General features: G+C 35.0%; 12 protein-coding genes and 3 pseudogenes across 30 annotated transcripts; 8 read left to right on the top strand and 7 right to left on the bottom strand.

The window, feature by feature from the left end:
* Positions 1–98: 98 nt before the first annotated feature.
* On the bottom strand, positions 99–1,296 carry LOC140810471 (RNA-dependent RNA polymerase 2-like; annotated as a pseudogene).
* Positions 1,297–1,733: 437 nt separating this feature from the next.
* Positions 1,734–4,984, top strand: LOC140809639 (probable CoA ligase CCL7). Its single transcript, XM_073167327.1, has 7 exons — positions 1,734–2,235; positions 2,527–3,174; positions 3,395–3,587; positions 3,676–3,821; positions 3,972–4,039; positions 4,378–4,480; positions 4,722–4,984. Exons 1-7 carry the CDS (start codon positions 1,837–1,839, stop codon positions 4,833–4,835), a joined length of 1,671 nt encoding a protein of 556 aa, XP_073023428.1. The 5' UTR covers positions 1,734–1,836; the 3' UTR covers positions 4,836–4,984.
* Positions 4,985–6,815: 1,831 nt separating this feature from the next.
* On the bottom strand, positions 6,816–8,120 carry LOC140810075 (RING-H2 finger protein ATL46-like). Its single transcript, XM_073167887.1, has one exon. It carries the CDS (start codon positions 7,790–7,792, stop codon positions 6,878–6,880), a length of 915 nt encoding a protein of 304 aa, XP_073023988.1. The 5' UTR covers positions 7,793–8,120; the 3' UTR covers positions 6,816–6,877.
* A 3,772-nt stretch (positions 8,121–11,892) lies between these two features.
* On the top strand, positions 11,893–17,435 carry LOC140809046 (nucleobase-ascorbate transporter 6-like). 6 transcript variants are annotated; one of them, XM_073166507.1, is made up of 16 exons: positions 11,893–12,261; positions 12,398–12,597; positions 12,820–12,892; positions 13,393–13,490; positions 13,592–13,765; positions 14,110–14,210; positions 14,409–14,484; positions 14,635–14,694; positions 14,894–15,078; positions 15,585–15,681; positions 15,904–15,990; positions 16,351–16,409; positions 16,502–16,593; positions 16,672–16,749; positions 16,845–17,005; positions 17,112–17,435. In XM_073166507.1, the coding sequence occupies exons 2-16, from the start codon at positions 12,523–12,525 to the stop codon at positions 17,328–17,330; spliced, it is 1,635 nt and encodes a 544-aa protein (XP_073022608.1). In that variant the 5' UTR covers positions 11,893–12,261; positions 12,398–12,522; the 3' UTR covers positions 17,331–17,435. The 6 variants fall into 6 exon arrangements, with proteins under 6 accessions (XP_073022608.1, XP_073022609.1, XP_073022614.1 ...); XM_073166508.1 differs by having other exon boundaries at positions 11,893–12,221; XM_073166513.1 differs by lacking the exon at positions 12,820–12,892 and having other exon boundaries at positions 11,895–12,265.
* A 1,752-nt stretch (positions 17,436–19,187) lies between these two features.
* On the top strand, positions 19,188–23,503 carry LOC140809772 (xylose isomerase-like). Its single transcript, XM_073167489.1, has 21 exons — positions 19,188–19,420; positions 19,770–19,863; positions 19,962–20,072; positions 20,248–20,322; positions 20,413–20,542; positions 20,638–20,729; positions 20,852–20,902; positions 21,051–21,127; positions 21,204–21,258; positions 21,333–21,434; positions 21,684–21,735; positions 21,862–21,907; positions 21,994–22,049; positions 22,225–22,276; positions 22,365–22,444; positions 22,528–22,598; positions 22,681–22,721; positions 22,796–22,895; positions 22,969–23,040; positions 23,138–23,215; positions 23,294–23,503. The coding sequence occupies exons 2-21, from the start codon at positions 19,786–19,788 to the stop codon at positions 23,327–23,329; spliced, it is 1,455 nt and encodes a 484-aa protein (XP_073023590.1). The 5' UTR covers positions 19,188–19,420; positions 19,770–19,785; the 3' UTR covers positions 23,330–23,503.
* A 1,346-nt stretch (positions 23,504–24,849) lies between these two features.
* On the top strand, positions 24,850–29,393 carry LOC140809770 (uncharacterized). Of its 2 annotated transcripts, XM_073167487.1 has the most exons (16): positions 24,850–24,992; positions 25,350–25,502; positions 25,744–25,841; positions 26,003–26,103; positions 26,213–26,291; positions 26,423–26,483; positions 26,615–26,661; positions 26,744–26,836; positions 26,921–27,011; positions 27,185–27,233; positions 27,582–27,698; positions 27,785–27,932; positions 28,015–28,107; positions 28,197–28,265; positions 28,839–28,881; positions 28,982–29,393. In XM_073167487.1, the coding sequence occupies exons 2-16, from the start codon at positions 25,445–25,447 to the stop codon at positions 29,080–29,082; spliced, it is 1,248 nt and encodes a 415-aa protein (XP_073023588.1). In that variant the 5' UTR covers positions 24,850–24,992; positions 25,350–25,444; the 3' UTR covers positions 29,083–29,393. The 2 variants fall into 2 exon arrangements, with proteins under 2 accessions (XP_073023588.1, XP_073023587.1); XM_073167486.1 differs by lacking the exon at positions 24,850–24,992 and having other exon boundaries at positions 25,007–25,502.
* Positions 29,394–30,094: 701 nt separating this feature from the next.
* LOC140810128 (pyridoxine/pyridoxamine 5'-phosphate oxidase 1, chloroplastic-like) lies at positions 30,095–33,779 on the top strand. The gene is made up of 13 exons (XM_073167949.1): positions 30,095–30,215; positions 30,329–30,367; positions 30,728–30,895; positions 30,972–31,074; positions 31,153–31,319; positions 31,413–31,625; positions 31,710–31,798; positions 31,879–31,929; positions 32,068–32,158; positions 32,662–32,766; positions 32,850–32,920; positions 33,135–33,230; positions 33,446–33,779. Exons 1-13 carry the CDS (start codon positions 30,114–30,116, stop codon positions 33,525–33,527), a joined length of 1,377 nt encoding a protein of 458 aa, XP_073024050.1. The 5' UTR covers positions 30,095–30,113; the 3' UTR covers positions 33,528–33,779.
* A 5,479-nt stretch (positions 33,780–39,258) lies between these two features.
* LOC140810860 (formin-like protein 8) lies at positions 39,259–42,762 on the top strand (annotated as a pseudogene).
* On the bottom strand, positions 42,361–44,414 carry LOC140810858 (uncharacterized). Its single transcript, XM_073168758.1, has 3 exons — positions 44,190–44,414; positions 43,797–43,863; positions 42,361–43,556 (listed from the first exon to the last, which is right to left on the bottom strand). The coding sequence occupies exons 1-3, from the start codon at positions 44,265–44,267 to the stop codon at positions 42,604–42,606; spliced, it is 1,098 nt and encodes a 365-aa protein (XP_073024859.1). The 5' UTR covers positions 44,268–44,414; the 3' UTR covers positions 42,361–42,603.
* A 1,491-nt stretch (positions 44,415–45,905) lies between these two features.
* LOC140809911 (uncharacterized) lies at positions 45,906–51,449 on the bottom strand. Of its 2 annotated transcripts, XM_073167692.1 has the most exons (5): positions 51,306–51,449; positions 50,656–50,832; positions 47,851–49,065; positions 46,146–46,226; positions 45,906–46,102 (listed from the first exon to the last, which is right to left on the bottom strand). In XM_073167692.1, exons 1-4 carry the CDS (start codon positions 51,318–51,320, stop codon positions 46,185–46,187), a joined length of 1,449 nt encoding a protein of 482 aa, XP_073023793.1. In that variant the 5' UTR covers positions 51,321–51,449; the 3' UTR covers positions 45,906–46,102; positions 46,146–46,184. The 2 variants fall into 2 exon arrangements, with proteins under 2 accessions (XP_073023793.1, XP_073023792.1); XM_073167691.1 differs by having other exon boundaries at positions 45,906–46,226.
* Positions 51,450–54,245: 2,796 nt separating this feature from the next.
* Positions 54,246–56,582, top strand: LOC140809675 (transcription factor MYB1R1-like). 3 transcript variants are annotated; one of them, XM_073167373.1, is made up of 3 exons: positions 54,246–54,580; positions 54,749–54,939; positions 56,028–56,582. In XM_073167373.1, the coding sequence occupies exons 1-3, from the start codon at positions 54,319–54,321 to the stop codon at positions 56,388–56,390; spliced, it is 816 nt and encodes a 271-aa protein (XP_073023474.1). In that variant the 5' UTR covers positions 54,246–54,318; the 3' UTR covers positions 56,391–56,582. The 3 variants fall into 3 exon arrangements, with proteins under 3 accessions (XP_073023474.1, XP_073023475.1, XP_073023473.1); XM_073167374.1 differs by having other exon boundaries at positions 54,246–54,505; positions 54,734–54,939; XM_073167372.1 differs by having other exon boundaries at positions 54,252–54,580; positions 54,734–54,939.
* A 2,960-nt stretch (positions 56,583–59,542) lies between these two features.
* LOC140810677 (uncharacterized) lies at positions 59,543–60,827 on the bottom strand. The gene is made up of 2 exons (XM_073168547.1): positions 60,009–60,827; positions 59,543–59,887 (listed from the first exon to the last, which is right to left on the bottom strand). Exons 1-2 carry the CDS (start codon positions 60,810–60,812, stop codon positions 59,732–59,734), a joined length of 960 nt encoding a protein of 319 aa, XP_073024648.1. The 5' UTR covers positions 60,813–60,827; the 3' UTR covers positions 59,543–59,731.
* Positions 60,828–64,549: 3,722 nt separating this feature from the next.
* Positions 64,550–105,319, bottom strand: LOC140808998 (DExH-box ATP-dependent RNA helicase DExH14). Its single transcript, XM_073166428.1, has 49 exons — positions 105,073–105,319; positions 104,905–104,966; positions 104,431–104,605; positions 103,063–103,507; positions 102,896–102,961; positions 101,578–101,682; positions 101,171–101,470; positions 100,401–100,517; positions 100,251–100,310; positions 98,913–98,984; positions 98,728–98,844; positions 98,436–98,597; positions 95,717–95,782; positions 95,440–95,592; positions 95,274–95,357; positions 94,523–94,597; positions 94,305–94,436; positions 94,160–94,225; positions 92,465–92,530; positions 92,263–92,385; positions 91,040–91,189; positions 87,306–87,518; positions 86,486–86,638; positions 86,170–86,394; positions 85,983–86,084; positions 85,808–85,888; positions 85,626–85,706; positions 83,999–84,202; positions 83,793–83,909; positions 83,554–83,676; positions 79,350–79,439; positions 79,131–79,256; positions 78,813–78,875; positions 78,078–78,166; positions 72,748–72,838; positions 71,725–71,874; positions 71,458–71,649; positions 71,274–71,339; positions 70,954–71,109; positions 70,713–70,856; positions 68,606–68,673; positions 68,244–68,409; positions 68,100–68,162; positions 67,678–67,773; positions 67,349–67,516; positions 66,609–66,779; positions 65,401–65,547; positions 65,206–65,337; positions 64,550–64,938 (listed from the first exon to the last, which is right to left on the bottom strand). The coding sequence occupies exons 1-49, from the start codon at positions 105,177–105,179 to the stop codon at positions 64,864–64,866; spliced, it is 6,255 nt and encodes a 2,084-aa protein (XP_073022529.1). The 5' UTR covers positions 105,180–105,319; the 3' UTR covers positions 64,550–64,863.
* A 564-nt stretch (positions 105,320–105,883) lies between these two features.
* Positions 105,884–108,421, bottom strand: LOC140808761 (uncharacterized; annotated as a pseudogene).
* Positions 108,422–110,189: 1,768 nt separating this feature from the next.
* On the top strand, positions 110,190–121,379 carry LOC140808760 (PHD finger-containing protein 6). 10 transcript variants are annotated; one of them, XM_073166000.1, is made up of 14 exons: positions 110,249–110,316; positions 111,589–111,674; positions 111,876–112,377; positions 112,786–113,733; positions 113,840–114,071; positions 114,159–114,824; positions 116,174–116,224; positions 117,400–117,485; positions 117,676–118,097; positions 118,488–118,658; positions 119,520–119,637; positions 119,766–119,996; positions 120,100–120,221; positions 120,958–121,379. In XM_073166000.1, the coding sequence occupies exons 7-14, from the start codon at positions 116,222–116,224 to the stop codon at positions 121,374–121,376; spliced, it is 1,572 nt and encodes a 523-aa protein (XP_073022101.1). In that variant the 5' UTR covers positions 110,249–110,316; positions 111,589–111,674; positions 111,876–112,377; positions 112,786–113,733; positions 113,840–114,071; positions 114,159–114,824; positions 116,174–116,221; the 3' UTR covers positions 121,377–121,379. The 10 variants fall into 10 exon arrangements, 9 of the variants coding, with proteins under 9 accessions (XP_073022103.1, XP_073022101.1, XP_073022102.1 ...); XM_073166001.1 differs by having other exon boundaries at positions 112,786–112,956; positions 113,956–114,071; XM_073165997.1 differs by having other exon boundaries at positions 113,840–114,824.
* The last annotated feature ends 517 nt before the right edge of the window (positions 121,380–121,896 follow it).

Genomic DNA, 121,896 nt, shown 5'->3' on the forward strand with positions numbered 1-121,896 from the left:
ACACAACCTTCCCTTTAACCACACATGTTGTCTCATCCACTTTATGAAAATATGGCTGATAGGTGCACTGTAGCTCAGACTTGGTCATGATTATTCTATCATAAACCTGGAACATGGGGGAACAAATCCATCATTTCCCCAATTTACATTCACACACATGGAAAGCCATTGACACACACAACCCAATGTATTATATATATATAATCCAACACTTAACAATGTAGTTCGAGTTTTCGAGTTCCGGACCCATACAGAAAATCCTCGATGGAGTTACAAGAACTCTATGACCATTCATCATGTTCTGATTCGTTAATCTCTTCAAAATTGATGAAGTAAGATTATGATCATTTTGACTGATAATGCGAGACTCATTCTTGATAAAAGACAGACAGAGGTTCATAACAAGAGGATGGTAACTTGTGCATCTTCCGCAGAACTAACAAAGCTGTATTTACGTCTAATGTGCTAAGAATATGGAAAAGATCGTTGTCGACTGAAGCAAGACTCAACTTCTGGGTATGCACAAGTGAGTGAAGCTGATAAAGGACCTCGTAATCTAAACTGAAATCTGAACTGTTAATCACAATTAGAACTAAATTTGGAGACAAAGGTACATCTTTCTCGTAGCATGGAAGGCAGGAATATCATGTCTAAGCTCGAAATTTTTCTTCAATCTTCCAACAAAGACAAGATAAATATCCAAGTCATGACTCCACACTTGAAAAATCAGTTGTGCGGACCCAAAGAAAGTCAAAGTCCTCCTTGCAGATATGATTCCGGTCTGTACTAAATCTTGAGGTAATATTTGACCCAGAGACCTTTTTTAAAAAAATTGAGAGTTTGAGCAATACTGAAATTTATTTTATATGTGTGTGTTATTTAGTCTATTTATTCATTTATTGAGATAATTAAAAATTTAAAAACGTTTTTTTTGTTTAAACTCGTACTTCACCCGTTTAAATAAACTAGTAAAACTTGAAACTTGGTCTCAACACTTCATCACGTTTTGGGTTTTTTTAGATTGATAAATATTTATGTATATACATATAAAAGCACACATTTATAAGCTGTATGTTAAATTGTTTTTTTTTTATTTTATTTAAAGACAATAAATGATTTTCTATTTTGTAAAAGGATATTAAAACAAATTCCCAAATGCCACATTTTTCTTTTGTTTTTTGAAAGAATATGTCTAAGTGAATTTTTTTAATCCAAACGCATACGACATATTGTGAATTATAAATTGACAAAATTGGAACTTTTCCACGAGATTATCTGAACTCTTATGATATCCATTTTCTTGTCCGACTAATAGAGAACTGTTAACAAAAATAAGCATATTATAGATTCTTGCGATCCTTTTGATGGTTGATATGTCAATTATATCACCTTTTAAAGTATAAAATAATTAAAATCATTTACCTAATTTATGCGAGACAACTTTCAAATGCTTAACAATAATTTAACGGCATGTGCAGATCTCACGTGAGATGGTTCGATCTGATCTATATTTATGGTGAAAAATAATTATTTTGACATAAAAGCAATATTTTTTCTTGAGTCGGATTGGATTGGTGATCCGTATCATAAATTAACTTTAACTTGTGATCTCATGTGAACGATCATTATAAAATGAGATATCTAACAAACATATATATAATAAAATATTATCCGAGTAATGGAGATAATTAAAAATATTTTCCTCGTAATCTTCATCCTGGAGATAAACAATCCCATGCTCCTCATCATCTCTAAAGTACAATCTCTTAACAAACGTTCCAATTCCCAACTTAGAAAACAAGAAACTTAGGCACACCCAAAAGTAAGCCATTCAACATGTCATCATCTTTGATCTATGGCAAAGATGGAATTTACAGATCCCCGAGGCCTCCCATTTCCATCCCCAAAGATCCCACGATGTCTATGATTCCATTCCTCTTCAGAGATATTTCTGCGATTTCGAAAATCCCTGCACTTGTTGATGCTGAAACTGGAGTTAATTTGACATTTTCTGATCTCAGAACACAAGTTTTCAAGCTCTCACTAGCCCTTCTGAATCTCAACATTTCCAAGAATGATGTAGTTCTAATATTGTCCCCGAATTCGGTCCTATTCCCTGTCTGTTTCTTGGCAATCTTGTCCATTGGTGCCATAGCTGCACCCGCTAATCCACAGTATACCGTCAATGAGCTAACCAAACAAGTCCATGACTCGAACCCGAGACTTGTCATCACAGTCCATGAACTCTATGATCAGGGGCGGATTTAGTGTAGGGCGAACGGGGGCCACGGCCCCCCCAAAAAATTTTAAAAAAATTTTTAGTATATAGATCGGCGACGGTTATTGAAAAACCGTCGCTAATTTGCGACGGTTATTGAAAAACCGTCGCTAAATTGCGACGGTTATTGTCCAAACCGTCGCTAAATTGCGACGGTAATTGTCAAAACCGTCGCTATATTGCGACGGTTATTATCAAAGTAGAATTTTTGTCTTCTCCTTTCTAAATTTTTGTTTGTCTTTTGTAAGCGGCCCCCTCAGTATCGAAATCCTAGATCCGCCTCTATCTATGATAAGATCAAGAATTTCGGTCTTCCTTGTGTTATGTTAAGTCCCAAGACTTCAACTTTTACTGATAGGACAACAAATAATCCAATTTGGTATTTTCAAGAGTTGATGAAATCTAATGATACATCCGAAGTACTAACATGGCCATCGGTTTTACAAACTGATGCTGCAGCAATTTTGTATTCCTCCGGTACGACAGGAACGAGCAAAGGCGTCGTTCTAACACACAGGAACTTCATCGCCTCGGCCTTGATGACCACATCAGATCAAGAAACGTTTAACGATTCAAAGAACGTGTTTTTGTGCTTTCTCCCTATGTTTCACGTATTTGGCCTGTCGACTATTCTATATGCACAGCTGCAGAGAGGTAATACAGTGGTCGTTATGGCACGTTATGAGATCGAGAAAGTGTTGATGGCTGTGGAGACGTATGAGGTGACACATTTGTATGTTGTGCCCCCGGTGATTGTAGCGTTTGTTAAACAGAGTGAGATCGTCAAGCGGTACGACGTTTCATGCTTAAGAGAGATCGGTACTGGTGCTGCACCTTTGGGAAAGGATGTGATGGAAGGGTGTGCTAAAATTTTCCCACAAGCTGCTTTATATCAGGTGGCGTGATATACCCTTTCAAAAATTGCTTTTTTTTTTTTGCATTAAGATTAGGCTGCTTAAGCTTTTGAACCAGACTTTTGGAACTATTTCACATAACTAAGAAGTGAGGGCGGGAGAGGGCTAGCTATATGGACCCTACACAGATATCATTGTAAGATAAATGCCACATTTTCATTGAAGTGTCACAAACTAATTGTTCTATTGTGCCTTGGGGCAGGGCTATGGCATGACAGAAACATGTGGGGTAATTTCAGTAGAGAGTAAAAAAGCCACGACCTCTCGCCACTCCGGTTCCACCGGAGTTCTTGATCCAGGAGTTGAAGCTCAAATAATCGATATACATGCAATGAAACCTCTCCCACCTTCCAAGACAGGGGAAATTCAGATTCGTGGGCTAAACGTAATGCAAGGTAGGTGAATTTTTTCCATTAAAAGGTTCTAATCAAGATCAACGGCTCTTTCCCTGAGCTGGAGTTGATGTATTTGTTGATTTTATAGGTTACTTCAAGAACCAAAAGGCGACCTCTGAAACTATAGATGATCAAGGTTGGTTACGCACCGGAGATCTCGGCTATTTTGATGAGGAGGGACAACTTTTTGTTGTGGACCGCATAAAAGAGCTTATTAAATGTAATGGATTTCAGGTAACTTGATCTTAACCAGCTGCATCATCTTCAAATTAGTCATATTTGATATTTCCTGAATGTGTGTGATATATCTATCACCAATAAAATGAACTTCTTAAGCTTTTAATTTGCTGGAACATGTTGTGAATTATATTTTGGGTGCTGAAGGTTGCATCAGCAGAGCTAGAAGAGTTGCTTCTTAGCCATCCTAAAATAAAAGACGCTGCTGTTATTGGGTAAGCACTTATTTCCTGTTAGATATACAACCCATTATGCTCATAATTGGGTCATTTGTAAAATTCACGTTCCAGATGTTCATTCCTAAGCATGAGAGGAGTGTGTTAGTTGTCCCATATCGATTGGATAAATACCTGGTAGTTGTATATATGGTCTTGGACAATCCTCCTCCATTGAACTAGTTTTTGGGGTTGAGTTAGGTCCAAGTTCAAATCTTTAATATTTCCTTATATAATATCAAATGAGAAATATATTGTGCCAAAAAAGAGCAAAAAATCTGTAACTTTGAAACAATTCAAGTTGAGATAGGCTGAATGAAGATTGCAAATTTTGAAAGGTTAGCAGATGCTGAAACTGGTGAGGTCCCAATTGCCTATGTTGTCCCATCATTTATCAACTCACTCGCGGAAGAAGAAGTTAAGAAATTTGTAGCACAACAGGTAATGCACGAGAATACTATACTTCAGACATGTTTGACGAAAAATTTAAGACATCCATCGTGTGATACTAAATAAGAATATCTTAGTAATAACCAGGAACATAGATGCACTTTGCTTGAAAGTATTAAGATACAAAATAAAATTTTTATTAAATTTCTAATTTCAATATTGTTCAATATATGGCATTAATTCTTGAGTTTTTTTTTTCTAATTTGTTTTCTATTTGGTATTATGGTGACAGGTTGCACCCTTCAAAAGATTGAGGAAAGTGATATTTGTCGACGAAATCCCAAAGTCGGCCTCTGGAAAGATTTTGAGGAGGGAACTTAAGCAAAAATTGATATCTAAACTGTAAATTGAGATGATTTTCATATAATTTAAGCAAAGTCGATAATGGTATAAAGGGAGGACATGTTGTGTTCCATTGAGCGTGGTTGATTTGGTAATATTTGAGGTAATTAAAAAATAATGTTGTAAGAAAAACAAGATTTATTGGTATACGCATGTAAGCTGAATCAAAAGTATGTTTCAAAGTGTGAACCCATGTCATATACATGTATATGGGGAGATCTCCAAAAATCGCCCTTTCCATGTGTCCGATTCTTGTTTTTCATATTTCACAATATCGTTTGAAAATTTCTTCCGACCTGATCCATCCGATACCTTAGTATCCAATCTTTGTTTTTAGAGTGGTATCCAGTCTTCTGTCGTTCATGAGATGACCAAGAAAAATACAATAATATGACATAATATGTTTAGAGTATGTCTTTTGTGAGTTGTGACTCACATATCTTTATTTGTGAGATAGGTCAACCATATTCATATTTGACATAAAAAATAATATTTTTGACATAAAAATAATATTTTTTCATTGGTAACATCACGTCCCGAGCCTGGGCCCGCGCATGCGTGACTGCACAATGGGCCCATATAGCAACTACTCTGTATTCGTCCTCGTTTTACTAAAATAATTAACCCAAGTTGCTATAGAAGTCCATTGTAAGTCATTATAAACTCATTTTAAATATTTTATTTCTAATATGTGGGACAAGGGTATCACAATCACCCCTCCTCCAGAACGCGACGTACTCATCGCAGCCTGACCACTCGATCCACCAGCACCGAGAATCTAGAGGTGGCTCCTACAGGTTCAAGAGATGGCTCCCGTCATGTAGCACTTTGCCCCGCATGTTCAAGAGGTGGCTTTCATGCACGTAGCACTTTGTCCCGCATAGAACTTATTTCCCGGTGTTCCTTGTTGTTGACCAGCTCTGATACCATTTTGTCACGCCCCGAGCCTGGGCCCACGTATGCGTGACTGCACAATGACCCCTATAGCAACTACTTTGTATTCGTCCTCGTTTTACGAAAATGATTAACCCAAGTTGCTATAGAAGTCTATTGTAAGCCATTATAAACTCATTTTAAATCTTTTATTTCTAATATGTGGGAAAAATGTATCACAGATAACACTTAGAAGATCTGTCTCACAAAATTGATCAATGTCACTGTCTTACAAAATTTTTTGCGATATGTTTATAGGTATGCATGGCATGGTAAGCGATATTTTTATGTGGCATCACTCTCCATATTTAGCAAATATAACTTATTAAATACAAGAAACACCTGATGTCAAGTTTTTTTAAAATGTTGGATTTTCCCAAACATATAAGTGATGAATCCAGACTATTGTACGTAACCAACCCATCGTGTATAAAAGAAAAACAATCCCATTAATCGATAAGATGTTACGATTCCAGTTTCATTTCTACGTGCATCCCTAACTCAAAATCTGGATCAATAGGAATCATCAACCTTATTCATTAATCCTAGCATAAATCCAACTTGCAACCATCTTTTGTTACGGAAAGCAAGTTCATCCTGATCGAAACATATGGTCTAAAGAGGGAAATTTTACTTCTTGACCCCGGGCCATGTATTTCAATACTTCGATTATATAAAATAAAATTCTCGATGTAGCATAGTTTGTTAGAACTAGCTTAAATCAATTAGCCTATGCTACATGTCCTTAGCCTTTAAGACAACAAATGTTTGTAGTAATCATTGCAACTAGTAGCTAAGGTGTAATCAACATTGAGACACATTCAAGCTATTTAAACGTGACAAACGAGAGAAGGAATTTTAGATAAAGAATCCAACATATGAAATACATAAAGTCGACCAAAAATTATTAGGCAAATTAATTTGTTTGTTTAAACAAAATACAATGTTTGGGATTATCACATAAGTGTCAAACAATGTGTTTCATAACAAGTGAACTTCGGATAAAAAGACGATGCAAGTAAACGACGATAGAAAAAGTATGCAAGTCGGATTCATCCTTAAACATTCTACGTTTGAACATGTCAGAAATCATATCAAGAAAATACTCTCACGCTAACTAGTTTCTATTATTATATTCTCTGCAAGAACGCCCCTTTCATCGTTTTCACCGGAAGTGTTCAAAGAAAATTTCCCTTTTTTGGACCATAACCAAATCTTGGAAACTGATAGGCTGTCGCCACTTCCCCTACCATTGATGACTCGCGTCCCATCTCCATCTTTATTACACGAACATCGGTCGGCTTCGTATCGAGCTTTCACCTTCATTAGATTATCCCCATTGTCACCAACAATGTACTGAAATGCACCCATTGAATAACATCTTCTTGCATGAAGATTGCCACTGCTGATAATACCCGCATCTTCCTGCTTCTTGTCATCCTGATCTAATCCTTTGCTCGTGCCTCTCAACTTGCCAAGCCTAACAGAAAAGACCGCTTCACGGCCCTTTTCGAGTGTACTTTTTGATGACTTCTGTTCCGAACAGGACTCGTTCTTGCCATCCATGTATGACAAATCCAATTGTTCTAACGAGACGTTTGTAATGGGGGTTCTACATAAAGGGCATGTTGAGTTTGACATAAGCCATGTTTCTATGCAATGGATATGAAACGCATGGCTACAATCAGGGAGCAATTTGAGCTTGTCGCTGTTTGAGAATTCACACAAGCAAACTGCACAATCAAATGGTTCTTTCGACCCTATTATTTCTATATAGTAGAAGACCGGCAGAACATCGACCAGAGACTGATCGAGGCCTGAGTCGTGCAACCGGAAGAGTTGCTGCAATCGCCCTTGGAAAATGCTGGAATTGGAGGCGTCTGGAAACGATCTGTTGGAGTGGGAAACTGAAGAAAATGCGGGCCTTTTCGTGAAGCCTCGGATTACAAACTTGAGCATACCGAATATAAAGAAAACAATGGCAAGAATCACTACAAGTAGAAGGCCTATCGGGCTAATTCTATTCATGGATGTGCAAATTCTGTTAAAGGGTTGCTTTATTTTAAGGAAATGTCGGGATTTCTTTAAAGATTTGAAGTAGTTGACAAGTTTCCCGTAGGGACAAAGCAGCTCAAACAGGTGAAGATATTCAAGAATGAATTCTGTATATTGAACTTTGCGAAAGAGAGTTAAAAGGAATCGAATCTATCTATAAGAATTTAAGATAAATGTTTTGGTATAACAAAATTAACACAAACTAATTGTCAGAGTAATCGAGTCGTGATTGAACCCTTGAAAGAAACATGTTCTTGAAATCTTGGAAAAAAGGAAGACTAAAAGGTGGGATTTAGTTAGACGGAGACGAAAAGAAATGACAAAAGTAGAAAATGAAGGAATAAAATCCGGTGACATGCCTATTTTCTTGCTGTATAATTATCAGACATAAAATTCAAAATAGGCTACAGAAGCAGAGCTCCATTTGGAGGCTTATAGATGGAACCATCTGGCGAGCGTATCAAGATTGTGCCGGGGAAAAAATTGTCCTTCCTTTGCGCTTTTGTTAAAGTTATCCACATGGAGATGTCGTTTCTCGTTTATCAAATGACACGTGTGTTCAATAGATAAATTATGATCATTTATTCTACCATTATATATAGATGAATGACTATGATTCATTACTTAACACATATATCACGTGTTGAGTGGATGAGAGTACTACTCATTGGTTCAGTCTAGCGAGTTTGGGAGGAATATTTTATACAAATAATATACTCCTTTCTGTTTGAAAAAAAAAAAGTAAATATTATACATAGTTATCAAATTAAATATTATTTTCAGTTAATATTATAATACCATAGTTTTCAGAAATTGTGAAAAATTATGGAGTTAAACATAGTGATTATTATATAAATTAAGTGTGTGTTTTTATTTAGAAAAGAAAAAAATATATTGAGAACTAACCCAAAAAGGCCAATATTGTTCACTATCACCCACTACTATAGTAGGACTCGTGCTCCATCGAATTAAACTAGTGTAGTTTGATTCTTTTTATATGTGATTGATTGTCTGATTTGAAAATATCGATCATTTTATACAAAAATAAAAATAAAAAAATTATGAGATTGTTTCTAATGTTAATTTTGTGAGTTAGATATTTTATTTGACCTGAACCACGAGAAAATATTATTTTTGACCCCAAAATTATTATTTTAATTTTAGATATGGACCGAATGAGCTCATCGTACACATATAAATTTGTAAAAGACCATCTTAATTTTGTCTATACTTTAAAATAAATTGAACTTGGAGGAGAAATAAATATTTGATGGATATTTAAGTTTAATGGTTTCAATTTTTGGTTTGTGTTGATTAGTTGAGGCTTTTAAAAAATTCCCGATTGTTTCGGTCAATTTAAATGAATTTGATTAATTATATTTTTTTAGAATAACATGACGGCTCCTCCATCGGCTAGAATTGAGCATGATAAACAAATGAATAGTCTTTTGTGGGATCAGATCGCCTCACAGCTTGAATTTTTTTTTTTTTAATTTTTTTCTTTTTTTCTCTTCTTTTTGTGCCTCTTCTATTCTCATTTGTTTCCTTCTATTATTTCATCAAAAAAATTTTTAACATATAAAAATTGTAATTTTTTCCATACAATGCACACACAAATAACAATATTTATACTAAAAAATAAACCAGTTTAACTATTTTTTATTTACAAACTAATTTTGCCACATATAAATTACTAAATTGACATGTGAAAAATCGTAATCTTTTCGAATTTGAAGTAAAATTTATAATTCAATATTAAAAATTATTTAAGATAGGTCCATTAAGACGTATCACGATCTCAATTTTAGACATCTTTCATCACATAAAATTAACTTTTCACACAAACGACAAAAATTTACAGGATTACCCAAATAAATATCCGTCTCACAAAATTTGATCCGTGAAACCGTCTCACACAAGTTTTTGCCAATCTATAATTATAATATATAGATCGTCACCAGATAAATTTGTTGAACGGTTTTTTTTTTGGCAAAAATTTGTGTGAGACGGTCTCACGGGTCTTATTTGTGAGACGGATCTCTTATTTGGGTCACACATACAAAAGTATCACTTTTTATGCTAAGAGTATTACTTTTTATTTTGAATATGGATAGGGTTGACCCGTCTCACGGATTAAGATCCGTGAGACGGTCTCACATGAAACTCACTCTTTTTTTTTTTAATTAAAAATTGTTTGAGTTGGGGAGCAATCAATCCAAGAAAATTAATAATAATAAAAATAAATAGAGGAGGAAATGATTGGAAAGTGGAAAGTGCGAGAATTGAGTGGACAGCCACAAGTGTAACATTATCGACCTATGGAGGGTCCTTCCTGTCTTTGTGAAGTTTTGATTACTTATTTTTTTTTTTTATGTGCGTCATCATCATATTAATAACATTTACACATTCCTTTGAGTTTCGATCACTCGAATTTATTTTCTTCAATAAATTTGATTTGTCAAGAGTTCCATAAATAATATTTGTTCTTGCCACTCTCATGGATAAAAATCACACAAAAATTCACATCAGACGGTCTCATAGATTAATTTTATAAGACACACATTCTATTTGAGTCATACATAAAAATTATTAATTTTTAGTCAACATTATTTTTTTTATTGTAAACATCGCATAATTAATCTATCTCATAAATAAAGATCCATGAAACCGTCTTACCAAATATCGACCCGAAATATCACAATCATAGGTTTCTTTTCCATGTTGTAATATGATTTTACGATGCAAAATATGCATGAAAAATATTAAATTTTTGGAGTACGCTGACTCGAACTAGTTCATTGATTGTTCTCTCCTCTCTAACCAATTGTAGTTTTGCAACATATTATCTTCATAATCTTTTTCATTTTCTTTTATAATGTACGGGCAAGCTTTGTTCAAATAATGAGATTATTGAACTATTAGTAAAGAAATTATAAAAAATTGATTGCCATAGAAATATAATATATGATGATAGAATAATATTATGTTTTGTATAATTTTTGCGAGTTAGATAAATTAAGAACATTTCCATCTTATGAACAAATTATCCTTCAAACCTCATATTATTACAACCCTAATCAACATTTTGTTGATAAGACAAAGGGAAATTTTGGATAAAATGTAAATATTTGAAAAATATATAGTTTATACTATGGGTGGATAATGATTTATTTTCTCAACCTTAATTTCACTTGGTCACAAAAATGAAAAGATCGATTGAGATTACTGGAAAAAAAGTATTAAACAAAAAAAAGTACCAAACGAATGATAAACCCAAAACATAGCTCATAACCCCATATTATAACGCACACCAAACACAAGTTGTGCTTAGACTAATAAATTTTAAATTTATTTTTGTTATTTAGAAAAGTAAGAATATGAAATTCAAATTTGTCGCTTCATATTTATATAGTTTTTCATATTAATTATGATGAATTTCAAGTTTATTCAATAATGATATCATTTGAAATTAATTTTATTTTATATAACTGATGTATAAATAAGTAACGAATAAGGATGGGCATTTTGTTTAGGTAAACATGACAAATTTTTTTAAAAAACTTTTGCAAGTTCCGTGTGCAGTGTCACTAGTCAGAAATAAGAAAGACAACTTCCAAGTTCACTTCTCGGGTTGATGGACTGTGGGATCCACGTATTACAATTCATATTAAAATGTAATTAATTTGATTACTAACAAATTAAGGGTTTAATAAATAATTATGCACTTTAATTTTGTCTAACGCAAACTTTCATTCATATTATTTGGATAGATGGATTTCAAATCAATAGATTTCAAATGTATTTAGTTATATTTTTATTGTTTAGAGAAATGTGATCATAACTTAAAATTAATCTCTTATATATTTATATAATATTTAATGTTAAAATCGATGAATTTTTCAAATTTATCCAATTATATTATTTGAAATTCTATTTTATTTTATAGCGTCAATATATAAATAGATAAAAGGGGTATTTAAATATAATAAATTGTTTTCATTTTAAACTAAGTCGAAATTCATATATTTCACATAGAAGACAATATATGGCCCAAACTACAACCTCAAATCCTGGTAAGGGATAAGCATGGAAACCCCACTTCACTGCAATAGTGAAGGCAGAAACGTCGCAGAATTGGCAAATGATATTTGGTCACGTACGCATGCCTTGAGCAGCAGCACCCATGTTGATGCACTAAATTGGAAAACGATGTGTTCTCGGTGGAACAATCTATTGTGGACGAGTTATTTGTATAGATAAGTGTCACGGTCCCGCTCTTCAAAAAATAAAATATTAAATTGCTCTCCTGCTTTGAACTTGCTACACGTCTTGGGTTCTGTTACGTTGTCCCTTTCTTTCTTCATGCTTATACCGATGATGTTGTGTTCTTTTGCGTGTTTTGGTAAGTACTAGGAAAACGTAGGAGTTGTGAGCTTCTTGTGGTAGGTGAAATTACATGTGGGTTTGTGGTGATGTTATCCGGGGCTTCATTTGCTCCATGTATGTATGTTTGAGCTTCTTTCTTGAGTAGTTTCTTCTGGGTTCTCATTTTTTTTGCGTTTTCTTTCATTTATGCAGTGTTCTCGAAGGTTTTTGAAATGGGGTGTTGCAGCTAGATTTCTCTTGAAACGTCGTGGACGGTGTTATTCTCTAGAGAAGAGAAAGAGGGCAAGAAATGGCAGGTGGAGCAGCACCAAAGGCAGATGAGCCGGCGCCACACCCACCAAAAGATCAGCTTCCGAATGTTTCTTATTGCATTACCAGCCCTCCTCCGTGGCGTCAGTCTCTGTTTAACTTGTCACTCTTTGTTTACTGTTTTCAGTACGTTCTTTCGTAATTTATTCTGCTGAAGTTTAATATAAAGTGATCGTGGTATCATTCCGATATGTTGGTCTTTTGCCCCCTTCTGGCCATTTGGCTGGACTAATACTCTGTTTCAGCTTTCCATCTCTTTTACCATCTTTATTAGAGTAGTATACCTTTTGCCAAATATTTTGTAGGTTTTGGTAGAAAGTGTTGGTCAATATGCTGGTGGAGCCTGGAATTTGCAATCTATATTATTCTGTTCATATTGTAAGCATATTGCTAGTAATTTATTCGTTCTGATTCTCGTGAAATCTATGTACCTACATTTTTCTTTCCTCTCCGAGATAGATTTTTAAAGTCACGGCTGTTTCCCTTTCCCGCCCTTCCGAATGATTGGAGGCTTTCTTTTAAAATTCACCTTTTCGTTGTTCTAACGGTTCTTCCATTTGCTTTAGAGTTGAGTATTATATGCTTGAACTAGTGATTTAAAAACTGATGCTTGCACTTACCATAATCAGTATGTTTTTATGCTGGATGTTTCTCTTGGTTTAACAGTAGTTTAGTATGCCTTTCGGTCTACTTTCAATTCCTGGCTATAGTATAGTGCCATCAAGAAGCATTGGTCAAGAATATCATGCCCGTTTTATGTGGATTTATTGCCTTTAGGATACTAAATCATTTATTGTATGTCTTCAATTTCGCGCCAAATGCTTCTATAAATGAGTTTGGACAGGAATTTTTGACAGTGTGAGGTTCTTGTTTTGCAGCTGAGGCCATCCTTCTTGGATTTCAACATTATATAGTTATGCTTGGCACAACAGTCATCATACCCTCTGCTCTGGTTCCACAAATGGGGGGAGGAAATGTGTGTCATCAGAGTTGTTATACGACTTTCATCATTTGAAGTTTCTTTCTACTTGATTTTGTATGCGTATTATTTGCTTATGCATACTAGCCTTTCTTCAGGAAGAGAAAGCCAAAGTTATCCAGACTTTGTTGTTTGTTGCTGGGTTGAATACTTTGTTACAAACATGTTTTGGCACCAGATTACCTGCTGTAATGGGAGGTTCATATACCTTTGTTGCACCTACAATATCCATAATCTTGTCTGGTAGATGGAGCGACCCAGATCCTATATCGGTTTGTACAACCATATTTTTTGTTTTGTACCTTCTAAATCTCGTGGGGCAAGTTGACCCTTGTGCTGTAGTGCTTGCCTTCTTTCTTTTATAAACCTTACAAGCATCAGACATTTTTATCAATTATGGCATTTTAACACCGTGCATGGATCCAGGATTTGTTTAGAAATGAAAAGTAAGCGATGATACACTGAATACATTTCCACCAAGTTGTTTCCCTAAAGCAGTTCTAGACTCAAACATGATGAGGCTTGCTATATTTCTTGACAGACAGAGAATTCTAAGAAGAATTATATTGCTTTCACATAAGTTTTTCTAATATTTTTTTTTGGAATTATCGTGCAGAAGTTTAAAAAGATAATGCGGGCTACCCAGGGTGCATTTATTATTGCCTCCATTGTTCAAATAGTTCTCGGTTTCAGTGGTCTTTGGCGTAACGTTGCCAGGTTTAGCTATGTTTCATATTTTATATGCCTATACTGATGCAATTGATCCATTCTTGAGCTAAACTGCCCTTTCCAAGCTTTCTACATGAAGACATTGTGACCTAATTTTGGATGTATGCAATTCACATGCCAAAGGCTATTCATTCACAACGGTGTATCAATTGTTACTAATCTAATCTAATGCATCTAAAATGGCAGGTTTCTGAGTCCACTTTCAGCTGTTCCATTGGTGGCTCTTGCTGGTTTTGGCCTCTATGAGTTTGGTTTCCCCGGGGTATATGCTAGCCTTTATTTGTCCCCCGCACCCCACCCCCCCAACCCCCACCTCACTGCTCTTTTGTGTGTGTTTGTGTATATTATGTGAGTGTTTCATTACATTTTGTCATTAACGGTTGGGATCTGATGTACTTAATTTGTGGTTTAGGTTGCCAACTGTGTCGAGATAGGGTTGCCACAGCTCATAATTTTGGTCATCTTTTCTCAGGTAACAGTTCAAATTGCAACTTTAGTAGATTTTTATTTTCCTAAAATGAATAGTCCAATTCAACTTCTGACCACTTTGATAGAGTTAACTGTTCAGGCTCCGGCAATCTTCTGGCTAAAATTATCAGCACAAATAGTCTTACTTTCCGTGCAGTATATCTGGTGTAATTTGCTATAAAAACTGTTCTTTGTTGTTCCAGTATTTGGTCCATTTCGTACACCCAGGAAAGAATATTGTGGACCGCTTTGCAGTTTTATTTTCAGTGGCTGTTGTGTGGATTTATGCACATATATTAACTGTGGGGGGTGCCTACAATGGAAAGCCCGCGAAGACCCAAACCAGCTGTAGAACCGACCGTGCTGGACTAATTAGCGCTGCTCCATGGTATGTCGAGACCCCTTGATGATGGTTACGGTCTTGTGCATGTGCGCCACTTTAGTTTCTGAAAGTATCTGTTCACAAACTGATTCTATCAAATTAAGCAATGTCACCTGTCTAAAAAATTAAATATTTTATGCTTGTTTTGGATTTTACAACAAAAAATTCCAAAGGTCAATCAAATCATGCCTTGCAGGCTGGAGAGTATTATCTATTAGTTTCTTACATCAATAAGAGATCTACTAGACTTCACAGTAAATAGAAAAGAAAAGTTTATAAAAAATTGTTGACTTTCAGATTGATATGTCTGATGGTCCATGTTCTAGATGTATACCACAAACCCATGAATGACTAGTATTGGCCATGGCCAACAGCTCTAGGATTCTTAATTTGGCATTGGATTCCAGTTGCTATGAAAAATGCATTTTGGGAAAATTACTCTAGTGTTATTGCCACGAATGATGGATTGGCGGCAATGAAATGTGATGACCATGATGGACTTGTGTATGCAGGATAAGAGTTCCATATCCCTTTCAATGGGGAGCACCTTCATTTGATGCTGGTGAAGCATTTGCCATGATTATGACCGCTTTTGTTGCTCTTGTAGAGGTTCATTTTCTTCTCCTTTATCTGCTAATTATTGACGTTCATACCTATTTTTCTCGTTCGGATTGTAAGAGATCGAATGACCTCACTCTGCTTTTCGTACTATGCTCTTACCTTTTTGGATGGGAGACATATATTTCATTACCACTGGTATTTCCTGAAAAGGAGATAACCTTTGTTGCTACTATGAATCTGCTCTTCACTGTTTTCAAATGGTAAATGCAGTCCACTGGTGGATTTATTGCTGTGTCCAGATATGCAAGTGCAACCCCTTTACCCCCATCCATTCTCAGTCGTGGTGTAGGGTGGCAGGTAAAATACAGCACTCTACTATCTCAACCGAAACACCGATCTCGGTCTTCTCTTGTCACAACATTTGAAATGATGTGTAACCTAGACGCTTACAGTAAATATAAGCAAAATAAAAAATATAAGATACACCCCAAATTTTCTGTGATGTCAAGATGTTCATAAAGTAGAATTAAGTAATTGACACCTGATATCCAAACAGTCTGTTGTTTTGATTGTGAACATTTGAGTGAGCTCTATTATACACTTTAACTGATTACTTTCAGGATTATCCCGACAAGTATTAAATCTTTGCTGTCCGCTATGTGGATAAGTATTTACTTTAATGTTGAATAAATTCAGGGTTTGTCATGTTGAATGCAGGGCATTGCGATCTTGTTATCTGGTGTGTTTGGAACTGCAAATGGGTCATCTGTATCCATGTAAGACACTTGCAGTTGATCTCTGCATGATTTTTGAATTGACGAGTTTCAGACTCCACTTGTGATACAACCTGTATTACCTCCCTATGCAGTGAGAATGCTGGTCTGTTAGCAATGACTCGTGTTGGCAGTCGAAGAGTAGTGCAGATATCTGCTGTGTTCATGCTTCTCTTTTCTGTTCTTGGTAAAGTTCCTCGATATTTTCTTTTTTTTTTTTAAATCTATCCCGTCTCTAGATGATCTATAATTGATCCTCTTGCAGGAAAATTTGGAGCGGTCTTTGCTTCTATACCTACACCTATTGTGGCTGCTTTGTACTGCCTCTTTTTTGCCTATGTTGGTATGCACATATTATCCCACACCCACAGAGTGCTATGAGAAGACTCACTTACCCTGATTTGTACAGTAAATGCAAATTCATAATTCTTGTCACAGGTGCTGCGGGTTTAAGTTTTCTTCAGTTCTGTAACCTCAACAGTTTCCGGACCAAATTCATATTAGGCTTCTCTATTTATCTGGGCTTGTCTGTACCCCAGTACTTCAAGGAGTACACTGCCATCAACACATATGGTCCTGTGCACACATCGGGTCGATGGGTATGCGCAAGCACTGAGCTCCTGAATTTCTCACTAACATTTTGACTTAGAAAAATGCCTTTTTTTCACCAACCTTTTATCTTTTCTTGTTCTAATTATGCTCCAGTTCAACGACATCGTGAACACACCCTTTTCATCGAAGCCTTTTGTGGCTGGTATTCTTGCATATTTCTTGGACAACACATTACACAAGAAGGATGGACAGATAAGGAAAGATAGAGGCAAGCAGTGGTGGGACAAATTCCGTACGTTCAAATCCGATACAAGAAGTGAGGAATTCTATTCACTTCCCTTCAAACTTAACAAATATTTCCCATCTGTGTGATGTTATGTGTTCAAACCGTAGATCTTCCTTGGAAATATTACTCGGTTGGTAGTGTTCTGTAAGAAAGTAGAATACGTGCTTGTAGGATGTAACTCTTCTTTTTAACTAGTGAGTTTTGTTGAGGAAATTAAAGTACAAATTGCAACACAAATGATTGCTTGTGTGTTACACGCAGATTTCTTTTTGATAAAATGGGTTGGGAAAATCTACCAACCTAACGGTTGATTTCATCCTAAATGTAAGGCACTACCCTTATAATAGAATCAAAGGCCCAAACCAAATTTAGTCACATATAGGTCCATTAATTTTTTTAAAATCACATATGTGTGTAATCTTGTCCATACAAATCATGTGGGGACAGTATACCACATGTAGCATCGACCTTACCCAACCTAACACCCACACAAGTGAGGCTCTGACCCGAGAACATTTGGATTTTAAGGACTCATATTATCATTAGTAGAGTGATCTCTGACTATGATCAGCTGATGTAGTCTACACTAGCTGACTTTTCGCACGTGTTGTGTACATGTAATTTTTAATTTAAATTCTTTATATTAAGAAATATGAATGATTAACACAATCTAATTTTTTTAAAAAAAAAAATTAAAGAAAATATTGTAGTTTTAAATTATTTGAAAAATTGATATGATATGATAAGAGGATATACAAATTTACTAGAATATAGAGTTTTATAATATATTTTTTTAAATGAAAATAGACTATTTTTGTTATTTTATAGCGAGTCTTTATTTAGATAGATTAATTCTATAGATATTGCCTATAAAAATTAATATTTTTAGCTTATAAAGTAATATTTTTTTCACGAATGATCTAAATAAGATATTCATCTCATAAAATATAACATGTGAGACCGTTTTATACAAATTTCTGTCTTTTAAAAAATGACACCAAAATAACTTTTTTATTTTAGGGGGTGGTTGGTTTATACCCGATCGGGTAGTTATCTACCGGGATTTGACCCGACTAAATATATCTTCGATGAATATTTCTTTTGTGATTAATAGATTATAGTCCATTAAAATAATATAAAAAAAACTATTGATAAGACAGCCACGTCATTCCCACGCACTTTTTCTTTAGGTGATTTTATCTGAAACGAAATATTGAAATGGCAAATCTACCCTTATTTTTGGAACTAAAATTTACCATAATTCAAATCATTCGCAAAATCTGGATTTTTATTTTTCGAAATCCATGTTTGGCATGTAAATAAAAAGGAATTTTGGAATTAAATGAATCGGCTTATAATTAAAGAGTACGTCTTTTGTGAGACGGTCTCACGAATCATTATATGTGAGACGGGTCAACCCTACCGATATTCACAATAAAAAATTACACTTCTAGTATAAAAAGTAATATTTTTTTATGGATGACCCAAATAAGAGATCTGTCTCACAAAATATGACCAGTGAGAGCATCTCACACAAGTTTTTATCATAATTAAAATACCATCTAATGCGTCTTATTAAATATTGGTTTTTGTAAAGAAAATGCAATTACATATATTTTTGACATTTTATGTAAACTATTTTCAATTTGTATAAACGGAAGATAATCATTAGATTATAATAAAAACTACGGTTAATTAAATAAATTTCAATTTAAGTTGAATTTTTTAAAAAGACGGAAAACAACCCAACTCTATAAATTTTTCATCGACTCTTCTAACTAATGTATTGTACGAGTATTAAATGACGTGTTATTTATAAAATCCGATAAAAATTTGTGTACGACGATCTCACATATTATATTTTATAAAACATATCTTTTATTTGAATCATCAATAATAAAAATTTGTGACATCTACTTTTACCATCTATAATATGCATCCACGCTTTTATTCCATCGGCACGTGGAGTGCGAAAAGCCCCGTACAAAACCGAAAATCTCCTCAAATCCCGTGAAATCTCGGTTCCTAAAATTGATTTTTAAAAAATAAGAGTTCTCATTTGACTAAAATACTCGCCACAGTGTCAGCTACTATAAAATATGCACCTCTTCCATTAACGACGATTTCTGTGAGAAGTGTGTTTTCTGCCTAAGTTCTGGAAGATTCATCTTTCTTTGTAAGTTCTTGGGTTTGTTGTCTTGTTTTTTTTTTTTTGGGTTTTAGGTGATATGTAATTTTATTTGACGTTTGTTGGAATTTAATTGCTTTGATAACTGGGTATGTTCCTATTTTTCCCTCAGAAAATTATTTAATTTGTGAATATTGATTTAATTTAGTTAGAGAAAGGTGGCTGTTGATGTTGGTTTTGAAATTTAATTTCAGGTTGTCTCTTTGACAAAGATATAATTTTGATACAAGAACTGATTTGTATGTAGTGAAAATTTGTTACCTTTGTTTGTTAAGATTAAGAGTAAGAACTCTTCGAGATGGGTCATTAATTAACTCTTTGTAAATTCTGTTTGCAGAGACCTTTTTCTGCTCATGATCACGATGATACAAATGAAGAGTGCCCTTTTCTTGTTGTTGGTTGTTTTTATTAACGGGGTCTGTAATATAGTGGTAAAGATTCAATCTGTTGGTTTATGAATTTTATTTACTCTCCTGTTGATGTTTTTATCTTGTGTTGTGATTCTAGACTGAATTGAATTTGAATGCAGGCTGCCGCTTCACCGCCAATGTGTCCGGCAGATGTTGAGAGTGATTGTGCCAATGGTTCTGGTGAATGGGAAGGGGAGTTCTTCCCAGGTATTCCGAAGATTAAATACGAGGTATTGAGTTCAAATGTGCATATCTCATGTTTTCTTCTTGATTTTGCCTCTTATAGATGGTTGATGGAGTATATTATGGTTGAATTCTCCAGAATGATTACTTAAGAATGCTTCATATTTTGTATGCCAACTATTGTTTGATATTGTTACGACTTGAACCCTTTTGCTAATGTAGGGTCCTTCCAGCAAGAATCATCTCGCATATAAATGGTATAACGCAGAGGAGGAAATTCTTGGGAAAAAGATGAAGGTGAGAGTTTTATTCCATCTCAGTATTATATTTAAGCACCTTTGGAGGAATTATATTATCGGGAACTCTTAAAATGTTGATTCTTGGTAGGACTGGATGAGGTTCAGTGTTGCGTTTTGGCATACTTTCCGTGGAACTGGGGGTGATCCGTTTGGCGCACCAACAAAGATGTGGCCATGGGAAGATGGCACCGATTCTTTGGCAATGGCTAAGAGAAGAAGTTAGTGTTTTGCAGCGTAAATTTTGGATTTGTGATAATATGGGAAATTGAGTTGCTTAATCATATATCATATATTACTTAAATGTGTGATTCAGTGCGAGCAAACTTCGAGTTCATAAACAAGCTTGGCGTGGATAGATGGTGCTTCCATGATCGGGACATATCTCCATCTGGTAAAACGATCAAGGTCTGTGGGGGCGGGAAATTTACAATTTATAGATTTTTGTAATACTTGGAGCCTGGAGACCACTTTATTTATTATTTTTAATTAGTTTGTTAATCGTTGTACATTTCCTCTTTCTTTTGTAGGAAACTAATGCTAACTTGGATGCAGTGGTGGCTCTTGCCAAGGAGCTTCAGGTAACTTTTGTGCTAATCAAGAGGAGTTAGTAGTTAGGACATCTACTTATCAAATTATCGTTAATATTTTTTAAAAATTTATTTTCCTGTACTATACTTTGATGAATCTCTTTCTAAACTGCATTTCGGTCCTCTCGTGAATCATCAGGGAACAAAGATTCGTCCGTTGTGGGGTACTGCCCAGTTGTTCCACCATCCTCGGTTCATGCACGGAGCTGCAACTAGGTAATTGTTGGCTGAATTTGATAAGTCATGAATTGATATTGAGCTCAACTAATGTTCAAATCTTGTTACAATCCAGCTCTGAACTTGGAGTATATGCATACTCTGCAGCACAGGTCAAGAAAGCCATGGAGGTCTGTAAGCTTGGATGTGTTACTTGTGCTTTACTGCGTCCTCCAATCTCAATGTAACTAACCTTGCGTCACAGGTCACACATTATCTTGGTGGAGAAAATTATGTCTTTTGGGGTGGCCGTGAAGGTTATCAATCTCTTTTGAACACAGATATGGAAAGAGAGCTCGATCATATGGTCAGATATTATTTTGTTTCATGTTTTTCTTTTCTATTTTTATATCTTTGCTTTAGATGTTATAATTCTGTGAGTGACTTGAAGTCGGTTAAGTTTTAACTGATTTTAGTAACATGCTTTGCTTGTAATTTATTTAGTTGCTTACTTAAAGTTGGTTGAGTTGTATTGGTTTTAGTGATGCCAATTCATTGATGTGTTTCTGATTTTTTCTCCAATGTTTTTATAATTTGTTGTTTTGTCTCGTTGCAGGCAAGATTTTTTGAAGCAGCTGTTGCCTATAAGAAGAAAATTGGATTTAACGGTGCCTATATTTTCTACTTTGATCTACAACTTGTTTACGCTATGTCAAAAATTTATGCATGTGTTTTTTTAAGAAACTCTATATCTCTTTGTGTTCCTGTGAATCTAATACAGATGCTTGGGTCAGGTACACTTCTTATTGAACCAAAACCCCAGGAGCCTACAAAGCACCAGTAAGTTTTTTTAAATATTGTGCACTTAAGAATTGCTACTTTTGTAATAAATGTTCAGCTTATGTGACATACCTTGATCATTCCAGGTACGATTGGGACGCTGCAACAGCCGCTAATTTCCTTCGAAAATATGGATTAATAGGTAAGTTGATTTAGTTGTATTTGCTTATCAACAAGGCAAACTAAATGGCGTGTCGAATTGACATTCATTTTCTCGACTGTTATGTTATCTTCTTCTCGTGTTCTTCTTGGTTGAATTTATTCAATTTGGCACTTTTCCATAAGAAACACCCATTTTTTACCCATCTCGTTTGCAGACGAATTTAAACTTAACATCGAGTGCAACCATGCAACTCTGTCTGGTCACAGGTTTCTCATGTTCTTTTCGGTATTCTAATTTAATTTGAGCATCAACTAGTTCGTTGCTTCCTTGAAATGTTATTCTTTGTTATTCCAGCTGTCATCATGAGCTTGAGACTTCAAGAATCAACGGTTTACTGGGGAATATTGATGCAAACACTGGCGACCCTCAAGTTGGTGTGTTGCTGAAGCGATTAAATATTCAATGCTATCTGACCTGATCGATAAGTAGTCAAAAGCATGACATTTCAATGCTGCAGGTTGGGATACGGACCAGTTTATGATGGATGTAGGAGAAGCAACATTAGTTATGCTCAGCGTTGTTAAAAATGTACGTCGAGTCCTTAACTCTCTGTAAAACAACTCCTTGAGTGAAATAAATATGCGCTTACGTGTTTCTTCGTGCTTCACAGGGAGGACTTGCACCAGGAGGATTCAATTTTGATGCAAAACTGTAATTTTCTTCGACTCCTTGTAGCTTTGAAGTTACCATTCACAGATTGATAATTTTTTTTCTAAATGTAACAGGCGAAGAGAAAGCACAGATGTCGAAGACTTGTTCATTGCTCACATTGCTGGCATGGATACTTTGGCTCGTGGGCTCCGAAATGCTGCCAAGTTGATTGAGGTGATATCGCTATTACCCGTGATCAAATATAGATGCATTCAAAATTAAACTTGGTATTCTTCTTTTGAAACAGGATGGATCCCTGGCCGATCTCGTTCGCAGGAGGTATCAAAGTTTTGACTCTGAACTGGGGGCTCAAATAGAGGTCAATATTCATTGTTTTAACAACCATCGTTTCATTTGTTTGGGTCATGATTTGTGCATTTCCACTTCTTAACGAATGTAAATTATATGGTGCACAGGCTGGAAAAGCAGACTTTGAGTTGCTGGAGAAGAAGGCGATGGAATGGGGAGAACCCGTGGTTACTTCTGCTAAGCAGGTACAGTAGATCATATGCATTCATCGACTTGACTCGAGGCTGTGTTTCCTTATGATTGTTTTCGAATTAATTCTGCAGGAGTTGGCGGAGATGATCTTCCAGGCTGCCCTGTAAGCCGTTTAAGGAAGCCGGACGAGCTTTTTAATTTCCCTTTTTCTTTAAAAATAAGGCAGGTGGGGAAGTCAATACTCATCCAACATACATACATACATACATGAGACGGCTTTACGTTTTGGATGCTTTTGACATTCTGTTTTAGGGATATAGTATTTGGCCACCCTCATATTCTATTCAAAAATGGAATACAACAAATCAATTAGATTTCAAATCCATGGATTTTTTATTAGTTTTACGTTTTACAATGAAACACTTTATTTTTTTTTTTTGCACGTTACTATATAAACATGTCAGATGTGTATTTGAAATTTATGGTCTGATTTCTTTAAACAATTTGGAATTCATGTTTTTGGAATCTTGAGAAATCAGTTACATATAATAATATATATAATAAATATGTTGAAAAAACCGAAATTGGAATAAGAAATCCAAATTTCTTTAGCAAAACAAAATTGTTGGTCAACCCCCAAGCACTTGCATTTTCTAAAGAACCGACGGAGGCAGCCTCTTTTGGTTGTACGGATGGCCATTTCTCAGGATAATTTTGATTACGATAATTTTAGCTCCTTTTTCCCAATCGGTTTGGACTTTGGATTAGTATAAAAATTAACCCTGTAAATTAATATTAATCAGAAATAGGTTACCTAGCGCACATTCTATTTTTACTGTTTATCGATTATTACCTTTCCAAAAAAAAAGAAAAAATAAATTATTTAAAATCAGGATTTTTTTTATAAGTATAATTATTAAATTAGCTCTGTTTTTTCTTAAACGAAAAAAATTACAAAAAAATAAAAATAAAAAATAGGGACGATATAAAAATTGATGCAATATTTTGGGTTTAATAGGTATGCATGTTTTGAGGAAGACATAAAATTGCATTGTGGATGATTATTTTTCTGAGAATATGTTTATTTCTAGATCAAATCATGTAAAGTTGGTTCAGTAAATATTATTAAATTACGTTTGAGGTGGAGATTAGTGAATGTTTTTAAAATTCTAAAATATGGTACATCTGATTAAATATTATATAAATTAAGTGATTTTGAAATTATTTTTTTTCAAAGTAAAACCAACCATGGTGATTTTTTTTAAAAAAATTATTGTTTCAACTTATAGTTTATTCTTTTATTAATTTTTACAATCATGATATGACACACATGTATTTTTTTTACGGCTTTTGTTGTTACTGGAACTATGTAGTATGGTTCAACAACTCTCCTGTCGAATTATTTGGTTCCAATTGTTATCAATGGGATCAACATATCGAAAAGTTAGTGTTGAGCTAGCAGAAAATCAGAGTTTATCAGAAGTCTGGTCTAAAATTTATGAAAATTAGTCTTTTATGATTATATCGGTAATAATACGACAAAAAGAGGGTTATTCAGGACATGTTCAATGCATAACGGAGATGAAATAACGGTTGGATAGTTAGGACACCCTATAAGGACGATACATATTAAATTTGATACGATGTCACGCATTCGTGACCAATAATAATAAAAACTAGCAATTCTGTATGTTTTGTAATTTTATTTTTATATAAAATATATTATTTCATCAAAATATTTCTCATGAGTACTAAAAAAACTGTCAATTAACAATCAAAATGTAGATCGGATCTATTTTGGCTGGACTGCTTGCTACCTGCAACTCCCAGGTTTGCCTAATCTCCCATTTGCATATCACAAAATAAGAAATAATTGCTTTTTGAAATTCTTGCATTCTTACCTTATCTTCCTGAAAGTCATCAACTCCGTCCAATTCCGTCCTTTGTTGTACATGTGGGGGATTCCGTGAAGTTTTGTGGTGGCAGTGTTCCTTTGGCCAACTACTGGACCATTTGATTTGGATCCGAATAGCATATTCTCTTAAGCGAAATCGTTACACGTTTCGCTATTGTGTTTTCACTCTGTTCGTTGCTGTCTATCTTTCGTAGACTGGAGTTATTTCCTGCACGCATCATTGGTTACAGAGTTTTTGGTCTTTTGGTGAGCTTTTCTATTTTTGTTATTAGGCTCTGACGTTGAGAAGTGGGTGTGTTTGCTATGTTTAAAAAGGCTGCAAAGTGAAATTTTGAGATCTTGGGTCGTGGGTTTCTTTTTCTGATCAATGAGGAGTTCGGAAGAGAGAATTGTTGCTGTGATCATGGTGGGAGGACCCACTAAAGGTTGTTGTGATTCTTTGGGTTTAAAAATAAGCATTGAACTTCAGCTCTTGTTATGAAGCGATTATTGATTACTCCGGATGATGTTGTTTGAAACTTTATATAATTTCGTTGTAATTCTTGGAACCACGTAGTTCTTAGTCGAGTAATTGGATCCTTGATTTGGATAAGATGACCGTTGTGATCATAATATTTTGCTGTAAGAATTCATGATTGATGTTCAACTATGGATCTGCGGATGCAGGTACCAGATTCAGACCATTGTCATTAAATATTCCAAAACCTCTGTTTCCTTTGGCTGGACAACCGATGGTTAATCATCCAATATCTGCCTGTAAACGGGTGCGCCATACTATCAAAAGTTACTGAGTGCTTCGACGATTACTTTACTGGGATGCCCATTACGTAGATGTGATAGATGATAAGTATATGTTGTAGTGGTCATCTAAACTTGTGATATGCTAAGTGTGAGAGTAACTGGCTTATTTGAATTTTTTTTGTAGATCCCAAATCTAGCACAGGTCTATCTTATTGGTTTCTATGAGGAGCGTGAATTTGCGATGTTTGTATCTTCAACTTCTAATGAGCTCAGAGTTCCCATTCGGTAATATCTATGTTTTTTTCATAAATTTTCTTATTTTTCAAGCTCATCTAGTTACTTTTGTGCCATATTTATCCTTGATAGTGTTGTCTGTTGATCTTTCTGGCATCAGATACTTGAAAGAGGACAAGCCGCATGGTTCGGCTGGTGGACTTTATAACTTTAGGGATCTAATCATGGAAGACAATCCGGTTGTTACTCTATGCCTTGTCTGATATTATTTATTTTTATAGGGAGCTAACATCCAATTTGTTGAAAAATTAGAGAACAAAGATTTCTGTTTACGTTATTATAATGCTGTTCCCTCTTATTCACTTGGCAGGCTCACATCGTTTTGTTGAACTGTGATGTTTGTTGCAGTTTTCCTTTGCCTGAGATGCTAGGTATTAATCTCTGTGTTTCCATCGTTAATATTTATTAGAGTTATTTGCATACCTGTGGATTAAGTCTCTATTTCCAATTGAAGGATGTTTTGAATGTTGAACTTAAAGTTTGTGGGTGGTTTATTTTGCAGATGCTCACAAAAGATACGGCGGGATTGGAACAATACTGGTTATCAAGGTTGATAAGTTTATTTTTCATTTGTGAGCACAAAACTTCTTTTTTCCATGTTACTGATGTGTCCCACACTTTTATTGTGCAGGTTTCTCCTGAGTCAGCTAGCCAGTTTGGGGAACTTGTGGCTGATTCTGATACCAATGAACTGTTGCACTACACTGAGAAACCTGAAACTTTTGTTCGTAAACTTTTTGAAATTCAACTGATACACTCACGACTACTATGAGATGCATTATAATTTACCTTTCTATTTGGAAAACAGGTGAGTGACCGTATAAATTGCGGTGTATACATATTTACCCCGGATATCTTTGTGGCTATTCAAGGTGTATCCACTCAACGAAAAGACAGAGGTTAATCTTAATATTTTATCCTGTTAATTCCTTACCTTTCTGATTTTCAATTTTAATAAGTGACAGATTGTTTTTGGTGTTTGCCCTAAATGCAGTACACATTTTTATCGATCTTCACCACAATATCAAAAAGACATCTCATCATGATGCATATGTTCGGTTTTTTATTGCAGCTACTTTGAGGCGTGTATCCAGCTTTGAAGCACTACAACCTGCAAACAGGTATAATATCATCGTTCAACTCTCTTATTTATTTATTTATTATTTTTATTATTATTATTATTATTATTATATCATTGTGAGGTTGTTAATTTCAAGAAACTTCTCTTCTGGTTTTATAAATTGTAATAATATTTGTGCAGCCAAATAGATTCCAACGTGTTTTATAAGATAATAATTACAGTCTTACCAGAACTGTAATCCAATGGTTCGGTTATCTAAATCTCCCCAGCCAATTCATCCTCGTAAACTCCTAAATATTTTGCAAGATTGGATCAATGATACGGATTTGTTCAGTTAATGAACTTATCAGTTTGGGCCACTCTATTTCTAATACAAGTTCATCTGCAGGAGTCTTCCCACTGATTTTGTAAGATTGGATCAAGATATTCTTTCACCACTTGCTGGGAAGAAACAATTTTATGTATATGAAACCTTGGACTTTTGGGAACAAATCAAAACACCAGGGTGAACGAAATTTTAGATACTCGTTCTCCCAATATATCTTACATCTTATTTGATTCCATCTTAATAATTTCCTCTCGTTTTTTCAGGATGTCTCTGAAATGTTCAGGCTTATACCTAGCCCAATTTAAGTTTACCTCACCACATCTCTTGGCAAGTGGAGATGGCACCAAGAAAGCTACCATTTCAGGCGACGTATATATTCATCCATCTGCAAAAGTTCATCCAAAAGCGAAGGTCCCATATTCTTTTGGTGGGGTTTATAATTGTGAAATATGATATGATCTGATTTTGTGTTCTTCACCGTAAACATCAACAGATTGGTCCAAACGTTTCAATCTCAGCTAATGCTAGAATAGGAGCTGGTGCGAGACTTGTTAGCTGCATTATTCTTGATGATGTTGAAATCAAGGTACTGATAATTGAAACTACTGGAAAAATATGATCTATATGTGTGTCATTGGTTCTTTGATGCACAATTGTTTCTTCAATGCTTGTCAGGAAAATGCAGTTGTTATTAATGCAATTGTTGGTTGGAAGTCTTCCATTGGAAGGTGGTCCAGAGTACAGGTAATCTTAAATCTCTGTAACTTTGATATTAATCAATTTTGGGGGATTTCCGGTTAAAACATATTCTACAACTAGTAATGTTTAAAGTATGTGCTGTTCCATCCTAAATGAATTTACCAAACTTATCACTGATTTTTATGATAGTTAAAAATTTAAATAATTTGGATATTTACTGTCAATCCTCAAAAAAATGGTTGTAATTTCGTAGAATAACTCTGTCTTTGGGTGGGAGACCCTTGTAACAACTTTTTTATACGCTAATGAATCTTCCTAAAATTCATTTTGTGCAAGGGATAAGAAGGGTTCATTTGAAAATTCACCACCATAGACAGAATCCATATTTCTAAAACTCTCAGTTATACGAATGTGATGAACAAGACACCATTTTATGTGCATGCAGTTCCTGCCTGGCGCTAGTTTCTTTTAAATCGAAGAGTATGTTTAATAGAAGCTATCATTTCAGGAAGTGGAATTATATAAGAACATACTAAGATAGAAAATGGTGGATAACATAAGCCATGGACTAAATAATCATGGGTAACTTTCTCCTTCACCTCGATTTTCAAATTTCAGGGTGCAGGAGAATACAATGAGAAGCTTGGAGTTACGATTCTTGGTATTTTCAACGCAATTTTTCCCTTCTCTGTCAAAGTACTCAATTTCTTGATCGTCTTCCATCTTGATCCCTCAACTTACCAAAAATATGTTCAAACCAGGTGAATCAGTCGCAGTGGAAGATGAAGTTGTAGTAGTCAACTGCATTGTCCTTCCAAACAAGACTCTAAATGTTAGTGTTCATGAAGAAATCATCCTCTAAAACATGAAACTTCAATTACGAAAATTTTGAGAATGTTTCGGTTTGATTCTTTATTCGATCTCTAAGTGGTTGTTGCCGCAATTTTTTAATCACACATTGTGATGAAATAAATGAAATGCACATTATCATCTTAACGTTGGTAGTATCCCCTTATCATCTTAACGTTGGTAGTATCGGGGATAATTTAGGAGTCGCCGATATACATAGAGCAGTCGAAAGGGACTGTCTTTCTTATGTAGCAAAAAGATTTTGATACTTTTCCTAATTTTATAATGGAATCAATCTCCCAGAAACTCTTCTAAGAGTCTCTATTTGTTTTCTCTAGATGATTGATTACCTGTGGCTTTGTGGAGGTTTCGTACACAATTTTTGCTGTAGATTTGTATACAAGAAATGATCAGATTGCATTATGCTTAATGTTGCTGTTCTTTTTCCCCCTCGCTTTCACAATAGAGAAATGTGATTTACTTATGCATGGACATATCTTTACCAATTAAGTAAATCAATTTGTAATTTAAGCCAATTATTCATTTTTAATTTATGAGTATTATCTTATTTCATCTTCTTCTTTTTTTCCTTCAAATGGAATAATTACCTTTTAAACTTTATTTCTAAATATTTCAAAAACAATATCAGAATTCCTTCAACATCTTCCCCAACTTTTGATTAAAGCCTACGACACACATTCTCTTACGCCTTAACTTGTTTTTATATATATAATTTTTTATTACATATACGATGTTTGGGGATAAAACTCTAACAATGCATTAGCAAATTAATAAAACGAAAGAACGCGTCGAAAAAATTTAATTATCATATTTTGATTTGTTTAAAAAAAGGTTTTTTTTTTTAAAAAAAAAAGGCATCGCATGATATTGTAGTAAATCAAAGTATATTTTAATTTTAAGTTCAGTGAAATATGTATCCAACCGAACCAAGATCAATTTTTTGACAACTGTTGCGAGCTCGACTCACTACTTGATCGGCGGCAAAACTATATTACTAAGTGAGTTTTAGAAACTGAGGAAATCATGGAAGGCCCGGAAGCCATATCCTACTTAACACAGAAGCAAGCTGCTGAAATCGAAGAGTTACTGGTGGGCCGTCATGGGTTCAGCCAGGATCAGCTAATGGTTATCCGCCAATTCCTCAAATTTCCGACTTTTATTTCTTTGGTTCTGTACTGCCTCAAAATTGAAGTTATTGATCCTTGGTGTAGAATTTATCTTTGTTCTTTCGAGTGCAGGAACTGGCTGGTTTAAGTGTTGCATCTGCAATAGCAGAGGTGAATCTTCGTGGCTGCATATTATTTGGCTTAGTTCCTTTGTGTATGGATTCTCAGTTGTTTGATGATTGCAAAGAAATTACCCAAAGGTGTCACAATTTCGAGTAAGAAATGCGGAGAGTCCTGGGCATTAGCTTCCCCACTAGGACAATATTCGGTCTTTTTTATGTATGAAAATTTGATTTTACTGATTAAAAAAAGGTGGATAAACCCCTTGTACTCCATAAGGATTTCATCTTTAGATAGAACACTGCTCCAGAACAAAAATGAGGAATTTACTCTTAAAGCACTTCTATATACTGTCATATTGGTGTTTCTGGGTAATTGGTGTCTGGAACTAATTTTTCCAAGTCATAACAGGTCTACAAGTCAAGTGAATATACCCAAGTACTTGTAATTTGCGGTCCTGGAAATAATGGCGGCAACGGACTTGCAGCTGCTCGTCATTTGCATCATTTTGGATATAAATTGCAAGTTTGTTATCCTAATTGTGCTCGTAATCCCCTCTATATAGGTCGGGTGACTCAGGTACTTGAAAGGATCAAATTTACGAGCCATAAACTTATACATATCATCCACTGCTTATTCACAGTTCCTTGTGTAGCTTGAATCATTGTCGGTACCTTTCCTGTCAGTACAAAGCCTTCCTCCTGAGTTACCGAATTTTGATATTATAATTGATGCAATCTTTGGTTTCTCATTCCAGGGTAACTTTTTCTCAGCCACTTCAAACTCTTTCTTCTACGTTCATGCATATAAAAGTTGGTTATGTATTGCACCTGCAGGAAATCCAGGGCCACCGTATGATGGTCTGGTAGAAAACCTGGTGTCTCTAAGCGAACAAGATCGGAGTCGTCTGAAAACTCCTGTCATTGTTTCTGTGGATGTTCCTTCTGGCTGGCATGTTGAGGATGGGGAAATCAGTGGCAAAGGCATGAAACCTCACATGCTTGTAATTTCTATTTACTCTTGAATCTTTACGTTTTAAAGGACAACGATTAATATCAACACCATGTAGAAGAAACTTAAAATGCTTTATATGTAGGTATCTTTAATCGCTCCTAAGCTTTGTGCAAAAAGGTTCAGTGGTGCTCACCACTTTTTGGGTGGAAGATTTATACCTCCGACTGTTATGCACGATTATGAACTACAACTTCCTCCGTATCGTGGAACTTCCATGTGTGTCCAAATTGGGCCTCGTGATATCGTCTCTTCTAGATGTTGCGACAATACTGCGGAGCATGATCCTTTTGTTCAGGTCAGCCCGTGTCAAAAGACCATACTTTCTTGAAGCCGTTCGATATTTCATGAGGATGTATACATACTCTGCTATAAATTGCAGTTTCAGAAATGGTATGCTGATGCAGTGACAACAGGCGTGAATTTACCGGATTCTATGGTTCTATCGACTTCTACTAGAGATGGAAAGCCGTATGTTTCTTTCTATGTCTAATAAGCTATAACGTGGTATAGGCGAGTAACTACGTTTGATACAAATCTTGTTTCTTCAGTTCTTCTCGAATGGTCTCTTTGAAAAAGATCCACCAAGGAGGATTTGTCTGGTTAGTTTCTTGTAGTACCTTTCATTTATCTCTTCTTGTTGCTTTGTAAAGAAAACTATTGAACAGGTTAAACCGTCCCTCTCACATCCCTGGCTCCTGAATGATACCGCAACTGTTTATGTTCTTGCATTTAAATAGGTGCAGTAATTATGGAAGTCGAAAGGCGCATGAGATATCTGAAAATCCTCATGGATCACTTCTTTTCTACTGGATTACCTTAAATCGCCAGGTAAATTTATACTTCTATTCTACACAGGGCATATGCAAGTGTATTATTGCCTTGCACATTAATCCAATAATTTAAAGTAGTTAGCTGCTTATTAAAATTGAGGAAAAATGACATGTTAGACGACTTCTGTCGTTTACTGAATTCAATTGCAGTTCAGGTCTCATAGGGCTCAGTAGTTGTCAAAATGAGTAACAAATTGAATCCTGAACGCATCTAGTTGGCAATTGCAGGACAAACTATCACTCAATCATTTATAAACCTCTACATTTGCCATGCAATCAATAATCAAAATCTTATTGCTTGCCGTTGTACAACTGAAACCGAATAATTTATTCCTTTCTGAATCAGACCAAATATCCATCCATTCATTATAAAAATAAAAACGACAAAAACCTGCTGACTTCTAAAAATCTCAGTGCCAAGGTTTGATTACTTAAGATATGACTTGAGAATATACATACACTTGGTTGCGGATCATAGCAATATGTTTATGTAAAATTTAGGTAAGAGTAGAAGGAGTTGTGCAGAAAGTATCTGATGAAGAGTCTGAACAGTTCTTCATCAGTCGCCCACGAGAAATTCAGATTGTGCCAGCGGTTAGCCAGCAGGTTGGCCCCTTTTATTCTTTCTTGAATACATACCTTGTTTTTGAACAACACTGCATGAAACATTAATGGTTTATTTATTTCAGAGCACGGTAATTCCTGGACGGGAGTATATCCACCAGCAGTGTAAAACTTTAGAGGAGATATACTCCAATGGGTCGGTAACATCATTTTGTGGAATTTATTGTTTAGCTTGTTTACACTCTTATCATTTAACATAATCATATAACTTTCCTGAAATCTGAATAACTGTGACGTTATGTGCAAAACTTCATGTTTTTGAATAATCTGATAAGGAAAAATTCCTCCTTGTACCCTTACACCACCATGGCAAATCCAAGATCATAGATTATCATTTGTTTTATGTCCAGAAATAGGATTCCCAGGCCCAAAAGCTGGGGAGGATACAGGCTCATACCTGAGAGTTTCGAATTTTGGCAAGGAGACGAATCATCAGTCCACATGAGGTATGCAGTTCCTTCCCAATATTCATTGAACAATCTGATTCATAGTTGAAACCCGCAGAAACTAAAGGATCAATGCTTGTGGTTCTAATATTTGCTAGGTGCTAGTTGGGCGTCAGAGACTTGTAACGGTTCTTAAAATAAATTTTAGCCGAAACTTTGTTAAAATAAATCCAATTGACATCTGGTCCTTTCCTCCTGCTTTTTTTGCTGGTCAGGATAACGCGTGATGCAATATCAAAACAAGGAAAAAAATTAGCTTTAGGGATTGGTTCGAATTTCTTGTGCGTGCAAAAGTAAGTGGACAAAGAAGATGAGAGTGGTGTGTTAGAACAAGCACAGAGCCAAAGAATTATAGTTTTAGTTGGGCTTTAAAAAATCAAAGCCAAAAAAAATCCCAAAAAATCCCGGTCGCCCATCCCGAGTTTTAGAACACTATTGTTGATCCATGTAATGGAGATCTTTAATTCTTGTAGTTGAAGGTTTCTGAAAAAGTGGGAACATACGGTTTAATGTAATGTAGAGAATAAACAACTGAGTTGATTTCTGACAGAAATTGCATTTGTATATTATTCGCTGACAGGGTTCGCTATTTTGCTAGCGAAAAGGGATGGAGAATCGTTCAATAGATAGTCAAGACCGCCACAGCCTTGACGCCAACCTCTATCGTGTCACATGTGAACGCGATAATTATGTACGATAATGTAAAAGATGTTTAAATTTTCTAGTAGTATAAAATTCTGCATTTTCCAAAGATATCGATGCCTTTCTCCCAGGGAAAATAGCTGTCATGTTTATTCATGTTGATACAAGGAATTGAGTTGGTTTATTGTGACATGTGCATAAACTAATATATACTACAAGCACATTATATTGCATATCCTTGCATTAAATTTGATATATATACACATAAATTGAATTGTAGATGACATGTTTTTTATTTCTCTCTAAACTACAATTTTGAATAACTGATTTATTTTATCTTAAAATTTCTTAAAAATGTACATGCTATTTGGATCTTTAAAATTGCGAAAAAATAATAAAAATGAATAAATAATCATTACAATAAATTAAAATTTTGAAGTTTGATAACTGTGAAATATTACAAAAATCATCCTGATCATTCCAACCATCAATCAATTCTTCGAAACTGTCATCAGCCGGTTTAGTCGACCCTGGGGTTAAGGGCACTGTCCTTACCCTTTCAATTGCCGACACGTGTCATCATTTATTATCTTTTTTTATTTTTATTTCTAGGCTATTTTCCCAAACCATGGTTTAGCTTTTAGATCTTGCCCTTCGTTCAAAATTTTGGGGCTCCCACCAATTTTCTTAAAACTTTTCACGGTAGCAATCTTCACCCACCACCCACCGGGGAAGGTAACCGTTGCGGCCATCACACCGGCGACACGAACCCTTGAGTCCTCGGAGAAGTCTACTTGTTCAAATGCAACTGCAGAAGCTGCCCAAAACTTTCAGAAGGTATATTATGTAATATATTGCTTGAAAACCTACTGTATGGAGTCTCATTCATAATGCCGATGATGTGTTCATTCAAAGGATGTGTGTTCCTCATCTAATTTTCTTTTCTTTCTTTCCCCATTTGATGGTATACAGGAAAATACTATTTTGAAGCGAGCATTGTCAATCCAACATCTCCGTCACCACAACAGCGAGCATCTCCGTCGTCGCAACCGCTATCCTTCTCCTCCGTCCTCGCGACCACACCGGCGAAGCCCTTTCCTCCTCATCGCACAAATTTTAATAGGTTCGTGTCTACCTCGCTAACACACTACTGTAAAATCGATTCTTGAATATTGGAAAAAAGTGGGTGCTTTCTGTTTGTGTGAAAAATCGATTCTTGATTTGGGAATTTGTCTTATGCTTTAATCAAGTGAATGATTTAATCAAGTGAAGCTTTCATATATATGATTCAAGGACTTGTGTTATGATTTAATCATTCCCGATTATTTTTATATTGAATCTGTGTTGGTTGCTGTAGGTTTTCTACTTGACAATGGAAGATGACAACCCAATTGAAGAGTTGGGGGGAGAATATATTGAAGGAATAGAACTGGATCACATTTCACAACAGCAATGTGGAGTTCCTGAGTTTCCAACGGCAGAAAACGTTGAGGTACCAACTGAAATCTCTGTTGTCGATATTTTGGAGAACAAACTAGCAGTGGGTTCAATTGTGAATAGTGTTGAAGAGGCATATTTGTTGTATTGTCAATACGCGCATGCCAAGGGATTTAGTGTGAGAAAGGGTGATCAACGTTGTTTTCCCAAAACTAATGAACTTCAATCGAAGGAATTTAATTGCTCATGTGAAGGTATGAAAGATGAAAAATGTTCTAGTAAAATGATTTCAGTTTATCAAAAGTTTGACTCAAACCTACATTGATGAAAGCACAACAAAACCATGAAGAAGCACAGTAAGAATTTAGTTAATTCTACACAACAAAATCCAAGAGGTTGGCAGGCTTCTAGATTGGCTTTCTTCGGTAGTCATTGGATAAAGGGATGTAAATGAGCCGAGCCGAGCCGAGCAGTAGCTGGCTCGGGCTCGGCTCGTTTCATTATTTTCTCGTCTCGGGCTCAGCTCGAGCTCGTTACGAGCCTCGGGTTTGAAGCTCGGGCTCGGCTCGTTTGGAATTTATGAAGCTCGGGCTCGGCTCGAGCTCGGCTCGTTAATGGCTCGTTTATCTTGTTTAATGAGCCTGGCTCGGGTTCGCTAATAGCGACGGGTTTTGATTAAAAGCGTCGCTAATAGCGACGGGTATTGACACAAACGTCGCCGATCTGGATCGGCGACGTTTTTCTTAAACCGTCGTCAACAGCGATGGTTATGCATAACCGTCGCCAATCTGATCGGCGACGTTTTTCTACAACTGTCGCAAATAGCACTAGTTACAGACATCGTCGCAAAAAGCGACGGTTATTTTAGACCGTCGCTATTATAGCGACGGTACGGGTTTTATAAAACCCGTCGCTAATGTCGCGACGGTTTGAACAAAAAACCGCCGCTAAATGTTTTTTTTTTAAAATGTTATAATTATTTAAATCTGAAATAAAAATATATTGTGCTGTATAATCGAAAAAAAATTAACAAAATTTGAGAAATGTAATCATATTATTAATATGCAAATAATAATACAAGTGTTTCATACAAAATGAATCAGCCATGTAGCGCTACATCTCCTCCTGTGATGTTGATTTAAAATGAATCAAATTGAATTTTTTTAATGTAACGTTGATGAGGATAACGAAATTTAATAAACTTACGTGGAACAGGCGAATCGCGTGTCAACGAAAGATCCATCTGCATGTCGATGTGTGTGAACGTATAGCTCCCATGACGTTGGATCTCTGCCATGTCGTGCTCGCTAAAATAAATTCAATAATTGTAAAACATTAACATTTATAATTAATGAAATATATATTTTTTCCAAAGTACAATTCAATAAATGTCACGAACATCGTCGCTCGAATATTGTACATCTTCTATTTCACTTTCAGTTCAAATCAATTTCGTTGTCGTACATAACATTAACATCGACTAGATTTTGAGACGATAAAAGAAATTGAGTTGAGATGTCATGAGGTCCACTTTCGTTGTTTTGAAATGCATCGTTCGCATCAATTTGATTATGTTCAGTATTTGGCTCAACATCAGTGACATAAGCTCGCCTACGTAGAGTACTCACATGCATCCAATCTGATTCTGCTCTCTTCGTTGTTGGATAAGTCAAATACACAACTTGCGAGGCTTGCGTAGGAAACACAAATGGTTTGAGTATCCAAGACTTTTTTTTCGATTGACATCCACAATTTTGTACTTTTTATTAGAAAACACAAATGGTTTGTAATTTCGTCTAAATATGGTTTGTTCTGACATTTTTTTCGATTGTAAGGACAACAGATATATCCATTTAATAAACACTCAAGATGACTAAGTGCAAATGTTACAAACGACTCTAAACGCGACAATTTATAGACAGTTTGCTAAAACCCTAAACCCTAAAGCCTAAACCCCAAAACCGTTGCTATTAGCGACGGTTTGAATAAACGGTTTTATCAAACCGTCGCTGATATTAATCGGCGACGGTTTATTCATAACAGTCGCTATTATAGCGACGATTTATGTAAACCGTCGCTATAATAGCGACGGGTTTTAAGAAACCGTTGCTTAATTTATTATGCGACGGTTTTAATTAAAACCGTCACTATATAGCGACGGTTTAGTAAAAACCGTCGCTGATATCCCCTTTTTTTATACCAGCAACTCCCGTGAACCACTTAAACGAGCCGAGCTCGAGCTCGAGCTCGAGCTCACGAGCCAGCATAACGAGCCGAGCTCAATTTTGAGCTCACGAACCTATTATCGAACATGTTCACGAGCTAACGAGCCGAACATCATTAATCTCAAGCTCGGCTCAACAAAATTGTCGAGCCCAAAATAAGGCTCGGGCTCGGCTCGATAAGCTTAACGAACGAGCCCGAACGAGCTTTTTAACGAGCCGAGATCCGAAAAACTCGCGAACAGTTCGGTTCATTTACATCCCTAATTATTTGGATTGTTTTACCAGAAAATACAATATATAAATGGCTAACAAAACTTCGGAAAACCACTCTTCGAATCAAACAACAATGAAAACCAAATCAAACCATGTAATAGAATTCAAAGGTTTTTTTCCAGTGCACTTGAGATCTTGAATCACGACTAGCTTATAAAGATAGAAACAACATTGTATTCCACATGACAAGACAATGCATTCCTTAAGACTATACATCTCTCAATTCGTCATGAATATGTATGAAACTCACATGAAATCCGTGAGCTACGGTCAACTTAAATATTTTAGTACCACAATTCTTCATCTGCTGACAAATCAAGAATCCTCGTTACATAAAAACACAATAATAGTATTGATCATAACTTGTTACCAACAAAGACTCGTGTACAAGGAACTCAAGAATTTAATAGCAATTGCTAACCAATTTCAAAATTAATGAATTTGAGAGATCACAACTTATAGTCTACAGAGGAAATACTTTCTTCTGCCGAAAATACAACAAGAAGGCCGAGTACAGCATCACACAAAATACCGATTCTTACCAGCTTTATGTTGATCAAATCCTCAGTGTCATCAATATACTCTTTAAGCTGCATTGTCAAGAAAAAAGAGTGTGAAACATCCTAGTTCAATAACAGCAGCCATACAATTTTTTTGACCATGTTGCTTTGGTTTGGCCAAAACTCTAATTATACGCAATACAACAATAGTGCCGCACATACCATTATCACGTATATAATGCTATGAATTGTGATGAATGACATAGTCTAGGTATATATAGGACCAATCTTCTATCCACATATCAGATGTGAAATTCATTGTTTTATTGTGTTTTTCATTTAGGCCCAATAGAGGTAAATCTTCCCCTGGCAATGATGACAAAAAAAAAATTAACTGGAATCTATTAACAACATCTCAATCGCTAAACACAAGATCTCAAATATGCAATAATCTAATAGTGACGAAGGCCCTTCTCGCTAATCAATTGCTCAACCCCACCAATATTCAGAAACAACATACACAATAATCTCCAGTGAACTGGAATACGTTGCAGTACAAATCCCCAAATCATGAATCGATTTTTCACACAAAAACAGAAAGAACACACTTTTTTCCCCAAATCAAGAATTAATTTTACGGTAGTGTGTTTGTGCGATTATACGATAGTTTGTTGGCGAGGTAAACAAGAACCTGTTAAACTTTGTGCGACGACGAGGCAAGGGCGTTCGCCAGTGTGGTGGCGAGGACGGAGGAGAAGGACCGTGAATAGTTTTAACAAAATGGTGGGAGCCCCAAAATTTTGAGTGGAAGTCCAGATCTAATAGCCTAAACCGTGTTGGAAATAAACAATAAATAAGGAGGGCAAATAGCCTAAACCATGGTTTGGGAAAATAGCCGAGAAATAAAAATAAAAAAAGATAATAAATGATGACACGTGTCGGCAATTGAAAGGGTAAGGGGTCGACTAAACCCAGCAGCCTGCGTTCCATTACAGATTGCGTACCTCAACTTTGGTTGCATCAATCACAACGACGAAACCACTTCAAATCATACCGTACATACATTTCACTGTTATCATTTCATTGTTCCACACATGTTTCATGCACTTGTTTTTTTTTACATAACGAGTTTGTAAATTTCTACTTCCTGATAATTACTTATCTTCCTCTTAACCCCAACTTCAGAAAACGTGCATGAAAATCCAAAGAAACAAACTTAAATCAAATGGCTGCACAGAGCAAATCAATGATTCAGGTTGTTGCAATCACAGCTACGATTAGTCTTTCTTGTAGCCGGGATCTTAGTCTACCTTGTACATAGATTTGTAATCGCCAAGAGCCTTGGGAAACGCAAATCTGATGCAGGTTTCTGTGCCGGGTATTTTTCAGGCTGCTGTTCCAAGGGAGCGTATAACTCTGCGGCGAAGAAACCAGTGCCACCAACCACATATCCTCTAAATGAAATCTCTGATTTGTCTGCATTGAAGCCAGTTTCTCAACACCAACATCCTCCATTCCCCATATCTAAAACATGGCGATCTACTCCATCACCACCAGCTACTCCTTTGACTCAGATGTCAATTTAATCCGAGCAAATTCTACCACATCGACCATCACTGCCGCCTACACCTTCGCCTCCGCCAGCACCCCCTAGAAGAAAATTCAACCCAGAATCACCTCCGATTCCACCAAAATCAAAACATGCATTACCAGCCAAGACACAGGGTCTAATTTCACCATATAACCCACTCATTCCCTCGAGAGGAATAGAAATCAACAGTATGAGTACGGAAGATCCTGCCATGGATAAAGGGAAAGCAGATGAAGAAATTCAAACCATTGATAAAGGGAAAGCAGATGAAGAATTTAAAACAAAACTGAAGCCATTGCACTGGGACAAGGTTACTGCTAATACAGATCATTCAATGGTATGGAATGAGATCAATGACGGATCTTTTAGGTAAGAGCATCAAGATTCACACCTTTATGTTTTGTTTTCTCATTCTTGTTTGTCACAGATCGAAGTTTGTTGAATTTCCATTCTTTCTGTGCCATTCTATCAGGTTTGATGATGCACTGATGGAATCCCTGTTCAGTTACAAAACAGCCAGTAAAAAATCAACCAACAGAAGTAGCAAATCAACATGTCAGGGCAATTCTAACTTAGGTCAGTCTGCTCAAATGTTCATCCTCGACCCACGAAATTCCCAAAATACAGCAATCGTCCTCAAGTCTCTAGCAGTTTCTCAGAAAGAAATTCTCGAAGCTTTATTGGAGGGCCGATGACTTGATGTTGATACCCTTGAAAAACTTAACAAGATTAGCCCAACTCACGAAGAGATAACCAAAATACTTGAATTCAGTGACAACCGAACTAAGCTAGCTGATGCGGAGTTTTTCCTCTACCAAATCTTGTCAGTTGTTCCATCAGCATTCATTCGCTTTAGCGCAATGCTTTTCAGATTTACCTATGACCAAGAAATATTGCATCTCAAGGAATGTCTGCATACACTTGAGTTGGGAAGTCAGGAACTAAGAACTGGTGGAATTTTCTTTGAACTCCTTGAAGCTATTCTCAAGGTTGGCAATAGAATGAATGCTGGAACAGCAAGAGGAGATGCTCAAGGTTTCAGCCTTAACTCCCTTTGTAGACTCTCCGATTTGAAAAGTACAAATGGTAAAACCACTCTACTTCACTTTGTTGTTGAACAAGTCATCCTATCAGAAGGTAAATGCCATGTGATCAATAGAGACAATAAACCTGGTGGCATTAGCACAACAGAACACAGACAAGATAAAGATAAAAATTCAAATATCAAGAATTCAGAGGAAAATGATACAGAGTGTATAATGCTAGGATTACAAGCATTCGGGTGTTTAGGTTTTGAGTTTAGTAACGTGAAGAAAGCAGCCACCATAGACTATGACAGCTTCATGAACACATTTTCAACTCTGAAATACAAGGTTGATGAGATTAAGCAGATTTTGACATGCGGCGAGGTTGAACAAGATGAATATTTAAGGGAAATGAAAAAGTTTTTAGAGGAAAGTGAAGAGGAACTTAATTTGGTGAGAAAGGAAGAAAGAAGAGTAATTGAGCTTGTGAAGAAAACAACAGTGTATTATCAAGAAGGAGGTTTAAAGAATAAAGCCATGAGTCCACTTCAATTATTTGTTATTGTCAAGGATTTCTTAAATATGGTTGATCAAGTTTGTGCAGAAATTGCAAAGAACTTACCGAAGAAAAAGGTGGCAGGTCCTGGTTCACCACTTCCACTACCTCCAAAGCCAAGGTCTCCAGTTAAATTTCACAACATGCAATCATATTTCTTGGAACAAAAGCTCAGTAAAATTTCAAGTGACTCAAGACGATTCTTTTTTAGCCTGATGTGGAACTTACATCAGAGATTTTCAGCAGATTATATTGTAAGCAGATATTGAAGAATACTATGCCGGTTGATACTGAATACCGACCATGAATAAATCAACTGAATCAATTCATCATAGTAATTCTTGAGGCATTCCAAAAGACTTATTAAAATCAAGAATAATAGTAATAGGAATAAACTAGTAGCGTTCTAACTCAGAAAAATGCAATATATCCAAGCTGGAAGGCAAGATGAGCAATATAGCTGATGAGGACAAGTGTATTTTAAGATGTTTTCAGCCAAAGATACCAGATTGATTCTTAATCAGTGGGATAAAACTACCGTAGCTCCAATATTACACATGAAATCATGTAACTTTCACCAGATATAGTGATTTTTTGCAGTTCCAATTAAAACAATCGGCCACAGTTGAGCACCATACACAAGGATCAAGCATTCATATGTCGACTAATTGCTCCAAGGCATCATATAAGCAAATTACATTAATATCACCAAGTGTTTTATATGAAAATCCCACTCAACTCAATCTTTGCCACTAGTTAAACTAAAAAAATATGATAAATACGCTGTTAAATTTCGGAAGTTGATGAAGTGATTCAAGGAGATAAAGCTTTCAAATGGTTCAGAACAATGTTATCATCAAGAAGAGCGTAAGTTGTTGCAATGATAAACAAATTATCATATTGCAAGAAAATTTATGTAATAAATTTTTATAACACCTTATCTATTCACATGATAACATTTTTTCATCAGCACCAAAACCAATAGAGAACTACAATTGTGCATGTGCTTCAGAAATTTTTCTATACGAATATCAAAGGCTCTAAAAATCAATCTGAACAGTAAAACACATGCAAGACATGCTGGAAAAGGAGACACCCATAAGTTCAAGGAAAAGAGACTCTTCCTAAGATCTTGTTATCATGCTACAAGATCGAGCCAACTGATAAGTCAAACTTCCTCCATCAAATGTTGCCTCTCCTTTAACATGGTTATGGTCATAGTGCTTCCTGCAACCGGGACAACGCCCATCTTCCTCCAGAATCTTCTTGTGACAAAACAGGCAAAGCCGGAAACCACACTGACATGGGAGGAAATTCGAGTCTGTGCAGTCTAAATCCTCGCAGCATATTGGGCATGATGTTGGAACCTGCTGAACATTCTTACAATCCCAAACAGATCTTCCGCAGCCAAACTGTCGCTCCGATTTCAAGGGGAAACTATACTGCTTTGACAAATGCGGGAGACATCGAGGGCGAGAAACATCGTCTGCCCTCCAAGCCCGACAATTCATTTGAGGTGTATGTCCTGTGTCTCTCCTCTCTAGGTTTGCATTTAAAACATCAATCTCTTGGCTTGCTATTTCCGAATTAGAGATGGATTGTGCAGTATTTCCATGCTTATTCAAAGGTGGAGGAACCAATGCTGAGTTAGGGCTATGCTCTTGCATCTTATTAGTGGCGGCCAATGCATCAGCCACAGCTTCCCAATCGTCCAAGCAGCCATCATCACCACTGTCCTCGTCTTCTTCCTCACTCATAATTCCCCAGAAGCATCCGTTGCTACTAATGCTACTGCTTCGACTGCTGCTGATGCTGCTACTTTCAGTAAAATTGATCCCAGGATGATTACTTCCCAACATACCACTGTTGTAACTGGTGGGGCTGTTTGACGATGAGAATTTAGAGTCACTAAACTGATTCATGCTCGATCCATCTCCATAATTCTCATTGATATCCCTCATCTTTATCTCCAGGTTCTCTTTCAACTGGCCCCTTTCCTTCTCCAAATGCACTGGAGGCCCTTGACGTGTACCCAACCCACCGTTCACTTCATTCTTACATGCATCCTTGTTTTTTACTGAAATAATTAAAACCCAACGACCAAATATTACAGGATAAATTTTAAACAACAGGTTATTAAACTTCGGAGCACACAGAAAAAAAGATGAAAATTATTAAGAACCTAAAGTAAATAACGTTAGAGCTCAAAAAGAATATGCATTACAGTGGAAACGTTGAATACAAACGGAAAAAATAATATCAACATAACTTCATAAACACAGATGAATAATTATAAAATACTATATATATCTCAAACCTTGAGAAAGCCACTGCTCCCGACGAGCATCAAGCTTGTACTGCTTCAACTTCGCTGATCGATTTGCCTATATAACAAAGGCAAAAGTCAATAATTTTTTCGGGGAAAAAAAAGCACCCTACACGACAAATAATTTGACCAGATTTTTTTGAAAATCGAAGCAAACTGTGCAGAAAAAATAAAATTTCTCCAGAAAAAATTGAATAAAAAACAAACAATCGAATAATCGCACAGAAAACCATAACCTTGACAAATCACAGAGATGTTTTTTCAAGAAAAAACCGTTTTATTAGAAAGACAAGAAAATATATAAAAAAATAAAAACGCTACCAACCAAACCCATTCAAGGAAATCTCTAATTCGATATTCCAATTCAAGAACTAAGAAGCATACCCTTTTTTTCTTAGCGAAACATCCGGGGTTTGAGGAGGCCAGCGGAATAGAAGCGTTGCGGATCGAATCAGAATTCATGTCTGAGTTAACTCGTCGACCGGAAAACCCTAAATTGATCGGAGATTTGGGTGGAAACAGAAAACGGCAGATATAGAGAGAGAATGTGGATAACAGGCACCTCTTTGGCTTCTATTCGTCTATTGTCGATTTGGGAAACAAAAACAGCACGTGAGCTCCAAATGATGGAGTCCTGTCGTATATATAGAATATTTTGACTATTTTGCCCTTCATTTTCACCTTAATTTCGTTTGGCCCAGCCAACTCTTACCTCTAGGCGAACGACGTATAGTCTAAAAACTCAAAAGCCAAGAGTTGGAGGGTAACCTCTAAAAATAAATGGGTTGGTTTTATTTATCAATAATAATTTCAAATGAAAAGTTGAATAACAAGTGTATACACTATCTATGGCACGGTGTCACGTATCTATATCTTTGAGATGTATCAATCTGATTCTTACATATAATGAAAAATAATATGTTTTGACATAAAAATTAATATTTTTTATGAATCAGATAGAATCGAATATTCATATCATAAAATTGATCATGTGACATGGTCTCATAAAAGTTTTCGTGATCCAGATAAACTAAGTATGAGAATGTTGGCTGAATACTGAGTTATAAAATAAATGAAATTACAATACTACGATTTTTTTTTTTTGTTAAATTGATGAACTAATAAAAAAAAAGGTATCATCATCATAATACCCGTGTTATTATAATCTTCATAATCACTAAATGATAAGATAGTATGTTATAAACATTACAATTATTAATATTTGACTCATAAAGTGGAACCATATATTAATTTTGCAAATTTTTGTAATGCTTTACATTATCGACATTATTGTGTCCTAAAACTAAAGAAAATTATGTGGCGTGCATTAAAAAAATAAAAGCGATTTAATTTTTGGATTCAGAAGCAAAAAGTCATTTTTTATTTGTTTGTAAGAAAAAGCTATAGCAAAGTCAAAAATGTAGAATCTAAATTTATCTATTGTTGTAGAATATGAAATAAAACACAATCCTATGATGCGACAAAATATATATGTTATAAAATTATAGTAAATAAATATCACACACACTCGATGGAATAAGCCTCCGGGAGGAATGATGATATGTAACGTTGATGCGGCAATTTTTTTCTTATCTCTCGCATGCAGGTTATGGATGTATTCTGAAGCGTTGGGAATTCGAGAAGCCTTTAGCTGGCTAATATCATTGCAAGTCGAGCATGTGATATCTGAAATCGATGTCAAAGTGGTGGTTTTAGTTCTCCATGATCATAATTTTGACTCTACTAACTTTGGATCATCAAAGTGGTTGTTTTAGTTCTCCGTGATCATAATTTTGACTCTACTAGCTTTGGATCGATAATTGAAACTGTAAAAGTCTAGCTCAGAGTTTTTCAAACTGTAGTTTTGTTTTGGAAAATAGATCAACGAATCAGACGGTTCATGTTTTAGCTAGAGCGGCTACTTCTATGTGTGGTCACTTAGAAAGGGTCTGTCTACCTTTCCTCTGCTGTAGTTTTCGGATGTAGTGAACATGGATGTGACACAATTGTGTTTCTTGTCTACTTGTTGTTATCTAACATAATTTTATATAGGTGATTTCTCTAGGGTATTATTCTTTTAAGTAAAACCAACACCAAGCATGGGAGAAAACTTTTGAACTATAATATCTGGCCGCATCTACATATAACACAAGGAACTCCCACAACTCAGTTTAACTGAAAGCAAATACACTGCTCTGAATGATTTCGATCACATGTCCTCGTAAATCAGTAAGTTTACCGGTAATAATCTACCACAAGACGATGAACAAAATTACAGTTTTGGCCATGGTCTCCATGGTCTCCATAATGCAGCAGGACAGACAGTTAGAATAGACATGCATTTCACTTCAAGCATTCTTGGTTCGTTTCAAAAAACCATCAACCTCGATCCCACCACTTCGTCTCTGATAAAGCTATAAGCTGCAAATATGGGAAAAAAAAAGATAAATAGATTCCTAAATCAAGAAAATCGAAAATGAAAGAAATCCCGGAAAGTATAGCAGGATGTTGATGCAGAAGATGAATTACACACTCTGATAGAACAGAAGTTGCGGACAGACTGTTTGCTAAAGCATATATCATTACAAGAAGCATTCATTCTGAACAATTCAACAAGAATCTGGCAGGAAATATAGATGCTGAATTTGAGACTTGGTATTATTACTAACCTGAAAGTTTAGATTCTACCGGGATATTTGTATTTTTATTGCATTAAGGATGAGCATATCGTTATTAGTGGGCATCCAAGTCAATGTTTCAGCTAGCATGGTTTTATAATAAATTCAATACATTAGAAGTGGATTCGCAAGTGTTCATTTGTGATCATGAACAAATTATCTTAATACCTGGGCATCCAACATATTTGAGTTGTACAAGTAAAAAATGGTTTGACTAAGGCACCAAATGTGTATATGCACTGAAGTCCAGTTTGTCAGATTCTATGATAAATAAATATCACAAGTTGAGAAGAGATTAACGAAATTTAAGGATTATTTATATAAGATGTGGAAATATCTAGGATTCACGATGAAGAAACAAAGAGCACGATCCACAGCATGCTAAATTTCATATGATGATTTCAAGAAAAAGCTTTACAAGTTAGCTCTACAGCCAAGCATCCAGATAGTAAAGAAAATTACATATCAAGAAAAATCAGACCATGACAAAAACCGTCTTTGGTCAAACAAAATGTGGATTATATCTACATCAACAAAAGTGAGAGTAAAAAGTATCTTTTGCGCATATGTTAAAAACAATTTTTTACGAATTCAATTTGTGAAATCTAAATCTAATTATCATATTTATAGCGTAAAGTTAAAACGAAATCGGAATTGCAAGGGAAAGCGACAGGTCAAATAATGATACACACACAGCGGGAAATGGAATGAAAATGGAAGGAATGATGCAGCCAGGAGACAGGAGCAGCACATTTAATTCCTAAGGTAGACTTGATTGCTGCCTCATTTAAAGAAAACAGCAAAGAAAATGCTGCATCAAAAGTAAATACACGAGATTTTACTTGCGTATTTGCAGCATGATAAGCTATTCTACCACTAAGAAACTTAAGCAAGTTTCTAAGTACCTTTGCAGTGTTATAAATGGTGTCACGACTCTTTCGAAGTTTGGGGCCAAGATGCCACCATACATACGTAGACAAGAAGAAACGGGATCCTTATCAAACCACTTCAAAAAGTTCGCCATATCAAGTGTAGCTTTACTCACAATAAAAGATTGAAAAGATTTTGAATTTTATACTTGAAAAGTGTCCAAATACCATAATTACTTGCTACCAAAGCCATTCCAGAAGTGTTATTTAGCTGCATCTTGATAGAGCATAGAGTTCTAAATACCTATGAAAAAAGGGTATTCACCTAGCATAAAACTGAGAAATCCAGGAAATTGTATGGAACTGATTCAAACATATAAATATGTACATGAATAGTATCCAGATATTGATTTTCAACAATTTTGGCATACGCATGTAGATCCATCAAGGCCAAGCACAAACAAACATAAAAAGCCAAGTATTTTTTCATCAACATACCTGACGAGCAACTTGTGCCATTTGCCTGTTATCCTTTGACTCCAGCACCAAGCTTGACATACTATCTCTTAGCGACTCCAACACCAAACCAGACTCTGGCAGCTCTAGATCCTGATGGCCATTTTGCTCATTGCTGATTCTCTCTTCAGTTTGAACAGATACATTCTTGCCAGATCCATTGAAATCTTTTCTCTTTCGCTTCCTTTCAAACGTAATTTTAATAACTCTTTCCCTCTTAGGTTGGCTAAGAAGCCCTGTTGTAGTGTCAGACACACTGTTTGATGCAAAATAAACCTTTTCGACTTCCATCTTACGATCCAGAGACTGTAAACTCTCTTCAACTCTAGTTTCCTTGCATGGCAACATTCCCTCAATCAGTTCATTATCCTTGTCTGTTTTTGCCTCATCCTTCTCAGAAGATTCTGAACACCCTAGAGAAGTTTGTTGTTCATCTTTATCTGGTGGCAGCCGCGAAACTAGCCTTAAATGTTCCTCATCAGAATGATTAATTTTGACGGGACGAGGATCGTTTCTTGCAGCAAGTTCATGTAAATGTTCAAGTTTGACTAAAATATCAGATTTCTTCCCACTCAAGGGAGTTATAATTTTTCTTTTTCTATAGGTTCTCTTCCTTTTCTGAAGGGAAGGACTGAACCTCATACATTTAACGCCTCCCAATAGTTTGTTTTCGAGTTCATTCTGAGTTTTACCCTTCACTTTATCGATTTCCCCTAAGAGACACATATTCCTATCCAAAGAACTCCTCTCACATGCATGGATTCTTTGTGAGCATCCCTTTCGGTATAGTCCCGACTCGGCACCTCTCAATATCATAGAAGGCAAGTCCGTATTCCCAATATATAAATTACACAAGCAAGTTGTTCCATTATGGCACTTGGAACATGCCTTTGTCTTGCACAGATAAGGTATTGTCGCATCCAAAGCTATAGCAGATTCATCAAGTGATTTTGGAGGAAGGGATATACTGGATTGATATGAATAGATAGAATTCTCAACGGGTATTCGTCGTGAAAAAGAGGCATCGATTTCATTCATGAAACGTTTATTATCGTCTTTTACCTTTTCCAGCTCATCACGCAATACACTCAACTCTTCTCTGAGATCTCTTACAATATCCTCAGCTTCATCAAGTTGAGCTTCAAGTTCCTCAATCTTCTTCTGCTGATTCACTGATGCTGCTTCCGCTTTATTGACCTGTACAGTTGACCAAATAAATCAGTTAAACAAGTGAGACAAGATGCAGGGATTGTAGAGGTAGGTGTATGCTTGGAACACAGAGAGTGGTCACATTTGTTTTTCTCAGGCGACACATTCAAAACTCAGTTTTTGTCCAGTAACTATTCGCTGGTTGTCAATTTTTGTCCTTTTCTCCGGAAATTGCAAATTTTAAAGATAAATGTTTCCCAAAGATCAAATTAGTTTATAATTTACACTTGAAAAGCACACGTGTCTTTAGAATACAACAAAAAAATTACCCCTCAAAGAACTCAACCCACAAATCAAGTTTCAATTAAAATACAACTGATTTTCACCATGAACAATAGGGTAATACCCTCTATATTTAAGATTCAGGAGCTTGATTTTGGCAGCAATTAATTGTTATCATCAACAACCTGGGTACCCATGACAAAATCACTGTCAGCTTAAGCTTCCAGCATTGGCCACAAAAACTTCACCTTTTGAACATCTAGAGGCTAAGATAACTCCTCTTCCAAAAATTATGGAACGTCATCTGAAGCCAATAAGTGAAATTCATAACAGTAGGCTGGCTAGGATCAATCTTGCCATGGTTAATTGAATACAATGAACTGGCACTAACCTGACAATCTTTGTCAAACACACAAACCAATCCCATCCACTTAAATTTTATCATTATTGGATGTAAAAATATTGCTGACAGAGACTTCTGCATGCAGTGGCAGCGCATTTATATTTCCATACCTCCTCTACTTCTAACAATGGTATCTTAAACTTATAGCACTGTGGGAGTATATTGAATGGTTTAATGCATGCTTCCCTTGTTTCATTTTTGTGAATTTATGAATCAAAGCCAAACTGATATCAAGAACCATCATACAGAAATTATAGCAGCACAAGTGAAGTTATTTGGGCCTTATTCAGCAACTATTCAATGGAAGAAATGACTAAACTAAAAAAATTTCATGCGCTACATGACTGATAATTAAAATGACAGACTAACAGGAAAGGGGACCATATCAAATCTGTTTCTATTACATGCGATGGAAGAATTAACTCTGTCAAACTAATGCTTATGGCATTATACAACCATAAAATAGATAAATTCCAACTTTAACACATATGCGTTAAATCTTTGTTGTATCAACCAACATAGGGTTCCAAACCAGGTAGGTTTAGATACCAACAAAGAAAATAAGATATTTTGGACAATGTGATCCTGTTTTCAAAAAACCAAGTGAATCCATCAATCCATTTCCATCTAAGGCACTAAAAGTAGTTGCTGCACAAGAGTCAAGAAAGAAGCATTAACATCCTTACAACTTGCTACTTGCTCCAAGCAAAATCCATTTGTCTTTATTGAACTATTTCAAAGATCGAACAAAAATCTGACAAAGCAAATTGATACAGCGATACCCATTCATTAATTTGTTCCACCAACATTATATTCGAAAAAAAGGAAAAAGACTAAACTTTAAAAAATTTAAACAGAACACAATCATCATTGTTTTATGCAAGTACCTATTCAAGAGACCCATAAAAACATGGTACATACAGAACATTCAAACTTCAAATCCTATCATTCACCTTAGAATCCATCATTTGCTTGAGACGCGTCAACAACCGTAAGCCCTCCTCCTTTGCCACCTTCAACTCATGTTGATACCTCACTGCCTTCCCCTCGGACGCTGTAACCCTCCCCGCCGCCTCCTTAGATATGTTCAAAATTATATCTGCGTAGGCCTTCTTCAACGCCTTCAATTTCTGCAATCAAATAGAGAAAAAGAGTTAAACCCCCCACTGAAATAATCAAGAAAACACCAAGAATCCGAGTAGAATATTTTCAAAGCTTAAAAAAAATTAAATTTGACACTCATTCAAACAATTAGGAAAATATTACTGAATTTACTGGAAAAAGCACACAATCAAACGCACGTAGATCGGAAACCAACAAACGCCTACTCTAAAACACACAACAAAACTAAAAAGACGATTTTTTTAAAAAAACAAAAAAAGTACAAATACTTCGAATGAACAAAGAGTAAGACCGTAGAATCACAAAACAGAAGAAGATCGAAACGAAATAGATAAAACACTCAAATGCAGGAATATCGATAGTGTAAATAAGCAAACAAACGGTCCAGAAAACAAGCAGTCGAATAATAAAGACGGTAGCGCCGCCGTCTCCATGGATGTCCCTTCTGCCGAATACCGTCAAATGGGGTGGCGAAATTTACCTCGTCGGCGTCCATTCATTAAGTTCCTCGAAGAACCGATGACTGTTAATTTGAGGTTTTCGGACGAACGAGTTTTTCGTTTTTGTTTTTTGTTTCCTCGACGAAGCTGTCTGTTGTGAACTGAACTCAAACTTCTGTTGACGTGAAACTACGTAAATGCCCCTGTGACCTGGTAAGTGATTCATGCGACGTCATCATGCAGTTAGTTACGTTGGCCTAAAATATATTTTCTCGGTACTTTTGAATTAAACGTGGGAGAATGTTTCTATCATTCTATGTTAGATTTTGAAATTTAGCAGTTTATTTAGTGAATGAAATAATAATAATTATAAATAAACAATAATTTATTTGAATTATATAACGAAAAAGAAAATGTATTCTTTAAGGTTTTGTATTCAAATTATCCTATAATATATCTAAAATTTAAATTGAACCATGGGACAACATATACTTTTAATTTTGTGTAATGCTAAAGTATATTTTTATTATTATTATTGTTATTATATATATGAATAGAATGATTGAACTTTCACCAGCTATAGTCGAATAATTTTTCTCAAAGCAATTTCTTATGTCGATCAATTCAAGGATTGCCTTCATTTATTCTGCTCGTGGATATCTTAGCTATTGGATTAACTAATCGCTCTTGTCAACACTAGAAGGTAGAGTGCAAGGCAACAAACTTTTAACATGCACAGTACGAGAGGAAAAATTGATGAATAAATTATATGTATTCACTCCATGATCCCTTGGTTTTTCCCACTACAACTCGTAATGATATCGAAGCGAAAATTGTCTAATTTTAGATGCCTGTTGTGAGGTCAGAGAAGCAATGGCATCAAGTCCGCCCTAAACGGCGTCTCAATTCCAAAGAAAGATGGTGATAACTCAACAACATAGTTATTTTACCAGGTCCTCCAATGCCAATTATTGGTAACACGAATAGCTATATTCTAGACAAGATAGATTAGCGCTTTTATTAATCTAGAATGATGTAGCAACTTGAAACACTCTAAAATCATATAGTTATTTACGAAAAAACAATATAGTAGAACATCATAAAATCTTTTTATTTACAATAAATATATAATATTTTAGAAAGTAAGATGAATAATATAAATAGACTCATTGGTCTCATTTGTAAAATAGACTCAAAGTTATAATAACAATACATTTTCCTTTCGAACTTTTCTTCAATTCTTTTGTACTCTTATTTAGTTAAGACTTCTTAATCATTATTTTGGAGAAAATTGCACAAGAGTCCCACCTAAAAAATCAACATGTGACATAATTATAAAAGTTGTTATTATGTGATGTATGGCCATGGGCCCAATCAACGGTGTGGAAGAATGAATTGATAGAGGAGAAATGAAAATTTTAAGAGTTAAAAGAACAAATTTATGATTTTTGGTAAAACAACAAATGATCAATTTTATAATTTATATTAAAGTCAATACCAACTGTACGATTCTCATAGTCACAATGTAGAAAATTATCGAGAGGAATGATTATTTGAATGTAACAAATGTCTATGCTAAATAAACGATCAATACCTTATGTTTGTAGTATTGTACGATTTAAAAGATTTCAGTTATATCATTAATTATTTTTTGTAAACCAACAAACGATGAATCATATATAATTGAGTCCATAGATTTTTTTTTTTGGCACACGATTTTCATGAACTTTTTAGTCAATTAATTATATGTATCTTCGACATGAAGGAAACGCTTAACCTGGTTAAAAAGCATCTTTTGCCAAAAAGTTGAAAATAAAAGAAAAGATGACCAGACTATTGTTTCAAAAATAAAAAAAGAGAGATGGAAATTGTTCTTTAAATGTAATACAATCTCCTACAATTAATTTGAATAGTTTATTGTTTTCTTTCTTATAATTTGTTGAATTTATTCCTTTTTAATAGATTTTTAAGTTCCCAAAATATTAATTATGGATTTCATATATTCAAAAAGTATAGAGCATATTCGATTTAATTTGTGGTTTTATAATTAACTTTTATTGAGAATATATTAAAGAATAAAATATGTTCATGTTCGAATCTTTGAAAAATATAATACCGAACCCACGTATTTTTATACGTGAAATGTGTTGACACGATCCATATTTAGAGTTAAAAATAATATTTTTGTATAAGTAAAAACTGGTGTCAGACGGTCTCGCGGATCGTATTTTATGAGATAAATCTCTTATTTGGGTTATCCATGAAAAAATATTATTTTTTATTGTGAATATCGATAGATTGACTCGTCGCACATAAACAAAATTTGTGAGACCGTCTCACAAGAGATCTACTCAAAGTATAACTCTTTTCATGGATTGTGTCGTATTCCATATTCGTCTCACATAATTAAATTGATAAATGATAATGTTTCACGAGATATTTTATAATGTATGTTATTCAAACTTTTGAAATATATTGTATTGTCTTAGAAAAAAAAAGAACCTTTTTCGAGTAATGACTGATTTTGTAAAATTAATTATTGAGAGACCTGAAAATTAATTTTTGAAAAGAAAATTAAATATTGATTATTTCGTTTATAAAACGAAAAATATATATTAAAAATTTTTGGAGACAAATTACCAAGGTAGAGGTATTTTTGTTTATTATGATTTTAAAAAATAAAATTCTATAAATAAAATAAAATTAAACAAGATTTCCTTTTTTTAAAAAAACTAAATATTTTTTTTCCATAAATTTTAGTTAATTATGCGCATCCTAGACTCGTGTTGTATGGAAATAGGTAGAAATATCCTAATCTTAAGTATTTAATTTTGAGAATGGAAAAGGATATCTGAAATCTTTTTTATTTCCTTCACCTTTTTGCCAAATAAGATTGAAAAGAACTGATAATACTAATATATATATATATATAGGATTATATATAATTTAAAGCGTCAGCTTTCACAGCCGCCATACTCTCCGTGTGTATAAAGCAAACTCGAACACTGCTTGTTGAAATTTGTAGGAAACAAGTTTTCCGAGAATAATCAACCAATGTCTCGCTTCAGCGAGCCACCGTCAGCAGCCACCGAGCTCGCCGAAGGCGGCGGCGAGATCATGTTGTTTGGTGTCAGAGTAAAAGTTGATCCCATGAGAAGGAGCGCCAGCATGAATAATATTTCAGAACTCCTACCCGTTGCTGTGAATAACAATGATGAAGATTTCCCGAAGACTGAGGAAGGTACCGCTTCCGGTTACGCCTCCGCCGATGACGCCACACCCCTGCCTAGTAACAGGGGGCGTGAGCGAAAGCGAGGTCGGATCTCTAACCAATTGTTTGTCTTGAACTTTTCGATTCTCATTGGGATTTTTGGTGAAAGTCCCAATTGAAATCTTCGATTCTGGTCTTTGATTTATGGGTTTGGTGATGATTTTGACCCAAATTTGATTGAGACGAGAATGTTTTTAGGTGTTCCGTGGACAGAAGAAGAGCACAAGCTGTTCCTTTATGGATTGCAGAAGGTCGGGAAAGGAAATTGGAGAGGGATCTCCCGAGATTACGTAAAAACTCGCACGCCTACCCAAGTCGCTAGCCATGCCCAGAAATACTTCTTCCGCCGGAGCAACCTCAATCGCCGACGCCGTTCAAGCGTCTTCGATATTACAACTGACTCGGTAATCTTTTTCTTCATTCTTATAATTAATGGGATGATATGTTAGATATGTTAGTTTTTGGTTGATTCTGCGCTTTGAGAAGATAATTTCTGATAACAAAATCTGTTTTGACATAAATTTTATGTTAAAATAATATGATTTTTTCATCAAATATAATATTCATCTTCCATCCATTTACTTCAAATTTATTATTTTATTTAATATATTTTTAATTATAACTAATATTTACATTATATAATCAATACTATGTACAATAGTTGACCATTTAGAAAAATTCTATCTGTTAAATAATATCTCATATTTAGGGGTGATCACATTGCGATTTTTCAGTTTTTTTGAAAAAAATTCAAACCGAATTGCTTTATGCGGTAGGTTACTATTTGTAAAAAATAATCACGATTTTATATATAGAATTAGTCATACGGTTTTGAACGGTTTCAGTCGGTTGCGGCCGGTTTACGGTTTTTTAAAATGAGAAATATTATAACATATATTATAATTTTTTGAAAAAAATAATAATAGAATGTATTCAAATATAAAATATAGTTCAAATCATACAAAGATAAAATTGGATATAATAATAATAATAATCAAGATTCAAAACTAAGTTAATAATTTAAAAACACAACACAATCACCACAAAAATGACATTTACACAAAATAGTTAAGAATAAGATAAGTTTTCTGTGTAGTAGTAATAATTTCGAAAATATTTGAGATTTAATGACGACTAATTCTTTAATTGAATATGTTGTTTACAAATTATTATCTTAAGCTAAATATTATGGCAAACGATTTAGGCGGTGCGGTTTGGTGCGATTTTTGGTATAAAAAAAAAAACTGAACCGCGTATGCGGTGTAGTTTATTATTACTATTTTTAATTTTGGTTTTTATAAAATATTAAGAAAAACAGTGCAGTGCAATTCGGTTCGGACGGTTAATAAAAAATTTGATCACCCCTACCATCATATCATATTTTTTTTTGTCCAGTTCTATAATGAGCAGTATGATTATTTTCTCTACTCTAATAAATATTTAAAAAAATCAATAATTATTATTCTTAATATATTTTCTCATATTTTGTCAGCTGGATGCAATCTCAATCGAACAAGCAGGGAACCAGCAGGACAACACAAGCCAGCCAGTTCCGAGGCCAACGACCCTGCCTCTACCCATAGCTTCCACCATGACCGGATTCCCAGTTGTCCCTTTCCCCGCAAATGTTGGCCTCCCCGTCTTATATCCAATCCAAGAAACTTCAGCACTTGGTCACACAGACCGAAGGAATAATCCATCTGCAATGCTAGTTCGTCCGGTTTACATTCTTCCTATGCCTAATTCCTCAACAATGGTGGATCTTCAGCAAGTTCACATACAACCGCCACCATTGCCTGACGTGCTTTCATTGGCATCAAGTCAAGATCCGAGTACTCGGCAGATTTCAGCATAGTTTCAAGAATGAAGTAAATAGCACTATGAATTGGAAAAAAGGGTCCCTTTATATCAAACATAATTTAAATTAAGAAAACAGATAAAATTTTGATCAATAGGAAATTTTTCTTTTTGTTTTTTTTACCGACCGAAGTCGAGCTTCGTGTTGCTGTTTTTTAAGATTAATAATTTATTATACTAATTCTCGGTTTCTTGGAGTGTCTGGTTTGTCTCTTCTCATTCGGTTGAGAATAAAATCTAGGAATAATGTCGCATGTTTTCATGCAACAATTTTCGGGAGGTTTGTTCTATGTGAATATGTAGAGGGATACGGTCAATTGTTTGGATTCGATTTTTTTGTTATCCAAGCAAATAATTTACAATAAAAATTTTTGTTGTTCAGAAATGTTGGTCAAAAGATTATCTTGAAAAAAATTATAAGTTAATTAATTTTACATCAGAAAACAATATATAAAATCGAAATTTCTATGTTTAATAAAAGATAGGGTCTTCCGATTCTTTGGTAGTAGTTATAACTATATATATGACACTTGGAAAAAAATGATTTGTTGAGCAATTTATTTTTTTAGTGTTAGAATGGTTATAAAGAAAAATAAGCTTCTTCTTTTTTCTTTTTTTTTTAGATTTTGTGATGGGAAATAAAAGAGAGTGGTATTTTCTAATTATGAAATTTTAAGCATTTTCTAAAGTATATGATCCAATCAAACATGTATTTTTTCTTACTTAAAGGATTGAGTAAGTATTTTGTGAGATGATCTCACGAATCTTTATCTGTGAGACGGATCAACCTTATCGATATTCACAATAAAAAGTAATACTTTTAGCATAAAAAATAATAATTTTTCATGGATGACCCAAATAAGATACATGTTCCACAAAATATAACCTATGAGACTGTCTCACAAGTTTTTGCTTAAAGATTTTTGCTAGGCAATAAGGGATATTGTTTTATAGTAAAATTTATCCATTAAAAATTATCAGATATAAATTTGAATTTTTCAGAAAATCATCTTTAATGTTGACCTGTCCCGATAACACCAAGAAACGTATTTAAAATAAATTAGTCACAGACTCACAATCTATTCGATATTATATTAAAACTAAATATATTTTTTATTTTGCTATGAGGAAATATTATTGCTAATGTGAATTTGTAATAAAATCATAAATTTATTTATTAAAACCATTTTAACAATTCAAAAAATCGCACTTTTGGATATGAAATACTATAAGAACGAAATAATTTTTGGAATTAAAGAAATTAAATTAAAATTAAAGATTATATTAAAAATGTTCGAATAAGCCAGATCATACTTTAAAACAAAAGACTGAACGAGATATTATTATTTAATAATTTTGAGAATAATAAGTTGAGAAATAAATATAAATTCTAAAAATATATATATCTGAAGTAATAACTTTATTTAAATATTTAACTCTCCTAATACAACTGCAATCCCCTCCAAGATATCGTTCTACGCATTATCCTACGTATTTAGATTTAGTAAGAAAATATCTTATCATTAACTATCACTATAATTATCCACTAATAAATCTTTCATTTCTTATCTTTATTATAATTATAATATAAAAATATCTAGTATTTATGGAAAGGCAGAGACTTAAGTAAATATAATATTAAAATTTCTTGCCCAAGTATTGAAATTTTATCAAATTTCAATTTTTATATTATCACAACGTCAAAAAACTCTTATGAAGTCACTTGAGTCAATTTAATTTTATAAGATGAATATTTAGTTTGGATAATTCATTAAAAAATGTAATTTTTATGCTAAATATATTATTTTTTATTGTAAATATGAGCATAGTTAATTCGTCTCACAAATAAAAATCCACGAGACCGTCTTACAAAAGACATTCTCAATAGAATTTATTTAAAGTAACACTATGGGATTTAATAATTTTAATTATATTTCTATACTTCCAGAAATGCTAGATACCATTATATTAAAATACACAAAAACTTTAGTGCATGTCAATTTTGTTAGAAGAATATTTTATTTGAGAACTCATGAAAAAATATTACTTTTTATGTCAAAATTATTATTTTTTAATGTAAATATGAACATAACGAACACTCTCACGAAAAAAATCTCTATGACCGCCTCGATTCGTGGTTAATTTAAGCATAAGATATTCTATTACTAAATTTAAATATGTAAAACAAATGGTAGAAAACTAGCTACGAATAACCTACCATCAGCAATTACGAGTCACAAAGACTCCAACACTAACCTTAAAACCTAAAACAAGCTGCCTCCCTCGTCTCTAAGGCACACACACCTCGGACACCAACGTTGTTAGCCACTCGAGGCACAGCTCAGGGTCAATACGACGTCGCATTCAAGATTCGATTATAACATCACTGGCCATACGAGACTAAACTTAAACTATGGGATCTAAAAGCTCCAGAATTGAGGATCAATATCTCTACCAGGTTTCGGAAGCTCGTGGGAAACCAACAGACACCTTCAGAGAGAGTTCCACAAACTTTTGAGATGGAAAAATAAATTGGAGGGGCAGTCGTGAAAGTTGGTTCAATCAACGAGGAATAAGAAGAAAGCAAGGCGAAGCTTTAGTCCAGAGGAAAAGGAACATCAGGGAATGAAAAGAAGTGGTCAATATACCATATATAATTTTACCAAGCTTGACACACGCCAGACTACATGAGCAATTCGGTATCTAGACAATGAACTTCTGGTTTGATCCAAAATTGACCTGTTACCATTCCGAACTGTTCCTTATACAATTATGCATATCGGCAACAAGTTCAACACCAATACAATCAATAATAAACAATTAGCAGATATTTGAGGCATCCCAGGGGATCGTAGGGTATAGTGAGCCCTTACAAAGAGGTGAGAGGTTCAATCCCTCTCCGCCTCTGTCACCCCATCTTTGAGTATGTCAGACAAGACTTGCACTTTATCTGATTAGCGTGGTTTGCTGACTACTGCGTTGACATTTGGTTTTAGCCGCTAAGAACGAAAGATAACTGTTGCGAGTTCCCATGTTTTTTAAAAAATAATAATAAACAGAGCATGGGATCATCTTACCCCAAGAACAAATAACCATATAAATATAAATTGACTAAAAAGATGCCATACTATCTTGAGGTGCCAAATACAATTTATCTAATAAACGTCTTTTCATCATAATGTTAAATGGCATCAAACAAGAAGAACGTCTCTCAATCATTTCTAAGCCAGATTTACAATTTACAAACTAATACGATAAAGACAACAATATCATTCCAAAGTTGTGTGTATGCTAAAAAGAAAACAATAAATTTCACCTCATTCGATAAAGACTTCAATCTCAATCTGCTTTCTGTACAGTTGTCTTAAATAAGAGGATATACATCTTGTGATCCATAGAAAAATACATAAATCCACCCACTGAATGAGTCACAAATGACCCAAAACCTGTCCCTACAATACAGTGCCAAGCTGGTCCATATGCCGCATCGAACTCCTGGAGATAACTATCTAATCAAGATTTTTTTTAATATAAAAAGCCCAATAATTTATCTCTACAAAATTAGTAATGATCAAATTCCCACAAAATATAACGATGAAAGTGATGATGGAATTACCTTTTTAAGGGTAAAAGCTAGAGTCTTGGAGGTGAACTTTTCTAAGCTATCATGAGACTTTCTTGCACAATTGACGGCATGAATTTGCATAAACGGAGGCATATCAACTGCCACGACTTTCACACCATTGCAAGAGAAGAAATCGGCCAACTCAATCTGAGAGCTGCAGAATGACTTTCTTCTCCCTCCATCACTGATTCTTGGAAATGATGACACAGAGGATCTCCTCCCTTCAAACCCTTCTTGCAATTTCTTAACTTGGTCACTCTCTAGACTTCTAGCCATCAATTGAGATGCCTTTTTCACATCACACTCTTTCAAAGACGACTTCTTGGGGTGTCTCTTCGATGGCTTCATTAATATATCATTCTCTTTCACGACAACTTTTGACATTGCAAAGTCATAACTCTCACGATGGGATTTTGACTTGGTCAAAGTGGTGCAAGATGTATGCGAAACCGGGGAAACGGTAAGGATTTTATCTTGGTAATGCGTGTCAGGTTGAGGAAGTGAGCCTACATTGGAGGGTTTTGTGGGATTGGGTGCAAGCTTCTTGTGGTTTGAATAGAGTCTGGAGAAGCGGAGGGATATGTTCTGGAGGGTAGATTGGGTGGTGGCGGCCGGTTCTGTTGTTGGGCAGGTGGTCATAGGGTGGTGCTTGGACTGGAGCTGGTGTAACGGAGAAGCGGATACGGCGGAAGTGGTGGAGGGTTTGGGTTTGGGGTGGATTTTGTGCGTGGGATCCATGGGTGTTGGGAGCTCTAGAGATGCTAAGATGCGGCTCGTGGAGGCGTATTGTGCCATTTTTCATGGATATAACAAGTCAAGGGGGGATGGGAAGGGTAATTTTATTATTTTTATTTTAAAAAATATTTTTTTATGGGTTATTTTGGTGGTATTAAGATAATGAGTAGGTCTTTTGTGAGACGGTCTCACGAATCTTTATCTGTGAGATGATCAATCTTACCGATATTCACAATAAAAGGTAAAGCATAAAAAGTAATATTTTTTCATGGATGACCTAAATAAGATATCTGTCTCACAAAATACAACATGTGAGACTGTTTCACACAAGTTTTTATTTAAGATAATTTAATCTTTGTTAAATAAACAAACAAACTATTTAGTATAAATTTTCATTTATCATCTAAAATAAATTACATTCTTTTTTTTAAATCCCCAAGTGGTTTCCTTCTCAAATTCCTATATCTACAATTTTATAGTCTCATTAAAAATTTTATAACAAAAAGATCATATAAAATGAGTTTGGTATTCTTTTTCTTTTGTTTATTATTTAATTTGGATATTTATAGAAATAGTTATGAATAGCAATTGAGGGGCATAATTGGTGACAATAATCGAACATCTTACATAACCAAATTCTGGTATTGCATTATGCCTATTTTGGATCAGACCAAACTTTTAACTAGGTGTCGTTCTAAAATGCGCCTGTAGTGGAGGAATGGCCAGTCAATTTATTGACCGTAGCATACGCCTTCCTGCAACCCATGTGGTACTGTCAGCAATAGTGTCAGTACCTTGATTTTCATGTCATAAATAACAATGGTTTTCTGTTGCTAAATTATCAACGAATATCACGTACCGAATAGTATTTAAATTTAATATTCATATTCATCATAGTTCTGAAAAAACGTGAAGCGTCCGAAACGCGAATGTCGTGACTCCAAGATTTTCAAGTTTAAACGAGATTAGCACGAGCTTAAGCGTCAAACAACATTTTTATCTTTAGTTGTAATTGTAATTATCCCTCAAATCCATAGTAAAAGATTAAAATAATACTAAATATGATAAATTTAAGACTCATTGATTTACTTAATTTCCCTCCACCACGCGCATCCACGACCCCGCCTGCCGATCGAAGGACCGCGCCCGCGGCCGCCCCACGACAGGCGACTAAAAGCCGGTGAACTCTGACGAACCCAATTACAACGGCTTTAAAAACCGCGCTAATAGCGCGGTTGTTGGTTTGAGAAAACGTCGCCGATCTAAAAAGATCGAGCGAATGTTTTCAAAAACGTCGCTATAACGTTTTCGTTAATCGTCGGAATATTCCGGAAACTTTCGGCATCTCACCCGCCGACCTTTTCAATACATTCGACGGCCGCGGCGCGCCACCACTGTCGCCGTCGCAGAGGAAGGAAATAAATCAAAATTATCCTATAAAATCTACCAACAATTATTTTACCATAGATAAATCCACCAGATAATTTCTTATCTTACTACTAATATTTTATCTATCCTTCAACAACGCAGCCTTGTAATGTATACACATAAAAGATAAATAATACATAATATGATAAATTCAAGGTATGTATTAATTTTTTGTAAAAACATAAAAAATTCAAAGTACAACTTTATTTTTGTTGCAACTAAAGATAAGTCACTGTTTAGGTTAAATTCGATAAAAATGAACGTTTGAAAAAGGTATTGACAATTAGGTAATAAAACGTTAATTAAATTTTTACGAAGTAATAATTGTTTATTGTATTTTATTTGAAGGTATGTTTTTATTTATGGAGGCAATTTCATTTTTGAGTTCAAATTTATTATTTTTACAAAAAAATAAAAATATTGATCTCTAAATTTATGCTCCCTCTAAAATGCTTTCTATTAAAAAAAATGATTACAATTGATTAAATTAATTGAATAAGAAAAATACTAGTCAATTACATAAAAAAGGAGAAATTATATAGAGACACGTTAAAGAAATATGGTATTACTTATGTTCCCCAATTATATAAGCATATTTTTTTCATACACATTAAAAAAGTGGTCGAAAATATCAATTATGCAAACTACTTTAAATTTTACCCTTATTTAATGAATGCTTATACAAATGATTTGTTCTTTTTCTAATAGTTAGCTAATTATAATATGACAAATTAAACATGAGTATATTTTAACATGCATACAAATCTATATATTTGAGATAATTCGGAAAAAAACGACATATATAATTAGATAAAAACTTGTGTGAGACGATCTCACGGGCGTATTTTGTGAGACGATATCTTATTTGGGTCTCGTATTTTGACAAAACTAATGCTAAGAATATTATTTTTTATTGTGAATATCGGTAAGGTTGATCCGTCTCCAGGGACGGAGCCACCCCAAAGGCTGGGGTGGGCTCCAGCCTAGTCTATTTTTTTGTGTCTGATTAGGAATATGGATTGAGTTTTCTTTCTTTGTTTTTTTAAAATTATAGCCTTGTATTTTTAATTTTTTGCCCAATTTTTAGCCCAATATTTATCCCATTTTCTGAGGGTTTTCTTTCACAGCCGTCCTCCCAAAATGAAAAAAAAAGAGGATGAAAGCTGCTAGTCTCCTACTGGTTGGAAATTTCACGTGAAGAAATTTTTAAATATTTGATTTATATTATTTAATGTTGTTTATCGACTCATTCAGCCCAGGATGAATTTTTTTCTGGCTACGTCTCTGCCCGTCTCACAGATAAAAACTCGTGAGACCGTCTCACAAGAGATATACTCATATAATTAAGAAGAATGGATTACATAAGGAGATGGTCATAGTATTTGAGACAGCCATTTTAATTAATTCTTTCATCGAATTTAATACTTTCTTCTTCAATCAACTTAAACTACCGTAAGACTGATTAATATATATTGCATGGTTTTATGAACGAGCAAGGCAATAATGGCGCCTCTCAATTGCTAAGATGCATGTGGAAGGCCTTGAAAAAGCCCTAACTAATCATATAAATAATAATTAGGATAACTCTATAGATTCCTATAAATATTTTCTATTTAAATTGTAAGACATTAACTTTTTTGTTTAGTACAAAAACAAAGGATTATTGTTTATAATATAAAATTTGGAAACAAAAAATTATTGGACGTAGGACGGTTGGCCTACTTGTCCTAATTGTTTGGCCAATAATGAGTTTCTCTCACATTAATCATTCTTATTAATATAATGTGCCTCAATTATTTTTAGGATTCAAAGAATGGAGACGACATTTCGTTGGTACGTATCGAAATTTGGGAGTTGACCAACCCAGCTGGTTCCTCATTATTCATAGCAATTGATTTTTTATTTGTTTTCTTATTTTGTTTTTCAGAGTTATTACACATATTTATTATATATTTATAATCGATTTTTGAATTTTTTTTGCATGTTTAATTTTGGGAAATCCAAAATGGTGCCAACCTGCTGATGGCTGTTGCGTTAAGTTGAGCTATAATCATCATTGAACAGCTGTTGTTGTTCAGTGAAGTATAAGATTCTTTTAGTTCACACATATAAGCGGCACTCTGCAAAAAATATAGAGACTACATATTTTGGTCAATGATAATAATTGGAAAATGGTGTGAAACTCATACTTAATTTATTTAATTTAAATAAATTAATGACGTGAATGGCAAATAGAAGTACGTCATATTGATGTAAACCTTATTGTTCATAGATTTGATGTGAAAAGGTTTTTTTTTTTTTTTTTTAAATTAAATTACATGAATTTGTCCACAACCAAAGCTAAGATGAATCTCACAAGCAAAAAGGGAGAAAATGAGGACAACTTGTGATATTTATAAGTTGCTCAAATAACAGTTCCAACTGGTCAAAAAATTTACATCGCAAACCTAAAAAAATGAGATTTTGCAGGATAATAGATTAACGTACCACTTCGTCTAATATAACAATATAAGTAAATCAGGAGAAAAATATTTAACAATCAACGGCCAAGTATACGAATTTAGAGTTCAGGACCAACCACCATGCTTCGTCTTTTACCAGTAAAGGAGTTGTCAGCTATCTTTGCCTTAAAAATGCAAGACTAGCCAAAGATAGGCCAACCTCTGGGAACTCATTGCTGCTATCATAGCAGCGTTTCAACAGAGTACTCATGTTCGAAACCAATATAACAGTCTGAAACTACAACCAACTTCATACCCTGCGACAACGTATTGACAACTATATTATCTTGTAAGCAAAAAATATTACAAGTAGAACGTCAGAACAAAACTAGAGATATGATCCTATCACAAGTTTGCCTGTTGTAATCCGGAAGTCCCGTTCTCTAAGACACTCCATTATTGGCGAGAAACAGGGGAAAGAAGATTGAAAGAAACATAACAAGGCATGGATGCAATATTTTCGATGGTACTCTTTTCCTTGAAAAGAAGAGTCGAAACATGAAATGAAGCTGCCAAAATCTAACCTGGAAGTCATTAACACGGAAAGGAACATCCATCCGTGTCTGCAAAACATTAGTGAAAGAAACTCTCTTCAACGCATACAGTTCAGAAGTAGAAGTATTTCCCAGGACCAACCACCATGCTTCGTCTTTTACCTGTAAAGGAGATGTCAGCTATCTTTGCCCTAAAAGTGCAAGACTAGCCAAAGACAAGCCAACCTTTGGGAAGCGAGGAGTAAAAGCCCTAGCTGAGTTCTTCTGGGGGTGTGTTTTCTCCAATCTTATGTTCAGACTATCGCAAGAATCGTCAGAACGTCGTCTCTGAACTTTTATCCGAGCTTGAATACGAGGAAACTGCTGCAGTTCCTGTGAATACAAGAGATATCATACATGAGACATAGATAAAAAGTAAAGGAAAGAATTTGAGTTTCAAACTTCAGTGTAGGTCCCATTACATCGCATTCTGTTGTTTATTGGGAAAATTCAAATTTTAGTACCTTTTACTTCTAATTACTAATCAAATACAAATACATCAATGGAGGCATGGACAAGTTTTGGAATACACCAAGCGAGAATGCACAAAAGATGAGATATAATTCTTCAAGGTCGTCCTAATACGTAGAACTGGCTAAATACACTTGATAGCTAACACTTCCTGTCCATATTTGGTTAGAGCAACAAACTTGAAAGATCCTAAAAGAAGATTCAAATTTGGATGCAAATCAGAACTTCCAACACAGACAATTTCATCAACTTACTCTAGCTTTTCATCAATAAATCATTGTGCGTCAATAAAAGCAGATGACTATTACTGCATAAGAAAATGAATCATCAAAATAGCATATGGGGATGGTTGGAGTCTTTATTTATTGTTATGCCTCATCCTACATAGCAGTTTGGCAGTAGAGTTCAACAACTATCAAACTCACAATATGCTTAATGTAAGCATAGTATCCTTGACTTCTAGTAGTAATATAAAAGTAAAGCCATAGATTAAAACCAAAACTATTATATCTACGCAATTCAAGGTTTGGTATCTTCCGCGGTTCACCATTAATATCAATTCATTTTAGTGGTGGGTCAATGCAGCTGGCTTCATGAAAGAGTTTGCACCTCCCAGCCCCATAACAACCATTAAAGACACGAGGCACTAAACATTTGGACCACTTCAGGAGTTAGCTTCCACTAAACAAACGATTATATTGACAAGGCTCTACAACTCTCTGTATTATTTATGAATTACAATAATCTAAACGGCTTTATTTTCCACAATTCAGATTTTATTTTGTGCATCGTAGATTTTTAAACTAGCACAATTGTTTCATGAGAAATAAAAACAGTTAATTTGGAAAAGCTGCATGACACCCAATTAACATTAAAATTATTATAGTCCGCTCAAATGCTTTTCTAGGGGAAAAAAACCTCACCTCATGTAACTTTGAGGCAATTGCACTTCCAGTGAGATTTTGAAAATTTGCTTTGGGAAGATACAACAATTGCAGGACATTTAAGATTCCTCTCTGGCTCAATGTAGTAATAAGATCATCAGTCATGCATGGTAACATCCACAGGGGAGAATCTGTGTCAAACCATAGTCCCTGCAGATACAGCACATCATAACTTCATCCACCAAAAATAGATGTAAAAATTATAAAGTAACATATCATCAATTCTCCAAGCTTAAATAACATTCCGCACACCCAGAAACTGGATAAAGTCAAGACAAATAACATAGAATCTCTTAAAATTGGCCCATTCTGATCAGCTTGCTTAAAGAAGAAATCAGTTATCTATTGAACTAACTACTCATTCAGGAGGAGGCACAGATGGTGAAAGTTTAACAAATGGATGATATTCATCAGCAATTACTCGCAAACAAATCAAATAGAAAACACGTAGCCAAGACACCATGATATCAAACTAAAATTCACCAATACCGAGTTGGCGAAAAGAGGTCTGAAGACCATATTATCAACTTGAGATTAAAATAACAAAAGAACAAGTGCCAGACAGCAACAGCTAATTATCCTGAAACACATGTTAATTACGAAGAGACATTCCTACACATCAAACTGTTACTAGTATAAGATTTAGATGCAGAAAAGAAAGCTAAACTAGGGACGTTTCAGGTCAACGGCTAAATATTTGTGATAGAAATATACATTACCTGCATGACCATTTGCAAAAGACGCATACAAGTCATGGTACTAGAGAACCATCCACTGTTAGCACACAGATCTATCATCGCCTGAATGATACGAATACACTGATCTAGCACTGACTTCAAGTCTGTTACATAGTCGGTGACAGGTAGTTCAACTCGGGAAAAATGAGCCTACATCCCATTTAAAAGCATGTCAAGATGATAAAATTCCAAACAAACATAGATAAAGTATAAGAATCTCATTATTCTATGATGGGCCGACAAGTTGAAAACCTTTAATTTTCAAATCCAACAGGAAAAAGAGTGTCAATGGTGACAAGGATCGTTCTAACCTGGAAAAGAAGATTTGCTTTAACATGTGGATCATCGAGAAGATTTTGATCGACCATGAATCGAACTTTGTTGGACAAGTCGGCATTGTGATTTTCCTACAGAACGATCACAATTAGACAATCAAGATTGCAGATAAAATATCAAAAAACTTCTCCCAGCCTCCTTTATTCAAAAGTTATTTGCAGTATCATGTGTCAAACAACTAGCAACAAAATCCAAATCGATCAGGTGTGCTGACACTAACATAGATTACCTAACAAATAAACACATAAATAGCTCATATAATAAAGATGGAAGCAAAACAAAAAAAAAAAAACTGGAAAGAAGTTCAACAAGCAGATCAACTAGTGATAATGAATTTTTTGTGAACATTAGAAATCATTGCTTCATCATTCCAATTGCATCAACAAATTAAACTTACTTCATTATGGCGCACAGGAAGCTCATCATATTCAGAAGCACCAGCTAATATGTGGAGGAAAACCTAAAAGCAATAACGTTTAGTATAAAATGACGTACTGTGGGAGTAAGGAGAAATCAATACTCTCTTGGAAATCGAACTTACTTCAAGCGATGTGTCTGCACCTATATTTGAAGCAAACATTGATACAGTCGTGTATTTAAGATAATACTGAGATGCAATTGACCCCAACATCAGCGGCTCAACCTTGTCTTCATCAATCTTGATGCAACCACTGTCTTCAAGATCCTCAAATGTGTTCAGCATTAACCTGTTACAAGTATATTGATCAGAGATGGCATTACCAATAGGGACAAACAGATTCTCACATAAATGATTCTAAGTGAGTGTTTGCAACCTCCAAAAAGAAGTAATTATGGATTTTTCCTTCAAAAAATTATGATGAGAAAATTCATAATCACTTCTTTTTTTTGGTTGCAATGCTCCGTAAATCACTGTTGTGCTACCTTGACAAGTAAGAACTTAAAGTTCCAGAATCTGTATCCTCTAACCCATAATAAGCTGGATTAACCCCCTATTGAAAGAAATAAAACCATTAGCAAAAAAGAAAACCCGTGCAATCAGTTCAATTCAACTACTGATAAGCTGGGTCAACCCCCTGTTGAAAGAGAAATAAAATCATTAGCCAAAAGAAAACCTGCACAATAAGTTTATTCAAATGTTTAGAATGCATCGTTAACCAAATTATAAATACATGTTATGATGTATTTACTCAGCAATTACATCTTAGACATGCACATAGTTATTAAAACCGTGTACCTGGCTGCGTCTAGGTGACAAGCCCAGCCAGGTGCACCCATTGTGCCTCGGTTATTACCCAGGCACAGCACTAGAAACAAGCGCGCTTAAAGCGTGCGCCTCGGCCTAGATACAAGGCATCCGAGAGGCGCAAAAACGTGCGCTTTAAAGAAGTGAGCCGATATTTTGTAAGTAATTAAATTAACTCGAGCCCAACCAATTGTGAATCTCAGTTAGCAAAGCTTATGCCTATTTAATGATAAAAGAACATGTTGTCACTCATTTATGCAAAAGACTATTTTATCACAAAGTTCAGAAATTTTCTATGCAAACTTTTACTGTCATTTTCCCTAATGAAAAAGAATTTGATGATTTAGATGATACTGTAACCCTCTATGCAAAATTTTTCTCTAATTTATTCTACATTCATGACTCACCATGGTTTTGGAAGAAGAAGAAGACGATGATATAGTTGAGGAAGATGAATTTAATGATTTAAATATTTGAAGTTTTTTTCTTAATATACTATGAATTGTTGACTTACTAATGAATTTTAGATGATTAAAGTTTTTTCTGGTTATGATTTACGTTACATTATCTATTAATGAATTTTTATTTTTAATTTTTGCTATCTTTGTAAAAAATATTTAATATTATAGATTTATGGTATAAATCCCATTATATATATTGAATTTTAAAATTTATGTCAAATGCACTTTATTTCGATACAGCGTGCGTTTTGCCTTGCGCTTTGCGCTTCAGGCTCCAGGGTACCCCTAAATAACTATGGACGTGCATCAGACAATGTAAAGCAGTATAGAAGATACAACTCATTAAAGTCCATGCAAATAGTGATTGAAGGTAGATTTATTTTCCTCGCACAATACATAAAATTAATACAAATTGGAGTCATGCTGCATGCACCTAGGACAAAACTTCTTCCCATGACAAAAAGGTCATCACTGTTAACAGTGTTGAAAAATTGTGTTCTTAGAAACTATTAAAAGATGCACACGCGTTGCATGTGTTATTATCATTTTTAATTTGATCAGATAATACTAAACAATTAAAACAAAATTATTTTCAATTTAAAAGAGTTGTTCGATTTAAAATGGAAGTTTTGTTTATATTTTTTTCTATGTAAAACATAGAGTGACTTTGATGAAGTTTTTAGTAGAGTAAGGGATAATTATGGAACTAAATATTTTGGTGTCCTCTAGTCTAAGATAGTTACTTTAAAGGCCTCATACTTAATAACATAGTATAGATGTGCGGAGCATATCTTTTATATATGAAGACTACATCTATAAACATAGAAGCAGCAAACTAGATACTCCTGAAATTTACATATATCTTGTACTAAGCATCATTAGTACAACAAATGATATTTGTCTCTGAATTTTTTCAGTCAACCATGGGTGCCACCTCGTCATATGATTTAGCTATTTTAAATATTAATATAATACCAGTTTTTAAGGTACCAGTGCATTCACCATGGTTTGTTGTTCTATTGCTTTATGATAAATCTGATTAGCGTAAAATATATGTTTGGATTTATATGACAACATACATCCTTCATGTAAAATTATAAATGATGGCAATATATTATTAAAATAAATGATTTTTAAGAAACAAGATTCAAGACACCTGCAGAAAACAAGATTAGAAGTAAATGCTGACATAGAGCCTGCTGGAATGAATGCACAGTAAATATCCAGGCTAGTCATACAGGACAAATTAATGGCTGAAAACCAATAAGACAAGACAGCACCCGAGTGAAAAATAAATATTGTGGCAAGTTAACTGCAATCATACCAGTCTGCGGAACAAATAGGTCCATGTAAGATAATGTACTGCATCCTCTTTGTGACAAATTGTTCCAGAAACGATCTCAGCATTGATGTGATCATGCAACTGCTCTCTCAGACTGCTTTCAACTGGAAATGGTTCGTAGAGAAACTGGGACGATATTTTGGGGGATGAGAGGAGTGTACATTTTAATTCTTGAAAATAATCCATCTAAATATATGCATAAAATAATCCTATTCATGCACACCTTTTTGTAGAAGCTCTTTTTAGGTTCATGAACCAGAATAACCGCCTTCCCATGTTGATCGTACTGAGGCCGACCTGCTCGACCCATCATTTGTAAAATATCTGTTATTGGAAAATCAACATATCTCTTTACTTTTGCATCAAAATATTCTGTTCCCTGAATTTTGAAAACAGAAATTGAATTAGTTGAAAAATTGTTGGACGTATAAAATGGCAAGAGTAGGTCTGTTATTGTGGGCTGTGGATGAACCAAACAGGATACCAGTAAAATTTTAACGTTTGATAAAAGCTGAAGCAAACTGTACAGAAGTTTCAACTGACCTTTATAACAACTAAATGAGCTGGAAGGTTCACACCCCATGCTAATGTACTGGTGCAAACCAACACCTGGAGAATATTGGAGATGAGAAAATGACATCAAAAAGTTGGGCCAAATAATTATAGGACTTCAAATGATTGTTTCCTCCCATGCACGGAAATCTATGCGTAGGTGAGAAATACTTGCCTGAATTTTGTTGTTTGCAAAAAGTTCCTCAACAAGAGATCTGTCTTTATCATTCAGCCCAGCATGGTGCAACCCAATGCCAAACTGCAGAGTATGCCTGAGATTCTGATCAGCAACTTGAGAAAGTATCATCTGAAGTGCTTCTTCAGGTATAGCCAGGAACTGTCTTGGGCGCTCATCTGAAGCTGCAAACTTCAATTAGAGAAAAGCATAATAAATTAAGTTGCTTCAATGAGTACATAAATTCGACATAACAATAATCCTAACCTGAATAAGGTCAAGTGCAGTCAGTCTTGTCTGGCGACGTGATGAAACAAATATAAGAACTGGTTTTATGGGTGAATGTGTACATATAGCAGCATATGTGGGCTTATTCATGCTATTCATTCTTGGACAGTAATACTTCCCAGGATATCCCTGATGAATAAAGTCAAAGCATATTATAATCACAGAAATTAATCCAGTCATCCCTTGTCACTTATCCATTCTACAAGTAATGAACAATTTAAAAAACCTCCAACCATTGGTCAAACTAATACCTAAAACTGAAATATAAGGAAAATTATTTAATTTAACACAACCCGCATTTGAGAATAAGGAGAGACCATTTTCTGTATCTACACCCCCTTCAATTACTGGAAATTGATCTACTCAATCAATAGAAATGACCTCTGATTTGTATGATATGTAAATGAGGAATCAACTTATCATATTTAGTTGCCACTACACAATCTTTTCAAATAAAAATGCATCAACTTAGGTATTTTTTATGTGAATGGTAGTAAATAACAAATGCAGGAGAAATCTTCACGAGGCTCAAACATATTTTACTAGTCATACAAACTTGCTAACTCTTAATTAAAAATATCTTCCAATTCAGGGTTGCAACGTGGACAACGAAGCTCACAAACTTCAATCATTTTTCTATTTCAGATGTGGTTAGGGATTGGAAATTTGTATTGTCTTGATGATAGTGTCCTATTTACTTTCAATCCGTGGATTATTCATCCGATTTCTCTGTAACACAATCGTTATTATTATTGTTTCTTATAAAAAAAAAAAAATAGATCGGCTCATGGTCCTCAAGTAAATTAAATAAATAATTTGTAGGCTAACAGTAAGGACAAATACAATATACGAAGATAATCTCACACTTATAGTTGCAGATAAGCAAGTTTATATCAACTCGAATACAACAAAACAGTAAGGATTGTAAATCCTCTTCAGAAACTTCAGCAGCAGTTGCCAGCTTTTTATATTAAGAACACGTTGGGAGAGGGGAGGCATTACCTGTATATGAACTTCAAGAGGAACAGGTCTAACACTAGGCTTAAAATTGAAAAGACCATTTTCTTCAACACCCAGCCAATCAGCTAAATCACTGAATCAATAATAAAAACAAAAGAACATTAATAAAATGACAGAATAGGAAAGCAGAGTATCAATATGAATGTTACGAGATCATGTTTCAAGACTACAGGGTTCAGTTCAACACTTCAACTTATATTTATGTGAACTCCTTGAGAATGCCATTTGTGATGCAACCAAATACCTGACAAAAAAGAAAGTGCCCTCTAGCAAATCCCTAAGAAGAATGACAGAAGCCAATCTAATATAATTTCTTCATTGCACATAAATTCCCCTGCTGAACCAGTCCGAACTTTTGTTTGGTGAAAGGAACGTCACTTGAAAGAATTTATATAGGTATACCCAACCTTCACTTATGTCTAAAAAAATTTCATGAGGAATATATTTACCATGATAACCCAATTTTAGTCTAGCAAAGACATCATATGGTCCAAACATAATACACAGACGGCGAGGCCTCGATAGCATAGTTGTCAATCGCGCGTAACGCCCCATAGCGTAAAGCTTGCTTGTGGCTATAGCGCATAACTAATAGCATAGCGAGGGTTTTTTGAAAGTAAAGCTCCAGAAGTATATAAATATAATATATAGCATATGCTAACATCAATTCAATTGTTCATGCTTAAATAATTAATATATAAGTTCAAAGCATATAAAACCTTAATTCTAAAACTAGAAAAACATAATCTAAAATTCATCTTCATCTTCTTCATCAAGATCGAGATCATCTTCTTCATTTGAAATTGCATAGCACTCGGCATCATTCATTTCTTCACTTTCTTCATCAAAGTCGAATTCATCCTCTTCATCTACAAGATTAAGTGTAGTAAATGTTCATACTTACTTTTTCTCTCTAGACTTAGATGTTGCCGTCTTCAAGCTTCTGTAAGTGTAGATGTGGCTTTTGAGCTTCCTCTAGGTGTAGATGTGTAGGTGTTCCTATTTACAGGCTACAACGTGAGGTAAGTCCCGCGGCCAACAACCCAATATCAGGCGAGCCACAAGCAACAAAAGAGGAGAAGCAGTGGAGAATGATAGGGTTTACGTAAGGGTTGATTGGGAGAAATGTAGAAGATTGAATTAGAAAAGGATAAGAAGGGTTGATTTCATATATTATCGAGCCTAAAAATTGTGCAAAACGGGCCTAAAAAAATTATGCATTATTTTAAAAAAATGTCCTACAGCTTTCTTTCCTATAGCGACGTTATCGCCTCAAATGCTATCGCATTGATAGTGACGATAGCACTCGCTACCTCGAACTGTAGTGCGCGTAGCACCCTGTAACCACGGGACTTCGCTTCACCTCGCTACCTGCAACAACGAGTGCTGACAACTATGCTCGATAGCATTATTGGTAAAAAAAAAAAAAACCTTCAGAAACCAACCTAAATTCACAATTGAGCAAGTATCAGAATTATTTTTTATTACAAAGGAATAAATCTACCATAATAATATTAACTTAATATTTGCTGGAGCATGGGAATCATATGGTCCAGGCATAATACAAATATGTCGAAGCCTTGATAACGCAATTGGACAAGATCTGAACGGCAGCAACAAAGGATCGCAAAGAGTGCAAACAGCATGGACCTCAACAACCAGAAGAGTGCAAACAGCAATGCTTGATGGTCACAACAGTATCAACACCAATATATCAACAAAAAAAAATTCACATTGAAAATGGTACATAAATATTATCAATATCCAAAAAATACCTGCAAAAGCAGTGATTATCAGTTTCAACAGCCAAAAAAAAAGCTGTGATTACAGCTGCGATCTCATCATAATAGTTATGAACCAATTTTTACACGCATTTAGAAACAAAGGTTAAAATCGTTCCATTTAAACTTCTCTTTTTTCTCTCTCATTTCTTTCTCTAAGTTGGAACTTACTTGGTCAACACAATAAAAGGTAAAGAGCCTGACCGAGCATAATTGATCATCAATAAACTGGTGGCTGTCGATGAAAGTGCAATTTTTATTATATACTCAACCAACACAGATGGTGCAACCAAGTGGTAATAACACTGGTCTTCTCCGAAGCAGAGAAAATTACACGATGGGAACAACGGTGCGCTGAACTATGGAGAAAGAGAATGCATGACACAACAACGGAGTCAACAAAGCATGATAGGAATTAGAAAACTCCAAAAGTGATAGCAACACATGTGACAACATCAATGAGCAGTAAAAAGAAAAAAATGAATACGAAGGTTTGAGTTTAAGACAAAGGAACAGATGAAATCTAACATATAGCAGATAATTTTGAGATAGAAACTGAACAATAAAATGGTGAGAGTTCCACAAGAAACCACTGTTGTGGACCGTATGGCAAAGAATCAGCCAGGTGCAAAGGTATCAATGGTAAATGTTTAATCTAGATTGCGAGTTGCAATGATAACAAAAGCTTATGATGCTTCACCAGGGAAGACAATATAGAATACTGCAGCCAAATGATGACAACTTACTGCGCCAGCGAAGAAAAAAGACCAACTATGAAAATAAAACTGTTAGAACAGGCCACGAAGACAAAGGCGATGAAGAGATCACTAAAGTGGTTGTTGGGATCAAGATACCAGATTGAAATTAATATGATTTTGGATGTGCAGTATTTATTAACCACTCATATAGGGTATTTCTCCAAATGATATGATATATTGTTTACCAAACTACCTCGAACTCCAACCACTTTTTTTTTTTGATAAGAAACAATATAATATTATTAAAACTAAATAGTGTTTCTTTTACATGAAGTGGACTAGTGGTCCACCACCAAGAAAGATAAAATAATGCAACTAGTGATAAACATAACTCCAGTCTCTTAAAAGATCAAGTATGGATAAACTCTGAAATACTTTAATATTTCCAATCCAGTTTGTTATCCTAATCTTGATTTTTTCCCAACACTCTTCTGCGCTGTCTTCCAAATCTTTAAAGATTCTTTTGTTTCTCTCTAACCAAATACCCCAACAAATGCCATGAGTCACCACCCTCCAAAAAATTCTTCCTCTTTTGCCGACCCACTGTCCAAGATCCGAAGTAAACAAATCTTGTGTTGTTTTTGGTATGACCCAGCCCAATTTCAGTTCATCCAAAGCCCTAGACCACAATTCATTAGCAAGCTTACAATGAATGAGCATGTGATCTTGCGTTTCCAAATCATTACGACACAACACGCACCAACTGGGAGAGATAGCACATTTAGGCCATCTCTTTTGTATCAGCTCGGATGTAGGTAATTTTCCAAGGATTGCCGTCCACGAGAATATTTGAATCTTTGAAGGAATAGGAGTTTTCCAAATGATATGGTAAAATTCGAAATTTTGGACACAAATATTCGCTGAGAAGAATGAATGGAAAAAAGACTTGACTGTGAACTTCCCCGACGGGTCCCCTTCCCACACTCGAAAATCATCGACCCCTTTGACCAATTAACCCTATCCAAAATGCTCAAAAACGAAGACAACTGAACGACCTCCTCCTCTCTGAGAGATCTACGAAAATGCAAATACCAAGAATACTCATGTGACAGTATCGAAAGCAGCAAAAAAAGAAATAGGCAAGTTACAAACGAACTCCAACCACTTTCCTCAACCATACAACACAAAAAGCACTATCATAAGGCCACTAATGTTGGAACATCATAAGTCCTTCCTCGCAATATCCAGAAGCAGCGATAGTTTTTACCATCACCATCAAATCCATTAAGTAGAAACAATTAGATTTTTCATGATCACCATCATGATTCTCAACCATAAAACAAAGACAATGCCCCCCAAACTAAAGGACACTAGCCCTCCAACATAATCTTCGCGTTGTTTAAAAAAAACGTGAAATTATATGCTATTTGTTTCGGCTATCCTCCCTTCGAGTTTCAGCAAATGTCTCAAGAATGGCGGGAATATTTTCTAACCGAACAATCTAACTCTAACTTCATTGGATCTACATTCAATCATTTGGTACCAAACACCGGGGGCATGTTTTCTACATCAGAATCCAATTTGAAGCCATCATGCTTTTGGCAGTTTGGCAAAACAGATCTTCTACAGCTTGGTTCCATTGAATTGATGAACCAAGCCATTAGCCTAGCGTTCTTTGATTCCAAAGGCCCATAGCTCTGAATTCTCTGGGTTCCAACTTCCAACCATTTTTATTCCTGAAATTTCTCTCTTTTTTATTATGTTGAATGATTTGAGGCACCAGAAACGGCGTCTCTGATACCATGAAACAAGAGTACATAGGATAAAATGAGGTCTCATTATACTTCAACTCGATGATACAATGATTTATACAGAGGACTGGCCTAATCAAATCTGGTTAAAAGGAATAAAATCAACAACTCTAAGCAAAATCTATCAAACGAAAAATTGTAACATTCGACAAACATTCATCACCGTGATCGGGTTATTTTTTCAGCGCTCATCGTAAAAGAATGTGTTATTGAAGTGAGGTGGCTGAAAGATGCGTTACGAGTATGTGAAAAACGACAAGAATTTTTTAAAAAATGTAGAGAATAAGTAAAGAAAGAAAGTAAATCATAAGGCAGATGTTACATACAAGACAAAAGAATATGTAAAACATATGAATACAAACCATCATATACGTCTAAAATTTCAGTAGCTGATAATTGATTTCAGCAGTAAAAAAAAAACAGATGAAGAAAGCAATGGAGAAGTAAATCGATAAGAAAATTATTAGGAAGAACGGAAAAAAACAGGAATTTAATATAAGAGTGAGGAAGTTGTCGACAAAGGCATGGCTTATGCACCTTGTGCCTGCGAATAATGCAAAGGCACACACAACGTAGAAGGCAGGCAACATCCTTGCAAGGGGGCCAGGATTGTTCATTGAGGCACGTACGACCGAAAAGCACACCTTAATAGCTATGTTAGTTTTGTTTTTCAAATGTTGCGGAACAAATGGGAATGGAAGGGACCTACGCATTCTATAGGACGTGCTAGACGGTGGCTGTCAGTGGCTTAGCAGTGATACTTTTAAAGAACAAGCCGGTCAAATTGATATGTTGTTTTTTAATCTGTAACTCTGTAGATCACAGTGGATAAAATAAAAGCAAGTGATGTTAAAGATGCATGCCACTGGATTGCATAGTCTCTAACAAATTTTAAAAAAATGCATATATATGCTCAAGGAACACTGCCAAAAATAAAATCGTAATGGAAATTAAATGGTTAATGAATAACATCGCACACATAGAAAAAGAAAACAAGTAAACTTAGAGCATGGAAATCTTACTGTGCATTTGCCAATGCTGTTGAAAGGCCAACAAATCGAACCGGACGATCTGTCTGTGATGATATATATCTCATCCGGGAGACAATAACCTGTTAGGAGAAATACTGGTCACGTGACTTCAGCATGCTACAAGAAATTGGTGTGAACATCTTAAAAAGGCAGAATATAAATCTATATATTCAGATATAGGGAGAAAAATCACCTTGGAAACCTATACACTTAAATACAAAGACAAAAATCCCCCCACCCCCCCTGTGATTTCTGGTTTCAGCGTGCTACAAGAAATTACCTTGAAGTTTTCACATTGTGTATAGGTTTGTGCATCTCAAAATAAAAGATCTTCAGTTTTACAAATATAATTGAACCTTTTACTTAGTTGTGGTCATGTTCCACAACCTCAATAAGAAGATAAAAAAGTAAGCTATGTTAACTGCTTTTAACATCATTATTTCAACTCCCACAAGTACTAATGATACAGGGGAGCAAATTTCTCCAGTCATAACGATATAGAACTGCAATTTGTGCAAATTGTAAACCCTGTTACCGTTGGGTTTATACAAGCTAAGTAGTGCACTGGCTTTGCCTGAGTCATAATCTTGCACTTGAGAGAAACTTACAAGACAGCTTATGTTCGAAATCAAACATGCAAACTAAAGCTCATACGTTATTAACTCAGACTTCAATTGTTATCTCAAGGAATATTGGGAATATATTGAAGTAGTGAAAGGTCCATACCTCCAGTATGGGTCCACGATCAGCACCAAGCAAGTGAATCTCATCCAATATCATGAGCCCAACCTGAAAACAGATTTCTCAATACTTAATGGATGGAAAATTCAGATCTTAACACAATGTGAACACTTCAAGGTAAATTCACTGCATAATCTATCTTTAAGGACAAATTCTGGAAGCACTAGCGAGAAATAACACAGGGCATGGTTCAGAATTCAGACCATTAAACCTAGAGTTTCTATTCAAGAAATAATTCCTCCGAAGATTAAGAGAGAATATTTTGCCTACAAAACAACAGCCAACAAAAAACAAATGGTTCACCTTCTTGACATAACCTCGACTGTGCCAGTTACGACTGATGCCATCCCACTTTTCGGGAGTAGATATTATGATGTCTGTAGATAAAAGAGCTGTCAAATCTGGGGTATAATCACCAGTCATCTCAACCTGATAAAAAATCACAATAGGCTAATCATGTTTGGTATAATTGTGCAGAGATGAAAAGGAAAAATAAATAAATAAATAAATAAAAGATCTCACCATATGTTTTCCAAGTTTGGAAACAAGACGCTTTCTCCAATCATTCATTCTTTCTCGAACAAGAGCCTTTAAAGGTGCTATATAGATAACCTGCATCTCGCAACAACTAAATCATCTATACAATCAAAACAACCACATGAACTGTGACATTTTACCAACATATGCATTTTTTGATAAGAAACGCTATATAGATAACCTGCATTCTCGCAACAACTAAATAAGCTCTTGTTACATCAATAACAAATAAAGCCTCAATCCCAAACTAAATCTGAAATCGAGAAATGCTTAAAATATGAGCACTTCCTTGTCCGAACGGCAACCCTAAACCCAATCTTTTCCCAACATTCATCAATCGACTCTGCTACATTGTCGAAGATCCTGCTATTCCGCTCTATCCAGATTGACCAACAGATTCAATGGACTGCCAAATGCCAGTAATTCCTTTCTTACCAAGATCACGATCAATATCTAAGACAAGCATTTCACATGCTGATCTCGGAGCAACCCACACCAAACCCAACTCCTCTAGAGCTTTGGACTAAATACAATTCGTGAACGGACAATGCATAAATAAATCTTTCTACTTCAGGCAAAAGACACACCAATTCGGACATAGTGCACAATTAGGCCAGTTTTTGCAACTTGTAGCAAGTTGGCAATTTACCCAGAGCTACAATCCACAAGAATACTTGAACCTTGTACGGGATCGATTATTTCCAAAGAAATTGAAAATGAGGGGGAAAAAAAGAAAAACACTGATTAGAAAGAATGATTCATAGAAAGGTTCAACTGAGAAAGGTCCTGAAGATAGAAAGGTTCAACAGAGAAAGGTCTTGAGGAAGGACAAGCCCTAAAATACTCACCTTCCACATTCAACCCAACATTATCTAAAACCCCTAACAAAGAACTCAACTCACTCACTTCCCCATCACTCAAATCCCTTCCGAAATGTAAAACCCACGATAACGAAGAATTTAGCCGATCTCTTTCCTCTTGAATGAAACGGATAAAAGGCTTGTTATGAAGCAAAGGGATATGAAATCAAGCTGGGTAATGTTCTTTAAAAGATGACTCTCCCAACCACTTATCCTTCCAAAATCTACTGAGATTTCCCCTTTAGCCACTGTCCTCACCAGTTGATGAGAAGTCGGTTAAGTATGAGAAATAATTTCCAGGGAGTTCTAAATGTAATGTTCGTTGCTAAACCCACATCTCATCCATTATCATGGATCCCATATTTGCTCATAATAACTTTCTTCCATAACGGCGCCCCCTCGACATAGTCTCTCCACCACCATTTCCCCATAAGTGTCTTATTCCTCTAACAAATGTTTTCAATACCCAGTCCCCCTCTATCTTTCGGTTACAAACCTGCTCCCACGCGGCCAAATGACAATGCGATCTCCATCCCATAAAAAATTCTTCATAATCTTCTCCATAACCTTCGTTACACCTTTTGGTACGGTACCCTAAAAAGAGACATGAAACACATTGGAAGAGCATTCAACACCACCGAAATCAAACTTAATCGCCCCCTTGATAAAAAAAAAAGCTTTCTTCAAGCTTGCCAACTTCGACATCTTAGACACTATGGGTTCCCAAAATTCAGTTTTCATTGGATTTTCCCCTCATGGAAACCTTAGATATTTAATAGGTCACTACTCCCTCCTACACCCAATCTCTATAGCCAGCCCCACTATTTCTACTTCTATACAATTTATTCCCAACGGTGCATATTTTTCCAAACTGATCTTTAATCCCGACATTTGGCAGAATAAATTCAAAATCTCCAACAAAAGCCGCATATAATTTTCACTCTCAATAAAAAAACAGTGTCATCCGCAAATTAAATATGTGATACCTCAACTTCCTCACTACCAACGTCCATTCCCCGGATCTCGTTCAATGCCTTCGCCTTGTCCACCAATCTACCCAACACATCTACCACAAGATTAAACAGGAAGGGAAAAAAGGATCCCCTTGCCTTAGACCTCTCTCTCCCTTGAATTTGCCTCTCCGCCTACCATTTATAATGACTGAAAAAAACAGTCGAGATGCAACCCTTAATCCACTTCGTCTATTTCTCTCCAAACCCTTTCTTTTTTGTAAAATAAACTCCAAAAAACTCCAATTCACGTTATCATAAGCTTTCTCAAAGTCAACCTTAAACACCCACCCTTTCTTCTTTTTGTATTTCATCTCCTCCACCAGTTCATTGGCAATAAACAACAACCAAGAATTTGTCACTCTCCTTTCAATGAATGCGCATTGATTCTCTGCTGCGGTTGTATTTAAAACTTCCTTCAATATTTTTGATAAGACTTTAGAAAATAATCTTATACAGGCTAGTTGTCAATCTGATTGGCCTAAAATCCTTAACCTTGCTCGCATCTTGTTTATTTGGTATTAGGCATATACATTTCATTGGCGATACCATTTACAACACCTCCCTCAAAAAATTCGTTGAACATCTTCACAAAATCATCTTTGACAGTATCTCAACACTCTTGAAAAAATGTCATTGTAAAACCATTTGGGCCTAGAGCCTTCGATCCATCACTTTCAAACAACACTTTTTTAATCTCCTCGTCTGAAAAAGATTTCTTCAACTCGTCTCCAGCCTCACCATCAATCAGACTCCACTCCACTCCTTCAATGCTCTCTCCCCTACTGTATAAATTACTGAAAAACTTAATTATGGAATCTTCGATTGGCACCTCATCATAAATATACATAATCATAGTTAATCCAGACACTAGGGTTCAATAATAGAAAAAAGGATTCATGACCAAAAAAAGTCCCAAAGGGAAGACTGTGTAGATGCCTCATCAGAGTTACTAAGAGTTGATAAGGTGACAGTGATGCATAGATCTTACACCTCAAGCCATGCTGAGGCTCGGTGTTACAGTGAGGCACAAACCTTGACCATGAAGCATACATCTAGTCTAGGTGCACCATGAAGAATTAAGATACGTTTTAAACAAGCCTCAAATGCAAGGATTGTATACTTTAAGGTAATAAAATGTAACATTATCCATATGTGCATGTTCAGTAATGCATTTGGTTAATTATCATGTAGCATCTAGGTAAGCATCAACAAATTAAGATGTGTTTCAAACAAGCCTCAAATGCAAGGATTGTATACTTTAAGTGTAACCCAATGTAACATTCGACTACACGCATATTAGCAATGAATACTTGGTTCATTATTGTGTAATGCTTTGGACTGTTCCTATTAGACAGTGCTATTACATAATTTTCTGCATAAATCAATATTCTGATTTAATCCTCAATTAATTAACTCGTGAATCTAGGCTACAGAGCTCATGTGTGTCCTAGTGTGCCTTGCTTCCTTAACAAATGTGTCGTTACAACCGATGACTGAAGCTTTTCTTGTGTGCATGCTCGTGAACAAACATAAGAACTTCCGAATTTTTTGCCATTCTGGAAATTTTGGCTTGCTATTCATAAAATTTCTATGGGCGAACATGACGTCAATTATTAAAAACAACAGCCTTTGTTAGTTCGCAACTTTGATGTCAAATCATTTTCAAAATTGATTCCATATGCATATTCTCCCAGCATATTAAAATATCATTCAAACATTGATACTAACATTGCTGTATCTAACAGCTTACTAACAAAACTAATGTCGTTACAACAAGCCAAGTAAAGTCACGATCGTCAAAGCTAATACAGATAGACCAGACACATCTGCCTCACGGATGGACATTTGAGCTCTGGGGAAACTACATTATTTAGTAGAAATAATGGACACTCGAGGCCAACAAAATTTAATCCTATGATTGGGTAAACATAGATACATCATAACTTTACAAATCCATATCAATGGGCATGAAATAGCCGCAGGATAAACAACAGACTGAGTTTTAAACGTCAAAATCTATTGTTAACAGATTCAACAGCCCTTTGGGAACTAGTAGGAAAATAACATGGTGGTTTAGAACGCAGTGCAGGAAATTTATTAGCCCAGTTTACACATAAAGCTCGCTCAAAAGGTTTGAGTTGGCCCAGTTTACAAGTAAAGCTCACTCAAAAGATTTGAGCTGACGAACCAATGTAATGATTAAGCAAATAAAGTTTGGCAAATACCCATTAATATGCCAAAAGCAATTTGCAGAAATCGCAGAGTGAAAAAGGAAAATTATGATGCCAAATTAGCATGAGGAAACAAAAAAAGTACCTTCATATCCGGTTGAGTATTAAACAGATGAAGCATAGCAAGCTCAGCTGATATGGTTTTACCACTTCCTGTTGGGGCTCCCAAAAGAACATTTTGATCTGTGTGATACAACACATGGAAAGCCTGTCAAAATAACCGAAACACCGCCTCAGAATCAATAAACTTGTGAATGCATATCAGATAGAGAATTTTGGATATCAAGAAAAGGAGAAAGTAACAAAATAAAGATTAATCAAAACCTGCGTCTGTATGGGGTTAAAGTGTGAAAAGTCATACAATGCTTCATAGGTTCTACAGCTAAGTGCGGTCACAGGAAGGGGTTTCAGATCAAGGAGTTCGGTATGAGTAGTATGTGCCTGAGGAAAGTATAATGATTAGTTGTACAAAACTCAGAAATGGTTAATTCCACCACAAAAGAAAACACAGCATTAATTCATAAGTCAACCTCTGGCAGTGCAAGGTTCTGGATTGATATAATGTAGAAAGCCTCTGCATGCAACCACGAATCGGAAATTGCACGAATGATGTACTGAGGAGGGTGTGGCTCAAAGATAGGAACTGTGAAAGATAGTTTCTGAGGTTCCCCTTTGGCCATGCGCTTTGTTAATGAAAAGAGCTCTGAGTGATATATATGATCATTCTCAGAATCCTACAAAAAAGAAACAAATGATCATTAATTCAATTCTGGAGGAAGGCAAGACGGCCAAACATTGTACCGTGTTCCAATTTTTCGAGTATTCTTTTTTATCCACTCTCACAGAACCACCGTGACTTGAAACATAAATGAGCCATTAGAGAAAACAGTTCCATCGATGGGCTAACTGTTTGACTACATTTCAATTAGGAAAATTAAATTCAAACATTGACATACAAGGAATCGAGAATATATCAAAATTAACATGCATAATTAATTCATTGAGTAGTACAAAGGGAGGCTGCCAGAATTCTAATTCTAATAGATGAAACACAACTGGATCCTGTTTTATTTGCTCTTGTATTTGGTGGATTCACATCTTATTAAACTATTACAGATCTCTCACAACGGCTTTCTGACAGAAATTCAACAAAAACTTATATCACCCTTGAACTTCAATTTCTAATGCAACCGTCACATATGTCTTTATTACCTCCTAAGATTATCTAGCAGATATTTGCTATCTACGCGCACATGCAACAGATAGAAAAACACAGATCTTCCTCAAGAGAATTAAGTGACTGAATAACTACAAGTAACACGTGAATCAAGCACACTGTCCAGCATGAACATTTATTAATCAAAACAAATCAAACTACCAGTTAGATATCTCTCACAATGTTATTCACGAATCACTATCTGCATGCAAATTAAGTACTACCTATGAAGTCTTCACTTGATGCAGTAAATTAGATTTTCATTTCATTTAATCGTGAACATTTCTCGTGTATTCTCAAAAGAATATTAGCATCACAATATTTAGAAATCAGGAGGCTTGGTGGATTCAAGAACGCAATTTGAAGAGGTTGGCACTCCATAAATTATTTACACGTACTAAAAATAAAGACCATTAGCTAGAGATTAAGTTCACAGAAATTTAGGTACTGCCACACTTGTTTAAGATTAGCATTTGTGCCATTATTGTTTTCATGCATGGTACAACAAGACTTAAAAAAGCAAAAATCTAATGAAAGATATGACCAAAAATAAAATATACTGACTTGGACATATACTGGTTCTCAGTTCCAAGACCATTAATAATACTAATGACACATGCGCGTACAAGGCTAATGCTTATTTTATCTGTTCTCATTAAAGTAAAATATAAACTTGAATATATATAGAGCCATACAGAACATGCAGTATAGAAAATTCATTTTGTCAGACAGCTGTACATTTTTCTCCTCTCATAAAGTAACTTCTCTAAGCAATCAAGTTAAGTTCGGACTAAATTTTGTCAAGACAAGTCCTCGTCACTCATTATTTGCTTTCAGTCTTTCATATGTCCTAGTTGTCAGATTCCATCATGCAATTTGCCATCTATAGAAAAAAGAATGAGAACTCCTTTAAACTTAGGAAAAATTTAGTAAAAACGTACCTCCACTAAAATCCACCAGCGTTGTACAGTACCATGAAACCGATCTTTCCAGACAAACTCAGGGGTAATAATCAAATCAACCTAACAGAAATAACTTGTTTCTTAAGACAATTCAAAAGCTACAAAAAATTTCAATTGCAGGAGAAAAAAAGAAAAAGAAAGTACAACCAACTAGTCCTTACCTTCAGAACAGTTCTTGTGATTGGACTAACTGTAGCAAATAACTGGACCATTGGGAAATATCCCAAGTATTGTTTGACCAACTTGAATACACAAGAAACCAAAACAAATTTTATCATCGGGAAACCACCAAAACAATTGAATATCTCCTAAAATAACAAGTAACTGAAGAAATACCTTCCCTCCAGGAGCATAGCGAATCAAAGCTCCTATGTCTTTCTCCTGCATCTCATATAGGCGATCTAGGTCCACTTCTCTTTCCTCAAGCTTCCTTAGAATCTGACATAGAATGTAAAACAATAATGATTTAGAAACTAATTTAATTTTACAACAAATATCAGCCAAACAATTAATTGCAACATACTTCCACAGAAATATCTTTGTCAAATTGTCTGAGAGGATGTTGGTGGGGCCAAATTTGACGATCCACGGCCTTGCAGTACTCTAACATGAAAGAAGACATCTCACTCCACCCTCTACACAAACAAATCTCAAATAAGGCCCGCATAACACGAGCCAAGCTTGAACTAATATATGCTGCATCAGAAACTAGTGAGAAAGTATCGATTGAACCCCTGGATATGTACAACTGCTCAACAAAAGCAAGTCAATAGTGTCAGATAACAATGTCTAATTCTGCAAAAACTACATTTATTACCAGTCAAAGATCAGCATGATACCTGTATAAGAATCGAAACTTTCCCATGTTTATTTGATGGACCACCCTTAACTTCTAAAGGACATTTGCGAGTCATCAATTCAAGCTCATTTTGTTCCTCCTCTCGAACAACAATATTTTCAAATTCAGAAGAATGGGCAATCATGTCGATCACCTGCAAGAAGATGAAATAAAATAGAAAGTTGTGAATCGATATATGATATTCTGACACACATCTATAAAAGAGTCTATTAATATGTCAACTGTCAGAAACAACGGTGCTGCCAGATAATTCAATATTTGTAAACAGTGCATCAGTAATGGTGCTTGCATCTCTAAATAACATGCACTGCAGTCCCTACACACCTCTCATGCGATTTTTGAAAAATACAATGCCAGGACACGGAGTGAGTAAAAATGTTTAAAATGAATGAGCTCCACCTTTTCCCATCACAAGATCAATATTGAGAGATCAACTCTAAAACCTTTAAACCTTTTCCATTCAGTTTAAAATGAATGAGCTCCACATTGTTTTATTACAATGTACAAAACACCATTCCCATATGCCCTTAATTACTAACTTAGTAGCTACAGAGTCTGAGTTAAAGAGATAAAACAACAATCACTGTAGTGTGGAAAGATTTAGTATTGAGCGCTTCCTGAACTTTCCTCCCTATACCATTCAAAACTTAAAAAGAAAGCTGAAAAAATACATATTTTTATGTGTTGCACAGGAGAAACCTATTTACGTGACAAACAATGATTAATACATTAATAACACTGACCAAATAGCATAGGCACCAAAAATGTAAATTTGTGATCATTGATCAATCATCAATTACCTCGCTATCACTCATGTGGCGTTTCAACATTTCATTATAAGTTTCAACACTGGAGTATTGGATATAAAAGTGGCTTGCTATACGACCAAGCTCAGTACAATAAAAATTTCCACTCTTCTCATCGAAGCGCATCATTTTTGCCTTATCAAGAGCACGTGCAGAATCAGAGACCAGAGATCTTTGCTTTAGACTCAGCGAAGGATCAGCAAGTACCTATCAGTTGTATTCCACAATTTTAATCCTAGCACACAAATATACATACAAAGACCAACACATATGCATAAACAGAATTATACCATAGATAAAGTTATGGATACAACAATGCAGTTATTTCGAATTGGTACAAAAACTACTGAAAATAATGCAATCGATACAAGTTTACTTGTGACTCAAATTAAAATCAAACGAATAAATGAACTATAACTTTTTTTTTTTATAGGAAATTGAATATATTATAAAGACTTAGGTTACAACATAGTGCGGATAAGAAATCCACAACACAATACAATGGTACTAAATAACCCATCACTATATGATAGCATCATACTACCCTCATTACTTAAAAAACCCTTGACAGAGAGCAAAGCTATTACATACACGCATATTTCCAGTCCCTAACTAAGTCAGAGATCCCTAAATGACGGAACTCTTTCAAGTTTGTTGTGCAGGCTGCAATTCTGAATTTCAATTTTTCCCATACTTGATCGACTGAATCCTCAATATCATCAAATATTCTTCTATTCCTTTTCAACCACAGTGACCAAAATACATAAGGTATTATCAGTGTCCAGAATTTGCCGAGCTTTTTGTGTGATTGAGTCACGAATTCCGTAAAAAAAAGATCTCTTGCTTGCCTCGGAACAACCCAATGAAATCCCATCTCTTGTAAAACTCTGGACCAATTACCCATAGCAAATGAGCAATGCAACATCAAATGATCCAGATTCTCCTCGTCATTTCGGCATAAACAACACCACTGTGGGCACAAAATACAATGTTCCACCTTCTTTGCACTGAGTCGGACGTGGGAAGCTTCCCCAATGCCATGATCCACGAGAAAATCTTAATCTTTTGTGGGACATGTATTTTCCAGATATTATTAAAACAACTAAATGCAGTGGAATTGGATAGATTGAAAAAAGAATTATAAAACGAACTGACAGAAAACAACCCTGAAGGATCTCCCAACCAAACTCTATAATCCTCAATATCCATATTCAATCTGACACTCTGAAGGACACCCAATAAAATTGTAAAATCCCCAAACTCACCCTTTGTAAGATCTCTTCTAAACCTCACATCCCAAATGAAAGAGCAACCCCCCTCAACATTGACAACTTCTATGAACTGACTGATAGGTTTATTGACCAAAGCAGAAATGCGAAACAAAGAAGGAAATCTAAATCTAAATGAGACGTCTCCCTCCCAAATATCCTCCCAAAAACGAACGAGATTACCCTGCTTAGGCACAACCCTAACAAGTTGATGGAAAGCCTTGTAAGACCGAGAAATGAACTTCCAAGGACTTCTGAATGTCACTTTATCCGCCAAGCCCAAATCCCATCCATTTTCCTGTATGCCGTAGATGTTCTTAATAATCTTCTTCCACATGGACCCCCTTTCCACCGACCCTCTCCACCACCATTTACCAAGCAATGCCTTATTTCTGAGACATATATCCCCCAATCCTAAACCGCCTTTATCCTTAGGCTTACTCACTTGCTTCCATCCAACCACATGGTAGTGTTTTTCCCCATCATCTCCATCCCACAAAAAATCCCTCATCATTTTCTCCATCATTGTTGCCACCTTGACCGGAACTTTGAAAATTGACATGTAATAAGATGGTAATGCACAAAGAACAGCTTTAATCAAAATGGTTCGGCCGCCCCTCGATAAGAATCCTTTTTTCAAACTTGCCAGTTTCTTGGACATTTTAGAGAGAACGGATTCCCAGAATTCCAATTTGTGGGAATTACCTCCCAAAGGTAACCCGAGATATTTAATAGGCCAAATTTCTTTTTTGCACCCAAAAGACAGCGCCAACTCTTTAACTTCCCCATCCTCGCAATTCAATCCCAACACCACACTTTTCCCCAAATTAATTTTGCAGCCCAGAAATTCTGCCAAACTTACTGATTATGTCCAATAAATGCCACCACATCATTTCTTGAGTTTGCGAAAAACAAAGTATCATCCGCAAATTGCAAGTGTGAGATTTCCAATTTATCTTTCCCGACTTCAAACCCCTTAAATTCATTATCCTCCCTCGACTTATCCACCATCCTCCCCAACACATCGGCAACTATATTGAATAGAAACGGTGATAAAGGATCCCCTTGTCTTAAGTCTCTTTCCCCTTTGATTTTCCCACATGGTTTTCCATTAACAATGATCGAGAATGACACATTAGATACACAACCCCTTATCCACCTTGTCTATCTCTCCCCAAAACCTTTCATGCGAAGCACGTAGTCAAGAAACTGCCAATCAACCTTATCATAAGTTTTTTCCAAATCTATTTTAAGCACCAAGCCTTTTTTTTTCTTGCGACGATATTCTTCCACCACCTCGTTTGCTATGAGACAACAATCCAAAATTTGCCTCCCCTTAATAAAAGCACATTGGTTCTCCGCCACTGTTTTACCCAAAATTTTCTTCAATCTATTAGTCAACACCTTAGCCAATATCTTGTATAAACTCGTAATCAAACTAATTGGTCTAAAGTCATTGATCATTCTGGCATCTTCTTTCTTAGGAACAAGACATATGTAAGTCTCATTGGTAATTCCATTAACAATCCCATCTACGAAAAAAATCAGCAAACACTCTCAATAAATCCACTTTCACCGTTTCGCAATTATTTTCTTCAAGTGAGAGTACAATTTTTAATTATTTAACTTTTAACAATTATATAGAATAACCAATGAAGAATATCAATTTGATACATTTTACAAATTAAAGAGAAAAGCATTATTCAAATGTTATATAATTTTTTTTATCATAAACATGACAGTAAAAATATGGCATTTACTTGATGTATTTACACTTGAGAGGCATATTCTTGTTCCTTTTATTTATTTTAAATTAAATTTAATTATTAGTGCTAAATTTTTCTATTTTCACTCTTAGAAGGTAAAATATCTTATTAAATTGAAGTTAACCAATTTCACACGCTACATATCAATTTAATCGATTTCAATTATTCTTATATAAATTTAATAACTACCAATTGTTATGTATCACTTTAAATAAATGTCGACAGTTCATGTACCTTAGTGATTTTTATTCATTAAGTAAATATGTATCAATTTAGTCATTTTTCAACAGTTATTTACCGATTAAACAATAAGCCATAGTTCAAAGTCCAAAATAAATTTTATTTTTAAATCATCCAAGACACGGCATTTTAAAATTTTCAAATATCTCACACACCATTATAATACATAATATATATTATATCACATCAACAACCAACAATATCTCCTTCAAATAAAATATCAAGCATGCATCACATTTTTAATACAGTCTTCCATCCAATCTTTAGCAAATTGTCCCAAAATATTTTCCCAAGACATCAAAAAGCAATGCCGACATTAAATTTCCACATTTCAAGTAGGGTAGGAATGAAGAAAAAATTACATGATATTTTCACGCAACGGCAGCACAGCAACTATGTTCATAATAACAGTAAAAAATAAAACTTAAAACACTAACACAAGTCTAGAAGATACCTCATCCCATCCAATGCCATATGCCAAAGGATTCATTTTCATCCTTATGAAAAGATATGTATACCCAAGCCAAGCACAGGCTTCTTTAACATTTGTTACAGTGCCTAGTGCCACCTCCGCATTTAAATTATCTTTTAAGGAATTAATAAACTGCAATAAAGGAGTAAGAACAAGGAAAATAATCTGAGCATATTGATTATCAAGTATAAGTTGAACATAATGCAATTATGGCATAAAACTAAATTACAACAGAATAAGTAAGCCTTCCCAGCTTCCTAACTCTGAATTTTGTTAAATATCTCACTCTTGTCCAGACATTTAATTTTTATGAAGAAGGGAAGGTATGAGCGTGAAAGCAAAATCGTTTCAGATCCAAGGTCTGCTGCTTTAAATGATACACGAGGCAAACATGTAACAAAAAGCGCTTTCAAATCCTCTTCCAAAACAACCTGGATGGGTGAAGATTTTCTGAAGTCCAGAGACAAAAATCCTCCATGATACATAATATTGTTTTGTAAAAAAATTTACCCTTGTCTGAAAAGAGAAAACCGTGCAAGAGACTTTGAAGAAAAAGAAAATGCAGCAAGAGACTTGATCCAAATCTTATGGGATATACTCTGAATCAGTAGATGACAACAGCATCATAAACAAAGAAATCACTCTCAAAATGGGTTTGCACCACTTGACCAAACATAAGAATAACTAATCTGACACCAAATTATATCTTCTTTCTTAGCGGACAACTATGATTGGCAGAGGGGAATCCGCCTCGGAATAAAATTATACTGAACAATAGGATAACTGGTCGATTTTTATGATGATGAATTAAGATATGGTTAACGGTAAATGGCAACAAAAGCTCCTTATTCTTCTCCTATTTAAACATACAAGGATGTGAAACTAATTTGACTTGGACATAACATCAATTCCAATGAGATTCCATGTATAAAATGGATGTTTCATCATAAAATGTCACAAAATAACTGCAAGAATTGACACTTGAAATCACCACCGCATGGTTAAATGGTTTTTTTTACTCGATTAAATTATTTTCTCAGCTTAATAATGTATCATCACTTTATCCTAAGAAAAACAATATTGAATCTAACAAATCCGAATAACTCCAGCATTTTCTATCCAGTAAAATTTCTTGTAATATATTATTTAATATTAATTGCCATAAAGTAAGGACGGGGTAGAAAAGAAGCCAGATAAAAATATACCTGACTCTCGATGGGAAGTTGACTGGTCAAAAGTCGCAAATAATAAGCTAGTTTGTCATGGCTTGTGATTATAATTCCTTCACCACTTTTATCGAACTGCGGCCTCCCAGCACGCCCAAATATCTATAGAATAAATTTGATCTCATAAGGGCCCGCATCATGCAAAATATAATCAGATGGAAAAACCAGCAAGCCCTCTTACCTGCATAACATCAAGCATGCCCAGATCTCTCCACCCACCAGCCTTTGGGTCATATATTTGTGTTCCCTGGAGATCTTACAGGCATAAACATCACAAGAAACCAAGCGAAAATAATTGATATATAACACATAATAATTGAATCAAATACCCAAGTCTTGCAGAAATGATTGATCGATGTGATGAAGTTCAATATTGAAAAAGTTGGGCAACAAATGTGAAATTCCGAAATATATGAAGAAAACAAATGTGAAATTCTGAAATGTATGAAGAAACATAAAGGCTTCAAATTTAATGAACTCTAAGGAATAGCACGGGGTAATTAAATACCACATAAATCTTGAAACAAATAGGAAAAGACTGGCTTCATTGAGTTATATAGGCTTGCTTAAAGTATCCTGCTGTAAGCTACACCAATTCTCTCCACGACTACTCTAATTAATGACCAAAGTTAACATCTAATTGGGAAATGGTTGTAAGAAACACATCGTAGGCTTCTGTGGACATTATTCCAGCTAGAAAATCAGTACAGAACTGATGTGTTTGAGCAAAGATTTATGGACCAAGAGCCAATCTAAGTAAACAATAAAATGGAGTATTGGCATAAAAAAGATAACATATGCATCAAAGGTTTCGTCGTCATTTCAGTGTATCCGAATGGTAGTTAACTGTGAAACTGACGAGAAACCACTATAAAAGGAATGTGTTTCAAACTTTGTGTTAAGACTCACAGTCGTAAAGACCAAGGGCCAATATAGGCAAACAATTCAGTGGCATTGGGCCTTCAAAAGATAAGATATACATGCAAAGGTGTCTTCAGGATGGATACCAAATTTTAGAGAAAAATATTATTTCTGGTTAATATGATAAGTACATTCCTGTGTAAACGAATTACAATTAACTAGTTCAAAAAATTTAAAAAAAATACGATTCACACCAAACAAAAAGAACAAAAAAAAATACAATTAACACAAGTAGGATTGAGACCAATTTAATCGAACATATACAAAATAAAAATTAGATCTTTTCTGTTTACCTAAAAATTTGAAAGTCTTTTTCAAAAAACTAGAAAGTCAATCATGCAATCAAAAATTCATTATAAACATAAAGGAGATAGTTTCCGACTCGACATAGTTCCTTGTGTAACAAATTTTGAGCAAAATCATTTTGACTCGTTTAACAGTGCACACGCGTTTCAGAAGAGACCGGAATTCCATTTTGATCACCATGAACACCACATAAGAGAACTAGGCAATAGTGCTGACTACAGGTTTCATACTCCCTCCACTGGCAAACACATATCCTCCCCTGATATGTTTTAGGTAAGAGTTGAAGAAAAATTGAATGTAAAACCTAACCCGAAAAAACATTGAGCAACAATTGCTCGAGTAGATGACAAAACGAAGTTGGTGCATTTATAAAATTGAGTTCTCCCCATTCCCTAATAGAAAAAAGGAAAAACAGTTGTTCCAGGAGGCAGGAGAGAGTTCAGTGGTAAGAGGGAGAGGAGAAAGATAGAGGACTTCCTAACAGTGACATTAAACTTCAAAGTGAACCGTTGCAATAAACCTTTTTCAGGAGATTGGATGTGCATACAGTACAGTGACAATAGTGGCTCTTATACCAGAATAGACATGAAAGACGGAGAGCATAGATGATGGCTACATGATAAATCATAAAGATAACACACTCCACAACCTTAATCACAACTGTATGAGCTGGCAGATTTACTCCCCATGCCAAAGTTGCTGTGCAAACAAGGACCTAAAATACAGGAAAAACTTTCAGAGAAAGATGCCGATGAAAATCTGAGAGCAGTCAGTTGAATAGTGTGCCATCATACCTTTAAAAGTCCACCAGAGAAGAGCCGCTCAGTCAGTCCTCTGTCAACACGCAACATCCCAGCATGATGGATGCCAATAGCATAGTCAAAGAGTTGGACCAGCTCCTTATTCCTGGACTTCAGAACTTCTTTCTAAATTGAAACAAATAAGTCAGAATAAACGTAAAACTTTAAATGGAATGAATGTCAAAAATGAGCAATCAGCAATAGTCCCTTGCCTTCATAAGTCCTGATTGTGGATGAGAGGTGTTTGAAAAAAGCTCGAAATCCTCGTATCTCTTGGCCATTTCAACCTGTAGATTGATTCATGCCAAAAAGTTATAAAGTGGTATGTGGAAGATAATTATAAACTAAATATAGTCGTTTTCATTATCGTGCATGCATACAGACACCTATATGTAAGGAGCATACACATTTGTAAACTTTTCATAAACTTCTTTCAATAGCATCCCGATTAAGCCAGCATATTTGTGAGATGATATACAGAGAGCAATAATCAATTCTTGAAAGCAAACTCAGATTCACATTCATTTGGAAACAGTAAGATTCTTAACTCTAGAGAGCATACCTCGAATAAGTTTCACGGTTAGCTTTAGCTATTTTAACTCCTCAAGAGTATCTTTACTTAAAAATCAATATTTCAATTCACATTTAGCATTTGACAAGAGACAGGGATCTATGTCCTACTATATTAGTTGATCGATTGGTGCATTAGCCACTCGCAAAAATTTGCACCGGGCAACAAATCTAATTTCAAATTGCCACATTTTCTCAAGCCTGGTACAGTTTCCCAGTGCTATCCGGCACGTCACTGACCAAACACCATAAACCCTTGTCCCATTTTCTTTTTTGTCATGACAGCTTATTATTTAACCTTGCGGCAAGTGTAACAAAGAGTTCTATTGTAACGAGTACAAGTGAACATGAATACATTCAAAAACCCTATTGTATATGTTAAAACGACGTTACCAGGTTTTCAGCGGTTTTTCCAGTATCTTTCCGTGAATGAACAAAAACCATAACCTGATGTCCTCGCCTTATTGAATCAACAACCTGAAAAAAGAAAGAATTAGATATCATATACTTATTTTCTCCCAATTACATAGAATTTCGGTGCTCATAAAATAAACCAAACCTTCTTGTAGCATATCTCATTCATCAATTCCTTACGAGCTACAAAATTCGGTTCAGAAATACCAATATATTGCTGCTCCAGAGGAACTGGGCGGTAGCTTGAATCAAAGAAGAATAGACCAGTATCTGAATTTACCCTTAAAAACTGAGCAACCTAGTAATTTGCAAAGTATCGCCATTGAAATTATTACTTTCGCCAATATTCATGATGCAAATTAGCTCAAATAAATGTACTGTCGAAAAATAAGACGTCTAAACTATGACTAAAGCATAGATACCTCCAAATAATTCGGTAGAGTGGCAGAGAGTCCCACTATACGAATCATACTTTGTGTCGACTCTACCTGTGAAACAAATATCGTCGTTAAACCTCAAGAGGATGTAGTGTGTGTGACATACCACTAAGCAAACCAATGGAGTCACCCCCATGAACTCAAGCTGGACCAAGAGAGAACATCAGGAAAAAAAGAGAGCAAGTTTTGATGGTCAAACACTTGGGCTTTCCAAGAAATTGAAAACAACTTCTTCTCTAGCTCGAAAATCAAGATAACATGGCAATAGCTTAATGAAAGCAAAAGTCTTGTCATGCCAATGTAAGTAGATATTATTACATGTACCTTTACACGAGTGACTCGAAGAAACTTGATAAAAATTCAATAAGTGACATTTAAGGAAAGGAAACCAACCAGAAATAAATACCTTGATCCAATCTGGAAAATCAAAAGTGGAAAACAAACTCCTAGTACAAAATGCAAATGGTAAAATTTTAAAATAACATTAGCAAATGTGGTTCAATCCCTCAATTAATAGTTCACTATGATTACCACATCGCATAAAAGAGCAAGAACTCCCAGTATCCGCCTGAAATTAAATTACTCATGAAAGGAACTTTTTTTAAAACGAGACCATTTTAATTTAACACTAAAAACCACATGAAAAGGAGGGAGGCTAAGCCAATATTTCCCGGCAACTGAAATACATTAGTCCACTGGGATTCGCGGTGCACGAAAAGAAAATATTCAAAACTCATTAAGTGACCCTAGAGGAGGATACATAAATATCGTCATCCTATTCGATCCATCTTGCAAAGAGCTTTGATGCTACTCAGAAGCCTATCTTTTGAGAATTGTTGAAACTTGAAACCAACTTTCTTCGGAAGTCGCGTTCGCTAGAGCACCCACAACATGGCTACCTTCTAGATAGATGTGGGTAAGGTGACTGGAAATACCAGAAAAATGGAACGAATTCTGTTCAAAATGTGATTTAACTCCTGGGCTGTGTGATCAGATTTGATGGTGGTTAGTGAGACGAGCAAATCTGACTCGAGGTAAAAAGAGAAGCAACGATATTGCTCGAAAAGTTCAAATCCAATCATAATCGCCATCAGAGGTTAGTAGGGGTGAGTAAAATTTTGATTAAACTGAATTAACCGATCAAACCGAACCGGAAATTCGGTTTTTATTTTCAAAAAAATCGGTCAAAGGGTCAATTCGGTTCGGTTTCGGTTTTCATTTTTAAATAATTGATTAACTGATATTTTAAGTAATATTATTATTTTTATATATTCATATTTGAGTAGTATATGATTTTAACCTTAAAATCCATCAGCCAACAGCCCATCTTGTATCTGTTCCTCGTTCATCTCTGTTGCCAACAGCCCATCTCTCACTCTTGTTCGCTCATCGCCATCATTTACTCATCGGTCATCTTTTGTTGATCTCTATCGCCAACAGCGATCTGTCACCAGTGGAAATATATGTTTAGTTGTGCTTGGAGACGTCAAATCTTCATCACTTTGTGGTCGAAATAATCATACCATATGAATCCTTGAGATAAGGGCTCCATTCAAACTTGTTTAATTTGCTGGTTTTCGTATCTTTTGGGACATATTTTTCAAGGGTCAAGGCAGATTTTTGTTGGTGATTGAGGGTTTATAATTTGACATAAGTGAGAATAATAAAACAGAATAAGTAAGAGTATTTGTTCATGATTTATTAATTCGGCTTGTAAATGCATAAATTCAAAGCTATTTCAGAAGTTTAATTTGTTTGTGTTATTGCTTTGAAAAAAGATGATATTGATAGGATCGGATCATGGCTTAACCAATAATCATTGATGGTTAATTCGGTAAACTATTTTTTTCGATTAGGTTTTGATCGGTTTGGGTAAATAAATTGCTTGGTTCGGTTATGAAAAAAAAATGGCTCAGTTAATTAAAATTTGGTTCAGTCGGTAACCGAACTGACCTAATGCTCACCCCTAGAGGTTGGGACCTATGCAAATGGAATCCTGAAATACTAAATGGGATTCCCTAAATGATCACGAATGATACCACCAATAGAAAATTCACAAAGATTTCCATGAGAGCAACCGCCTCATTATTTTTAATATACCTTTTAACCACTCCTAAAACGAACACTAAATTGTATTTCATGGCGTCACACAGCCATACCACTAGCCAAATGCAATTTATTATCAAATTTCAAAATATTCCAAACACTATAGAAAAGTTGTTTTTTTACATAATAACTATCGAAAAGGCAAGCACACATGATGAGACATTCTTTCATCCAGTACTCTCTTACTTGATGAGACCACTATCCCAGACAATGATCCACCGGAAACCACAACAAACTTGCATCATGGTTTCAAATTCAACTTCTGAAATACATTTCGAAGAAATATTTCAACAAAAACACCGAAAACATAACATACATTATCAAAACTTATTTGATTAGAGCTAGGTTTGAATCCTATTACGTAAGCAAAAAACTACAAGCATTCACCATTGTAGCATTCTAAAGGACGTAGGGTGTTTCTAAGAATATGAAGAATTTTCAACTTGACAGGCACCCATGTTTTCCATTTATTAGCTTGAAGGAATAAATTCATAGAAAGTGCATAAAATTACAGCATGTATAAAATCTTAAAAACCGAGTAACATAATATAAAGAAAGAAATATGAGCGAAATCCAACTAATATAAAGTATGATATACCTGACGAAGAGTGCGAGCTACTAACGCCTCTATTACAGGACCCCTATCATCATTCAAAAGGTGTACTTCATCAATGATTAGGAGCTTTACCAGCATAGATAGAGACATATCACTACTTTTACGAGTGATAACATCCCATTTTTCAGGTGTTGTCACAATCATCTGAATCACACATAAAAGAACACTAAGAAAAGTTAAAGGTGTATATAATGCACAAATTCTATAAGCAAAACATAACAAATGACAAAAGTACCAAGAATCAAAACTGACGGTCATATGAACAACAAATCACCTGAGTTTCTTCAAGTTCATTTTTAGAAAGTTGCATGTCACCAGTAAGTTCTCTCACGGTTATATTTAGTGGAGACAAGCGATGGCTGAACGCTGATGTAACCTCTGCAGCTAATGCCTAAAAAATCATATACATGATCTTCAGTTATTGTAAAAACAATATGGTCGATAATTACGGAATTTTACCTTCATGGGAGCAACATAAACGATCTTAAATTCATCCTTGTGCAAATAGCCATCTCTTAAGTGCTGCCCTATCTATCAAAATGATAGGTGAGATTAATGAAAATAGCGTTAGTAGAAAACTTATCATCATGAATAACATCAAGCAAGCACCTCCATTGCACTAACCATCCAAATATATTTGTAAAACAAAGGAGAAAAATTACATTGGTTAATTAGAATAAAAAGATGATTAATTTAAGTAGATGTCAACTTTCTGATGCCATATTAAGTCCACGGATTTCGACCAAACAACCTAAAAAGGAATTTAATTCCTTTATAATTTTTAAAGAAAATAACGTAGAATGGTTTGTTTGTCAAATGGAAGATGTGGCCTTTCTGATCTGCAACTTCTTTTGGCTTCTATGAACGGTACATGGAATAACTAATGTAAAATGGTTTATTTGCCAAATGGAAGATGCTTGCTTAAGGTAAAGGTCTCGTTGACAAACTGATTGTGTTAACAGGCTAGAAGAAAGCAAATGATATTGTTTATAATAATGCGAGAACAAGAAATGTACTTGCATAAAAGAAGCATTGACCTTTACATCATTAGCAAAATGTGAAATCTATTAGACTTTATTAAACATTTCATTGCCTACATGTTTTATTCTCATGCAACAATTTTGTGATGTTGAGAGACTAAAACTAATGCAAGATATTGAAGTTTTGATTAAAAAAAATACCTTTAAGTTGATACATGCCATTTGAAGAGTTACTTTATATTACTTGTCAATCTCTTAACTCTGAAGTAGAGTACTTTGTCGCTAAAAGGGAATGTTGATCAATTTGAGTTATAAGGGTGCATGAATTATTTTTTATACCAACTTTAGATGCTTGTATTTTAAATACATCATGAAAAGTTAGAGTTTTTATCCGGTTAAAGAAGACTAGTAGTCACTTGTCAGTTTATACAATAGAAGTATTTCATTCTTCAATTTTCTCATTGATAATTACCCTAAAAGGCTAAAATCATGGTCTACGGCAATTTATTAATTTAATTTTTAAACGTCACTTGATTTTTCCTCTAACATGAGTCTCCTGCATCAAGGGTACAATCAGCATTGAAGTATTTGCTCAACAGTCTCTCATGGTCTACGGCAATTTATTAATTTAATTTTTAAACGTCACTTGATTTTTCCTCTAACATGAGTCTCCTGCATCAAGGGTACAATCAGCACTGAAGTATTTGCTCAACAGTCTCATCGCCCAGTTTTCTTGCTCCAAATCAGCGCAAATGAAATACCAGATATAAAAACAGCAATCTATCATATCAAAGAAAGAAAGAAAGGGGCGGCACACCTCATGCAAAATAGATATCATGGCTATATTGGTTTTCCCAGCTCCAGTTGGAGCACAGACCTGTAAGAAAAACAAACAATATCGGCGATGGTAAAGGTTTATTTCCTGGAATAGCTACCATTAAGCAACACCACATGGAAAAAGTTTCACCAGTATATTTTCATTACTGAAGAAAGCTTTTTGGTATATTCTGCTCTGGATGCGATTCAAAGATTTGTACCCATGGAAAGCAGCTTGTGCAAAATCATCTAACTCTTTTATTTCAATCTGTCCAGTAAACAAAAGTTGTAAGATGAAATGAAACTTCCAAAAGTGACAACCTAAATCACAAATTGAGCCGCGATTCTTGGGGAATGAAAACTAAAAAAAGGTAATAATGCACTGTACAATTTTTTTTTTGATCGAAAACTACGATTTATTATAATAGTAATCAAGATTACAAAGTTAGTGGATGAGCGATCCACAAGACATCACAGCAATCAGAGAACTTAAAAAAGTCATTGATGGTATTAAGGCTATGAGTTAATTTTGTAATCAATTGGATTACCATAATCCAAATGCAAGGGGTTTCTATTTAACTGTTCATTGTGCCCAACTAAGGCCTTAGATCTTAATGCAAGAATGCGTGTAAGAATATTATCTTTGGCTTATTAACATGCCAAATTAGAGTTGTCTCACTTATCAGATGCAAATTAATTTTGTCTTCAACCTGATATTAATAAATAAAGTCAGTGCAAATCACCCCGACTCTTACAATATTATGTACAGTATAGAAATTAAGCACAGAACAGTGCCAATTTGATCCAAAAGGTATGCCAAAACACGTACGAAAAACTGTCTGCTTTTCAAGTGTAATCCCTACAGCACTTATCACTCCTTCAAATGTTGATTTTAACCAGAACACTAAGATCTACACATACCAGCTTCTCCCCAGGTTTCATCGGTGCAGTAGGCGTGGCAGGAATAGTGACTTCTTCATATCCCTTATAATGCTTTCTCGTCGTGCCCTGAGGAAGGGCAGTCGCAGCAAGCTGAGGCCCATCACTGTATCCCACAAGATCATCAAAAAGATTTTTCTTCTCACTTGCTTGAAGTAGGGAACTAAATGTCAGAGAAGAAAAATCATTCTCCATCCCATGATCAGTCCCGCGCCTATTCTTTTTGTCCTCCTTGCGACGAAGTTTATCAATTTGTCGTTCGGACTCTGTTTGCACAGTTACCTGTAAACATGAAAAATAGGTTTTCAGGTGTCATATTCAGCACTCCACTGTTAATAAACACGAGAAGCTTTAAGCATACCAAAACAAACAGAATTTAACTTTGTTACCTGAGTAGCGTAACTAGGCATCCGTGGTTGCATGCTTGAGGTTGATTTGTCGGATTTGAGTACAATAAGTCCACGATGAATACTATCAACAAGTTCTTTTCTATGCTGAGATAGAAGGAAAAGTTCACAGGGTTAAAGAGATGACTATTTTCCCAAACACGTTTCATGAATTCAGCTCATAACTTAACTATTTCCTACTTTGTTCTTTTTGATAGTTTCAACACAAATCTTTCATGGGATTTTCACTTCAGAAGGGAGGTTAGGGACACTGAGATTGATCAGTTGTCGGAGTTTTTAGATGTTTTGGCCTCGGTCACATTAGTTGAAGGGGTAGATGATTTCATTAAGTGGAGCGGGGATTCGTCAGGGTGTTTTTCAGTCAGTTCTTTCTATGCATCCTTCTTTCCAGATGATCTTTTTCCACCTTTCCATCTTTTCCATTCTATTTGGAAAATTCCAGTCCCTAGCAAAATCAAATTTTTCTCTTGGTCAGCCGCTCTGGGTAAGCTACCTACCTCGGAGATGCTTCAAAAAAGATGTCCGGGGACCAAGTTGAATCCTAGTTGGTGTGTTCTATGCAGAAACGAATCAGAGACGCAAGATCATATGCTCATTCAATGCCCATTTACAATGATTCTGTGGGCTAGAGCTTTGCAAGAACTGAGACTAGTGTGGGTCACTCCAAAGTCAATGAAACAGCTGCTCATTATGGATTTGGGACAGCCAAAAGGGTACAGAGGAAGAATATTTTGGCAAACAGTGGCTCAATGCATTTGTTGGACGGTATGGTTGGAAAGAAACCGACGAATCTTTGAAGACAATGAGGAGAATTCAGACAAATGTTGGGAGAAAATCAAGATCAGCATAGCATCGTGGCTTGGAAATCACAAAGACTTTACGAATGCCTCCTTCTTTGACTTAATGAGACATTGGGAACTTGTGTATTGCTAGATTATTCTCTTCGTTTTCGTTTTTTCCTACAGTGCTGTTAGTGTGTTGAGTGTAGTTAACATAGTGGACTACTAGTCCACTGCTGTAATCCTCTGTCCTTTATTATTAATAAATATACGTTTCCTATAAAAAAAAAAGAATGGAACATATGGCTCCATGATCGCCATGATACATCGGATGTGACGTTCATGGTCGGAAACATCATCTTGAAGGAAATATCAAGTCTAATTGACAGAAAAATATTCGATAATACATGAACAACCCGTTTTTTACCTCTTAAAATAGTAATTAACCAAAATGTGAAGCAGAGCATGCTCGATCAGCTAAACTAATACAATACATAAGATTGAAGTAAGGATGTCAATACCATGATAAGGTCTTGAACAATTTCAAATGAGCCATCACCAACAAGATCCAGTAAATCACCAGCTATCTTCATTTTAAATCATGATGAAGTAAGAACATGGTCATTCTGAAACTTGCTCAAAAAAGTACAATCAATGCACATAAGCGCTACCAATATCATCAAGGTACCTCATCACCTGGTTTCTCTGAGTCAAGAACCTGGCAAATGGTCATTGCCAGTTCATCTTGAGGGAAATGTGAAGTGCTTTCACTAACAATTTTGTCACATGCATCCCGCAACCATTCTAGATCAAAGTTACCTTCATTAACGGGACGGAGGCTTTCTGAACCACCATAATCAGACCATCCCTCAGGTTGAGAAAAAGACGTGCAAGTTTCATCCACTGTGATTTCTCCACGCTCCAAGGCAAAATCAACTAGAAACCGGGCAGGAGGTTGGAAAGCAAGGTCTGCACCAAATTCCAACTCCTTGTCACCTACACTCGTCGATTCTGGAATATTCATGGTCTTCTGCTCATTCTTCTGTGAACCAGAAAGTCTATCTACCAGGGATGCAACTTTTTGTAAATTTGCATCCGGAACAGCGTGGCCAAAAAAATTTTCCAATTCAAACCTGAATCATGAAAAGCACACAAGAAAATAGTCTGAGAAAAATATATAAACTAATTACCAACAAAACCATAAATTGTGTACCATTGGCAATCAGTTAACCATGTAACTAGTTTTGATAGACATACATCGAATACGGGGGGTCATATGGATGTCAAAATATTTACAAGACTGAAAGATTCAATAAGAAAGCCACTCGATGGCACCATTAACAATTCTTAAATGGAAGTATCAAGCTCTTCCCTGTTGACGCAATTCTCTCTCTCTCTCAACCCTACTACTTCTGCCTGAAATAGTATACTTACATTCTCATGGCATTGAAACTTATATTTTTGTTGGAACGGCTAACGAATTGGCAACATTGTATGAAACATTTTAATGCACGATGTAGATGCAACATATGGTCAACGCCGCAGTTCATAGACAACAAAGTGGACCCAAAGTATGAAATCTCACTTGAACAAGAACAGTTACTCAGTAAGAGCAAAGAAGCTAGTCAAGCTATTTGTGTCTCAATAATATTAAAAAAAATGCTTAGATGCCAGATCATTAATGCACAGCTACTCTTAAAAAACAAAAAACACGACGAATGTAAAATGAAAACAAAGTTTCCCCCAATTATTGACAATCCAAACCAAGTTTTCTCTATCTCATCAACTTGAAGTTCAATAGCAAGCAACTAATTCACCACTCCAGACACTCTTGATCTTTTTGGCCATCCAAGTTATTATTTACTGTGCAACAAAGGATCATTCACATGCTTATGCTTATAACCCAAACACTATCTAAAATCTAAAGTAGTCAATGGGTAAAGTTTCAAAAACCATGAGCAATATACAACTTCTGAGCTATTCGACTTATATAACCACGAAAAAACCATAACTATACAAACTTCCCCATAAATAATTACAAAATCAAAATCCTTACTTTTTATCAGAAAAACTCTCGCAGCTCCCACCATCTTTGTTGTCAGAGGTGACTTTAAATAGATGATAAATATACAATGCCACTTCATGAAATTCCTCTGACACCACCTCACCGCCCATCAACTCAACGACTGCAGCAATATATTGTTTGTATGCTTGTCGTACTTCAGCAGATGCTGCAGACATATAACATGTAAGTATGTAACACAGCCACATAAAATATAATATCATCGTCGCCATATAATCAAATCAAAATTTCAAAATTAAGAAAAAAATATTCCTATATTCCCCAAACTCTTCACCAAACTTGTCACATTCCAAAGAGAGTAGCGATTACGAAATATGGTAACAATCCACAATGAAATAGGATCAGTTATAAATCGCATATTAAAGTATTCATACCGTCACCTACACGCTTGATGCGCAAAAATATAATACGAAATTCGCTCAGTGAGTGTGCAGAGTGAGACCTTACCTTCGTCCCATCGATACACAATCTTACGAGCAAGCTCCCACTCTCCATGCAAAGCCGCGGAACTAGTGCATCAAAGAGAAATCAAATGTCACTCCAGAAGCATAACCAACGATCCCAGAAGTTGGAAAATAAAACATAAGAAGAGAATTAAAGTGTATATTGACAAACCTAGAGTTCTTGAGGCTTCTCAGAACGGATTTTCGATTGAGATAAGCTTGATCAACATCAAAAGGCAGTCGAAGTGAATTGGTTAAGCGCGGGAGATCGACCAACATTTTCTCTGTCAAGAAGTGCGAATCGACGCGATATCAAGGTGCAATCAAGGCGTTGTGTTCCACCCTGAAGGTTAGAGCAAAAGATTTTATGATGGCAAAAGACAATGAGAAACTTATGGGTTTCGGTCACGGAACGGACAAATCTTGGATGATTAATTATTAAAAATATAATTAAGTAATAAGTATATATATAAATTATATATGTACTAATACTAATGCAGGTAATAAAAATGGATTTTGATGTTCGTTGATAACTGAGATGTCATCATTTTACCGCTGTTTATGATAATGCAAATGTCTTCGTACACTTGAAAATTATGAACAAATGGTAAATGAATTTTATAAGTTCAAATTCTCTAGTGCTAATCGGACATCATATCGGTGCCTAGATGCTATGTGATCTATGCGGAGAATAAGCGTCGTAAGCTGGTTAGAACGTCTAACCGTTTAAGCTAGCTCACTAGTATTTTATGACTGAGGGATGTGGTCGCACCCATCCACCCTCGCCTCTGTCGCTGAGTGTAACACAATGCCTTCCGGGTCCTATAGTGATTAGTGGCTCAAATCTCCAATACGAAAATTTCCATAAATATTTTTTAGATAATTTCAATATACATTTGTATAGCTACGAAATAATACAAGTAAATGTTGAATCTATATTGCGATTATAGTATCATATTTATAGAAATAGAAATGACTTATCTCCGAAGCCTTGGTTTTTTCCACTTTCGATTTCAGAAGAGGTTATACCAGGTCGAAATCAAAAGTAATCAAAAGCCAAAACGCTTACACTATATGCGCTTCGAAACATCCGTTGATATTATGATAAAAAAACACGTGCAAAATCCATTGTTATGTCTGATATGATATGAAAATCAACCACCATTTACAAAAACTGCTCCAAAAAAGTCCTGCAAATGCAAGCAATAAAGAGAACCAAAAGATGAATCTTTGGGGTAGTCGAATTCCTCCTTGGCTGATGTCGTTGTTCATTCCTGATGGCCCTAAGCCGTTGTTTGGCCCTCCTAATATCCCCGAAGGAGTCGTTATAAGCGGCGAGCCGCCATTTGTTGTGGTGGTGGCTGGAGTGCCGCTTACGGTAGTTACTGGGGTGGTGGAGACGGAACTAGAAAATCAACAACAAACGTGAGTCACAAGTATTATAAGCGTAATATAAGCATATCATCTCGCATGAAAAAGAAGAAATGCCTAGTCAAAAAAGGCAAGGTTTCAGCATTTGGGACATAGCTAGTCAAGTTCAGAGGCAAGTTCAGCAAGGGGCTAGCTAGACCATAATGAGATCAGCTGTTAGATGCAAACGACTGATTCATATTAATTAAGCATTCAGACTGAGCTTTAGCCATGATGTTCTCGCCTAGTCGGGTTAGAGTTTTCGGACATTAGAAAATATTTTTCCTACTTCTATAAAAATGATCGATCAAATTATATGGCGGACATAAAATATAGTTTTATAAAAATATCACATTCATAATTCACCCACTTAAACGGAAATATGGCGGACATAAAATATACCACTTCACAATCTCAATTATGTGGTCAGTCACAAGGACAGGTACAATTATTAATGGCCATTAAATGTTGAAATATCTACCGAAACTTTTTTTGACATGGGGTGCAATGAAATACCCTAAAGCAAAAAAAGGAAGAAAATAAAGTAGCAAAAGGAACAAAAATGTGTTGGCCACTTTACGGAAAGTGTAAAAAGTTTTTGTAATATCTTATGTTATCTTTTGTTACCACAAATTTTTTTAAAAAAACGGCCTTTGATGTTTTCTTACTCTAGTCATAATTTATTCCTACCAACATTAAATTGTGTCAAAGCTAAAGCTTTGCACACTCCTTTCAAATTCCAATATCTTTGCTCTTTATCCGAGAATTAAGCATTTTTATTTGAGAATAATTGGGATCGAATGGTGTGTAAGCATATAAAGATTTCAAAATATGGAGGGTAATTTTGACCTCTCAAGCCCGTGACGAGAAAACGAGACAAAAGTAGAGGAGAATACTGAAGTGTCCTATTCACAAGATGCCACCAACACTTTTAACAGTAAAAAATTTGTATTTTACACATAAGTATGTGATTTTTATATGTTGTTCACCAACACTTAATCGTCATTATAACTATCACAGAAGTGATATTTTACCATCTTGATATGTTACGTAACATATATTATATTAGAGTCGCTTAATAAAATTGTACAACAAATCAAAATTATATATATATTGAAGCAGTAAAATAAATACCTGGCAGGATAAGAACATACACCTGCACCTGTAACCACCAAAAATTTAAAATTACTATGTAATGAAAAACAAATTTTATTCTCCAGACATGTATACGGCAAATGGTGGATAAAAAATATATACGAAAGAAATTAGATGGCGTGGGGGCAGTCGGGGATTGAAGAGTACTAACTAGGATCCGAAGAGACGACATTGGCGGTGCCGGTGAAATTACAGGCGGCGGGTTCCTGCCGATTTTTTTGGAAATAACTATTAACAGCATAACTGCAGTGAGCTTTGACGGTGTTGGGTTTGAAACAGGATCCATTTTGATGGGTAGGGTTGCAATCCGCTCCGGCTCCACATGCGTAGTCCAGTGTCTTTTGCAAAGTTGCGTCACTTATCCCATCCTTGCAAACTGCACCAACTGCCACCTACAAATTGTAGCTGCTGTTGATTATTAACGTATTATTGTTTTGTTGGGTGGTTCTAAAAATGTCTAGAAGTGGAAAAAAGATCCACGAAAGTTGATGATCGGATTTCGAGGTTTAGTTTGCTAACAATGCAATCTGAAAGAGATGCAATGAATCTGTAATCTGTACTCATGCCTTAATAATCAAGATTTGGAGGAGCTTTATTAGCTTGTTAGCCAGTATTTGTTTCTGTACGTACGTGTGGAAAATGGAAATAAAAATCTTTGTATCAAAGTTATTTTTGTTTCGTAACCAAATAAGCTAAATGGTGGAACAACACTAGAGTAGATTTGAAGAAGAAGAAGAAGAAGAAGAATCGAACACTCAATTAGAATCCGAGAGATCTTACTTGAAGGTCCTGCAGCCATGGCCGAAAGGAGCACAATAAACACCAAACCTGCAGCCATGAGAAAAAGGAAGGAACAACAAACGGAGCTGGGATTGTTTGAAGAGAGCAAGCACGCTAGCAGGGTACTCCCCGAGTTACGTAAGCAGATAGCAGGGTTTTTCAAACTATATAACATAAATAAAAACTTATTAAAAGCTAACTTAGCAATTTTGTATTCTTATGAAAGTTTCAAGTCTTATTAAAAAATAAATAAAAATTGATGCACGTCTCCTATTTTTTTTTTAAATACATAAAAATATTCGAGTGTTCAAACTTTTATTAATCCAACACAAATTCCCCAAAAAATAAATATCATTATTTTAACTTGTATAAATATATAAAAAGTTCTTCCATTTTTCAATTAAATAAAATATAATCAAATTTATAACAACTTGTAGAATTAATTCGTTATTGCACTAAATTTTAATGCCAAAAATCAAAATAACAAAAACAATGAATTATAATATGTAAAACATAAATATTTTTTAAAAAAACTTCGATATATTTAGCATGTTCAAATAAATTAATGAATAATTTTTAAAAAATTATTGATTTATATATCAAATTAAACATAAGATCAACTTAAACTGCTCTCATCATTATATGCCTTACAAATAGTGATCCATCTTAAAATGTAATTATTACAGTGGTATTTGCTTAAAATAACTTATGGTGCCTTTTGAAAATTAGTTAGCATTTATGTGGGGTAATTTTTACAATTAATTAGATTAAAAAAAGTAAGTTGAAGTGTGATTAAAAATTTAAGAAGTGTATATAACACTCTCCATTTAATAATTTATTTGTGTTTATTATTTAACATTATGTATTACTTAATTGAGCCAACTATCAATTATTAAACCCATACAAATATGTAAATATGTTGATAAATAAATAGATATCTGATAAAATAATAGAGTTACGATAAATAAAAAAATATCTGATTAAAAATTAGAATAATTTATTATAAAATTAAATTTCCGGTAAATGAAATTTTGTTGTACTGGTGACGGAATGGAATCTTATGTTATATTGATATTTCAAATCATTTTACATTTTGTTCAAACTAATCTCATTTGCGAACATTATTTAAAAGTAAATGTACTAAATATTATGCATGGAAATAATAGAATAAATCACAGACATAACATTTGATTCATCTATTTTTTAATTGAAAAACATCAATATTTTTTTAATCATTTATTGTACTTGAGATACAAAATATCGTCGATTATTTTTTTAAAAGATGAATATAATGTTTAATCAATGATAAATTGTATTTTATTTTAGTACGTTTAATTTTTAATAAATTTTACAAGCTAAACTTGTACGAGAAAAATGTAACATTTTCTAGAACACAAAATGCAGTAGATTTCTTCCTCCGGACAAAAGAGAGCAGAAGCACAAATGTCTCTTTGTCCAGTACACACTCTTCGCTGAAGAAAAATCTCTGCAACATTTTTTTGTTTGTAATATCGATACCAATTATTGATGTTGGACGTAACATGGCCGTTTCATTTTATTTATGTATTCTGTTTATGTAATAAAATAATAATAATAATAATAATAATAATAATAATCTCTTACTATTTATTAAAGCTGAGTAGGTTAGAGTAACTTCCTTGGTCTGTTTTTAAAAATACCTAAAATGCCCTTCACCCCACTCTCTATATATATTAATAAAGTGTTAAAAAATAAAACAAGTCACATGTAGTTTAGTGGATAAAGCCTATGTTTCTTAATCATGAGGTTGTAGGTTCAATTTTTGCTTGGGTCTTTTTTATTCTTTTTTAATTTATTTTTTAGTTCATATATCAAAATTATAATGTAGCCACTCATTATTTCTTATAAAAATATTTTGATCCTCATTTAAATATAAATCAAATAAATTATAAAAACATATTGTACAAGCACGCAACACGTGCGTAGTTGTACTAGTAATAATAATAGTGAAGCGTTGGGCCGGCAGCCCGCATATTCTGAGGAAAAGCAACGCCACCCATCTTAGCTTCCACCATTGCAGACCCACTACATGGTGAGAAAACCCTCATCTGTTCCTCTCCGTTTGCTTTTTCTGTGGGTTATTATTATTATTTTATTAGGCTCAAGTCTCGTTACTAGCTACGAATTTGGGTTTTTCGATGTTAATGGCAAACTTGTTAAATGGGTTCTCTATATATTATTGGGGGTTCTTAGACGTTTCACTGTATTTGTGAAGTTGTTGGTGCTAGCAAATGAGAGAGAGCGAGAGAGAGAGACTCCGAAAATAAAAAAAATTAACTGCTTATATTTCATGAAAACCAAGTTCGCTCATTTTTCAGTGACATAATTACTGCTTTATGAATCACATTATTTTCAAGATTTGTATTCTATATTGTAATATCTTTTTTTCCACGTTTAATAGTTTTTTTTGGTAAAAATGGGTGTTAGTTCGGGGTCGTGCTGATCTCGAGTCGAAAGTGAAGTGTTTTGATGTGGATATAATTTTCATAAGAGTCGGCTGCGTGTAGTGTTTTGTCCAATACAGTCAATCTCTCAAATAGCCAGTTGTGGACCTTGATTTGGCACCAGTTCATGCATTTGGTTGAACTAGTTTAAGAATTGCATGTATGTATCGTATTATTTTGGTCTCAATGACCAATTTTTACAGTACTTTTGTTTCTCTTCTGTCTAATTCTGATGCAAAATCGTGTGAACCGTTTGAAAACAGTACCAGAAAGAGATTCACCTCCAAGGACTGAAAACTAGTTCAAAGCACCCAAAAAATCCACACGGCGATGAACTCTTGTATATAAATAGATTTACTTGATAATCTTCTCTTGATTTTGAATTGGTGAAAACATTCTAGCCTCTAATGAGGCTTTCTGTTATTTAAATAGTTGAAAAGGAGATGACTTGGTATTTTAGATTCAGGAATCTCAATTAGCAAACTAGTCCAGAGTTATCTGCTTAGACATAACCATAAGCTAGATTCCATATGCCAACTTGACTATCATTATCTTCATCATACATAACTATAAGCTAGATTCCATATGCCAATTTGGCTATCATTACCTTCATCATATTAATTCTCAAAGACGGGATATGAAAGATATAAACCTTTTGTCCTAAATTGTAAGAATGCAGTATCTAAATTTTCTTTTATTCCGATGCGGCTATGTTATGATCTATCATTTATCTCCTCATGTTTGTGATATGATGCATTCTATAGCCTTTCGCTTATTATGCCAAAAAATAGGGAAATGTTTTTTTTTAACCTCAGATATAATCTTTAGTAAGAAATTATTCCAAATTTTTGCATTTGCAGGAAGAATGTTGTGATATCTGTGGTTCCGTTGGTGTTCCTGATGCACTAGTTACTTGCTCTCAATGTAAAGCAAGTCTTCAGCATATGTAAGATTTTCCTTTTGTATCTGACTTTTTGTTTCTCTTTACCACATTGTTTGCTTTGCATATCTATATGTTGTTAAGGGTCATTATCTTCATGGTCTTAAATGATATGTTTGAAGTGTATGTTTTTCCGGTGGAAATTAATTTTGTCATTTTGTGGTTCGTTATTTTTGTCAATGCATCTGTTTTCCATTGTGATAATAGGTATTGCATGAGAGCTCGTTTCATGGAGTATCCTGATGATTGGTGTTGTGAAGAATGTGAGCCGACCTCTAAACCAACTTTTTCACAACCAGCCAACTGTGAGCCGAGCTTTAAACCAACTTTTTCACAACCAGCCAACTGTGAGCCGAGCTCTAAACCAACTTTTTCACAACTAGCCAACTGTACTGAAGTGTGTAAGGGTGCAGCGCGGCCGTCAAAAATCAAGAAATTACTAAATGAATCAAAACGGGGGCCCTTTACCTGGAAAAAGAAGGTTGCGACCAGGAAGACTGAATACATCTCTATCAATGATGTGATCAAGCTCCGATCAGGAGCAATTGATTTTCATCCCGTTCAAAAGTCATATGTCAATCAAGAACCTCACAACTTCCGACCAGGGAAGAAAAATCTTGCTTCTCGCGGAAAAATTCTGCATTTGATGTAAGATGGACATCTTCACCTGTCGACTCTAGGTCCGCCCCCTGTGTAAGTCCAACTCAAGGTATATATTTTATCCTTTTCTTGGCCAGGTGATTTTTTCAATCAAAAGTTAAACTTAAGCGTACCAGTGCTGTTGTTGGCTTTGCTTTTTCTTTACTCCATGAAGTAAAAACATTATACCCTAGATTTCTATGGGGATATGCTAGAGAGTACAGTTTGATGGAAGGTGCCTTTTCTTTTGCTTTTTTAATTGAAGGAAGAAAATAGGGAAATCTAAACAAAAAATTTAAATGTGTTGACATGTGACGTGCTTTGTTGCATTTGGCTGGAAAATTATTAGGAATCTCATATTAACATTACAGAATTATGTTAATTATTATATTTAAAATCTTTTTGGTCATCTCGTTCAGCTAATTTTTCATATTTGAGGATTTAATTTATGTACTTATCTCCTTTGTGATTTCAATAGAAGTGCAAAGACCAATTAAAAGCCGCCAGCCTTCTCAAGCTCTTGCAAAAATACATATTCAGAAGGAGCAACCTGCAGAACCTATATTGCCTCAAAGAAAGGTGAAAAGCATGATGAAGAAGGATGCAACTGCGTCATCACCAGGCCTGCCATGAGTTCTCACCGCCTCAGGCAAGAGCTTTGATGATTCAATTTTTATATTATGCTTAATTCGTGTACAATACTTAATTTCAATTCCATTGGAATGATTGTCTATTATTAATTTCATCATTTTATGTGGATTTGATTTAGTCTTTATGGTTGACAATAAAACAATATTATCTTTTCATCTGTGTGGTGATGCTAAGAGGAAGAGTGAAATGTGTCAAATATTTAGTTGATTGGTGTGATGATTGAACACGAATTGTATTTTAATCGCAAAGTAAAAAACCAATATACCCTTCCGGTTTTTAACCTTTTCTTTAAATTATATTTCTTTTTTCGAATCGATTCTCTTTGTTTGTTGTTTATAAATTGTTTTTTTTATAAAAGATTATCTACATGTTCGTCATTTTTAAAAAATATAGACATAAATATGTTAGTATTCGTTTATGGGCTGATTAAGTTGTATCAACCATCTCGTTTGAAAGTACGGATATTCCCCAGCACAAACAAAAAGCCCGACTTTAATGTGTGTGAAAGTTCTTAGATATCTAGCATTTGAAGTCTAGAGACACTTTGTCAACACAATTGATGATACTCGAAAAATTGAGGTAGTACATGTCACTTTCCCAGGCAAGAGTTCCCTGCAAATTGTTGTCTCGAACTCCTACAAACACGAACAAAACACTAGTAAAAGTGGGTTAGTTTTCCTGTGTGATCCCTGATGCTCAAGTCGAATAGTATTCACGAAAATATGAGAGGAACTCAATGCAAATAAGAATGCTAGCACCCTGAATGAAGTAGAAAGTAAGGCAAACCAGCAAACCTTGATGGGTGATCCAAGATCATGAGATAAATTTTTTTTCCATTTGAATTTGTATCCATATTAATCCAAAATTATTTCCTTATCTAGATATGAGAATTTCTCCTTCCTTCACACACATTCCTACTACCTTCTCCACCGACCATGCTCTTGGCTCGGCCCCTTGCCCGGGAGTTCGGTTCAAGATCTCAAATCCATCTCAACAGGTGCCTATGCTTGGGAAAGCTCGTTCCATATGTTGTTTCCCAAGGATGTTCAAGTGGGAAGATAGCAAATTCCCTTTGAAAGCGAAAGCAGCCGAATCGTTATTGCAGTCGATAAGGTTATAACACTTTAAATTAGTTATTTTAAAATTTGTTTTGTGTTAGTGTCAGGGGAGAAACTAACAATTATTCTTTTTTGTGAAAAGATTGTTTGGATAAGACCATTTTCGACGAGAGAAAAAACTTGTTGCTGACAATGATTATAGTTCCCCGGTAATTGAAAAAGTTCAATAAATTTTGCATTTATAATATGTTAAGTAATCGTCTTGTTTTTAAAATTTAATCTGTTTTTGTCTGGTTAATACGTTGATGAATGAGACTGAAATGATGTCGCGTATGAGAAGATCAGAGAATGGATTGAGTTTGTTGAAAGATAAAAATTCAGCTGAACTTGATTGTAGCAAGAGTGAAAAGAAGGAAATGGACATGGATCAAAATGTTGATGATGGAGGGCAGAAGGTGAACCTGGATAAAAATTGTGATGGTGTTGGTGGGAAGGTGCAAGAGGATCAAAACTTAAATGTCGAAGGTGAAAATGTTGATGTGAAGGTAAGGTAACTGATGATGTGTATTTTGAGTTGGACGCTTTTATTGATGTATTTGTGGATCATGTGGTGAAAATTTAAATGTTGGAGGTGAGATTGTTGAAGGTTAGACAAAGTGGCAATGGAGGATGACGAAGGTGATAACGATTCAGCGAGTGGGGCAAGAAAGAGCTTACTTGAATGCTCCTCAGCCATGGCCAAGAGGAGCACAATAAACACCAACACCGAGCCTGCAGCCATGAGAAGCAAGAAAGGGTACCACAGTAGGTAAGCAAGCAGATGGCGTGGTTTTTCACACAAATTTTTAAAAGCAGCTTATCAATTTCAGCTCTTTCCGTCATCATCTCAAGTAATTAAAATAAATTAAATTTAAATATATTTATATAATTAAAAACCCAGCCGAATTCGGATTATTTTTCATATTTAACCCTTTCTAAACATCGGTCTCTTATCCTTTGCCTTTTCTTTTACTCCCCATTGTAAGATTTTCACACAAATAACCTTCCTTCCATTAAATACTTTATCTAACTTAACCTAACATATCAGTTAAGCATTTCAAATGTTATATTATTAAAAATTAGAGCGTAACGCCAATTCAATGCAATCAATCTTGTATTTTCTTGTTTTCATATCGCGTCTTTCATGTCTTTAACCCTAAAAACTTTTGTTGATCGCAAACTTGAACCGTCGCCGCCAACTTTGTCATGCTTTTCGGCTCGAAAACACCAGATATTTTGAAGATGACCAAAAAAATATGGATCAAACTAAAAGCCAGAGCAGCGTTGATCTTAAAAAATCGATGCTTATCGTTAGAATATGTTGCATGATGTTACATGATAGAAATTCTCGTCTTTATTCTATTAATTGATTTTTTAAATGATATGTTTTTAAAGAACTGGTTGGATTTATTCTGCACCGAGCCTCTAAATCTCTTGAGATTTACGGTATTCTGTTCGAAGGTATTTATTAATTGACAAAATCTTGTGTAGGACGGTCTCACGGTTCGTATTTGTGAGACGGATATCTTTATTTGGGTCATCCATGAAAAGTATTACTTTTTATGCTAAGAGTATTACTTTTTATTGTGAATATGGGTAGGGTTGACTCGTCTCATAGATTAAGATCCGTGAGACGGTCTCACATGAGACCCACTATGTGAGACCCACTCTTATTAATTATTCATAACTTAGTATAATAATATTATTATATAAAATTCTATATGATTTTAAACTATTAATAAGCTAAAAAAATGAAAACTATTGATTGCCAAAATAACAGAAGGTATAGATGTTCAATTAAATGATTGAGCTAACTACCTAAACAAAATAAATTAAAACCTATAAAAATATGCAAATATGTTGATAAATAAATAAATAGATATATGATAAAATAAAATAGTTATTGTGAATAAAAATATATATGATATAGAAATTATATTAAAATAAAAATTTGATGTAATGGGTGACGGGAGATCAGCCCGAAGCATAAATGTTCCTTTGTGTGACATACTCTGCACAAACAGCGAGGGTTTTTGCGTCATTTTCTTTCTTTATTTAATTGTTAGTTTTTTTTTTTAAAGAAAGCTCAATCAACAAGCATTATTATTATTTTAATAGTGAAGAGCGAGGAGACGGCATCAAGCGCCAACATCGCAGGCCCACAACATGGTAAGAAAACCCTCAGCTGTTCCTCTCCGTTTGATTTTTCCACGGGTTTTTTTTTTATTTGGCTTTATAAGTATCGCTACTAGCTATGGTGCTTGGTGAGTCTTTGTTCTTTTATTACTCTTTTTATTCTAAATATTTGAACCTTGGGGACAAGATTGATTTGGTGTTTTTTTTTTTTTTGTGTTAATGACAAACTGGTTAAACGGGTTCTCTATATAGTCTTTGACCTTTTCGGAAGTTGTCCTTTTTTTTTAGTGAAATAATTGCTACTTTATGAATCACATTATTTTCAATATTTGAGGGTTATAATAAAATTCTTTTTCATGTTTGTTTTTTTGGTCGAAATGGGTCATAGTACAGTGGGGGCTGGTCTGTTGATGTTGATGTTGATGTTGGTGTTGAAGTTATTTGATGTGGATATAATTTTCTTAAGAGTGGACTGCTGTGTGGCGTTTTGTCCAAAATAGTCTAATCTCTCAAACAGCCAGTTGTGGGCCTTAACTTGGCACCACTTCGTGCATGTGGTTGAACTAGTTTATGAATTGCATGTGTGCATCAGATTATTTTGGTTACAATGGCCATTTTTTACAGTCCTTTTATTTCTCTAGTATCTAATTCTGGTGAGAAATTGTATGAACCGTGTGCATACAGTACTAAAAATAGATTTACTCATTTACCTCCAAGGACTGAAAATTAGTTCAGAGCGCCAAATCAATACCGCAATGAACTCTTGTATATAATAATAGAGTTACGTGATAATCTTCTCTTGATTTTGAATCGGTGAAAACATTCTAGCATCTAAAATAGTTGAAAAGGAAATAACTTGGTATTTTTTTATTCAAGAATTTCAATGAGCAAACCAGTCCAGAGATATCTACTTAGAGATAACTATAAGCTAGATTCCAACTTGGCTATCATTACCTTCACCATCTTAATTCTGAAAAGGGATATGAAAGATGGAAACCTTGTGTGACTGTGTCCGAAATTGTAAGAATGCAGCATCTAAATAATCTTTTGTTTGGATGCAGAATTTTATTATTTATGTCTTCAAGTTTGTCGATTGATGCATTCTGTAAGCTTTTGCTTGTTACTGAAAAATAGTGAAATGTTTTTTTTTCAACTTTCCTCAAATATAATCTTTTGCAAGAAATAATGCCAAATTTTTGCATTTGCAGGAAGAATGTTGTGAGATCTGTGGTTCTATCGGTGTTCCTGATGCACTAGTTACTTGCTCTCAGTGTAAAGCAAGTCTTCAGCATATGTAAGATTTTCCTTTCGTATCCGTCCGACCTTTTGTTTCTCTCTACCACATTGTCTGATTTGCATATCTGTGTGTTGTTAAGGGTCGTCATGGTCTCAAAAGATATGTTTGAAGTGTGTTTTTCTGGTGGAATTCGATTGTATGGTTCGTTTATTTCTGACAAGGCGTCTGTTTTTCATTGTGATAATAGGTATTGCATGAGAGCTCGTTTCTTAGAGTATCCTGATGATTGGCTTTGTGAAGATTGTGAGCAGAGCTCTAAACCAACCTTTTCACAACTAGCCAACTGTGCAGAAGTTCGTAAGGGTGCTGCGCAGCCTCCAAAAATCAGGAAATTACCAAATGAATCCAAACAGGCTGCCTTTAACAGGGAAAAGAAGGTTGCAACCAGGAAGACTAAATACATCTCTATCAATGATGTGATCAAGCTCTCATCAGGAGCAGTTGATTTTTCATCCCGTTCGAAGGTCACATTCCAATCAAACACCTCACGACCTCCGATCAGTGAAGAAAAGTCTCGCTTCTCGCGGAAAAATTCTGCATTTGATGTGAGATGGACATCTTCGGCTGCCCGCTCTGGATCCACCACCCCCCGTGTAAAAACAACTCAAGGTATATTTTTGTATCCGTTTCTCGGTCAGGTTGTTTTTTCCATCAAAAGTTAAAGTTAAGCATACCAGTGATGTCATTGGCTTTGCTTTTTATTCACTCATGAAGCAAAAAACATTATACTTCAAGACTTTTATGGGGATATGCTCGAGGGGACAGTTTAATGGAAGGTGCCTTTTCTTCTGCTTTTTCAAATAAAGGAAAAAAATATAGAAATCTAAACAAAATTATATTTTAAATGTGTTGACATGTGATGTGCTTTGTTGCATTAGGCTGGAAAATTATTAATAATTTCATAAAAGCATAACAGAATTATGTAAAGTATTATATGTAAAATCTTTCTTGGTCATCTCTTTAAGCTGATTTTTACTTATCTTCTGTGTGATTCAATAGAAGCGCAAAAACCAATTAAAAGTCCCCAGCCTTCTCAAGCACCTGCAAAAAAGCATATACAGAAGGAGCAATCTTCAGAACCTATGTTGCCTCAAAGAAAGGTAAAAAGCATGGTGAAGAAGGATGCAACTCCATCATCACCAGGCCTGCCACGAGTTACCACCATCTCAGGCAAGAGCTCCGATTATTAACTTTTTAAATTATGTTTAATTTGTGATGCAGTACTTAATTTCAATGCCATTGGATTAACTGGTTCTTTATTAATTTAATCATTTTTTAAGTGAATTTGTTTTAGTATTTTTAGTTGACAATAAAGCATTATTATTTTTTATCTGTGTGGTGATGCTACGAGGAAGAGTAGAATGTGATAATTATTTAGTTGGTTGGTGTAAATGATTGAACATGAAGTATATTGTGAATGTGATGGTAAACTAAAAAGACCAATATACCCTTTGGGTTTTTAACCTCTTTTTTTATATATTATATATCTGTTTTCGAACTGATTCTTTTTGTTTGTTTTCTATAAATTACTTTTTTTTATAAAAGATTATCTACATGTTCACCATTTTTAACAAAAATTATAAATACATTTGTCTTTGTTTATGGGCTGATTAAGTTTGTATCAACTATCACATTTGAAGTACGAATTTACCCAACACAAACTTAAAGCCCGACTGTAATGTATGCGAAATTTTCTTAGATAACAAGCATCTGAAGTCTAAAAACACATTCTAATGCATTTTTCAACATAATAATGAACACATCTAAAAACTAAGCAATGCAATATACAGCAATATTCGTTAGAAATGTTATGCACATATAAGAGAGGATACAAATACCTGTTATACATGCTTGAAGGATAAATATAAATCTGTGAAGTATTGAAAATTAAACAAGGACACAACCTTCAATGATGCCACCCCTTTTTCAGAATTGAAGTGATTATCCAGAATTTGTATCCCAAACTTCTGATTTTAGTTTGAATTGTGTTTTGACTTGCATTATGTACTCAAAAGAAAACTTATTTTCTAGGTGGTAGGGGTTCCTCTGCTGTTGAGAAAAGTAATAATTGTTTTGAGATTGTATGTAGCAATCTCTTGCATAATTCTGAAAAATGTTCTACTGCTCCTGCTATGGATGCTTTGTGGATGTAAGTTTTCTGCTTTTTGTTAAACATGCTATTATATTTCCTTTTCAATGCTTCAATGCAATTTTATGCAGTTTCTTGCAAACAAGAGGGTATTTTTTAGTTTTCATTTTTTATTGTCTTGTACTTAGGGGGAGATTCAATATATGTGAGTATCTTGAAGATGGAGGTCTGAATGACATCATTCAGGCTCATCCTCCTTCACAAGTTCGAAGAAAGATTCACGACTTTTCAAAGATAATGCCTGAAGCACTTCACTTTGAATTGGTGCCGTACAAAAAAATTTGGATCAACTTATTTCGGGAATATCGTCCAGATAGCCGTGATATTGGACTCTATTTTTTTCCCCGCGACGGAGGGAGGTTTGCCTTTTAATTGAGTTCATGTGCTACAGCAACCCCCGTTCTCTTCTTCAACATTCTGCACTCTAATACAGTAATAAACTATTTTTTCTTTAATTTGCAGAGCTGTGAACTATAGTTCCTTGCTGGAGTCCCTTAGTCTGAAAGAATTGGCTTTGAGGAAAAAGATTGATGATGTTGAGCTTGTGGTTTTTACATCAGCTCTTCTGCCCATGAATTGTCAATGTAATTCTTGCCGGTGTAGATGTCTTTGTTTTATATGACTTTTCATATCTGTCTTCTTTAGTCTACTCCCTCCTCTGGATTTTGCGTCTTGCTGTTTGTTATGATTTGTTACTTACAAACACCAAAGTCTTAGTAAGTTAGGCGGTTCAAGACCTTGACAAATAAGCACATTGATGGGGGATAGTGGGAGACCAATGAAAACTTGGTTAGCAACAATAAAACATGATAAAGTTTATTTAAATATAGATGGTAATTTACTACTGGATTGAGGATCCATATAACGGCCCCACTTAGTGAGATAAATGCTTGATTGTTGTTTTTGTAACGACTTAGTCGAACTTGGAGCAACATATGAACCTTTATTTTTTAATCGCTTTTGCTTATTTTTGCCAGGACAGATTTTTTTTTTTTAGCTATGAAAGATTTATTTTTTAGCTATGAAGTATCTTATGGTGTTTTTAGTCTCAACAGTTGAGGCAAGTATAGAATTCAATATTTTGAACTCGAGAGTATTTTTTCTGAACCCTTCGCTCTTAATTTATAGATATCGTGTTGCATTCATTCTGTTCTATCATAGGATATTATTTCAAATTTGGTTTTCTTGTAAAAGAAAACGGAGCTTAGTCAAGAATGATGGATTGTTGTTCAAACATTGAATGATACAAGGCTCGGACACTGAAAAATTTGTAAACTCAAAAATCATCTGATAATTTTGCCTTCTTGGATTTGCATACAGATTGGAAAGGAAAGTACTTCCTATGGGGAGTATTTCACCATCTGAAACGAGATACCACGGTACGACGTGTAGTTGACATGAATGAGGGAGACTGTAGTGAGGAGGTAGACATGGAAATCGACATGATTGGTGGGGTGAACGTAGGAAGATTGGATGTTGCTGTACAAAAAGACCATCCTGGAAAGGATTGTAAGAGTTGCGAAGACAACCACTCAACTGCCAGTCCCTTGCCTGGATTCGGCTCAAAGATAGATTCTGGTTCAAGACTTTTGAGTTCTGTGGCCAGAGTACTTTCGTCAGATGTCAAGATAGGGCCACCTGACGACATTCCTCCGGGATTCGAGGAGGAATATAACGGTAGAGTTCGGGACACAACTATTGACAACAATACCTGCATTGGTGTTGGGAGGAATAGTTGAGACCAGCTTTATTTTATTCTCTTCTTGTGAAGGTCAAATTTGATTTTTAAGGTTTAGAGTAGATCCTAGGCTCGTAAACTACTGCGTTAATCTAGTAGTTCTCCTAATCTAGTATTCGTCCAATAGAACTACAAGGAAATACAGATACAGGAATGTAAAAACAAAAATCTTGTTCTTGAAACATTAGCATGTTGGTCAACATCGAACCAACTTGCTTTGATGCATATAGCTGTGTATCGTTACAAGTTAAATTAATATAGTTATAATAAAATACTTTTCATATTTTAATTCAATTTTAATTCGCAAGAAAATATATATGCAAGAGTGGGTACAAGTTACAACATATGAAAGTGTGATAATATTTGGGGAGTGGGGCTAGGAAAAATTAATTTGCAAAAATAATTGATTATTAAGAAACTAAAAGCACAATATTTATTAACAAATTGATAATAACAATATTTTAGTATGTTGTGACATACATTAAGAAAAGTTTGAAAAATGAGAAACAAAAAAAAGACAC

This window comes from Primulina eburnea, chromosome 13 (assembly GCF_022965805.1).
Source record: "Primulina eburnea isolate SZY01 chromosome 13, ASM2296580v1, whole genome shotgun sequence".
In the NCBI taxonomy this organism is placed as follows: domain Eukaryota; kingdom Viridiplantae; phylum Streptophyta; class Magnoliopsida; order Lamiales; family Gesneriaceae; genus Primulina; species Primulina eburnea.

Excerpts from the sequence above, each read along its gene's own strand:
- LOC140810858 (XM_073168758.1), bottom strand. The coding sequence starts at position 44,267 with ATGAATTCTGATTCGATCCGCAACGCTTCTATTCCGCTGGCCTCCTCA. Across the intron at positions 43,864-44,189 it reads GTTTCGCTAAGAAAAAAAGG|GCAAATCGATCAGCGAAGTT; the intron begins GTATGCTTCTTA and ends TTTGTTATATAG. Across the intron at positions 43,557-43,796 it reads GGAGCAGTGGCTTTCTCAAG|TAAAAAACAAGGATGCATGT; the intron begins GTTTGAGATATA and ends TAATTATTTCAG.
- LOC140809639 (XM_073167327.1), top strand. The coding sequence starts at position 1,837 with ATGTCATCATCTTTGATCTATGGCAAAGATGGAATTTACAGATCCCCG. Across the intron at positions 2,236-2,526 it reads ACCCGAGACTTGTCATCACA|CGGCCCCCTCAGTATCGAAA; the intron begins GTCCATGAACTC and ends GTCTTTTGTAAG. Across the intron at positions 4,040-4,377 it reads AAAGACGCTGCTGTTATTGG|GTTAGCAGATGCTGAAACTG; the intron begins GTAAGCACTTAT and ends AAATTTTGAAAG.
- LOC140810075 (XM_073167887.1), bottom strand. The coding sequence starts at position 7,792 with ATGAATAGAATTAGCCCGATAGGCCTTCTACTTGTAGTGATTCTTGCC.
- LOC140810677 (XM_073168547.1), bottom strand. The coding sequence starts at position 60,812 with ATGGCACAATACGCCTCCACGAGCCGCATCTTAGCATCTCTAGAGCTC. Across the intron at positions 59,888-60,008 it reads TAGCTTTTACCCTTAAAAAG|GAGTTCGATGCGGCATATGG; the intron begins GTAATTCCATCA and ends AGTTATCTCCAG.
- LOC140809046 (XM_073166507.1), top strand. The coding sequence starts at position 12,523 with ATGAGCCGGCGCCACACCCACCAAAAGATCAGCTTCCGAATGTTTCTT. Across the intron at positions 15,682-15,903 it reads CTTTTGTTGCTCTTGTAGAG|TCCACTGGTGGATTTATTGC; the intron begins GTTCATTTTCTT and ends TGGTAAATGCAG. Across the intron at positions 16,594-16,671 it reads GCTTCTCTTTTCTGTTCTTG|GAAAATTTGGAGCGGTCTTT; the intron begins GTAAAGTTCCTC and ends ATCCTCTTGCAG.
- LOC140809770 (XM_073167487.1), top strand. The coding sequence starts at position 25,445 with ATGAGGAGTTCGGAAGAGAGAATTGTTGCTGTGATCATGGTGGGAGGA. Across the intron at positions 26,662-26,743 it reads GAACAATACTGGTTATCAAG|GTTTCTCCTGAGTCAGCTAG; the intron begins GTTGATAAGTTT and ends TTTATTGTGCAG. Across the intron at positions 27,012-27,184 it reads CACTCAACGAAAAGACAGAG|CTACTTTGAGGCGTGTATCC; the intron begins GTTAATCTTAAT and ends TTTTTATTGCAG.
- LOC140808760 (XM_073165996.1), top strand. Across the intron at positions 117,486-117,675 it reads AAAGCAAGTCTTCAGCATAT|GTATTGCATGAGAGCTCGTT; the intron begins GTAAGATTTTCC and ends TTGTGATAATAG. Across the intron at positions 119,997-120,099 it reads TTTCCCCGCGACGGAGGGAG|AGCTGTGAACTATAGTTCCT; the intron begins GTTTGCCTTTTA and ends TTTAATTTGCAG.
- LOC140809911 (XM_073167692.1), bottom strand. Across the intron at positions 49,066-50,655 it reads AGCAAATGATGGATTCTAAG|GTCAATAAAGCGGAAGCAGC; the intron begins GTGAATGATAGG and ends TCAACTGTACAG. Across the intron at positions 46,227-47,850 it reads TGGCACAAGTTGCTCGTCAG|CTTATAGCTTTATCAGAGAC; the intron begins GTATGTTGATGA and ends CCATATTTGCAG.
- LOC140809772 (XM_073167489.1), top strand. The coding sequence starts at position 19,786 with ATGATCACGATGATACAAATGAAGAGTGCCCTTTTCTTGTTGTTGGTT. Across the intron at positions 21,736-21,861 it reads GAAGAAAATTGGATTTAACG|GTACACTTCTTATTGAACCA; the intron begins GTGCCTATATTT and ends TGCTTGGGTCAG. Across the intron at positions 22,599-22,680 it reads TGCTCAGCGTTGTTAAAAAT|GGAGGACTTGCACCAGGAGG; the intron begins GTACGTCGAGTC and ends CGTGCTTCACAG.
- LOC140810128 (XM_073167949.1), top strand. The coding sequence starts at position 30,114 with ATGGAAGGCCCGGAAGCCATATCCTACTTAACACAGAAGCAAGCTGCT. Across the intron at positions 30,216-30,328 it reads TCAGCCAGGATCAGCTAATG|GAACTGGCTGGTTTAAGTGT; the intron begins GTTATCCGCCAA and ends TTTCGAGTGCAG. Across the intron at positions 32,767-32,849 it reads TGCCAGCGGTTAGCCAGCAG|AGCACGGTAATTCCTGGACG; the intron begins GTTGGCCCCTTT and ends TATTTATTTCAG.
- LOC140809675 (XM_073167372.1), top strand. The coding sequence starts at position 54,319 with ATGTCTCGCTTCAGCGAGCCACCGTCAGCAGCCACCGAGCTCGCCGAA. Across the intron at positions 54,581-54,733 it reads GGGGCGTGAGCGAAAGCGAG|GTGTTCCGTGGACAGAAGAA; the intron begins GTCGGATCTCTA and ends GAATGTTTTTAG. Across the intron at positions 54,940-56,027 it reads TCGATATTACAACTGACTCG|CTGGATGCAATCTCAATCGA; the intron begins GTAATCTTTTTC and ends ATATTTTGTCAG.
- LOC140808998 (XM_073166428.1), bottom strand. The coding sequence starts at position 105,179 with ATGTTGGTCGATCTCCCGCGCTTAACCAATTCACTTCGACTGCCTTTT. Across the intron at positions 98,598-98,727 it reads ATGAACTTGAAGAAACTCAG|ATGATTGTGACAACACCTGA; the intron begins GTGATTTGTTGT and ends TGTGTGATTCAG. Across the intron at positions 95,593-95,716 it reads CTCTACCGAATTATTTGGAG|GTTGCTCAGTTTTTAAGGGT; the intron begins GTATCTATGCTT and ends GCAAATTACTAG.